The sequence below is a fragment of the Dendropsophus ebraccatus genome, chromosome 7 (genome assembly GCF_027789765.1).
Source record: "Dendropsophus ebraccatus isolate aDenEbr1 chromosome 7, aDenEbr1.pat, whole genome shotgun sequence".
Classification (NCBI taxonomy): Eukaryota; Metazoa; Chordata; class Amphibia; order Anura; family Hylidae; genus Dendropsophus; species Dendropsophus ebraccatus.
This window is the reverse complement of record NC_091460.1, coordinates 44,724,688-44,850,919: the sequence shown is the minus strand read 5'-3', so window position 1 is coordinate 44,850,919 and position 126,232 is coordinate 44,724,688. Positions and strand designations below refer to the sequence as shown.

The window sequence follows — 126,232 nt, the reverse complement described above, 5'->3', positions numbered from 1 at the left end:
ATATTTATTTGTATTTATTGTGTGTGAACCTGGCCTTAGACCCCTATAACATGGGAGTGGCGGTAGTGCAGTCAAATCTGAACGCTCAGGTTCTGAGACGAGCCAGACTTAAAGTATTTTATATAGTAGTGACATCTATCTTTAATGTGCTCCAAGTTTTACAATGAATAACTTAGACCTGAGATCACAGAGCCATGCCTATTTCTTATACAGAAGACGTAGCTGTACCCTCTCTCATTACTTATTCACTAATTTTATGCGAGGAGCCATAAAATGAACTGCCGTGATTTATTCATGCATCAGAATATTATGGCGCTTACTGTGCTGTGAAGAGTCTGAGGTAGAATACATTTATTGCCAATATCAGTCAGGTACAGCGAAAATATTACCACTTGAATTACTCCCTGCCTTCCATCTGGCTGTCATTTTTCTTAATGAAATATGGATATTTTTTTTCTGCCAAATGGGACTATTAATTAATCCGTAAAAACACATGAGAACCTCAGGGGCCCGACAAGATTGAGTGAGAATTAATGTGTCTACCTGGGGAGATGTTCTTATCCAGGTTTAATGTTCTTTATGGGCTAAAAACTTATGGCTGAGATGTATAAAGTTCCAGCGCCCAGAGTCTTGTACTGTGATGTAGAAGAACTGGGACATTGTACTGTTCCACTGTTATTCCACATGGAAAAGTATGAATAACTTGAGAAATGGGTGCTACCACTTTCTCTTTTGGCAAGGTATGTTCATACACGGTCTGACTGTTTAGGAGCTTGCATGTTTATTGGCAAGATCAATCTAAAATTTTACATCTAATATGTAGGGAAAGAACAGTTGGATTTTGTTATGCCTGATCCCTTTGTTCTTAGGAAGATGAGCCACTGCCTGGCAACAGTTTTTTACCCTCCTCTTGTTTAGAATACATGCACGCTCAGTTGGGCTGAGTGTGCAATTGCATGGGGAATCAGGAGAAATAGTTGTTAAAATATATAGTAAAAATATATGGCAATTTAAGAGTGAGTAGCTTATGAAGCCAAATGAAAGCAAGAGTAAAAGTGTAAAAGTTATATAGATGAGTAATTTACTATCAGCTGCTGTATGTCCTGCAGGAAGTGGTGTATTTTCCAGTCTGACACAGTGCTCTCTGCTGACATCTCTGTCCATGTCAGGAACTGTCCAGAGCAGCAGCAAATCTTCATAGAAAGCCTCTACTGCTCTGGACAGTTCCTGACAAGGACAGAGGTGGCAGTAGAGAGCATTGTGTCAGATTGAAAAGAATACACTTCTTCCTGCTGGACATACAGCAGCTGATAAGGACTGGAAGTCTTGAGATTTTTAAATAGAGGGAAAACACAAAATACAAACTTTCTGAAACCTGTTGATTTGAAAGAAAAAGATTTTAGCCGGAGTACCCCTTAAAGCAAGCTGGCTTGACAGACAACCCACCTGGTACTAAAGCCTTGTTCCTACTTACCCCGCTAAGGCACACATACATTCAGGGGACCTGTGCCTGTCACAGTGTGGGGGTGCAGAAATCTACATCTGCTCCACCTGTTTGCAGGCAAAAATCATGATAAATCAGGCACTGGAAGAAGCCATGCTTCCTCCCCAACTTAGCTGGGCCCCCCACTCTGCGGCCATCAGGTGATCAAGGCTTGCTCAATGGAAAAGATGCAAAAATATTTACCGTCTTTGTAGTGTTCACCAGGGGCACGTATGATAAATGTGCACCTATGTGTTTTGAGAGATGGAAGTGAGACAATGAAACTGAACTGTAAAAACCACACCCAAGGACAAGAGTCGTGCTGTTTCTGGAATAAAACAGCCATGTTTGTCTAAGCCTGGAGAACCCCTTAAAGTCCAAACCACACCAAAAACAGTTTAACTGCTTAACCAGATTTTATGCCTCTTTGTGAGAAAAAAAAAACAAAACTGAAAATTGCTGCAGCAAACTGCAAGTGCCATATCGAATTTTAGTTTTTTTTTAAAATAAATGAGGTTCTTAGAAAACCATTTGATCAAATCATCATGAGAAACACCATCATTATTGACTTACTATTATTGTATACATGTTCCTGTAACCAACAAGCATAACTTCCTCTTGCAAGTGAATTCAACATTGTAAATAAACCAAGTGTATTTCTCCTCTAGTGAGGCAATGACAATCAGGCCCCGTGCCTCACCATCACAAGCCATCATGTCTGCGGGAGTGTGTAGTACAAGCCCAGCATATAAGACCTTTCCATTCACATTTCAGCAGGTCCGCCTGAAGTAATTACTGCGGCACGTAAACACCCAGCACGTAGGAAACATTCCTCACATCCATGTCACAATATTTCTCACTTTTATGTGAAGTCAGCATCCACACAGTAATGAGCAGACCTAAGCTGACTCTATTACTGTATGTGACAAGATGGTGCCACCATCAGCAGCATATCTAGGTCATCTGATTAACAAAACCTATTTTCAAATACCTTATTGGCGTAAATGCAACGGGAAAAAAAAAGTTTGACTTGTCAGAATTTGGATTTGTTGGGGGCAGAGAATTTCTCAGCAGAGTGCTGTTTGTCCTCGCTCTTTGAAGATGGACTCTATAGAAAGTATACAACCCAACATCTGAGAGACATGTGATTAAAATATATCACGTCTCTAAGACACGCCAAATATGTATATATTTTAGAAAAGATTTAGCATAACTAGGAATTTATTAAAGGAGAAGTCCGCGCAAATCGATTTTTTTATCAAGTGTCGGGGAGGATAAAAGAAATAACACACTCTTACCTCCCCCGCTCCAGCGCTGGTGGCCACATACTGCCGCTCAGGTCCCCGGCCACTTCCTGGTCTGAGAGAAGATCCAGGTAGTGACGTGTGTGGTCCACTCAGCCAGTCATGAGGCGGGACCCTTCTACGGCTGCTAACAGGCTGAGCTGACCACACACGTTACGATCTGGGTCCGGACCAGGAAGTGGCCGGGGGGACAGGGACCGGAGTAGGGGTACATGACCACCAGCGCTGGAGCGGGGGAGGTAAGAACACAGAATTTCTTTTATTCTCCCCCTCCCCAGCACTTGTTAAAAAAATTGATTTGCCTGAACTTCTCCTTTAATCTACATTTTTGCTCTTTCTAGGCTTAGGAGTCCAGTGGGCGGTCCTAACTAGTAATTACATCAATGGGATACCTAGAGGTCAGCTTATTCTTACGGCCCAAATGCAAGAAAAAAAAAAGCTTTTCCCTATAAAGAGGCCCTATTTCATGGGGGGTGGGGGGACAATTTCCCAATATCAGGTACTCTTAATCTTAGTGATACATGCTCACAATAGCTGGATTGCATATACAGCTCTAATCCTCATCTTTGTGTTCTTTTTACATAGGTTGGACGATAACAATGATCTTATGATCTTCTTGGCTGCACAAAAGGCTGAGCTGCAGCATGCACGTCCATTCCCCTCCATCCCTTCATGATTGATGTACAAGGTTCAGTGCTGGAAGCCAAATCCTGTACATCAATCGTGTAGGGAAGGGAGGCAAGCATGCTGTAGCTCAGCCCGGCCTCTATGGCACATGTGCTTCAATGGAAAACATGATTTTATAGCTTTGCAAATGGCTAACAGACAGGTTGTTATTTTTTTTTCTGCCCATGCCAAGCACAACTGATTGACAGATTGCAAAGGATGGTTTCTGTAGTCTATGCCAAATTCATATCCCAAGCTACATGAAACACATGAAGATCGCCAGATTCACTGCAGCCAAATCCATGGTCAAAAAGCAAGATGGTTTCTTTATTCAAGAGAGATGTTTCAAGCCTCATATGTCTCTATATATATATATATATATATATATATATATATATATATATATATATATACAGATGCAAATTCCCTTTAATTTTAATAACATCCCATAATATCTTTGCGGAGCGGAATTAACGGCACAGAAAATGTCTCGGCATTGATGATCACCAGCGAGAATTTCTAGATAATTACTGCTACTTATCACAGTCAAAATGGTTTTTCCTGCCATCTGCTTCACAATTTTAATGGCAGGAATATTAACTTTCCATTGTGCGAAATTCATTGCAACTAGCTTTATTAAATGGATACGCTTCACTTAGCACACTTTGTTAGGATGACAGCATCTAATATAAATGTATTATCCTTTGACACATTTAGTGCAGCTCCCTGCAATCATTTTGACACTTTGGAATCCAAAATATACCAATAAATCTTTATAATGGCCATCAAAATACCACGGGCCCCGCAAAATAAGCATTGATTATTTTTATCTGGAACAAATGTCACTCCTGTTATGTCTCATGCTAAACATCTATTTATAGCGGGATTTTTTTACAAGCTTAAATTATGACGCACTATCTATACAAGAAAACAGGAAGAACCAAAGTATAACTCTAATCTCCATACTCGTGCTGTTGGGGGGGGGGGGGGGCATGAGGAGAGGACACATCTCGTGTGTCATATAGGAAAGGTTTTGCTGCAGTGAAACATGACATAGATGCAGGAAGTTGGACAGGGCAGGACATAGGTAGCAGCAATGAAACTTGCCTACCCTACAGATTACTGTGCATTTGCATCTTTGGTTGGAGGTGCTGGAACCAGTTGGTGAAGAGTAGACAATGAACTTCATCACCTGACTGGTAGCCCAAAAACATCTTGGAATGGCGGTTATATTCCATAGAAAGGAGCCTCAGAACAGAATTGGCTACAGGTCCTCTTTGAGACCAGGTTCATACTACGTAAGAATGTCTACGTCAGAACCAGCCGTTTTGTGACGTGGGCATGTGTCAGTGAAGTTCATCCCAGCAGGTACTGCAGTACCGGCCAAATGAACTTTATTTCTTTAGAATTGGGATGCGGGCTCATTGGGGTGTGACCGCACTCCAATTACCCATAGCCGTCAATGTAAAGTGCGGCCGGAGCTGCACTCTACATTGTGTGAACTGTCAGTGTTGTGCGGCCGCTATTCCATGAATAGCAGCCACACAAAACTGACTTGTGAGTTTTCTTTGCAGCCGATCGGAATCCCGGTCGGAATGTATAGCAGAGTGTATACACTCCGGCCGGGATTCCATTAATTTCAGTGCAATGTAAATTTTTAATTAATCATGGCTGGTGTTGCAATTTGCAACAATGGCCGTGATTAATGGAAAATATACGTTGATCCCTGTAATCCCTACGTATTGTAAAATCCCCAACTGTGTAATACTGTGCTATCACCAAGTTTGATTACAAATAAATACCTTACCCATAGTAGGATTCATCCACTATAATTGACCAGTACCTGCTGGTGACTTTGAGAGCTTCTCTTCACTCTAAACACAGACTAACAAACGATAGAAACACAATCACACTGTATGCCTCCATCCTCTCCGATTACAAACCATCAAAGAACTTCAGACCCCCCCCCCCCCCCCCTGACACATAGAAGACTAAACACAGCATTGTGATGTCATCTATCACAACAGCTGCACTGTAAGAGGGTGTGGCAGTGATGATGTCATCATCACATGGAATGAAGGATGTGCTGTGTGTGGTGAGCCCCTGGATGGTAGATGGGACGGCCAGTCACTTGCTAGTTGGAAGTGTGATGCCACTGCTGTGGTCGATGGCCGAGATACAGCCGGACACAGGTGTGATGGCACGCCTGCTTTTAAGGTGTAAGGCCGATTGTACCCTTTTCCCCTGTGGTTAGTGTCCTGTCGGGTTGCTACCGGGTCCCTTGGGATAGTGTAGTGCAGATAGTGGACTGCTTATCTGGCAAGTCGGACAAATGCCAGATGGGTTGGTGTGCTAAGTGGGCCACTACATGAACAACTTGACAGCTGGTTTTCCCCAGCACAGCACGTTCCCTGCATTTCACAACATGGCAAGGCATTAGTTATAGAAACTGTAGAGTTTAGACAGCACTGTGCAGAAGAGGAGCCAGCCATCAGATTGTAGTCCTGTATCCAGCCAGCCCCATAAACTTTATCTACTAGCTTCCAGCATGACCAACCTTACCAGGAATCCAGACAGAGCCTAGTGGTGGACAGGAACCTTAGGTGCAGGGGTCCTACCATCTCCTGCTTGCCTATTACAAGGTTTATCAGTCAACAACAACAAAAGCAGATAAGAATAGCAATTTGTGTTGTGTGTACTGCTGACTGATATGTGTAGTGAGAGTGCTACATGTATTGTCAATAGAATATGTTCATTACATTTAATTTTTTTTTTCATTTCTAGGATACCAGCCCTTTCTTCCGGGTGCCTCACTTAGTCTGGCCTCTCCCCAATGACCTGTCTGGCACGGGTGACCCTGTCAGTTATATTACTCCCACCAGCTTAGCTCATTGGATCACCAAGGCACGCAAGCTTCTTAACCACGTCAAGGTGAAGGCACCATGAGGGAGCCCCTCCACCCTAACCCAGTTACCCATCCTAACCCTTAATTTCGAACTGGAGAGAATGGAACGGCTGCACATCCCATCTATGGTTGATACTAATGCCGCTTGGCCCATATTAAAAATCAACACCAGAGTGTCTGTATATGAATTGATCAAGCCATATTGCCCCGTGTACCACCGCACAGGTCCTCTGGTCCACACGGGTCCCTACGCTAACTCCACACCGTGTCGGTCAGCGACCGCCAACCCCGCAAAGCGTGCACATGCAGGGAAGGGAGGCCATGGAACGGCCCTGCAACCCCAATGTCACAGGACCAGACCCAAAAAGCCCCACCAAAACCCGGCCAGCACCACCGGCGGGGAAGGCTGCCCCCAAACAACACAAGTATGGATATGGTATTACACTTACCATTGCTGCCTCACAGAATGGGGAAGACATAAGGTCCGGACGTGTGAGCACAGGCATATCCTGCTAATTTTGGTCATGTGGGTCTTATAAAGGAGTGCTAGCTGTTCAGAGAGGGAGAACTGTGAAACACGAACTGGAGAGAATGGAACGGCTGCACATCCCATCTATGGCTGATACTAATGCCGCTTGGCCCATATTAAAAATCAACACCAGAGTGTCTGTATATTAATTGATCAAGCCATATTGCCCCGTGTACCACCGCGCAAGTCCTCTGGTCCACACGGGTCCCTACGCTAACTCCACACCGTGTCGGTCAGTGACCGCCAACCCCGCAAAGCGTGCACATGCAGGGAAGGGAGGCCATGGAGCCCTGCACCCCAATGTCACAGGACCAGACCCAAAAAGCCCCACCAAAACCCGCCCAGCACCACCTACTGTCTGTCCCATTCTGTCTTTGATAGCTATGGTTTTTTTGGGTCTAGTCCTGTGGCATGGGGGTTGCAGGGCCATTCCATGGCCTCCCTTCCCTGACTGTGCACGCCTGCGGGGTGGTGGTCACTGACTGGCACAGTGTGGACTTAGTGTAGGGACCCATGTGTATCAGATACCTGCACGCGGTACATGGGGCAGTGTGGCTTGATCAATTCACATACAGAATTCTGATGTTTTTTATGCAGCCGAGAGGTACTAGTATCAGCCATAGGTGTGAGGTGCAGCACTTTTTCTTCCCTGAACCTAACCCTTAATTTACCTGTCTTTTGCTATAATGTGGACCCCCCCGTGACACCCCTTTAAGCCCAGTCCTCTAACGCAGACCTTCCTGGCGCCATTCCCAGCCCAGGCCCGCCCCAGCCTCCTTAGGCGGACCCTCCCCACACCCTTCCCAGCCCAGGCCCACAATGCGGACCCTCCCGACGCCCTGCCAGCGCCCCTCCCAGCTCAGGCCCGACTTAGCCCACTAACGCGAACCCTCCCAGCGCCGCCCCAGCCTCCTAACGCGGACCCTGGGTGTGTGAGAGATATGTCACTGGAGGGCTCCCCCCTCTTTTCCATAAGCAGAAAGGTAAAAAAAAAAATCTGTAGCGGCCTAGTAACACCAGGATAGGAAGGGCCCTGTATTTTGGCCTTGTGTATCTGTTATAGATTTGTTGGGTCTAAAGTGTTTTTTCACAATGCAGCCTGCTGTAGGTATATTGTGGGTATTTATTCACTATTTATAAGCCTATGGACTGATGAACAGTCCACAGGATAGTTCCATCAGTCTCTGATCAGTAGGGTAGGCCATCAGGAGCAGGAGCTGATCGGTGATTGTTGACCTATCCTGTGGATAGCGCATCACTCTACTTTGAAAGACACCCCATTAACAACTGTATAAAAACACCCCCCCAAAATTAAAAAAATTATAATGGGGGTGTTCACACATAGGGAGTTTTGCAGTGAAATCTCCGGGGGGTACAACTTTCATGCCCTCCGGGGATCTCTAGATCGGTGCACTTGCTCCTTTGTTGTAATTGGAGCTGCGGGTCTGCTCATAACTTGCAGTTCCATTCATTCTCTATGGGTTTGCCAGAAAGATCCAAGCACAGCGCTTGACTCTTTCCAGTGGCTCCATAGAGAATGAATAGAGATGCAGGTCAAGCACCAACCCATGGCTCCATTTGTAACAAAGGAGCCTTAGCACCGATCTAGAGATTCATAACAAAGGAGCTGGGGCATTAAGGTAAATCTGAAAACCTCTTTAAACATGTTTAATATAAACCAGACAGCAAGTGGGTCTCTATGCTCTCCATTGCCAGGGAAGAATTTTATTCCCACTCCCATGGAAAATATTATAGTTACATCAAGCCTTATATTCTGAACATTTTTTGTATTTATACTTATTATAAAAAAGTATATCTCAATAGAGATACCAGGAATTAGATTAGTATACTGCCACCTGCTGTTTCTCTTTAATAGCTTTACTGTGTCCCAGGGCCGTCTTAACAAAACTATGGGCCCCTGGGCACAGCTGCGGACTGGGCTCCCCAACACAAGATCAAGTCCCCGCATCCCCCTCACAGTGTTGCTGTGCAGCCCCATGTGGAGAAAAAGAAATAGAATACCCCCCTACATCCCCCATATAGAATACCCTCCTACACCCCCCCCATATAGAATAGCCCCCATGCATCCCCCCATATAGAATAGCCCCCCTGTGCATCCTCCCCTTATAGAATAGCCCCCCTGTGCATCCTCCCCTTATAGAATAGCCCCCCCTGTGCATCTCCCCATATAGAATAGCCCCCCTGTGCATCCCCCCATATAGAATAGCCCACCTGTGCATTCCCCCATATAGAATAGCCCCCCTGTGCATCCCCCCAAATAGAATAGCCCCCCCCTGTGCATCCCCCCATATAGAATAGCCCCTCCATACATTCCCCCATATAGAATAACCCCCCTGTGCATCCTCCCCTTATAGAATAGCCCCCCTGTGCATCTCCCCATATAGAATAGCCCCCCTGTGCATCCCCCCATATAGAATAGCCCCCCTGTGCATCTCCCCATATAGAATAGCCCCCTGTGCATCCTCCCCTTATAGAATAGCCCCCCCTGTGCATCCCCCCATATAGAATACCCCCCTTATAGAATAGCCCCCATGCACCCCCCTATGTAGAATAGCCCCCCGTATATCTCCCCTTATAGAATAGCCCCCCCCGTGCATCCTCCCCTTATAGAACAGCCCCCTGTGCATCCTCCCCTTATAGAACAGCCCCTTCTGTGCATCCTCCCCTTATAGAACAGCCCCTTCTGTGCATCCTCCCCTTATAGAACAGCCCCTTCTGTGCATCCTCCCCTTATAGAACAGCCCCTTCTGTGCATCCTCCCCTTATAGAATAGCCCCCCTGTGCACCCCCCCTTATAGAATAGCCCCCCTGTGCATCCCCCCCTTATAGAATAGCCCCCCTGTGCATCCCCCCCTTATAGAATAGCCCCCCTGTGCATCCCCCCCTATAGAACAGCCCCCCCTGTGCATCCCCCCTTATAGAACAGCCCCTTCTGTGCATCCTCCCCTTATAGAACAGCCCCTTCTGTGCATCCTCCCCTTATAGAACAGCCCCTTCTGTGCATCCTCCCCTTATAGAATAGCCCCCCTGTGCATCCCCCCCTTATAGAATAGCCCCCCTGTGCATCCCCCCCCTTATAGAATAGCCCCCTGTGCATCCCCCCTTATAGAATAGCCCCCCTGTGCATCCCCCCTTATAGAACAGCCCCCCCTGTGCATCCCCCCTTATAGAACAGCCCCCCCTGTGATCGTTACTTATGATCGTAATTGCGATAGTTTTTCTTCGCTATTGCGTTCGTATCTATTGCGAACGACTGAACAATGTCTTATTCAATGCGATTGATTTGCGAACGTTTTGCGAACGAGCAACGATAAAAATAGGTCCCGGTCTTATAAAGCGATCAACAATTTTTTGTTCGGTCGTTAATCGTTAACTGCATTTGAACCGAACGATTAAACGATACGATAATCGTCCGATGGAATAGGGCCCTAAGACAGGCTGGGTACCAGTAATGAGATAGAGTGATGCTGCGGACGAGGAATAAAATTTGATCAAAAACATGATTTATTTTTTTTGATCTTTCATTATTGTGTGTAGTACCACAGTAAGAGACCATGGGAGACATTTAGTAAGGGGTCTAATTTGTGCGACTATTCTAATGAGGGTTGGTGAATATTTTGTTCCAATATCTTGTGACTGATTTATTAAAATGTAGCACTGCCATAGTGAATGCAGAAAAAAAGTGGCAAAATTGTCATAAAAATTGCACAAATTCACCTGGTACTGCCCAGACATAGGCCTGCACCAGTTTGTGCGACTTTTTAAAAAGTCGCAAATGATAAATTAGATGCTAATCCCAGATTATGTGAACTTTTGGGTGAATACTCAAAACAGGCAGATTAAAAATTAAGTTGCGTCTAAAAAAATATTCACCTGTCAAATACCGGTTCATAAATAGAACTTAGACCAAAAATGGGTGAAAAGTTCAATTATTCACCTAAAAAAAAAGACGCAAAGCCCTTGATAAATCCCCCCCCCATGTTTTAAAAATTGGGTGGTCAGTAGAGATGAGCACAACACGAGTACACTCAAGTATGTTCGAGACTGTGGCTGTATCCATGTTTTCCTGGACTCCCTAGGGCTGCATCCAACTTCTTTAGCCACTGGTAAATGCAGAGACTGCCTGGTTCATAAAGACTCAAGCATGCACTCATCTCTACTGCTCAGTTTACAGATATTTCATTGTACTTCTGTCATTTATATGCAGATATTTTTGTCTTCTATATCTAGAGAAAAGGCTTCACCATGATTATAGATGTGAAATCTCTACTGTAAGAGCAGTGAGAATATGGGATGGTTGATTAGCACAGTAAGGTTATAGATCACACTTGACTGACCCTTTTTCAACTTTATGAACTATGCAAAGCTGTTTTCCCATTACAGGTATGGTGTATTACTAGACTTTCTGATCTTTCAACCTCCCCCAAATAAGAAGACTCTAACCTGCTGAAATGTCCCTATAGCTCAGAGGATGAAGGGAAGTTTAACCACTATGCTAATTGGGCACTTTGGTGCACTGTGGGCGGGACTAGTGATTCCAGTGCACCAGCTTTCCCCAGCCAGCCCACCCCTTCTACTCAATATCAGCAGAAGAGGCCAGCCGGTGGCCGGCTTGGTGTACTGTGAGCGGTAGTCCCATCCCTAGTGGACCAAAATGCCTAATTAGCATATTGATTAAACTTAAAGGGGTACTCCAGCGAAAAGCTTTTTCCCAGTAATTGAAACACATTACAAAGTTATATAACTTGTTAATATGCTTCAATCACCTATCTCCCCCCCTTCCCTATCTTTTCCTCCCTCAATCCCCCCATCAGGAAGTGAAGGAAACTCATTCTTACCTAATGACTGTTGACCCCAGGCTGCTCTGTGGCATCCATTTTGTGACAATGACATCATCAAGAGGGAGGCGGGTCTAGGCCCTGGTAGGCCAGCCTCACTTTGTCATATGTCTCAAACTGCTCAGCTCTGATTGGCTGAGCAAGCTGTAAGCCATCTAACAGTTTTACAGAGTCAGTCAGACATCACAGGGAAGCCCAAACCAGGAAGTGAAGAAAAAATCAAGACAAACTGAAGGTTCAGGGACCAGCAAACAAAATCAAACGGAGACAGACTCAGGAGGGATTGTAAACATAAAAACTATGTTTATGATTGATTTTTTTTAAATCAGCACGGGAGTACCCCTTTAAATTTTATAGGGACATATCAGCAGGTTAAATGCTTCTAACCTTCTCATAGTTTCCCTTAAAGTGCTGTATAAATATAATCATACAATAAATACAAGGCAACATAATAACCAGCAATAATGAGACCGTAACAAAAAAGGTGCCAATAACTTAAGTTTATTAGTCAGTCAACAATATTACAAATATTTAAAAATTACTTAATATAAATAGTTGGCAGCAAACTATTTCATTACAGAGTTAAATTACCAGTACAACAGACAGACTGGAGATTTAGACACCTGGAAGATAACAGTAAATTTTTTTTTAACTAAAATATCTCAAAAATAAAAAAAATTCAAGCTGAAGGCAATCACCTAGTGTCCTTAAGCATGGGCTCTTAATTATACAGAATACCCAAAATAAAATAGAAATCAACTAAAATTTGCATATCAAAGAACCTTTAATAATTACAATCCAAACACTCCGTAAGCCACTTGTGCCATTCTATACAGAAACTCTGAATTAGAAACTAGTTGCTTTAATAGTACAAAGATTTCAGCTCCAAAAATAATCCAAAATAAAATAAAACTTTAGCAATTAGCGTCATAAAATTATAATTTTTCCCACATAAAAATACAAAATGATATTAATGACAAGAATATTACTTCTAAAAAACAAAAGAAAAAAACAAACAAAAAAACAACAAAATAGAAATATGCATGAAAAAGTCTCTCCTTTTGTTAGCAAAACACTATCCAAAATAACTACAATCATTTACATCAGTACAAAGATTTCTGGATTTTAAAAAATAGTTGCAATGACAAAAGGGGTATCTTTTCTGACAGTAAAAAATGACACTGTGGATAAAATCTGCAAAATATGCAATGAAAAAAATAAATTTGCATTAAAAAGGTTTACACTGTTTTTTTTTTTATACAAATATTAGAAACAGTATTGCACATCACAACACAGAATCGAGGTTAGTCAGCCTTCCAAAATGTGTTATATTCAAGTTTTCTAGCATCTTTGAGGAGAGGCTTTGTGCAGCCAGATGCAACAGGGATACAATATCAAGTGTTGTCCATACACAAATATATAAATGCTAAATGTTTCCTTCTTAACAAAAAGTGTGGATTTTAAAGTTTTTTTTTCCTCCATAGTCATACACTTTGGGCAGCAATATGCACATTGGGGAAACAAAAAAAGAGAAGCTTTAAAAATATAAAAATACAATCAAAATCAACTAGCATTCTTCTACAAAAATAGTAAAATAAATATGATTTATAAAAAATCCAATACAGTGTTCAACAATTAGAAAATAAGAATTTACTACACACAAGTAACACACACACACAAAAAAAGCAGGATTGGAACCAGAAGCAGCAAGGGACTGCCTCCCACAGAAGTGAAATGACAATTGATAGAAAGGACTTTCTTGCCAATCTTCCCCTTAGACTATTTTTCTTTTTGAATTTTTTTTTAAAATATTTGGTTAAAAAAAATCTTGAATTTCCTGACAGTTGCACCTCTCTATTCACTTTAAATAAGATCAATGGAAACTTTTTGTTTTCCCATATAAATGCAAATAATTGAGGTATTGCAAAAAGAGATGTTAAGTAAAACAAACGTGTTTCCAAAAAACAGCTGACTGTCAAAGGTTTTTTTTTCTTTCAGAAATATAAAATATAGTGCATAATAAAGTTGGGATTGTTGGGGGGGAAAGATGGGTGAAGATTGATAAAATACTATTAAGAGTGAAGACCTGGGGAACAGGACAGATCATATTAAGTTACATTGAGGGTACATAAATAAATTAGAAAGAAGTACTCTTCAGAACAGCAACAATTCTCAAACATTTAAAACGTGAACTACAACCACGTAAGAACAGCAAAGTGAGACAAGTCACATGTTGTACAGTACAAAAAAGCACGCTGTTGACAACCGGTAAGAACAAAATAAGTTTTTTCATACACAGAAGATTGTCCCGTGGGTTTCACCCCATTTATTTTTTTCTGATTCTTTCTGTGTTAAAATTGGTAGTATTTTTGTGGAGTGAATCTAAAATTTCAACTTTGTGTACTGAATTTCTCCATGTTATTTTTGGCTAGTTGCATTACCCCTTGACTTCATTTAAAATTTTATAAAGATGTTACATTTTTTTCCTAGCCAAAACTATTTTCCTTGACCATTTTGCTTTTTTTGTTTAAATAAATAGATATATATATTTTTTTATGAAAAAATAAAAAATAGCAGCCTTAATAAAATATATAAAAAAAATGTACAGGGAAACCAATTATAAATTTCGTTTTAGCCACACGTTACTGTTGTCTTGAAGGTAGAAGGGGTTATTGTATGCAACTAGCCATCTGCATTTATACCATCTCCATTTTGACTTTTTTACTCTAAAGCATCAAGCATTTCTTTGTATTATTATTAATAGTAATATTATTTGTAACTAGTGAACATTAATAAATAGCTTGGGGGGTTATACATTTGGTGGCTGATTACAAGTGTGCTGGCCATCTTTGGTTATTTTTTATATTTAAAGAAAGTTTTAAACCGTGAAATTCGAAAATTGGGCAGAGAAAATTATGTAATTTTTTTTTAAAATACAAATTCAAATTTTTCCAGTTTTTTTTTCTCTCTAGGCTACTTCACGTCACAAGATTCAGAACCACACACCACGACTATTGCACGGGGATTACAATATTACACCCAATCCTTGTAAATTGAAGTCCACTACTGACCAGGACACAAAAATGGCTGCACTTACTATTCTAAAACATTTTTTTTTTCCAAAGTGTACACATTTAAGGACATCTGTTTTACTTGAGTCACAATTCATGCAAATATGCTTTTTTTTTCTTAAAAAATTGTGTAATTTCGCTCATGCTACTGTACCTAGTTTCAAAAGAGCTTTTTTTTTTAATTTGCTTTTTATAATTTTTTTTTTAATATCTGCAATACCGTATTTGTGGTTAGTTAATAGTTCCAGTGCATGCATATGGTGTAGACAGGTAGGTAAACATGCATATTTCACATTCTAAAACTATGGCAGTTTCGGCCATATTGTGCTGCCTGCCTTTTTTTTCTCTGCAATGCAGATTTTGAAAACTTTTCAATCCTGTATAAATAGGTGGCATTACACACAACACCTATATAGCAGCAAAGCTAATACAGCTTATGATTAAAAATGTTTAAAAATAGCTAATAAAAATCAGATTATCTGAGGTATTATTTCTTGCAAGTCAAAATGGAGAGCAAAAAAAATCAACCCTATAGTTTTTGTTTTTAATTTACATACACACTTAAAATATCAACAATAAAAATAATCTTTTAGTAGCAGACATTTTCCATTTTTTACTATTAATTGCTACCTTTGGTAAATAACTGGGGCTGATTTTTAAGTTAAAAATCCATGTCTAGAAATAAGTGCACACTTCATCTATATAGATATATATATTTATATAGCAGCAGACTGTGTTGCCCCTATGCAGAACATTCCCATATCTAATTTCAGCATTACATATAAAAAGAACTTGGGAAAAATTTTTTAAAAAATAATATAAAAAAAAATTGAACATGAAAAAAATTTCACAAAGAATTAGTAAGCCTGAGATGTGGGGGTTTTGGTGAAAAAACAAGAGGCTTTTAGTGTTTTGGCTGCTGATACAGATGCATGTGTAGAGGACTGGGGTGAGAAGCAGAAGAATGCACTTATTTCTTCTGCAGGTCAGTATCTTTAAACACAGTAAGCCGCATGCACCCTTCTCTCAGTGAGTGGTAGGTAAGCAGTGTTTAATTCCAGCGGAAGTGGATCTGGCGAGGCCTGTCGGCTCCTTCCTTCACCAGCGGCTTGTGGAATTCCCGCCCGGCGCGAGAGTGGATGTTCGCCCAACAAAACTCACAGTAATACTGCAGGCATGTGACATTGGCACAGAAAAACGGAGCAAATTTCCCACTGCAGCGGGCTCCCTGGCATTCATCGCACATCTGGTCGTCCAACACGTATGGCTTCACCTCCACCTGTGATTAGAAGACAGACACAGTCCTGATGTTAGTCAATAATCCAAAACCACTCATTCCCCTAATCTCTGGGGGAAGTATATTTATGGATATTACTGTCTACTATATTGTTCAGGGGAAATACTAAACGTGTGGTTTCCATCCAGCTTAGGCAATGGGATTCAGCAGTTTATGGATGCAGAATATAGGCTGCCACTAATAATTCCGTATTCTGCTGATGGAGCTGGAGGGAAAGTGCATGGAGTCTGAACTTCCAACTAGCTCATGGTATACCAGACATCAAGCCCCCTAATAATGATGATATGTATCTTGTGGGAAGGGTCACCTTACTAAATACAAGTATGCACACTACTAAGAAAACTCCTATCACACTTGTTTAATGCCATAAAGGGGTTGTCCCATGAAATTAAGGTATGCCCTATCCTTTGGATATTTGGATAGGAAATAACAGATTGCAGGAAGTACAACTGCTAGGACCCCCTGTGACCTAGAAAACAGACTCAGGACTTTCATGAGAATGAAACAGCAGTCACACATGCACACCACCACTTCCATTCAGCGTGGAGAGACAAGTGGGTTGACAACTACTACATAACTTAAAGTGACTTTGTACCCACAATCTGACCCCCCCCCCCCCCCAAACCACTTGTACCTTCGGATTGCTGCTTTTAATCCAAGATCTGTCCTGCGGTCCGTTTGGCAGGTGATTCAGTTATTGTCCTAAAAAACAACTTGCAGTCCTGTGCCCAACAGCTGGGGCTTAGAATATCTGTGCCCTAACTTTGCACCACCCCTCCCTCCCTCCTCCCCGCCCTCTTCATCATTAGGAATATCACTGTAACATTTTCTCCTGTCTGAACATTGCACAGGTGCCTTAACGATCCAGCCCATGTTCAATATTTACACAGGTGGGGAATAGGAGACAATCTGCCTGGAGCATTCCTAATGATGAGGAGGGTGGGGAGGAGGGACAGAGAGGGTGTGCCAGCCTAATGCATAGACACTCTAAGCCCCGGCCGTTGGGCTCGGGCTGCAAGTTAAATAGTTGTTTTTTAGGACAATAACTGCATCACCTGCCGAACGGATCCCAGGACAGATCTTGGTAAAAAGCAGCTATTCCGTTAAAGTCACTTTAACGGAATTTTCCAGGCAAAATAGACTAAAGAGCTATCCACATTGATCGGCAGCCGCACTACACCGTGAACTGGACACGGTTTGTCTCCATTCACTGTGTAATGGTGGTGACCTGTAACTGCAGCTCAGCTTCTGTCCCCTTGGATGTTGGCTATTACTCACCCTTTTATCAATGTCGCCATGCTGAAGTTGTACAAATCGAGCACTGATGGCTGCAATGTAGCTCTGCTGATTGGAGAAAGCAACGCGTCCGGCACCCTTCGGATACTTCAATTCCGGATCTGTATCAATTCCTGCATAGCAAACTCCCCCGTAGAGACGATCCATAATCATAGCCAGCTCCACTAGAGGACAGAGAACGTAATGATTAACAGTCAGGACCAGAAAGAATTGCATACACCCCTCTGGAGTCCATGTTTCTTCATATGGTTTATAGTTCTATACTGCTATTGCCTATCCATTCTTATTAGGTTTCTCCCATCATAAGCTGGTCACTTGTGTCTCACTGCCTGATCCTGCAGCGATCAGCTGTAATAGGAGGGGAACCTGGGAAGTATTCAATCCCTCTGCAGTGCCACCACAGGTGAAATGAAGTATTACACAGTACCCGCTGAACTCTATATATTGCAATGATTTGTAAACTACTCCAGAGTAAGAAGTCCTTTCCAAATATATGTGACTATATTTTTATATAATCAGACTACACATCACATATTATAATTTTTCTTCTGGATAACATATAGTCGTCTTGGCAGCATCCTCTGCTTTTTGTCTTGTATTGTATCAGCAAATGTCTGAACATATTAATAGCATGTCATACTGCATAATGTCTATGCTAGCAGTGAGTGGGTGGAAGCAGACGGATCACTAACATGTACAGTGCTAGCAACACACACAGCCATTCTGTGCAGGCAGATGACAACAATGACAAGGATTACAGGGTTTGCTCCTATATGCTACACACAGACAGGTTTTTTCTGATACAAGGAGGAAAAAAAGGAAAAGATTATGTTACCTTGCTAGTTAAAAAAAAGCACTATTATTGCATTGTATCCCACTAACCATGTAAGAAAAGAGTATTATGCAAAGAGGTGAGTACTACCCAAAGGAAGATCACACACCAGTGGTGTTCAACCTGTGGCCCAGTAGCTCTGGTGGAATTAAAGCCACAGTATGTATGGGCATCCACAAGTTACCATAGCACAGCACTGAAGAACTATAGGGTGGAGACCGCTACATAGAAAAGGAGATATTTTACCTGCTCTCAGCGGTCTAGGAACTCCTCCCACAAAGATGGTTTTCCGGGGATCAAGTGGCTGAGATCCATCCATCACAAAGTCGCTGTCACTCAAATTCCAGGGACGAATCTGAACCTGTATCGCAGAGAAGGTATAGAATTACCCAAGGCAATGGACCTGTGAGATTTCCTATGCACAATGGCAAATATAGTACCTAAAATAGGTAATCACCTCTATATCATAGAATATTTTGTGAACAGGGCCATTCAGGATTAGAAAACATAGCTGCTTTCTTCAAGTAAAAGCGTCACCACACCCTGTGGTATTGCAGTTGTGATACAACACACAACCTGAGGACAGGGGTGGCACGGATTTTGGAAGAAAGTAACCACTTCCTTAGCTCTTCTTACACAGTTACACAATGTACAGCTCATACAATCTATATACAGCTTCTAAACAATATATCACAAATCATGGATTTTGCTGCATTTTTCGAATAGGCTTGAAATACAAGCAATAATATTAGGTCATGTTTTTTTTCGTAGAAACAAGGTAGCTTGAATATGCCAGAATGGGATCTACAGTGTATTTTTTGGTTCAGGCTCAAGGAGCCCCAAGAAGGGGAACCCTCTTCTACAATGTTCCATAAACTAACACCTATACACCTTTATATATAGGCTGTCTTCTTAAGATTATACAGTGGTACCTCGGTTCTCAAACTTAATTGGTTCTGGAGGGCAGTTTGAGAACCGAGCAGTGTCTTCCCATAGGAAATAATGTAAATGTGTTTAATTGGTTCCAGCACCAATTATTAATTACCCATAGTATCCATATATTACATTGTATAGTGTCCCTACAATATAATCCCTACAGTACAGGACAGAACAGCACTATATACTATACAATACATTATACACAGGATACATTCAACAAAACCAGCAATTATAGTACAGTAGTCACTAACTCCTCTCTCATCCTGTACTGTAGAGAGTCCTCCCCCATCCCAGCACTGTACAGGATGGGAGATGGTGGTGCACTGCCTGTACTACTACTGTACTGCATATGCACTCCAGCAGTCTTATACAGTACTGTACAGGATGGGAGATGGTGGTGCACTGCCTGTACTACTACTGTACTGTATATGCACTCAATGTATTCACTGTATGTAAAGCCTTACCAGTGCTAAACTCACCAGGTACAACCCACCATCCACGCTCGCAAAAACGTTCAGATACCGAGTACTTCAAGACTTGGGGCCCGAAAAGTGTTTCAGAACCGAGCAAGAGTTCTTAAACAGTTCTTAAAACTTTTCTTGAAAATACAGTTTGAGTACTGAGCAGTTCAAGAACCAAGGTACCACTGTATAAATAAGGTGACAATGTAGGAGATAGGTGCAGGTTAGGTTGCATCATCATTTTAAGGTCCCCATATACTTTATGCTTTTATTGGCTCACGGCAGATTTGGCCTTCGGTATAAGATGCATGGATTCTCCTGAAGATATTAAAGGAGACAGGGGTCAGGCGTGATGGAAAATCACTTCCCGACCGATTTTCTTTCGGAGAAATAAGCCACTGCCATAGTTGTCTGGCTGCAGCTTTACCCTCCTCTCCCCAGAGAAAAAAGGAATGCTCGGCAGTGCTGGACGTTCCTGTGTATGAGGAGGACAGGAGAGATAACTTGCGGATGAACGGCTGTTTGACTGTCAGTTCCTGAAGGTGTATGGGGACCTTAAGATAATAAAATTACTCCTATACCCACAGTGACAGTTCCCACTTTGCTGTACTTCTAGCTATAAACCTTATATTCCCCTGACAACTACTTGTGTTGAACAAGAAGGCAGCGATCAATATGCATGGCAGCTTATAGCAAAAAAACAACAACATACAATCCATCAATACGCCACATTCTGAGGATTTGTTTTATCTCAGTCTCTGGGGTACAGTATATGTATTTATATATTTTAGCAATCTTATAATATATTCTATCCAGTGCCTGGAGCCTATTACAGTGTTTACTCACTGGCTTGTCCTTGATGGTGGGGCTAGAGACGCACAGATAAAGTTTAGAGTCTTCTTCAATGCAGGCTTCAATGAGAGCTTGAACTGAGCTTTCTTCTTGAAAGAGAAGAAATGCGTAACCTGCAGCAAAAATACATAAAACACATACATGAATATACCAATAAGATATAGAAGGATGAACACTCACTCTCTGGTGCCTATAGGTGGCATCAGAGACACAGTTTTCTGCTTATTTACATATCCCTTTCCCCATAGACCATTGCCTGTCAGATTCTCATACAGAAGCTGGATCCCCTCAATGAGAACCAGTACCATCTAAGAATTGTATGTATGTATGTATGTATGTATGTATGTATGTGTATCTATCTATCTATCTATCTATCTATCTATCTATCTATCTATCTATCTATCTATCTATCTACACACACTCTCTCTCTCTCTCTATATACACCATTTTTTCAAAGCTGTTAAATGTAATAAAAGTAATGCCTGCAGCCACCACTAGGGGGAGTTTGGCACAAATGAAACTCTGTAATTTGTGCTGACAAATGGCCACATAGGAAAAGTATAGGTTGAGAAGAATAGCTCTATAAGACAGCGTCTTTGTATTGTAGATTCAGGCCATGGCGTGTGAATTAAACCCTGCTGCTTTTACAAGTCTCCAGATCCGGCAGCTGTCCGCCCGCTTGAAAGGCCACATGGATCTGTTATTTATAAACCCAAATGTCTAAAATAACCCGTAAGTCCGTCACCTCCAAGTTGTTGGGGATTAGTCAAATAGTGTCGCACAATTGCACCACCAGGCTTTTCCTGGATGCAAAACACAAGTTTGCCTTCCAGGGTGAAAGCGGAGACAATTGCTTTGTAAGCGTCACCCGGCTCTGAGCGCGGCTATCCTCAGGTTTAATATTTGCATTTAGAAAACCACACCAGAACATGCAGAAAACTGCAGTAATGTATCTGCATTTGGGTCCATAAAAAAGACATCATGTCGGTGGATGACATCATTAACCACTCCTGATACTTAATGCTTTGGAAGTGCCAAAAATCTACCAACACATGATCACTTCTCAAATGTACTAGGACAAGTTTACATTACAACATATACAGTAAGGGGTCATTACACGTTCCGCGCACGGTCTGTAATTACAGACGATGTGCTATGGAAGGGTATTTGGAGTTCCCGGTATCATCATTCATTATGCCGGAAGCTCCGTACTTATGGACCATGCGCGGAACGTGTGAATATCTCCTAAAGGCTGGCCATCAAATACACCGTATAAGCGCTAACACAATTACATATGTTCCCATATGAGTGATGTCCACTGTAGTCGTAGAGTAAGTGAAAAACCTTCTCAGACAATGCCAACATATAAAGGGAATGTGTCACCTCTAAGTATTGTAATATGATTTTCTGGGACTTTAATATGAATGGACTACCCTTAGAACTGGCCATTAAATGGTTCGATTCCTGCTGTTTTGCCTGACTTGTCCCCTTCATTGTTGACCAGGCACAGTGCCAGACATCTGCTTGTGGCTGTACTTGGTAGTGCAGCTTCGTCCTATTCTACTGAATGGAACTAAGAAGTTAAGAACTGCAGTACCAAGCATAGCCACTAACAATGGCCTGGCACTATGCTTATTTCCATGTGAGGGGGATGGACTGTCAGCCTCATTCAGCTTACCGGTGAGGGCGCCAGAAGACAGACCACCACTAATAAGAAAGGAGAAAGCTATGTAGGCCACCACTACTACTACTAGTATTACTACTACTACTGCTCTGCATAAAGAGCTCCCTTCTACTAAGTAACACCCTGATAGGGTGTATAAACATTTCTAACCTAGTCATCCCCTTTAAATAGTCCTCAAACCGCTGCCATGTCAGTACTGTCTTCAGAAGGACTCTGTTGGTCAGCTACCTTGTATCTCAGACACTGACTAGAGTAACACAGCAACCAGCGTGTAGCCCCAGGTCATCAGTCACCATGACAAATGTTTGAGAGCCCTTCTGGTTGCTTAGGGACAGAGTCATTTTTGCAGCTTCTCATGTAAAAGAAACAAAAGGAAAGTTCTATATATATCCTGTGTGTTACACACAATAGCGGTATATGTATTATGTATTAGTGTATCTACGTCAATGGAGGAATCTTCACGTTACCTTTTGGTGGAAAGTAGGATTTGCTTTCTGCTTTGTGGGGCCAATCCACCACCAGGGGACCAAACCGACGGAAACTGGCAGTGATCTCATCTGAAGAGAGACAACACCAAATATAACCAAGACTGAACAGTGTACCATATTATTCCTTATGCTTGATAATAAATAACGATCAATAGTAAGGTAGCAGCCCCCCTCCACTATAACTCTCTTACCTTCATCTATATCAGGTGGGAGCCCACCAACAAACACCTTCCTTGAAAAGCGTTCAATTCGCTCTCCATTCTGGTGTCCAGAGTAGCAGTTGGGTGAATTGAGAACCCCGACCTGGTCATTGTGCCCATCGTCTAGCAAACCATCGTCTATGGGGAACAGAGAGGAACGACCTGCAGGAAACAAAGAGGAGATGTATGGTTACGTCATGGGGTAATACACATATCACATACAACAGCACTAGTAGTGTCTGCACAGTGAAAACCACCCTGAACCGATCTTGGAAATGTAGTTATCACGTCTAACCCTATTCGTGGTTGCCCCCCCCAAATCAACCCTTATAACCCTATCCACAGCCCCATAGATAATGAATTAAGAGGCACTGCCCATGTGTGACAGCTGCTCCACTTGGACAGGAGACTTGTTATCGCCTTTCCCACCATTGCTGGGGGTCCAGCTGCTGTGGATAAGGGATAGGTGTCGATGGGGGCACAGTCACAGATCCTCAATTAAATATATCCTAGATTAATTGCAACACATGCAAACATATTCCAAGGGTATAGTACCCAACTAGTCCGGCAACGATCATCGGCTGATCGTTTCTTTAGGTCCAGACCTAAAATCATTAGGCATCGGACGCGCATTGCTACGTGTAATAGCGATGCACGGCCAATGGCTGGCATCTGTATAAAAAGAGAAAAACTCCAACATACCTCTACAACATACCTCTCCTGACTTTTTTTTTTTTTTTTTACAAGGGCTGAATTTACATCACTAATGATATCCGTGCAGCCCTTGCTGTCCAAATATCGGGCAGTGTATGGGCTCAGTAAGTGAGTGCCACTCTAGGAGATCAGTGCTTGCTTACAGAAAGTCATCAGGCCGTGTAATAGGGCCCAAAGTTCAGACAAGATGGAGTGATTCCACCACTGATCTTGCTGCAAATCTGCCGCCAGACTGTGCTGCAAATTCACTATGGATTTTACCCTGTGGCCATCAAATATGTAAATTTCTGCAGAACGCACACCGCTTATCCTTTGCATCTAAACGCGGCCTTAAAATGCCTTTCCTTGCTTAATTTTTACAATCTTTTAATGAAGGACCAGAATCGATTAAGTAAATTTAGTATTTAGGAGTCAGAACTACCATCTTCATGCTACTTCATATGATTTAGGCCTGTGTGTATGAGTCAGATGGGGTAAATAAATTTAGAGCTCCCCCTGAGGATAGAGAAATCTATTGGCGCCATATAACAAGAAATTGGCGGCTCATTCATTGTACAGATCTACTTAGAAAGCAGATATATCTGGTCTTGCTCGCTCTACGATTTGATGCTGAGGTGAGCAAAACATTGCGGATCATTCTGTAAAAAGGTTAATGAACCAATAATGAAAAAGCAATGACAGCGGCCGGTTTTACAGCCCTCAATTACATTCTACCAGGAAGCTTCATTACATTAAATCAGGAGGGAACGGGATAGTGCGGAGGAGGCCATAAATCACGGCTCCGTAGCGGTGCTGAGCTGCAGTAGTAGCCCGCTACGCTGACATCACAGTCAGGAGATTTTGTTGATGTGAGTGGCCTGACTGAATGATGAATTACATTGCCATCCATTATACAGCCGGCATTTTATGTTAGGGTAAATGCTCTGTCAGAATTGTGCCGGAGCGTGCACTTTTACTGAAGTTCAACAGAAATTCCTGACACGCCAACCTGCTAGGAATGAGAGATTACCGCAGAAGTGTTTTACGGCTAAATTGTACACAACGATACACTGAAAAACCAGCACAACCAGCACAAAACCTTAAAATGTCAAATGAACCTTATAGAATGTCCGACCTGGAATATTATTCTTCATTATAGGTATATAGCAGAGGTAGAAGTCTGGGAATACCCCAGCTGTATACATCACGCAGACATTGACAGATACAGTGTGAAAGGTACTGAAGGATACAGAGATTACCGTAAATCAGAACAAGATGTTGGACGGTAGTATTGTGGTTTACTATTACATGCTATACTACTACTATTATATACTATGAGATCATGCTGGGTATCGCTGTTACCCGTACAGTGGAGAACGCTATCCATGATTGCTGCCCAGCAATCCCACAGGTATCACCTATCCTGTAAATTGTTTTACTACTAAAAGCATTTATCACATGTCCACAGGTAATAAATGTGTGATCCCTGGGGGTCTGACCACCAGGACCCCTAACTGGTTACGAAAATGGAGGTTCCTAAGTGCCCCTTGTTAATAGAGTAGCCTTGGGGATACATTATTTTAACTTTGAATACACCTTCAAAGATGGACAGGATGCCTTCTACTAGGTATATACACAGTCTACTGGCTTCGCCTGGAGTGTTCCTTTAAGACAGCTGGGTCTATATTTCCACCTGTTCTTTCGGGGATCCTTAAAGGAGTATTCCCATCTCAGCTTGTCATCTCCTATTGACAGGATAGGGGATAACAAGCTGATCACTGAGGGTCCGACTGCAGAGATGCAATCCACCAGCAATGAATGCAGTGCTAAGTTCAGCGCTCTAAAGCATTTCATGTCCCATATAGAATGAATGGAGCACAGGCCAAAAAGGCACACTAAGCACTCATTATAGCCCGTTCTGGGGATCAGTAGGAGTGCCAGTGGTTGGACCCCCAGGGGTTAACAACTGGGAATGGGAATACCCCTTTAACAGTGTACCACCAGCTTTTAGTGACTGACCAGAAAACAAGCAGGACAAAAGACATTATTTAGGAGATTTATCAGACATGGTGTAAAGTGAAACTGGCCCAGTTGCCCCTAGCAACCAATCAGATTCCACCTTTCATACCTCACAGACTCTTTGGAAAATGAAATGTGGAATCTGATTGGTTGCTAGGGGCAACTGAGCCAGTTTCACTTTACACCATGTTTGATAAATCTCCCCCCATGTTTCCCCATGGGAAAAGTATTGGGTTGAGTTTTTTAGGTTATTCATGCTCCAATGGAAATTCTGGGAAGAGGGATATGCAAAGCAGTCTTCAAGCTAACTTTCCCTTGAGGTCAAAGCCTAAGGGGTCATTCACACGTCCACAAAATACTGTCCGTGCACAAGCAATATTCTGCGGACCGGACCTTGGAGCTCCCGGCATCATGACACTCACTTACACAAGTGAGTGTAATGCGGGAACGGTCCTCCAGAGTAAGACTCTCTTAGTAACCACTCTGGCCAAGAGATGATGACCATGAAGTGAGGTCACACATACGTTAACTCAGAATTCCTCATTGGCATACATGAAAATGTGGTTTTGACCAGAGGATCCCCTTTAAGAGGCCAAATAAAGAATTTGTCCTTTGGACTATAAGGCGGGTCCGTTTTTAGTCTGTCCTAATTGAATCCCTTTAAGGGCACTCATCAGTCATATAATTTGAGGTTGGAATCTAAAGCACTGCACACATCTTAACCTGAAACAAGTTTTTATTATGGCCATTTGTCTGGCAGCTTTAAGTGAAGCAGATGGGGCTAGAATTTCAGAGAGCTGACCCTCCACTGCACATTCTGACTGTGAACGAGTTACCAGCTGCACCGAGTGCTGCAGGATAAGAATGCCTTCCCTAGCAAGTGTCTAATGCCTGAAAAACACGTTCTGCTAAATTTATAACCCAGAAGGTGTTGGGAACATTCACATAGCAAGTGAGGACTGGAACTGCAACCTCAGTGTGTCAAGGCATCAGGCACTGCGGTCTCTGTGGTGGTATAATTCATCAAAGCACAGAGGTCGGGGAAAGAGTCCTTCCCATGAACTGGCTCCAAGGACAGCGAGATAACATGCGGCAAGGATGAGCAATTTCATCATCTATTGGTATTACAAGGATACAGTTATCTGGATGCAATCTGTTTCTAATATTGGCTCTCTGCATTGTATTCTACTAAATAAAACAGATGACTCCTGAACAGTCAGTAAATGTCATAGATGTTCATAAAGATATATATTCACAAATCTCAATGGGTGGCATGCCATATCGCTTAGATTGTATGAGGGTATATCTATCTATATAGCCATTGGCACATGTGATCTGCCCTTCGCATTCGCTCACCAGCTGCTTTTTGCCCCATGCAATCATATTAGATTTCAAGGGGGTATTACCGTAAATCATTTTCTTACATTCATCCCAATGCTGTAGGCCAACCACCTGAACTATTTAGATGAATGTCAATGTACCGGTTAATGTTAACACTCCCTTTGTACGATACATTTGTTCCTAGTCTGAAGAATGTTAAAAATGTTACAACGATTGGAAGATGATCTAATGTACCCATAGCCTTCTATGCTAAACTATGTAGATGTATACATTACGTGGCCTCTATTGTTAATGATAATACTGCACATCCTGTAACCGTATATAAGACTGCAAACAGACTGCTCTCATACTGGTCAAGTAGCTGCAAGGTGGCTTCTACCAGTCCAAATACTTAACAAAAGGGGATACCCTTCTAAGGAATAATGTATTTCTATCTCGTAAGCAGAAGAGTGGGACCCCACTACTCCAGAGAGTGGGGACCCTAATTGTCCCTGGAATGACTGGCACGGAAACGTCCCATAGATAATAAATGGAGTGGAGGCTTTGTACGTGCATTGCACTCCATTCATTCCAGAGACTATTATGTCCCCAGAATTGGGATTGTTGGGAGTCTGCCAGTTGGGCTTGTTATCCCCTATCCTATGGATAGAAGGTCACTTGTTGCAATGGAAATACTTCTTTACAAAGGGTTACCCCAAGATTAAAAGGTTATCTCCTATCCACAGGATGCAAGAACGACAGCAAACTGTCTCCCAAGTGAATGCCGGGCCACCTCCTATTCATTCTCTATTGAGATTCTGAACATTGCCAAACTCTAAATGAAGCGGTGGCCGAGCATGCACACTGTCACTCCAATCACTAGTGGGACAATTTAGCTTCAGGGTCCCACCAATCAGCTAGCTACCCCCTATCCTATGCATAGGGGATAACCCCTTTAATACATGGTACTGCATAGATAGACAAGCAATGTCTATGTATCACCGCTCATCTCAGGGCTAGGATATCAGACTGCAGGGATAGACAAGCAGTTCCTATGTACCACCGCTAATCTCAGGGCTAGGATATCAGACTGCATGGATAGACAAGCAATGCCTATGTATCACCGCTAATCTCAGGGCTAGGATATCAGACTGCATGGATAGACAAGCAATGCCTATGTATCACCGCTAATCTCAGGGCTAGGATATCAGACTGCATGGATAGACAAGCAGTGCCTAAGTATCACCGCTCATCTCAGGGCTAGGATATCAGACTGCAGGGATAGACAAGCAGTTCCTATGTATCACCGCTCATCTATGGGCTAGGATATCAGACTGCATGGATAGACAAGCAGTTCCTATGTATCACAGCTCATCTCAGGGCTAAGATATCAGACTGCAGGGATAGACAAGCAGTTCCTATGTATCACCGCTCATCTCAGGGCTAGGATATCAGACTGCATGGATAGACAAGCAGTTCCTATGTATCACCGCTCATCTATGGGCTAGGATATCAGACTGCATGGATAGACAAGCAGTGCCTAAGTATCACAGCTCATCTCAGGGCTAGGATATCAGACTGCATGGATAGACAAGCAATGCCTATGTATCACCGCTAATCTCAGGGCTAGGATATCAGACTGCAGGGATAGACAAGCAGTTCCTATGTATCACCGCTCATCTCAGGGCTAGGATATAAGACTGCAGTGATAGACAAGCAGTGCCTATGTATCACCGCTCATCTCAGGGCTAAGATATCAGACTGCATGGATAGACAAGCAATGCCTATGTATCACAGCTCATCTCAGGGATAGGATATCAGACTGCATGGATAGACAAGCAGTGCCTAAGTATCACAGCTCATCTCAGGGCTAAGATATCAGACTGCATGGATAGACAAGCAGTGCCTAAGTATCACAGCTCATCTCAGGGCTAAGATATCAGACTGCATGGATAGACAAGCAGTGCCTATGTATCACCGCTCATCTCAGGGCTAGGATATCAGACTGCAGGGATAGACAAGCAGTTCCTATGTATGACCGCTCATCTATGGGCTAGGATATCAGACTGCAGGGATAGACAAGCAGTTCCTATGTATCACCGCTAATCTCAGGGCTAGGATATCAGACTGCAGGGATAGACAAGCAGTTCCTATGTATCACCGCTCATCTATGGGCTAGGATATCAGACTGCAGGGATAGACAAGCAGTTCCTATGTATCACCGCTAATCTCAGGGCTAGGATATCAGACTGCAGGGATAGACAAGCAGTTCCTATGTATCACCGCTCATCCCAGGGCTAGGATATAAGAGTGCATGGATAGACAAGCAATGCCTATGTATCACAGCTCATCTCAGGGATAGGATATCAGACTGCATGGATAGACAAGCAATGCCTATGTATCACCGCTCATCTCAGGGCTAGGATATCACACTGTATTGTCTATACAAAAGCCTGGGCAGAATGCAGTCACATGCCTCAGCTTATGAAAGACTACACAAATTAGTCAGAACATGGAAAATAGATAAAAATAATCTTCTATTAGTAAGAGAAGCTTCATTACTGTTTCTTGGAAACCATCAGCCGCCCGTAGCCAGGCAATGAGTGAGCGGCCACACTACGAGGAGGTGATGACGTAGATGCCACAAGCTGTGAGTCCTCTAAGTGGCTAATCTGCTTGGGTACGGGGAGAGGAATTTACACGCCTCATATTGACCATGTGTCCTCTCAATAACATCACGCTGAGCGTCTCCCTCGCTCCTACGGCAATGGCTGCTTATTACAGAGCGCTTATTACAGAGGGTTTACAAAGGTCACTGTACTCATGAATGTCTAAGGTATTTCTCCATAGTCACTGGCTGTTCTCTGTCCCTGGATCACTGCACACAGGCATCATCATGATAGATAGATACACCTCCTGCAAAACGGCCATTCTGGGAAGGGGAAGATACATTAACAAAAAGGTATGCCACTCTTTCTGTATGGGGGGTGGAAAATCAATAGGTGAGTGAACCAATTCGGAACAAAATGAACGTATTCCTACCTGAAAACTTCTTGGAAGATTTCAGTGAATCCAAAACTTTCGACTCTTTGACAAAAGAGTTAGAATTAGAGACCCTAGTCACACTATGTTAGGGTTAGAGTACGGAGTGAGGCCCTAACTTAGGCTTGACCTGAAATGAATACTGGGGAATTTGATAGTCTTTACCGATAATATATAAGACATTACAGTGAAAGTTCACATATCAATTTTCATTTCTTTAAAGGGGGACTTTGGAGAAAACTAATTGTTTGTAAATCATCTGGTGTCAGTGGTTATAAAGATTGGCACATTACTTTGATTTAAAAATCGAAAGAATTCCAGTACTTATCAGCTGCTGTATGTCCTGCTGGAAGTGGTGTATTCTTTCTAGTCTGACACAGTGCTCTCTGCTGACATCTCTGTCCGAGACAGGAACTGTCCAGAGCAGCAGCAAATCCCCATAGAAAACCTCTCCTGCTTTAGACAGTTCCTGTCACAAACAGAGGTGGCAGCGAAGAGCACTGTGTCGGACTGTGAAGAATATACCAGTTCCACCAGTTGATTTAAAAACCTTCTCTAGAGAACTCTTTAATATAGCTTTAGGCTATGTTCATACAACGTAAATAGAAGGGAAAAATATGGTGTTATTTGGAAAAATACGGCCAGAAATAATGATCATGTTCTTTCTATTTCTGGCCGTAGTTATCCAAATACAACCATATTTTTACGTTGTGTGAACATAGCCTTAAAGGGAAACTATCAACAGATTAGATGCATTTAACCTGAGGATGAAAGAAAGTTTTACACAAAACATGCTGATATTGCTCTCTCTAATAGGACCAGTGACCAGCCGGTAAACAAGGAAAGGCTTGTTCTTCTGCCGATCACTTAGTTTTGTCCTGTCAAAAAGCTGCGCGCTGGCTGCACATCTCCCCATGTTAAAGGGGATCAGTGGGTAAGGAATGAGAACAGCAAAGGGACACACAAAGGACCTGCCTAAAGTTTTCCCAGAGTTCGTTTAAAAAATGCCAAGCTGGAAACCAAGAGGTAAATATTAAAGTGCACCTGTCACAAAGTCTAGACCCAAAGTGGCGTTGCAATCCATTTTCCACCAGAACGACAACCATGCCGGGTCGGTAATGCAAGTGACCCCAACTGGATTAGAATGTGGGTCCTATGCAGTACTGACCTGGCGTGGTCGTCTCCATGGATACATACCCGAACTTCCACCGGCAAATGATCTGCTCGCCACTCTGGGTGTAGACGTTGTTACAGGTACACTTTATAGGTTTTTCTTTTTTGTTTGTTTTGTTCTATATGCGCCTTATGTTACATTTTTTGGGGTTTGGTGTTTTTATCAAAATGCAGCAAGCTCTAAACTGGTGTTTTTTTCCCCCAGTTATCTTGATTTTTCATTACTGCAATCATCCGAGAACTGCGCTAAGTGGAGATGCCCAACTGTTCGGGTTCGCCAACGTTCTCTGAACCCAAACTCTGCATCCAACTTCTGTAGTCAAATGCTAAGTGCTCAAATTTGGAGAATGTTACCGAACCCAAACAGTCCGGCATCTCCACTGAATACTACCCGAGAATTTAATATCTCCCGCGTGCAAACTAACTCTATGTAGGCATGGAGGTGGGGAGCAGAGGGCAACTAGTCATGGTGGTCAGACTATAATCAGGGTCAGCAGGAGTGACTGACAGCGAACAGGCGTCAATGTGCTAAGGCTGGGCTCACACTACATTCTTTAAATCCGTTTTTTTCATCCGAAAAACGTTTTGATCCGTTTTTCCACTGAATTCCATTATACACAAAAATGAGGTCAACTACGTTTTAATAAAAACAGATCCGTTTTGATCCTTTTTTTTTTTTTATAATGGAATTCAATTGGAAAATGGATCAAAACAGATGTACACACATGCATCCATTTTTTTGCAAAAAAAAAATGGATGAAAAAACGGATTGCAAAATGGTATTGTGAACCCAGCCTTACAGCGATTACAGGCCAAGCACCATACTAGTTGCGCTTTACGTCCTAACCCCAATGGCTACATAGAGGTAATCTGCAAGCAGGAAAGATTAAAACTTTATTCTCGGGTGATTGCTGTAACGGAAAATCAAGATAAAGACAAGGTTGATGCACTGTTAATACCATCTATAAAGCGGTGGTAGTGATTTAATGGCATCAATCCCCTTGACATGTTCCCTTTAAAAATGAATGTGTTGTTTTGTTTCTTTTCGCATTACAAAAACCACATGAACCATGACAATTTTTTATAGGAAAAAATATAAGAAAAAGAAACATCAGTTAAAAAAATAAAATAAAAAAATAACGTTTTCAGGTCATAAAAATGTCACAAACAGTGCGTTAAGGAAGCCTAACTAACTGGTGTTGGCTCCACCATAATCCCTAACAGGTTTTATGGGATGTTATCTACATACGCCCAGGGAGGTCACTCATGTACAGTTCCTAAGCTCGGTGATTAAACCTCCAGATTATAGAGTAATAAAAAGACAATGTTCAAAGGGCTGTTTGATGCATTTAGTGGCAGGGCATAACGCTGTAACATGGGTACACCTATGCCCTTGGCTGGTGACTGGGAGCAGTAACCATCTATTTGGGCTCTTTGTTCCTATGTGGGCCATGCACTGACACTCACTGGGTAGTAGCATGATCAAATGATCGGGTCTTATATGACGCAGCCTATTAGTAACCAGTATGAGGGTTAATAGAAGCATATCATTCATATAGGGTGGAGATCCAGAAGTGATGATTGAGGATAGGATGAGCGGTGAATCAAAACCCATCAGGTAAAATGATTGTTAATTCAGATTTAGTAATAAATAGAGAGATGAATTACCTCGTCTTCTCCCATAACTCCTTGCTGCATGTAAACAAAGGATAACATGGTCAATGTTTGAGGTCATCAATTCTTCCAACGTGCTAATAAAATTATATGTGGCACTTTAACACTGTGATTTAAAGGGGTGTTCCAGATTCGGCAAATAACATTCTAGTTATTTAAACATACTTTCTGTACCAGATTATCTAAGTTCTTCAAAGTCACTGAATGTGAACACTGTATACTTCCAGGGGACACAAACCTGTCCTGGTCGTGTGATGGACACACAGGTGGGGGGAGCGTTAAATTGGCAGATAGAGTTGTAATGGGCTGCACCTGTGTGTCCACCACATGACCAGGACCCATCCTTATCCTCTGGAAGTGAACTCAATGACGATCTTAAAATGTAGGGGGATTTATACAGAAACCATACCAAAATGCAAAAACCTGTATAACGTGTCATTACTCAAAGGATCATTTTAATTTGGCTCAGACCTGAATACCCCCTTTATAGTAAGATGCTTGACCAGAAATATACACAACACATTATTATTACACACTACTTTAAGATGAGTCTTATATTACAGATCACTTTAAAATACTTTAATGTTAAACCTTGCCATATTACTTTATTATGTTTTGTTTTGATGTTTTCAGGTGGTGTAATGCACTAGTTGGCCTCTGGGGGCAGTGTTTCACTCTATACTGTTCACACTGGGGACAACAACTCTATGCTCATAATAAGCATCAATCACATAATTCACAGAAGTGTAAACTTGTGCAGGGTTTCTTCTTGTCTACTCCCTATGTAACATGATTTCACATTCTCTAAATGAATAAATACTTTCTCAGCTGAACTGTGGGATATTTAGATAAGGGAGGATTTATTGGGCTTTGGGCACACACCACACCATGGCTGTTTATAACTTATGGGGACCTACTGCACTCCATTTGCCACTAGTGGGAAATGGCGACTGTTAAACGTCAAAGAAGTCCGAAGAGTTTTTATTGGAAAACCATCTTTTATTATGATAAACGTACAAGGCGTTTCAGGACTAGAGGCTTTGTCACATACAATACATACACAACACCACAAAACATGTATAGGAAAAAGATGTGGGTTTCGCAAGTGTAGCCTTGGTCATTACAGTTGATATAATCTAACACTACCATCAAAATAACAGAAAACATTCAGGAAAATTTAGAAGTTTATTTCCGATACTACATTGTGTAAACGTGCAAAATCCAGGCCACAAATCATAAGACCCGTCTCCCATTCTTCCAAAAAGAACAAGACAGGCTTCATAAAAAAATAAAAAAAAACACGAAGAAACATATCACATGCTCCAAAGAACATTTTGTCCATTTGCCACATACAATATAATAGTTGTAATGTTTGACCTTCATCTGCCCAACACGACCGGCTAAAAAAAATGCATAAAGGCTGTTTCACCCATTGTCTGCTCAACAAAAGCCCCTTGTAGCAATAAACAAATCTTCAAACAAATCATAAGAAATTCCATTGTGCGGAAGAGGATAAAGGAAAAGAAAATCCTCATTTGTGCAACCACTAATTCAACACAAGGTCTGGTATGGACACACAGACAGGAAGGTTATTGGAAAGAATCCCCCAGTGGCATTTTACAGTATACCCTGAGCTCAATCATGAGTACTAGGGTTTAATCAATGACTATAATCACACGCGTGTGTGTATTATTTTTTTTTTAAATAGTTAAAAAAAATCAGGACATGCCATGGGATTGCATAAGAAAAATTAAGATGTCTAAGGTGCATCGTGTATATGCTAAATGTCACATTAGGGGCCAACCTTAAGAAAGGGTGTTCTTTTCACCTTTGCCTGACTAGGATAGTGTAAATCAACCAACAAAACACAATAATCACTGAACTCAAGAACATCAGTGAAAAAATTCCAATGAAGTGGTGTGGTGCTAGAGATATTTGGCTATTCCCGTGTTTTGAGACTCGCATCCGAGGCTCCAAGGACTCTTGTTTTGCATAGAATAGTGCAAAGCATAAAGTATGTAATACCCAAATGCCATATTGGCCAAGGCGTGATGGATGCCAACTAGAGATGAGCAAGCCTTGAGCATGCTCAGATTCGTCCAAACCAGAGTTGCAGCTTTTGATTACCGGTAGCTAAGAAGTTGGATGCAACCCTAAAGCTGCCTGGAAAACATGGATACAAAACAAATATAGGCCATAGGCTGTATCCATGTTTTCCTGGACTCTAGAGCAGCTTCCAATTTCAATCAAATGCAGAGAGTACAAGTTTGGACAAACCCAAGTGTTCTCAAGGTTTGCTTATCGGTAATGCTAACCTATGGAATCTGTCAAAGGCATCCACTGAACATATATATACTATAAGTTTTTCAATACATTTTCAGGTTATATCTGTTAAACAGAAGCCTATGGGTGATGGCTCCGTTACATGGATGTCCAACAGTGGCATACATAACTGTTAAAGGGGTATTCCGCTCAAAATGATTATTTAATCAATTGTATAAAGAAATATTGACATCTTTCTAAATTGTTGTAATAACGGCTTCTGTACCATTCCTAATATACAAAAGTTTCAAACGGAGTGGGCTAGAAATGCAGGAGAGTGATGGGGAGCAATGAGTAACCCCAGGGTGTTTGGAAGACTTTATTTGGGGAGGGCATGGGTGGAATACCTCTTTAAGCTATAATAACCATTTATACAGTATACAGTCATAAAAATCTCATCTGGCATCCATCCGTTACATGGGTCCCATAGAGGACAGATGGCACCTTTTACTGTATACACAGGAGCATAAATTGTAATATAAATATGATTGGCGCCAAAATTACCTCACAGAGTTTTTGCCACTGTAGACGATTTTGAGCAGTTTAAGCCTGTCTAGTGGAGTTTATTCTGACTGCATTTACATGTAACTAAATAACAGTACTCCAGGTCAAAGGAGTGTGTGCACCCAGCCCAATAATGTTTTATAACTCCTATGGATAGGATCCTGGCACAGGGGGAAGCCTGACAGTCACATGCTCCCTGCCTTACACATCCTTGCATGTGCACGCTCTTATTTTTAGGTTGATGTACACCATTTCCTGCAGACACAGATCACAAGACCTGACATCAGAAGAACGTGTGCACGGATGCATCAATCTCTGGACTAGACAAAATAAATGTGGATGTTGACAAAGCGAGGGGGGGGGGGGGGTCAGCTGATCCGGACCGTCTGACAGGAAGTCAGTAGACCAACAAGTCCAGTAGTTTAGGTTCTGCTCTGCCAGGGTGACAGACACAATGGTTTTACTAAAATCACTAACAAAACTATAAAGAATTGCAGTAATATACCACTATAAGCTAAAAAAAAACACCCTATTTATTTACACTATATTATACTGTATTACTAGTACGAGCAAAAGGGGTCGCCTCAACTGGTTTATGACCTATGGCAAACACTGCATTGTTGTCCTTGTAGGACACTGATATTTGGGTGCTATGTGGCACAAAGAGGGGATCATGTATGCACTGTATAGGACTGTTATTTTGGGTTGTATGTTGGATTTTTCAGACCATCCCAAATAAGAGTGCCATAGTATGAACATACCCTTTGGGTACAGTCACAGATGGAGGATTTGTTGCAGATATTTCTGTAGCTGAAAGTCTGTTCTATTAGTGTGGATGGGGTTGTTTTGGTTGTATATATAATACATGGGTTATTGCAAAAGATTTCTGCAGGGTGTAAATCCACAATTCCGTCAAATTGTTTTTTGTCTGCCTGTCCCACCCATCCATTGTCTGTTCTATCAACATTCCACCTTTCATTTAATTACTGTTCCTCTATTGTCTATCCCATCCATGTTTCATCATCCACCTTTCCATTGTCCACCCATCCATTGTCTATATCATCCACCTTTCTGCTGTCTGTCCACTGTTCATCCCATTGACATTCCACCATTGTCTATCCCATCATTTGTTCACCTCGGATACAAAACACGATTCAACCATACTCATACCATAAGGTGCTGAGTGCACAAGTACCTTGGTCTTCCAATCTTAAGGCAGGACAGTGGTGGTGCAGAGAATTCAACTTGAGACCATCGGGAAACGATCAAAAGCAATAAGAAGCTAATCCAGCACCATGTCTAATTAAAAGCCTTCCATTTACTGTAGTCAAGAATCCAAATAAAATGACAAACGATAGACGCATTTTGGCAGAAAAGCCTTGATCACAGTTGTGATCATACTGTGATCAAGGCCTTAAGGCCAAAACGCGTCTAGCATGGGTGAGCAAACACTTTATTTGTCATTTTATTTGGATTCTTGACTTCAACAAATGGAAGGTGCTACAATAAATTGAATTGGACACAGTGCTGGATTACCTTCTTTTTGCTTCATTGTTCAACTTATCCACTCATCCACCCATCGTTCATCTATCTATTCACTATTCATTCCATCCATCGTTGATCAATTTCCTATTTCAACACGTGATCATACATTTTCCAGCCACCTAAAATCTATATCTAACACACACTGTCTCACTTTATTTTTTCTAAACCTATACAAATGTAGGAAAAAGATCATACATATATACAGATGTAGCAGAAGTAAACAACTCACCACAATTTAATCCACGGCAGTAAGCCAACCTACTGCATGATCTTAAACTGGACCCTAACTGCAATGCACCAAAACTGCAGCTCTGCTACATCTGTACACTACGAGCACCAGGAAAAGAATAAGAAAAAAAACACCTTGACATACTCTGCTCTAAGATCTTTAGGATTGTGAGAAATGTAAACTGTATGGACGTCATTGGTGTATGCTTCATATAACGCAGCACGCACTTCTGTCCAACTTCCATCCCTGTAATCCAATGCTATGAAAAAAGCCATATATTCTGAGGGTACAAATAAAGCCTTTTTGATCCCAAGTGCTTCTCATGTAGGAAAACCAGTTCTGACGCTGGGGTACGGGAATGAAATAGCTGCATTGACCTACAAATGTTCAGCTACCCATTAAAGTGGCTGCGCTGCAGGCAAAACAGCAGCCGAGAGATTTGCATGAAAATTGCCTGGACTCATTTCACTCTCATTATGTAAGCGAGTCCTTCCCCGCCACAGCCCTGATCCCCAGTCAGGTGAAGAATGATGTCAGGCCTGATAGATGGAGGACTGTGAGGAAGGCTTCTAATCTCACTCGACCCCAGAGGCCTCGGAGGCCACAGAGCATGTTAAGCACCTGGACTCTAATTGGAGAATTCATGTCGGATCTGAGAATAGTATTTTCCAGAACCAAAGTAATATAGTGTTCACGGTAGCCCTTACCGAGCCTATGAATGCAAGAACTGGCTTTATGTAATGTTCTATAGAAAAATATAGATAACCTATATGCCCCTACACTACACAGGCTCACACTATCCATCCATCTATCTAATCTACCATATATTAAACCAAAGTTTATTTCAAACCTGAAAGTTTAGATAAGGATCCAGATATCCTAATTAAAAAAGCTCCCCACCCAGTAGTCACTCTTATATGGGTCAGATATGAGGGATGGCAACCTATAGGTGGCACTACAGAGAGTTTTCTTTCTTTTGGAGGAGAGCTATTTACATACAATTTTCCCATGAAGCATTGCCTGCAAGGTATCTACACACTGGGTTTTCCCCATCGCCTAAGCTGTGTGAAAGGCATCTTACTAGCCAACTAGTTACCTGTTATATACTGATAAGGGCCAAAAATCAGGTGGATGTCTCATTTGAAGTATAATCTGGTTTAGCTAATATCCTTAGTTGTCTTGGAACATGGGTGAGATACTGATTTACAGTACAGCTACCTCCTATAGGTGGCACTAGAGAGGCAGCTTATTTTCTTCTGCAGGAGATCTAATTTGCATACTTTTTCCCATAAGTCTCCATACACCAGCTGGGTCTCTCCAATGAGTAGTGGCTACCCCTCAGCACAGTCATAATAAAAGAAGAAATATTCCTAGTAATAGTAATAGTCCTATGTAGCTATAAAGCATGTTTATGGTGGCTGCAGGTGACAAGATCATAGTAGAAGCCCTCAAATTGTAGATTAAGCACCAAATAAATGGTTGCTGAGGGGTATTTAGTGTGGAAAGATTCATTCTAGTGCTGTGTGATCAATCAATAGATCGATGGCTATGCATGCAGATTATTACTCTTGCAGGGGCTAAAGGTCACCGCTTCCACTGCCCTCTGTTTATTAACCTTTAGAGCCAAAGGTCAGAATTAACAACCAACACAGAGCTTTGGTGTTTGGCGTGAAAAGTAAAAGACAACTAGAAAGGCAAACAGATAGTAATGGCGAGAGCAAGACTGACTCAGCATGTCCTGCAAAAAAAAACAAAAAAACAACACACACCTGGAGTTATCCTTTTTGTCTGGTTATATATTTGACCATCTATTGCGTACAAGGCTTTTCCCTTTCCCTCAATTGGCAGACGTAGGGGAGAGAAAGACTAGACATGTTGGATTTCCAACTGCTGATCCTTTCTTTCTTGGAGGGGGGAAGCCCCTGCATGTTGTGTTGGCAGTAGCTTCCATCCTCTCCCCATATGCATGGAGGGATCTGGTCACAATACACTTACAGTAATAGTAATGTCCGCCATACCCACTGCTGGTGGCAGGTTCAGCTGTGAGTATTAAGTGTATGGGGGGGGGGCCCTCCAGAGGACGGTAGAGATAGGTGTTGGGCATGATAGATTTGCAATGCTCTGCCCCTTTGTTCTCTGTGATAATCTGTTAATCCGGCACAAGAGCAGTCTGATGGTGGCTTACCCCTCCTCATAGGGAACACTTGAACTTTCAGTTGCCCCAAATGTTCATCTGTATTGAGGGGGACAGAAGAGATAACTGTCAGCTCAACCATCGTTCGCCAATGACCCCCAATACGTATGTATGCTTGCTCAATGACAAAGTACTAAAGTCAGGCCTCTAAAGTCTCAAGTGACAGATGGTGGTGACAAGAGTCTGGCATGATTGGTTTTCACTGCCTGACGCCTTTGTTCTCTGAGAGATAAGCCACTGCTAGAGCAGTCTGGCTGCGGAACACGGGAGAGATACAAGTACGCTGAAGGTGTACAACGGTATTGAAGGTGTATAGGCACCATAAGGTGAGGGGAATAAGCCATTTCAGACTCTGGTAGCTCATCTCCTGTGGTGCATAATGATTTTAACAAGAGATGAGCGAACCTTGAGCATGCTCGAGCCCATCCGAACCGGATCTCTCGGCATTTGATTAGCGGTGGCTGCTGAAGTTGGATAAAGCTCTAAGGCTATGTCGAAAACATGGATACAGCCAATGACTATATCCACGTTTTCCACATAGCCTTAGGGCTTTATCTAACTTCAGCAGCCACCGCTAATCAAATGCAGAACAATCGGGTTCGGATGGACTCGAGCATGCTCCAGGTTCGCTCATCTCTAAATTTAATATGTTTGATCCTTCTTTTCCCCAACATCTTTCCCAAGAACCAGACATGTTTGGCCAACTTTCCTTTGTATGGCAAGCAAAGTTTCAGTCAACATCTATCATTTCTGATCCTTCCATTAACATGCAAGACACATGCCCCCTGCAGAATAGACAGGAAACGCCATCCTTTATAATGGGTATGACATCATCCAAAGCTGCTGACATAAGATTGTTAACGGATCCTGCAAAAACTACAGGAAAAACCAGCAATATTTTTATTTAGTATGGAAAAAGTGCCATTCATTCTAAATTAAATTCAGCTCTACTACATATAGGTTAACACACTACACCAGGAAGAGTGCGAGACAGGATGATGTGTTTGCTGAGCTAATATTTAAGCAAGCAACCAAATTATTTACCATTCAGCATAAGAAGACTGTCCGTTCCTGGATGGGGGTAGTTCAGACGACCTGGAACAAAAAACAAAAAAAATTCTTAGAAAGTACGTAGGCAAAGGTAACTGATGGGGTTAAGTCATGTTCCGTGTTACACCCTGCTTCTGATCCAATAGGATAAGCACCTTGTCTATGTGCTGCCTGCAGACCAGAAATGTGCTGACCTCTGGAGATCTGTCCCCCATCATGCCCCCTCTATATCCCCAGCAGCAGGCGGCTTTCTCATGTAGCCAATAAAGCAACAGGCAGAAACCTAATCCGCACAGAACAATCATTGCTTCATGTTGTGACATTAAACAAACACCCCTGGAACAGTCTCCTGTGTATTCCTGCCCAGAAGAGGACGTTCCTGGCACCGTCCTAAACCAGGCAGAATGTACATGTAACTCCACTAAATTAAAGGGCATTTCCAGTAAATGTAGCAGAAAGCCATTGGGCTGTAGTCGTTTTAATCTATTACAAACTTCAAGCATCCCTTTCCTGTCTTATACCCTGTCCATGGCTTGTGACATTAATGGCGCAACTTTCCTAGAACTCTGCTGGTGGCCAGTATTAGACGAGCGAAAGTATTGCTGTAAAAAGCAAGGAAATCCTGCTTTCCAGGTACTAGATTTCTTGGATATGCCCTTAAACATTATTTTTCCAGTTTATTATATATGCATAGAGGTGTAACTTGACGCCCCAGCACAAATGCTTAGTTCCTCAAGGCCCCAATTTACTGTGTGCCATATATATTTATATATATATATATATATATATATATATATATATATAGCTGAGCACTAAAAATCCCTATTGCTCCAATCCCTCTTTCTTATCAGGCGAGGGTCAGATGGCCTCCATACACATTAAAAATAGAATCGATGAAGCGTCCCCAATAATTCAGCACCTCTTTGGTTTATAGCTAGGAGATCAAGCATTTCTAACATTGTGTGTGTTTGTGTATTCATAGCAACATATTAGGGGTATACATTTTTTTTTTACAAATCCCATTATCCGTTCAGGAAATGTGCTCCAGGTGATTTCTGTATTGAGCTAACATTGACATAATCCTCCCAACTGTGCTGCACGGCCAAACTCAGCTCAAAATAAACACGGATAGAAGAATCGGGACAATAGTTCATTTACGCCTTTAGCTCCGCAGCTGTAAAAACCACAACAACCTGCTGCAAGGGCCAAAAATAGTGGCTAGTAAGAACAGAGGGAAGGGTGTTTAGTCCCATTCATGTATGAGCACCGCGCCCCAGCTACATATGCATCTCTACTGTGTAAGTAGAGATGAACATACCCTTAAAGAAAAACACAACCACTGAGGCCTCTGCGTGACGGAATGTCCCTCTAAGGCTACAACAAAATGGCAGCTTACTATAACATATAGGGACCTAAGCAGTGAAGCAATATCAACTAGCAATCAGATTGCAGCTTTCATTTTCTAACCTGCACTACTGTAATAACAGCTGTAATCTGATAGGTTGTCATGGTGATGCAGCCTTAAAGCCTAGTGTGCCTTTCTTCTTGAGGCCTAGTGTATTCAGTATGGACTCTTCTCCTCAGATGAACTCCCAGATCATTTATATCTATTATACTGCATTTTGTTTAAAATATTCACAAAAATTCCTCAGGGACCTGTATAAATGTGAGACTTAACCACAAATGCTATGTAAAGTAGGTCAGGAGGAGCTTCTCCATGAATATGTCTCTCATTAGAATAGAAAGTGGGTCTCCAGAGACATAGCGGCCCGCGAGAAACTGCGCTCCTCTGTCTGTGTGTGCAGAATAATAAAAGAGTTTTCCCAATATTCAATTTTAAAAATAAAAATGATCTAACATCTCCATTTTCCTGTTTTGTTCCTTAGGGATATCTGCTCCCAGGAAAGCTGGATGATGATATTCTTGCCGTTGACATCCAGCTTTCTCTTCCTATTACTGTCTTATAGGAAGGCAAGTTACGTAATGAAAAGGCAGCATATATGATCATATGAGAAAAGGGCATGCATTAGGCTATGTTCACACCATGTTCAGTGTATGTGGAGGAAAAACTCCTCCAGACGCCTATGCTAAACAGCCATAAGCAACCATTGACCCAATGATGCCCTCCTTTGCATTATGTTCAATGAACGCCACCGTTTTAGGTGATATATGTCAAGTACTCCTCTGATACATACAGTCTGGACAAACAAGATTATGTTCACACAGTTTTCGAGAGTATATTTTATGCCTCAAAAACTTAAATTCTTACTGCATTAAATGGGGGGTTAAAAGGAGAAGTCTGGCAATTTAAAAAAAAATTAAAGTATTGTATTGCCCCCCCCCCCCCCCCAAAAGTTATACAAATCACCAATATACTTGTATTACAGGAAATGCTTATAAAGTGCTTTTTTCCCTGCATTTAATACTGCATCAAGGCTTTACTTCCTGGATAATATGGTGATGTCACGACCCGACTCCCAGAGCTGTGTGGACTGTGGAGAGGATGATGGCAGAGGGACACTGAGGGACACAGGGCACTGGAAGGACACTGAGCATCCCTCTGCCATCATCCTCTCCAGCAGCCACAGCCCGCACAGCTCTGGGAGTCAGGGCATGACATCACAATTTATCCAGGAAGTGAAGCCTTGATGCAGTAGTAAGTGCAGGGAAAAAAACACTTTATAAGCATTTCCTATAAGTGTATATTTATAACTTTTGGGGGGCAATACGATACTTTAATAAAAAAAAATTACCATAATTAATCTTCAACTGTGCATCTTTCTCTGAGGGGAAAAAAATTTGCATTTTCATCTTTTTGTTGGATATTCAAAAATTAAAAGGGGTACTCCAGCGGAAAAATGTTTTCTTTCAAAGTGGCGAAGTGCTAGAGATTTGTGATTTATTTCTATTTAAAAAATAAATCCAGCCTTCCAGTACTTATCCGCTGCAGTATGTCCTGCATGAAGTGGTGTATTCTTTCGAGTCTGACATAGTGCTCTCTACTGCCACCTCTGTCCTAACTCAGAACTCAGAGCAGTAGCAAATACCCATAGGAAAACTCTCCTGCTTTCCAGGCTAGAAAGAACACACCACTTACTGCAGGACATACAGCAGCTGATAAGTACTGGAAGACTTGACATTTTTTAATAGAAGTAAATAAGAGATCTCTGACACTTTCTGGCACCAGTTGATTTGAAAGAAAAAATATTTTGCTGGAGTACCCCCTTAAAGGGGTTATCCAGAGTTAGAAAAAAATACCCATTTTCTTCCAGAAACAGCGTCATTCGTGTGTGGTATTGCAGCTCAGTTCCACTGAAATTACTCGAGAGGGGGTGTAACACCACACACAACCTGAGAAAAGGTGTGGCGCTGTTTCTGGAAGAAAGCAGCTATGTTTTCTTACTCCCGGATATACCCTTTAACAGAAACCCCCAAAATCTTGTCAAAAACTGCAACATTACCATTACGTGTGAACATGGACTGATAATACCCCTATTGGGGACTGGATTTATATATATCGTAACAAATATTCCCAAAATCGGATAAAGGTTTGCCAAAATTGCTGTGACTCCTGGCTGCAGGAGTGAAGCGAGTGTAAGGCAGTGTATAGATCCAATGACATGCTGGAGGGCACAGGGTGTACTAATATACAAGAGTTTTCTATAAGTGCCGGCACATCCCCATAGACAAGATGCTTAGTCATAGGAGCGCAGTGCACCACGTGCCGCACATTCCAGCCACTTTCTCCCCGGTTCTGCAGCTCTGCACACAAGACGCACTGTCCGCGCTTGTTTTCATTATTCCGATGAGAGGGGAGTTATTACTAGACACAAAGGCTCGCTTTCTTTCAGCAGAAGAATGTGCTTAGGAGCGTACACATACACATTCCCAGCTCCAGAGTCGACCAGCAGCATGTAAATGTTAGCATTTATGGATCTGCATCTCCGCAGACTTTACAAGACACAAGGACCGCTCAATGGCAGGGGGGGCGTCTATATTGCCCGCAGAGAACAAGCCAAGTCTTTCAAGGTCAGAAGACCCTGGAGAGAAAAAGGGCACTGGGACCGAGGATAGACGCCGTTCATGGAAACGCAAGAAAAGAACAGAAAAGTGTCATAACATTACATAATTATTAGCCAACCAGCTAATCATACATAAGTAAACGGTGAATAAGGGTTATATCTATCCAAAGAGAACCCGTTCAGGCCCTAAAACAGCCAGCGTGACTTTATACTGGACCGTAATAGAATTCTAAAAATGTGTATAAATTATTGGGGATAAATTACACCCTTCCCAGCTTGACCGAAATCCCATAGGCCATGACACCATTACTATTACCATTGTCAGAGTAGTGTAGGTAGAAAAAGTTACTGAATTTAACATTTCTCCATTAAAGCTTAGTTTAAACCTAAATGGAGCGCAATGCATCACATTTTATCGGTGCACAAAAAAACTGAAACAATACTAAATCTGGGTCACCATACCAGATCAGTCATACAACAAACTCAATAGGATTCATAAGGTTCTGCAATGTGGTTTTCTTTGTTTAAATGACAAAAATAGCTATACAACATTTGACACCTGGACGTCTGTCCAATACAAGGGCTAAGCAATGCAATTGGTGCTCATTAAAAGCATTCTTTACATGGTCCAATAGGAGTGCGCAATCCTGGCGATCAGCTGACAAACAGGCGTTTGATAATCTGCCCGCTAAGCTGATAATCAAAGCCCTTAAAGGGGTATTCCCATCTCAGCTTGTCGGTAGTCCTATCTCAGCTATTGAGAGGGTATAAAAAGCTGATTATTGAGGGTCTGGATGCAGTAATGCGCTGAATGAATGGAGCACTCACCGCTAGAGATCAGTGAACCTCGGGCATGCTGTGGTTCGTCCAAACCCAATCTCTCAGCATCTGATTAAAAGTGGCTGAAGTACCATAGTTGGGTTCAGCCCTATGGAGGTCTGGAAAACCTGGCTACGGCTGTATCTGTATTTTCCAGGAAGCCTTAAGACTACACCCAACTTCTTCAGCCACTGGTAATCAAACAGTTCAGGTTTGGATAAATCGGAGCATACTCGAGGTTCACTCATCTCTATGGGACTGCTGAATGTTTCTAAAACAGAACCTTTCCCTTGAAGGAGATGCCACACCATGACAACCTGTGGTGTCCCCCACCACGGGTGTTCCTTGTCTTTAAACCCCTCGCAAAAGCCTGTACTGCAAAGTGTTAGTTGTGGTGAAGTATTACTTAAGTTTTACCACTAGATGTCGCTAGTATATTAAATGTATAGGGTTATTGTCTCTGTGCACCAATGAGAGCTCTCTCTCTTTTCTACCTTTCTCTATCCTTCTCTGTTTCTTGCCCTCTCTTCTCACCCACTCACAGCACATGTTATATATGCTGTAGGAAGTTGTCACATGGGGAGAAAAAGTGTAGCCACACCTTCGGGAGTCTTACTTTGGATTCTGTAGAGGAAGGACGCAAGCCAGAACGGTCCCTAAAGCGGTCAAGCTGGGCCTGGCTTATGCCAGGTCCCCTGTTAGAGAACACACAACTAGTCAGTGTCCAGTGTAGTCTAAGGTGTGATAGTGAACAGACACACATGGGAAGCAAGAGCACTCTCTTCTTGAAATCAGCACTTCTATGCACTATTCAGTGCTAAACGCACACTTAGAGAAGACAAGTGCAGGAGAGTATCCTGAAGAAATAGGAACTGATCCAGGTAGAGCAAAGTTGCTATAAACCTACGTACTCTATGTCGTAGCGCGGGAGTCACAGGAAACCTTGGCCACTCTGCTCATCCCAGGTAACGAGGTCTGGGGCTTGTGTCACCCTCTAGGATGGGTCGCCTGACACTGGTGGGCAATAGGTGGTGCAAAGACCAAAAAAGTTGGGCACAAGTATTCTTTCTACTTTCAAGTATTTCTATCTATTCTACTTCTCTGGCAGAGCCCAGTACTACTTTGGGTAGGGACTCTCTCGACATCTTCCTCTCTACTTCTCTGAGCTTGTTCTACCTCTCAGCACGCAACTCAGTCAGCACGGCTTTACTCTTTTTCAAGCTCTCAGCACAGATCTGTTTACTAAAGTCCAAGGTATCTTACCAAGCCTATTGTGTATCACTGTATCAAGTATCCCTGCAGTAAAGAAGAGTTTATTTATTGTAATGGGACTCTGTGGTTCTTGTCCAAGCACCTACACAGTCATTGCATCTTCCTTGGGTCATGTCCCCTTTCTGAGGGTGGCGGTACCGATAGTCCGGGTGGGTCACGACTCCACTCTGAACCACCGTGATAAGCATCCAAGGGACCCCCAGATAGCCTGGCAGGTTACTGACCACAAGACCTTGATTTTATAAGTCAAATCGAAGAGCTACTGTCAAGAGAGTCTGTTGTTGTGGAGGACTCAATGAGACCATGTATAAAGAAAGTGCATCTCAAATGTCCACAATAAATTTGCTTTTACAGGAATTGTGCAAGACAACATTTGTTTTCTTCCAGAATCATACACATGGGGTGTAAATACTACATGCATTTTTTCTTGGGGACTTAAACGGGACTGGATCCAAAAAAACAGAGGAGAATAATAAGTCTCGTCTACGTCTTATACTGGGATCTTTTCATAAAGTCAAAACAGCCGAGGGATTTGGTGTCATTTACTGTAAGCTGAAAGATAGGACTTGGGAGGTTTCGCTAACAAAACCACAGTATAGAGATAAGACGTGGAATTCGGTGGAGTCGGTTACAGACCTGAAATTTCTTCTACAGAAAAAAAAACCTCTTTGCGATAGGGAGTCAGAGCAGATACTCCATTATAAGCCCTCAGGGAGTGCAACCCCTTTAAATCTAATGTACAACCAAACTACAGCGCTGTTCACACTGATCCCCAGTTCCTTTCCTTACGGATTCTGGTGTCAACAGCGCTTATCATTTACGCATGGCCTCTTATATTCACATTGGCAAGTATGTGCATACATGACAACACTAGTGACATCAGGTCTACTCACCTTTTAAGGGATCATGTTCCGCTCTCATTATTTCGATGAGGGAGTTTTCCAATGAGTGCATATTCAAGCTGTCATACATTCGGCTACGATCCTACGAGAGAACAGGAGATCCGTATTAACACATGTCATAGATCACAGTGGTCACGTGTAATCCTCATAGCCTAAAATATACTCTTTTGGGCTGCTATGTGTTAAGGCTATTTTGTAAACTATTATAAAAGATGAACACAGGTTATGTATAGCGGCATACGCTTAGTTTATGTTCTGTAGGGAAACAATGTCAGCCAGAAGGTGGTAAAGCCATTCATATTATATAGTGTTTCCCAAAGGAGTACATTTTATTTCTTATATCTTAATATCAAGGGTATACATAGACTAAAGGGGGCTCGATAACAATCCAAATTACTTAATGCTCCTACCACACATCCAAGCTTCGTTCACACCCTCCAGACCCTCTAAAGAATAAGTAGAATCACATGATCTGGTTCACATGACCCTTTGGCCCCTGGTCAGACTTGCTGTCTAGCCCTTCTCTAGCCTGCCTATTGTTATATCACTAAATGTTAAAACCATATGCATTTTGCACCATTCCCTGCCCCGTTTCCAGTCCTTCCATGTGACGTTCTTTCACAAAGTCACATGATGACATCACATTCTCATATAGCAATCCCTGATCCATTATATGGACGTTACCGCTGTCTGTAGATTTGGAAAAAGAAGAGAACAGCGGCGGCCATGTTACTTAGGTGACGGTATACGTGTCGGCGCACATGATGCCCAGTATATCGAATCTAACAAGCCCATTTAAAACACTCAGAAGAACAATGCACAAAACTGCTGCTGAGTGGAAAAGTTAAATCAAACTTGAAGGCAACAATTTCTGAGCTGGAATCGTATTTCAAAGAAAGATAATCAGATTATCCTTATTAAGTCTGCTCCGTGCACCACTCCGCTGCTGGCAATACAGAGGGGCATTGTAGTGGAAGATTACAAGTCCGTCCTTAGTGCCCTACTGTATATTGTGTGCACTAAGAGCCTGGTCAGGGAGAACAACATCAGGCCCCGAACAAACACACACGACCAATCAGAAGCCAAATGGGTCATGTGATCATACAGATTCCATTATATATATATATATATATATATATATATATATATATATATATATATATATAATAATAAATTCACAGCCCTCCAGCTGTTGCATAACTATACTTCCCATCATGCCTTGGTTTTGGCTGTCCAGGCATGATTGGGATTGTAGTTTTGCAACAGCTGGAAAGCAGCCGGTTTGATACCCATGCCATAGATTGTGGTCTAGTCCTTAGTGTCTCCAGCCAATTGCAGGCCCCAGTGTGGACACATATTTAAATAATCTAAAATAAATGCACTGATATCCTAGTCAAGATGGCAGCTACCTGTGCCAAGGCAGCAGCAGCAGCAAACCAAGCAGACTACTTGCTAGGCTGAGACATTACAGTGCTGACTGCTACCCCCATAGCTCCAATGTGGGCTCGCCTCTGTAGGATTTTCTTCAGACAATCCCTGTAATGTTAGCAATGACTCCAGGGTCCTGGTGTGACTGCAAGCTCTGCATATTATAGTTTCTCCCATGATACCACCTACTACCCCACCGGCAATATAACCCGTGATACGCCATAGCACTGATCAGCCTTCTGCTTGTGATCATGAGAAACTCCATATTAGGGTATGTTCACACGGGACTGAAAGCCTGCAGTGTATCCTCCACGTATGTACATACCCCCTTGGGGTATGTGTTGCAGATTTCACACTGCAGATATATAGTAGGTGTGAACATACCCTTAGATTTTCTAGACTATTGGATAACGGATTAGAGGAATCTTCAGTATTCAGGGTGGACAGTAACTGCAGGCCAAAACGCCTGTATGCCATGACTGCGGCTGATGCTACATTCTCCAGCAGCCTGTCCACGTAGCAGCAGAGCGATAAGGGCTGCAGTGTGACAGCAGAGGAAGGAGGAGCCGCTGGAGCTGAATGAACCGTGTGAGAAGGACAGCTCAAGGTGAACGGCCCAGCAACACAAGCATCCATATTTACTTACTGGGACCAAAATAGAATATGCACCGCAACATATGGAAGAGCGCGGAAAAGCACAAACCTAGACATTAAGAGGCTTTGGAGAGCTTCAGCCCCGCCATTAAATATGCTTATTATTTCTTTATGGAAATTGCACTGGCACAACGTCGCCTGCTTAACGCTTTCAGTCCATTACAGGAGCATTATGGGATTTTCTTTTTTATCTCTGTATCCACGATTAACTCCTTTCTATCCAAGCAAGTAGACAGCTGTGTTATGGATCCATTATGCAAATCCTTAGAGGGTTTTCCAATCTCATAAAGTGGTGGCATATCACTAGGATCCCAGAGGTCAGAGCCCTACCGATCATCAGAATGATGGGGCTGCTGCCAATGGGGCAGCTTTGCTTCGATTTTGCAGGAACACTGTGTCCCCGACCACCTGAATGAGCAGAGTCCTGTAGTTGAGCCGGGCAGAGGAGACAGTAGAGCACTTTGTCCCCTTCACTCTTGCAGAGGTAGGACCCCCCCAGACCCTAATTATGAGATACCCCAGCAATACGACATCTGAAAATCCATTTAGGGTATCTCCCCATGTACTAATTTACTACATTTTAAAGCTGCAGACTTCACCAATTATTTATATTGACCAAATTTGCAGTAGATTAAGTCCATGTGAACAAACCCTTATAATGTAGCAATTAGCTCATATCAGACCTCTATGGGCCTCCATCTTCTGCTTCATTGCATATGGTATAAGAACCGGCTCCAGGCAAGAGAATGCATTGCAGCAGATGGCAGGGCTATGACTATATACTGAAAACCCATAGAGACTCCACGTGCAACTGTGAAGAACATGTTCTGAGGGTAGGAATGATTGTTAAATGGGGTCTCTAGTACTTTTCCATTGATGGTCCATGCTCAGGATAGGCTAACATACCTAAATGTCAAGATATCCAGCACCTCCGCCGATCAGTTGTTTACTAGAGCCATGTCGCCTGAATGCAATGTGGATGAAGCTGTAGGCATATGGCTCCATACAGTGTGTTGAGGCCATGCTAGCTTACTGCAGCTCATAGGATGTATACTGGTGGTCAGCACAATGGTTGATGATCAAAATCCATACATACGGCAGTGCTATGTTGGTGGCACGAATCTGAGTACTACTATATGATGCAAAGCTTGTGTGGCTTGGTGGCACACATTATAGTATGGGCCCGTATTAAGCTTTCTGCTCTGTGTACATATAGTTATAATAATAAAAATGTCCCTCTTATGGTTGGAAGGGTTTCAGGAATTGGACATTGCTAATCGACAGTATAAGAACCTTGTAAGTAGTAAATGTCCCATTACATACAATGGCTCTGGGGAGGATCTGGGGCGGGAGAGCCACTAAATGGATGGCCTAAATCACCGGCGTCTATGTACAAACTGCTGTCGTTACCGTTTTATAGCAATAGAATGGACATAAAAAGAACAAACAAGAAGCTAGGCCAAGAAAAAGGTGTCAGCTTGTAAACACAGCGGATCCTGTAGGAATAGTTCTACCAGTGCTGATGCCACATTGCTTCCAAACAATTATCGGCACACCTGCCACCTTTATAGCCTGTGCCAACATCAGCCAGCTGTCCTGTGTGGCATCCAGAAGGTTGATGGGGCAGAACACCCACTACCCACCCTCCAGCGTCTGTCCCTTTTTCATAACTTGGGAAACTTTTCCAATACTTCCCCCCCACACTGGCATCACCGAGCCCCCAGCCACGGGTATTGCCCAACATGCGCACGCCCCTTTCAAACGGACTCAGAGTGATTGCGAAACCCCCGACAGGCTGAGACCTAGCAGATAAACCCTGATCATCCTGCCATGAAATATTCAGCTCTCCGTCCCTCTGGAAACAAAAGGTTTTTACTGCACATTTAAGGCAACCAAGCAAGAAGCAAACAGTCTAAATTCTGCAGAGCTACCCAGGCAAATAATCCAGAAACAACTGAGCTGAATGGAAGCGGCACAGATCCTCCTCACTGATTCCTCTCCATCTCCTCGGTCCTGTCTATGCCAAGCAGTGGGCACAACTGATAAACTGTGCAGCCACTATGGCTTCAATCCTGGATCCCACTATCTACAATTCTGGATACCACCTGCCATTGAGGTTTCATATATCTGAGAGGATATACATTATATATACTACATCGTGATATAGTGATGCAAGGAGTCCAGCCTAACGTCAGCCTGCAAGAGAGAAGTGGACTCAATATTAGCCGGCCATAACCTATGCTTAATGCTGCATATCACTGCCCACACGTGATATGGGAAATTCTGACTTATTTGTGGTCAGCTTCAATTTTCCATTCTCAGGAAGGGTCAGAGATCTGTAATACAGAAGAAACATACAGCCACGGCAGTGGATGTCATATGAGCGATCTCACCGATCTGCTGCATATTTCTGCTCTTTCAGTGTCGCAGCTGAAACACGTGGGCCTAAAGTTTGTATTACATGGCTCGCGCAGGGCTGGACACAAGCCCCGATCATGCGGTCAGGGCTTGATTGTTTGCTCGGCCCTTTGCTTTGATCAGCCATCTCTTTTTGACAGGTTAGAACTGACAGATTTGTTTCCACATTTAACAAGGCAGATTGTTTTGCAAATTCTGAAAAGGGGGGGGGGGGAAATATACCTAAATAAATCTGATCTGAGTAGTCCTGCTATCATATAGGAATATCCGGGGGCCACCAACATACAATAGAGCAGCACTGCTTCATTTTGTGGCAGTCAATATTCAGTCAATATTCCATGCAATATCTGTATACAACCTGGTGCAGATACATATAGGGCTTTATAGGGTCCATCGATATGTCACACATCAATAAACACATGAGTAAATTCGGCCTGCTACATGGATTGCAGGGGGGAGGGGCAGTTAAATAATGTAAGAGAAAGATGTCTGTACCTACAGCCGAGCTGACACCATCACACTCACACAGTGTCTTATTTACGCTGTTCACTACTGTCAATCACCAGTGGAAAAACACAACAGCAAGCTGCACGTACACCTGCTATGTGGCACAGCAGGGGGGACCTTAACCTGGTATATTTACCAGTCTAGATTTAGGGTAGTCAAGGCCTGCACTCAAAGAGTCTATTCATCCAGACTCCTGGGCTGAAACAGAGCCCAGGACCAAATGTGGCAATTCATTGTCTGACAAAAACACTATGGGGGTTGTGTAGGGAAGTGGTGACCCAACAAAGAGGGAGGTCACAAAATGACGTGCACAAGCTTACTGCCTCCTATCCCAGAGGGTGTATGGGGCCACTGAGTGAAAATCATGTCTCTGTACCTGCAGGATATCTACCCATCCTTACGGGACTGTGCACGCTTATATATAGTGTTGAGGTGGATCTGGGCCTAAGGGCTCTATTACGAGAGGTGATTATTGGTCAAACAGAATGATTTTGCCCCCTGTAGTATGGCCACTGAGCAGCCAACAAACAAATGCTTATTCATTGGCTGATCATCTTGTCCTGACCTGCTATATAAATCTTTTGTCGGCCAAGTGTAACAGAGGATGTGCAGCCGATAAATGATGGCAGTGAAGGGCTGGACGGACAATCTGGCAATCGTTCATACAGCCATCTTGCATGATAGTCAAGCCCTGTAATAGGCTCAGTAAATGAGTGCCAATGTACCAGACTTATCTTCAATTACAGAGAGTGTCGGACCATGTAATCGGGGCATGGGCAGCCGACGAATGATGGCAGCGATGAGATGTAACAACGAAACAGCCAATCTACCAGATCGGTGCCCATTTACAGAGAGTGTCCAGCCATGTAATGGGGCCCCCATCGATATACTTTACCTTGCTAGCCATACATCTTCTGAACAGGTTTGGACACTGCATGAACCAATGAAGACCAACATGGCAATCTTCTAATATACAGATAATCTGCACCTCCGTGTACTTTAGAATTATATGGTGGCGTCGCTGACAATCAACATGTTTTATGTGGATACAGATGCACTAGAATGGGTAGACAATGGCTAGTGACAACTGAAAAGTTTATGAAACCATTTGTGTAAGTCTTTTTATTCCCCTCTCTGCTATTGAAAAGGAAGGATGTGGTCTGCAGCGGTCAACATTTTACACCAACATACTTCAGTATAAGACACGTATATGGAAGGTCTTCAAGAATCCCCCCACTGTCTCCTTGCCAGATGTCCTCTTTAATCCACCTATACATATTAGATTGATCACCGCGATCTGCAGGGTTTTTCTGTTAAATCCATCAAGCATCTAATGTGCATGACACCCTCAACATCCGCTCTCCACCAGCAAAGAACCAGATTAAGAAAGTCAACCAATATAGCCCTAGACATGTAAGTAACAACTACATTTTGCCTCGAGTGCAATGTGACGTAATGTTTTTGGCAGGAGAGCTGCCAGGTCTCCATACAAGAGGGTCCTGTCTCCATACAACAAATAAACAGGGACGACAGGTGGTGGGGTGTCCGAAGCTCACAATCTAAGATACCGACCAGAGCTGGGGGGAGAGAAACTCCAATGGGAAAAACAGCTGATCTTTATAGGTGCTGACACTTCTTGATACAGCCTGGCCCCGGGCTACAGAGTAGACACAATGAATATTTAATGGCCGTAGACTTCACATAAAAACAATGTTCCATTGCTAGGTCACATGAGCTAAAACACTGCCATTTCCTAAGGATGATTCCCTCTAAATACCAGGCCTTGTAAGGACAAAGAACAATGTGTATAAGCTGAGGACTCCAGCTGACAAGTTTGCCGGTGTCTGCCCTGCCGTCACTTCACCCTCCTGATGGTACAATCTGTGAAGACCACCACATGCCGGACGAGCAATATGGTCTTGTGCACTGAGGCCATGGACCACTGGGCTGCATACATGAGAATTTGTTGTTCGGTCTAGTGTGTGTAGTAGTTACCCTAAAGGTGTTGTACAGTTTAGAAAAAACATTTTCACACATGGAATTCCGAGATAATAGAAGAGGGTCCCCTGTTCAGGATCCTCTGCTTTTAGTCAGAGGACGAGATGGGTCACTAAGAGGGTCTTTCACTCTGGAGGACCTGTCCTGTCCTGCACCGGAAACCCAACGGATTATAATGGATAAAGTGTATTGCTTCATTTCTCCTGAGGTGGCAGGATACAGACGACCAACATCAGTCCATACAAATTTCTATACTAAGTACCACAACAGCCTGATAATGGTGCTCAGGACAGAGGTCAGTTTTTGAAATATGACAATACAGAGACAAAAAGTCTAGCACTCGCCACCATAGGCAGCAATGACTTCAGTTTATTCCATCAAGGAGACACGACAGGGAGGGAGACAAACAGGTGAGGGCCTTCAATAATTGACGGCCAAACAATTGTTCAGCTGTCAGTTATCTCTCCTGTGCAGCCCCCGTCCACCCCAAACACAGGAAGATCCAGCATGGCTGAGCGTTCCTGTATTCTCTATGGAGAGGGAAGAGCTCTGACTGTGGCTAATCTCTCCCAGAACATAGGGGTCGGCTGTGATTTCCTGTCGATGTTCGTTCTGAAGAGCTCCATACACCTTAGATTAATGGCAATAGGTTTGGAAGGACAAAAGTATAAGGTGTATGAGGTTCTTATGTTTCTTCACAGATTATAGCTGATTAATGGGGGTCCCAGCAGGGGGAAATTTTGCCGTCAGCTTACTGTCAAAAGACCCTTTAAAAAAAGTAGAGACTGTCCAAAGGGGCTTATTAGATTTGAAAATACCCGCTGCTTTCTTCTGAAAACAGCATCACTCCTGTTGCAACAAAGAAGCACCCCCAAAAACTGGCCAGTTCTCGATGGAAATAATGGTACCAAGATAGTGTCATTGAAGAAATACTCTGGTCTCACTGTGGTCATGTTTACACATAAAAGCACTGCCATAGAATTACTATATGGATAAGTACAGGTGCGAAGGATATCAGTATTGGGGCTACAATGCAAAATATAACTTAAAGGGAATGACTATGCCTATTATGGAAAAAAATAGTGGCAGGGGATTTACACACACACACCATCCACATACTGCCCCTATCTATGCATCCGACCCTGCAATAAAAACTATTTTCCCATACAGCTCCGATCATTATATTTCTACATGGTCACGTAGATCACTATAAAGCTCCGGAGAGGATAATTCCTGCTGAACTAAGCTGGTTTCACCCAGTTTAGGGACTCTGTCATTATCCCAAAGCCATTCTTACTGCCCATATGAAAACAAAGCTGACAGCCGCCCGTCCTTCACAGCAGAACAGCCTTGTAAGGCATTGGAGTGCATGGGAAGTATGGCGTCCTGCCAGGGGCACAGAGCGACTGTCACTGAACACACCTGCTTCACTGCCAGGCAGGCTTCATGTGTACAGGCTGCGAGGGGCTGAGGCCTGTAATCTCCTGACTATTCCCTCTAGATGTATATGAGGTGTGGGTAAGCTGTAGATCTGCATATAATAAGAAATGAACACACTGAGGATATATGGCATATTACTAGGACAAGCCACAACATTCTGATCTGTGTAGGTCTGACCTCTGAGACCTTGGCCGATCTGGAGAATGATGGGACCAAGGCCCTTTAGCACAGAGGCCCTGCCTGCCACCCACAATGCCAGGAATTGCAACAAAGCCCCATTCATGTACAGCACATGACTAAGAGTGTAGGAAAAGTAAAGGAAGGTGGACCCCCATACCAGTGAATGGTGTCACATCCTTGCAGTATGTCATTACTTAAAGGGGCGTTCCATTTCAGCATGTTATCGCCTAGCCACAAAATGCTGATCGGTGGGGGTTTGAGAGTTGAAACCCCCACTTCCTATTTATATACAGTATGGCCACGTATAAATATACAGTGGCACCTTGGTTTAAGAGTAACTTGGGTTTAACAGCGTTTTGGTTTAAGAGCTCACAGTTTTTCAAAATTATGACTTGGTTTAAGAGCATTGCTTTGGTTTAAGAGCTCCCAGCACTGGGTGAGAGCGGGAGTGGAGGAGGGGCATGGTCTGCATAGCGGGGTCTACAGCACTGTACTCTGACCCAGGATGTCTCCCTCTCCTTCCAAATCATAGCAGATCTACTTCAGGCTGGGGCTTGCATCAGGGGACAGGACTGTGGAAGTAATTTCCTCATAGCTGTAACCCCTCTCTCCCCTGAACAGAGAGCACTGCATGTATGTGCCTACATCTGCCCTGCTCATTCCTTCATGCTCCCTGCAGTCTCTTTTAGCCCTTGTGTTTCCCATCCTCTCCATTCCTGCTATAATGTTCCTGCACTTGCACTCAGGTATTCACACTGCTGCTATAATGTACCTGCACTCACACTCAGCTATACACACTGCTTTATAGAAGTTTCTGTCACTGTCCTCCTGCACAGCTCTGTGATTCTCACTTCCTGATTGGTCCATGTTGAACACACCCCTTCCCCATTGCTATCATGTGACCACACAGACCTCTGACAACATTATGTGGATCTGCAGCTCCATCCTGTATCTACAAATTGCAGCTGTTTTTCAGGTTTATGCAGTTACTATACATTATACACCACATGCTGATTGCTATACTGTACAGTAACCTATATTATCACATATTCAGCTATTTATAAATGTTTGTTTCATTTGTTTTACATGTTATTCAGAATATAAAATTATTTTTGGGGTGTGAAACCCAAATATACAAAGCCTTGCAATAAAGCTTAACTTGAATGAATTTTGCCATGTAAGGGGAGAAATAAAAAAAAACAGAGTTGTTACTGTAAGCTCTGGTGTAAGGGGGGGGGAGCGGTTGTTATGTGTGTTCCTATCTGAGCTCAGCAGCCATTGCTGGACTGCTATCTGCACTACACAGGAGACAGACAGTACATGAAGCATGCATTAAGGATAAAGCTGTTACATACCATTCTTACCTGTAAGGGTAAGAGAGAGTTGCTGTTGTTGTCCGTCCTGAACACATTGTCGTCAATCCAAGACTTGGGATTGAGCGATGGTGTGGATCGTGTGAATTTGGGTGGGGCGATGACGTTCCCAGAAAAGGGCTTCTTTAAAGGGGAGATTTGGTTCATGGTGCCGGGGATTCCCATATTGGCAGTGCGGCGATCTCTGCCGTGCATCCCTCCCCAGGACATGCTGCCTGTGCTCCAGCCGCTGCCTTGGTGGCTGCTCCATGGAGACTGCTTGACAAGAGGCTGAAAGGAAAACAGGGACAAGGTTACTACCATGATATCTCTATATCTTCACTACAGACGTCTACATCAGATTTCCTCAATCTATTAAACCATCTTTGGGCTTACAGTCTATTCACACCATAGAGCTGCAATAGAGATAATGGGGGATGTCAATGGCCAATCCTTTTGTTTTCAAGAGAGATACTCCCCTCAATTAAAAACGCATGCACACCCAGCCAAACTGAGTGTGCATACATACTGGGGGTATGAGGGTTGGCAGTACAGCAGAATATAAAGGGGGCAAGCTTTTGGGGCTAGTATCACAATTTCACCCAGAGAGTACGCAACATTGAATGTATGGAGGAAAACCAACTGATATGAAAAAAATGTATTGCTGGGAAACTTTTTGAGATCTTAGGTAACCCTTGAATAAAGCAATGTGAGAAGGAGCCAGTGTATGGTATTTCCAAAGCATCACTATGAAGAGGAAGTAGAACAAGGAAACAGAAGTACACACACAGTATATGTCTGGGGTGAATGGTTTAAAGGGGTTGTCCAGGCTTACAAAAACAAATAGCATACAAGAGCAAAAGATGGTGCCTGGCTCTAAAATATTAAAACTTCCGTCTTTACTTATATAAGTCTTTAAAACTGGTACATCCAGGCATTTTACTCCATGTGAACTGGCCATTAAATAAAGACGGAAGTTTCAATATTTTGGAGTGGGACACCATCTTCTGCTCTTGCATCCTGTATCTATTGGGAGTTGGCCCGGCTGCTTGTTCCTTGCTTTACAGTGGATGGTCTTGCAACAATGGGTTAATGGTGAACTGACAACTTGCATCTGTTGTTTAAAAACAGGCAGCACCACTCCTGTCCTCAGTTTGGGTGTGGGTTTACAGCTCAGCTCCATTAAAGTAAATAAAGTGAAATTGTAATACCACATACAACCTGAGAACATGGGTGGTGCTGTTTTTGCAAAAAAGCAGTTGTGTTATTTTTAATCCTGGATAGCCTGAACATAACAGTACCCACTGGGTAGTCAGCGTGAGCCCCTTCATTTGCTGTAAACATGTTTACCTGGACTACCATGGGTCCCGCATAGCCCAGGTGTGCCCGCCCTATACATTATATTATACATACATTATATATTAAAAGAAAAAAAATCACTCAGGAATGCAATTGGAATTTCCGTCAAGCGAGTGGGAATTTACAGAAGAGAACTGTGAAAGAGCAGACTGTATATAAGCCCTAAGCACCACCCAAAGCATGGCGTTACTCTATTTATAGGTACAGAGAACCTGATGTGTGCCTGTTACAAGGCTGAACCACTGCGGCCATACCCGTAATACAGAAAACCGGAAAATTATGGGTGTAGTAACCGAAGCCAAACGGGTTCCACCCAACCTATTACCTGGGATGACAGACAGAGATATATCTATCAGCAGCACAAGGTAGCACTAGTACTGTATATAGAAATCCCCCAATACACCATTACTGGCAGTGATATAGGCCATAATGTATGGCAGCCTGGTCACGGTTTAGGATGTTTAGGAAGCTAGGAGGGTTCTGCTTTCTCGCCATCATAACAGATATATATTATATATATATATATATAGAAACTGCTATATTTGCAGTTCTGTTTTTTTTTACCCTCTGTAGTACCTATGGGTTATATGCAACTTTCCAGGAGTATGGTATCACAACTGATCTCCATTTATTTTAATGGCACTGAACTGCAATACCACTAACAAACTGAGAAAAAGAGTGGCACTGTTTATGAGAAAAAGCAACTCTTTTTTTTCCCAGTCTTGGTATCACAACTGATCTCCATTCATTTAAATAGCACTGAACTGCAATACCACTAACAAACTGAGAAAAAGAGTGGTGCTGTTTATGAGAAAAAGCAACTCTTTTTTTCCCCAGTCTTGGTAACTCCTTTACCTACTAAGTTCTTTCAAACTCAACAGTAAAACAGCCCTTTGACCCCACATGTAAAGTCCTTTTTCATCTGCTTAGGAGCATTTTTTATTCATATTATCCAGACTAAAATATGGCTGATATTAATCATTTTTGGGGCCTATACATTTTGCTTAAAAAGGGCTACAAACACAGCAAACGTACAAATATAACGTACCTAAAATTTAATAGGTATCCAATATAAGAGAAGAGGGACCTCATTCGACATTGAAGGGAGACCATGTCCAACCATATCAGCTCAGTAAGTAACCCATATTAACCGTTGCTATTCCAGAGAGCAGCCTGTTTGTGTACGTCACCCTGATACAAGGACACGCTACCTGTCATGGTCACCAGTAGAGAATTTCTGTAGGGAAACACCAGCAAGAAAGTGTTTTCCAGCTACCAAGACTTCGCTCACCACCCAACACAAGATGACAAAGACACAAACACGAACAACTGCAACAATGTGACCGAACCGGATGAACCAAGCGGGATGGGCTAATGACAATGTACGGAGACAATGAGAGGGCACGCGACTATCTCAGGGACAGACAGCGCCTATAAACACTCATTAGGTATAATGGGGCTGTCAATAAAGGGTTGTGTTTCAGGTGACTGGGTGGGACACACACGTCCAGAACGGCAGAATTTACTGACAGCAACTACTACAAAGCTCCCTCCATTGAGTGCGTTTACAAGCAAGTCGCACCTAGCTATATAGTCGTGTTGGTCTTGCCCTTTTTTTCCTACCATAGGCAGTCAAAGAATTTAGTTGTCCTCTTCTGGGGTAGTCACCCAGGACTATGCCTAATTACCCTGGAGTCTCAATGGCTTCTATAAGCAACAACAACCGATTTTTAAAATTAGAGGGGATCTCCGGTTTTAAAAAAAACTATTTTTTTGAGTAGGAACCTCGGATCAGGTTCCTACTCTCTGTGTCACAGTGAACAATGGTTACAAGGAGCGTCTCTCACACTGGAGGACCTGACCTATCCCGTTGATCATAATATGAACTGTGTAATGCTCGCATACTCCTGTGGTGGCGCTGCAGAGAAATTGAAGACGTATTGCCAAATTTAAGGCAGATCACTGGGGATCCCAGCAGAGGGGCAATGACACTTTGGACAAATAAATCTTTATAACAATAGACTGCAAAGTGGAGAACCCATTTAAGATCAGCACAATGATTTGAAGAACAAATTTGGAGTTCTTGGGCACTGCTGCACATGTTATATAACCTATATGGGATAGGGTGGTCTTTTAGGCCCTCTTGTAACCCATGCCCATAGTTATGCTGCTTCTCTTTTGAGTTCTTCTGTGGTGATCCCCTACAATTATGGTACATTTACACATACTCAATCCACAGTGGCGCATGAAGTCTTACTTAGCATGCAGGAGCGCATTTACCCAGCCACTTAAAGGGGTTGTCCATTTTTAATAATTTGTTTAAGAAGGGATATCGCAAAAATAGATAATTCACAGGGTAGTCGGTTGTTAGGATCCCCCTTCTTATTGAAACTAATGTGCCATCCATGTAAAACATGGACATGCCAGGTCCTCCCGAGAGGCAGACACTCTAATAGACTAGCATAATATGGGTAATAGACGAGGACTCTCTAGGGCAGTGTTTCTTAACCCGTGGCTCCCCAACTGTTGCAAAACCACAACTCCAATATGATGGTAGAGCCACAGGTTGGGGAACACTGCTTAAGGGGAACCCTTCTCTAATAATTCCTTGGCAAGTGTACAGCTCACGTCAATGTAGGGTACACCGTCATATAACACATTGTGTAACACTTAGGTGGCGGATGTATATAGAAACATGGCAAGGTGGTGTCAAGCATGTGATGGGTGTATCAGAGTGCCATAAATAGAGAATATTACCACACAGGAGACTCACCACTTGGCAGGGAGACAGGTCTCTGCAGAGTCAATGTGTAATATATGAGGGTGTATGATGGGTGTTATACTACACGGTATAGATATGAAAGAATCTGGGAATGACAAGCGAAATGTAGCTCCTGAATACTGTGACGTCACAATGCCAACTCCATACAGACAACATATATCAGCAATGATGTCATGTGCCTCAGTCATGCTATATATACATAAAATAACTACATGTCTGTCAGGATTATAGAGGGTGCTTAATCCCTACAATTGTTATGGCAGTACGTCACCCAACGCCTAATAATAGTACAAAAGACACTAAAGTACCCATGCATATCAACAAGGTTAAACTAAATACCATGGGGTTGTACCTTCAACGACAAGACTGTTCAGGATGTGGAAGGACTCACACAGCAAGAGGTGCCAACTTTCAGCACTCTGATCTGACAACTGGTTCTGAAATGTGATTGGTAATATTATACATAATCCATACACTATGGCAACTGCATAGTACTGTACAATATGCTAGCCCATTGGCCCTCTGGACTACCACCTGGAAAACCTACAAAACATCACCTGATGTAGCTACCAAAGTCACTCTAAGTCATACACTACTAATATACCATAATAACACAAGAGGTGCCTTCCATCTGTACTACTCCCCTTATGCTTGGTGCTGATAGGTGACTTAGCATTTTAATGGTGACAGGACCACTTTAAGGACACAACCTCCTCACGCAGCAAGTCTGCTAACCCCCAGATGCCATGTTCCCCAGCATGGGAATATTTCAAGAAAAAGGGCTAGTGTGTACAGGGCATGTGACTTCCTTACGACTCTTAGCTGTCTACTGCAGGAAAACGTGGCTGTTATTAGGACAAAAGGTTAGAGAAGAACAACCGCTATAGTCCCAACTCCTCACACGAAGCAGGAGACATGAAGACTAGTGCAATCTTCATTTCTTCAGTATACATCTTTTCAAATTACTTCTGCTCCTCCTGGTTCCTGACCTTCCTTATCCCTACTGTGAATAGCACAATTCTTGCTGTGAAATTGATAAAGGATATCCTCCGGCTCAGAAAAATAGTAAAATCCAAAGTCTTTATTCAAAACATGTTAAAAATACATTCTAAAAAACATTGATGTTTACAAGAAAAATTGCCGACACGCTTCAGACATGGCGCCCTGAGTAAGGATGCTTTGTCCGAAACGTGTCGGCAATTTTTCTTGTAAGCATCAATGTTTTTTAGAATGTATTTTTAACATGTTTTGAATAAAGACTTTGGATTTTACTATTTTTTGGAGGATATCCTTTACCCATTGCATTACCTTGTATCACCGGGAGTAGGCCCGCTTCCTTCCGTGCTTCAGCATAGCACTGTACGTGTGGTAAGCTGACCCAAATGGCTTCTTTATAGCGACAGTTCTTGCTGTACAGTATCTACTGCTTCTCAGGTCTCAGTCACATCACGTTTGGGCTATATGTTCAGTGTATACATGTGAACATCAGCAATAATATATGCACATTCATGGACAGAACATAACTGCGGCCCATTTCCAGTTTTTTTGTACAGCACCCAAACCCCTATTTAGGTCCTGGACAAAAAAAGTACACGTTCGGGAAATGGACCAAAAGTAGTCACTAGTAGACCATTTTAGATCCACTAAACCCAATAAGCACATTGTAAGTACCCTGCGGTATACATTAACCTTTCTACCCATATGCTGTCATACACCCCGACCCTAATGTGAATAGGGCCTTATACCTGCCACAGAGGAGCTTAGTAAAGAGTCATACAGAGTATAGTGATTCCAAGGAGGAGTGGCGGAGGGAAGGAAGCACAGAGGATCAAGCAAGGTAGTATAAGGCCTCATGTATATGGAAATGTGTCTACGGAGGAGTATGAGGTAAATTCCGCTCTGAACTATGTAGCCATAGGCACTGTGTGCTGCCATATAGCACTTCTTAAAACTGTAACAGATGAAGTATACTATAATTTGTTAGTCTGACTGATGTGTAAATCTCTATGCCTCATATGAAACTCTAGGCAACCAAACCTTTCCCATATTTTTCAGCACACAAATAGAAAGAACAGCCCCCCCCCCTGTGAAGTAAACAAATTAAAGGGATTATTACACATGTAATAAATTAAAGTGGATATGACCATTTAATCTCATTCACATCAATGGAACCGAGCTGTAAAACCACACCTAAACTGGAGACAAGAGTGGCGCTGTTTCTGGAAGGTGACCCATCCTACAAACTCCATCGTAACATGGATGATTGTATTTTAACAGCTCTGAATCTGAACACGAGTCACCGGCAATGTGAGGATAAAGGTGACATTGCGGGATCTTTGCTCATATTATAAGCACTAGAATCATTATATGACACCCGCTAGATATTTTTATTGAACCAGAGAGGAAAAGACAACCGCACAATCAGCATAAAGTACAAAATAAATGTCCCCAGTGTGAACTACACACAGCGCTCTGCCCTTCACATACACACAGATGCCCCGTTCTGTCATCATGTTTCCTCCACAAAGGTGGGATTGTATACGTTATAATCCACCGCTATGAAGAACACTGCTTTCTAGGAAAATGGTACGTTTCTGTGGCCATCAGTAGTGGGGTATAGTGAGCGCTCTGTGCTGTATTCCAGGCCTTCTATCTTTATACTGCAACTTGTCACCTACATGGCGGAGACAGACATCTTATTTACAGAGCCAAAATTCACTCAGGATATCATTTCAGGGTGAACTAGCGACCTTACTAAGATGGCAGATGGCAGCAGGGCTGGTGGTGTCCAGGAGATGTAGAATGAAGCTTCTCCCTATATAGATGTGTATGTTCATTATATATATATATATATATATATATATATATATATATATATATATATACTCACACACACACAAAAAAAAAATAAACTAGGCCTGTTACACTATGGCCATTCAATGCCATATGCTTGGCTCACCGATACCATCTGATGTGTTCCACAATATGTGGTGTAAAGTAGATAGGAGTTGGCAAAAATTCTCACCAAACATTGCAATACAATTTCTATAGAGCATGGCTATGTTCGCATTGCGTTTTTTTCCTTTCTGGTTTTAGTTTTTAAAATTAAGTCATTTTGCGTTTTGGGCGCCTGTCATAACAATGTTGGCTGTTGGTACATTATTCTGGTGGACTGATTGCCCTTCAGGTGTGTCTTTAATAGAAAAGGCCACTGAATTTAGTAGTAAAGACGGTGAAAGGACGGTGAAAAAAAAAGACTACTACTAAGAAATAACGTCGATTGTTTGAAAAAGACATCCAAAAATAATTGACATGATGATTAATTTGACATCCACACAAACAACGTCAGTCATTTTACAAGCTGTGTGCACTGGACGGTTATCATTTCATTGACTTTAATGCATTCTATTGAGGCCATTTTAAAAGGTGGTAACGAACGGACGTCATTTTAAAAGGAAAAACTGTCCGCCTTTTCTCTTTTTCTTTTTACTTAATGTGAACATAGCCCATTGCTGCTTCCCTGGTCCACTGTGACCTTATCTTAGTCTATAAATCACCTCCTGCCTCAGGCTGATGCTTTCCTCCCCCATGCTTTATACTGCAGCTCCATCTGTTCCTGCAGGTTGCTGTGTACAAGCATAAATTCAATACAAGCTCATTGTAAAGTCAGTACATGGAACACTGATCAGAGAGAATCTAAATTATTAGGTAGAGATGGTGTCAGCATGACGACCCCTGTCCTGGGGACCTATTAGAGGTGGAGGGGCCTGATGCCTCCATGCATTAAAGGGATGAGAATTCTCATCCATTATACAGTCAGACTAGGTAAGGGTCCTACTCTTACCCCCAACTGTACTAGTGGGGTAAAAGAAGCCAGACCCACTCCTTGCCTCTATAATGGCAAATATAATCAGTATTACCATCATATAGCCTGATATAAAGGTAAATTTATATTTAATTATTTTTATTTTATATATAAAAAATTTTTTTTAACCAATTTTCCTTTATTAAAAAATTATTTCTAAATGGCTCAACCTTTCCTTGAAGAGAACAGGCTAGGATCCAGCGTGCAGGCCCTGCCAAAGAATAAGATTTGCAGAAAACTAAACCTCTTTGCCCAGGACATATTTGAACCGGAGCCCAAGTGAACGCTGCTCCGCGTCTGACACCGGTGAGGGGAAGGGGGGGGTCGATTAGTTTGCAACAGTGACTAAAATTAATACGGAGGATTAAGGGATCATCAGTTTTTTTTTCACAGCCACCCAGTTGCACCAGGATCATTTTTGCTGGCTGTAAAGAATTAGCTGGGCCAAACGGATATATTAAAGAGCTGAAGTCGTCACGTCTATTAACAGCGGCCATTAATAGCCCCGGAGAACATCTGAAGGTGCACAGGATCACAGACCTTAAAATAATCTGCCAACCACAGGAGTGGCAGACTGGTGGGCAGTGCCAATAGTCAGGAGGGGGCGGCTAGGCCGTCCATTCATTAAGAGCCATTGAGGGAGAGGGTTCTTGTAGCTGGTGTCTGAGATCTGGACATGCATTCACCTTTATACTTCTATATACTCTCATCTAGTAAAAAGCACACGTATAATACTAACATCTGCAAACCAAATGAGCCCAACTACAGGCGACTATAAATCTTAGCGGATGGAGATGACTGGGGCAGGATCTGTACATGAGTGCCCCCACCATCTGCTGTAATATACAGTACACACCCCATGTCAGCCTACAGACATCAGATCGCATTCATTCTCGAAGACTAAACAGCTTTCTATTCAGAATACATCAACATTTCTGCTGATCAAGTAAATATGCCAAAAAATTCCTTTAACTCCTTACCATCCCACGACACAAGCATACATCTTGGATGGCTGTCAGATTAGAGACCAGCAGTGGGAGTGGGGCTGTAATGCCTCTTACATGGCTGTAGCAATGTACACGGAAAGGAGCTGGCCCAATGCAGACTCTGATAGTCTTTGGGGACCCCCCTCCCCTCCCAAAGGTTCTCGCTCCATCTCTTCTGGTGTCGTTTCAGGTAATATAGTATATATACTTGACTATCTTCCTTTGTGTATAGAGTCCTAGTAATTTTTGTCTCCAATAATAGCAGTTACTGCTGCATACATTACAGGCTCTTTGCGCTGTCTATACCGGACATATTATTAGGTCCAATAACCCAGCGGTAAATCCGATGAAGAATCTGCAATAAATGTGTCCTCTGTTACCCTATACATCTGCAGTGCAAGGAGGAATGAAACATGACAAGATCCCAGCATGTACACATCCACCGCCCACCAGGACATGGGGGGTTATACCGCCAACCAGATGCAGGATTGTGCTTCGATTTATCATTGGCATATGGCAATAACTACATTACAATGGGGGTGTAAGACTGGATCTGACCCAGAACTCTATTCTGTCTCTATACCCGGTCAAATGTAAAGTAACCCTTTATGTTCTGGGTGGCAACCACATCCTTCCACTATAATAAGGCCTGTATGGTTACACGTTTGCATCATTTCATTAGCGGCAATGACCGTAAACTGGAAAAAGGTTATTAGGGTCATCTACATGGATTGATTGTTGTTAGAGAATTCATAAAGCGTGCACTCAAATAGTATCTACTCTCTACTCTCTCTCTATATACATGGCTGAATTACAGATCTATATTGTACGGATCTATAAAGACACATCCGTCCCATATTCATAGATCACTATGGGTCACAACAGTTTTTTTTACCCCCCATGTATACATTGCCGCACAGTGTGGCTACATGTCCATTATAGGGACCCATAATGACTTCATGGGTACAGGTTGAAAAACTATTATAGGCTGAAAAGTCTATATTCTATATATTGAGTATATAAAGCAGAATTGATCTATAGTTACATTTGGCTTATGTGGTCCCCATCAGCATCCATTGCGCTTTGATAGACAGAATAACATAGCATACAGCGCTATTCTAGCCAAATTAACAGACTCCCTTAAAGTCAATGGGATTTTTCAGGAAACAAAAGCCAGGACTCCAGTGTGAACATGGCCCTGAATATACAACTGGTCTCTGAGAATCCCTATATATGTATCCCATTTATATACTTAATGCTGTAACAGTGTCCCAAATTACCAAATGACTAATACAGCTCTGCTACATCTGTTTATCAAGAGTGAAAGGCTGTGCCTCAGACGGTGACCAGGAACTTTATAAATAATGTGTCCTGGTCCTATACGGGACTATGGGAGGCTTCCGCTGCCACCACACACACACAAGCCTCAGTAAACAAGCTGACATTTCCAAGGCTATAATTGTGTGTGTGTACATCAGCAGATCATGACGTGGGGGTTTCTATCCGGTAAGATATACCTCAGCAAAACATGGGGAGAAAAAAATAGGAAAACAATTGGGGTATTAAAGGCTTTAGCCTCCCTTGTTCAGTTTCAGATGGTGAATGCCATTTAATCCCTGTGCTGACGGAGAGGACTACATCCAGGGCTCTGTGATGTCCTGCAAAATCCCCCCAGCGTATCAAAGCTGGGCACAGCTATTAATAAATGAATCAAAGACAAAAGGACGACGGGCACCACGCTGCTGATGTGAGGGACGCCATCCCACACCGCCAAAATGACCCTGAAAAGAACAATTGGGAGGATGGTTCTCACCCAGAGGCGGCTTACTGTACAATGAAAGTACTGGAAACACCAGGAGCAGGCAACAATACAATCATCTAACAGCTATCTACCTATAGTATCTATCTATCATCAATATGTACACCTATACTATCTATATATCTATCATCCATTAGCTATCTACCTATAGTATCTATCATCAATATGTACACCTATACTATCTATATATCTATCATCCATTAGCTATCTACCTATAGTATCTATCATCTAATATGTACACCTATAGCATCAATCATCTAATATGTACACCTATAGCATCAATCATCTAATATGTACACCTATAGTATCTATCATCTAATATGTACACCTATAGTATCTATACATCATCTCATAGCTATCTACCTATAGCATCAATCATCTAATATGTACACCTATAGCATCTGTCATCTAATATGTACACCCATAGTATCAATCATCTAACAAGTACATCTATAGTATCTATCATGTAATATGTACACCTATAGTATCTATATATCATCTAATATGTACACCTATAGCATCTATCATCTAATATGTACACCTATAGTATCTATATATCATCTAATATATACGCCTATAGTATCTATTATCTAATATGTACACCTATAGTATCTATCATGTAATATGTACACCTATAGTATCTATCATCTAATATGTACACCTATAGTATCTATCATGTAATATGTACACCTATAGTATCTATCATCTAATATGTACACCTATAGCATCTATCATCTAATATATACACCTATATCATCTATCATCTAATATATACACCTATAGCATCTATCATCTAATATGTACACCTATAGCATCTATCATCTAATATATACACCTATAGCATCTATCATCTAATATATACACCTATAGTATCTATCATCTAATATGTACACCTATAGCATCTATCATCTAATATATACACCTATAGCACCTATCATCTAATATATACATCTATAGTATCTATCATCTAATATGTACACCTATAGTATCTATATATCTAATCATATCTCATCTATTATCTAATAACCATTTACCTAAATTATCTACCGATCACCTAATACCTATCAATCTATCGTCAAATCTATAATTTAATATCTATACCTACGTTATCAACTGACAGTATAACTACTTATGATCTTACATCTATCATATCATAATATATCTGTCTCTTATAGCTATCATCTACCTACAGTACCTATCATACCTATTATCTCAAATCTGTCTGTCTCTAATCGATCATTTTTTCATGATTTGCTGTCTAATATCCATTTCCTATTTCATATGCATCCAGTTTCTATTCCATATACTGTAACCTATTATGTATCTCGATCATATATATATCTATGTAGTTTAATGTATGTATCCATCTCATACATCTAATATCTACCTTCTATACATCTAATCTACTGTGAATCCTCTTTGATAAGACCCCTTCTCCACACCAGACTCCCTGTGACAGGCTTCCAGTTCCTTCACATAGAACACATACTGTCCATCTTCATTGTGAGGACCTTCCCCCTTGAAGACCACTTTTCAATGCAATTTTGGGTGCTTGTCTCGTACAAGGAATCACTGTACATCTATATGTATGTACATACCTATCCATCCCATTTATTTATGTTATCTATGTATCTATATCTATCTAATATCAGCCTTCCACATGTACTGTATCTATCCATCCATCTCACGAACTACAGTATATATGTATTCTATATAATATCTATATATCTAGTATCGATCTGTTTCACATATCAATTTATCGCAGATTTATCGAGCATCCATGTCATATATATAACACTGATCTATTCATATATATATACACACACACACATATATATATATATATATATATATATATATATATATATACATACACACATATATACACCTACTTAATATCCTAAATCAATCTCAATAATCCAGTATCATTCTATGTATTTCTGAGCCCTGGGTCCAGTAGGATGGGTCCAGCAGGATGGGTCTGCCACCATTGAGGCCTACGATATGAGCGGCCACCCTATATGAGAGACAGGTGGCAGACCATGGTGGGGTGTGAACGGTCATCGTCCTGACCTAGGAATGTCATGGCGGCTCTGTGCAGCCCCTCTAAGAGATGTGACAGATGTAGCAGAGCTGTCATTCCCCTGTTTGTACTGAGCCCTGCCAGATGACAATCCCAGCTTTCCCTACGCCTGTCTATACCACAGTTTTAGAATCTTACTGGGGGTATCTATGACCCGGCAAAAATAGAGACGGCCATTAGGGATGTGTATTTTCCAGGTCCTATATATTATAATGAATTATTACAACCATACAGGACAGACACACATATACCGGATCCCAGGGTACCTAGACCGGTCAGGGAGACAATATGACGGATTTATCATGCAGAACACACAGCGGCTACAAGCCACATCCTGTACCAGGCAAACAAGCATCCTATTTACTAGAGGCGGCATTTCCATATACAAAGTAGTATATACACCGAGCACACACAAGATGGCAGCTGGAAAGGCCACAAAGCAGCAGTGCCCGGGGTGGGAGGAAAAATGACATTCATGCATTATATTGCCAGCCCACAGCCAGGGGAATGGAGGGTGATACTACTATGTATCTACAATGGTGGTGTATGGAGATCTATAATGCTTATATGGCAGGGCTGGGCTACTATTACTATTTATAGTCATTGTCCTGCATTGTAATCCCGGCCTAGCACGGCTCAATAAGCCATACATCACCCCGGCCAGTGTGATCCATCTACATGACAGCCTATTCTGCTCACATATGGCTCAACTATGTAGCAGAGCTCAACGTGTCATTGTTCCTGCACCGAGTGCACCTGCAGTCCTATGTAATATAGACGCGGCTCTGCTACATCTATCCAGCACAGGGGTTAAAGAAGGAAATATTAAGATGCTTGTGATCCTGGGTAATCTAAGACAGGCAGATGTCACACTGCAGATAAGAACTCAGGATCTACAGTCACACAATGGCTGTCACTACACGGTGACAGGGCCTGGGTCACTAGGCCTCTGCTATAGGGGGCTGTCTAACAATGGCGGGGACCTAGCATATGCTTACAACCTCACCCTATACAATAACAGGATAGGCGATTGACTGATAAGTGGCAATTATTGGGAACAGATATGGCCACTTGTATAATACAATAAGATGCATTCTTATCTAATGAGAGTGATTGTTCTAAGGCCACCAATGTCCCGATCATAACAATGGGGGTACCTATCAAGCTGCCTAGGCCTAATAATGTCTCCATATACAATGATAAACCTTTTTATGGGATAGATATAATAGATAGGAAGCGGTAATTATAGGGGACAGATATGGGCACCTCTATAATACAACAAGACAATAAGACGGGTTCTTATCTAATGAGAGTGATTGTTCTAATGCCACCAATACCCCCATTAAAGCTCTGATCATAATGGGGGGTTCCTATGCTGTCCTTGGTATGGGATAGATATAATAGATAGGAAGCGGCAATTATGGGGGACAGATATGGGCACTTATATAATACAATGAGATGGGTTCTTATCTGATGAGAGTGATTGTTCTAATGCCATCGATGCCCCCATTAAGTCTCCAATCATAACAATGTCCTTGGTATGGGATAGATATAATTGATAGGAAGCGGCAATTATAAGGGACGGCTATGGGCACCTCTATAACACAATAAGACGGGTTCTGATCTGATGAGAGTGATTGTTCTAATGCCATCGATGCCCCCATTAAGGCTCCGGTCATAACAATGTCCTTGATATGGGATAGATATAATTGATAGGAAGTGGCAATTATAAGGGACGGCTATGGGCACCTCTATAACACAATAAGACGGGATCTGATCTGATTGAGTGATTGTTCTAATGCCAGCGATGCCCCCAATAACAATGTCCTTGGTATGGGATAGATATAATATATAGGAAGAGACAATTATCGGGGACGGCTATAGGCACCTCTATAACACAATACCTGATGAGAGTGATTGTTCTAATGCCAGCGATGCCCCCAATAACAATGTCCTTGGTATGGGATAGATATAACTGATAGGAAGAGAATTATAGGGGACGGCTATGGGCACCTCTATAACACAATATCTGATGAGAGTGATTGTTCTAATGCCAGCGATGGCCACAATGCTACCAATGGGGGGTTACCTGATGGTGGTTGTAGTTGTTCCTCTGCTGTAGGAAGGCAGCAGCCTGGTGGTGCTGGGGGTTCATCTGGGGGCTGACTGGAGACCTCCTGCTCTGCTGCTGCTGCTGGGGGAGGTTGATCTGGGCAGAGAAAGGGCTGCTGAATCCAGGGACGTTGATGCCAGGGCAAGGGTTGGCAGACACCGGGGAGAAGCTGTGGAAGAAGGCCGGGTTGATGGAGGAAGGGATGCCGGGGTAGAAGCTGTCAGGCTCCGGGCTGTGCAGGGCGTTCAGGTTGTGGCCGGCAGCAGGGTGGGGCGCACTGGGCTGCTGCTGCTGGGGCAGCTGGGATGGGGCGGCTGGTGGAGGGGACGAGGTGGCCACAGACCAGGGGGTCCCGAAGCCGGGCAGGGAGGGAGAAGAGCTGGAGCCTCCGGGGCTGTGAGTGCTGCTGCTGCCGCTGCCCAGCTCCGGGGATCCGGGGAACAGGTTGCTGCCCCCGCTCAGGAGGTGCCCACCCTGTCCGTCCATCTGCAGCTTGTTCTTGGTTGGCAGCTGGTGACCACCCAGAGACGGGGGGGATGCTGCCACATGGGGGTCCCCTGCAGCACTGGCAGCAGCCACCTCCTCTGCACAACAAGAGCTGCTGGAGGAGGAAGAGGAGGACGGGGAGGCTGGCAGCAGCTTGTCAGGCGCCTCCACACCCAGCTCCTCGCATTTAGGAGATCCCTGGCGGTGGCTTGTCTCCCCGGGCTTCTTCAGCTCCTCCCTGTACGCGGCTGCCGTCTCCTGGGGGCTGAAGTCCTTCCTCTTGTGTTTGTCCGGGGCGCCGTGCTGCAGCAGCAGAGCGGGCGGAGACACCTGCTGAGGATGCCCGCTGCCCTTGCCGGCCTTCCCGGGGGCACAGCTCACCCCCAGCAGCAGCTCATCCTGCATCACCTGCGGGTACCCGGGCAGGAACAGGGCGCTGCCCGCTGCCGGGAACTGCTGGCTGCTCCGGAACGCTCCCCCACCGAACAAGCCGGTGGTGCCCCCGCCGCTGGCAGCGCCGCTCCCGGCCGTCTGCAGTAACCCGAACCCGTAGTCCCCCATTGACACGTGAGTGCGGGGAGCGGCGAGCGGTGTACGGGGAGGATGTGTGAGCACGGTGTGATAACGGGAGCTGTGTTACATGGAGCGGCGGGAGGCGCGGGGCTTATGTTACTCTCCTCGGGCTGGGGGGCACATGTAGCTGCTGCAGCCTCCCGGTGGTGGTTGTTGCCCTATGTGTGTCCTTTACCTCCCCCCTCCTCTCCTCCTTATGCCGGCTCCCGGACTGCAGCGCCGCCTTATAAAGGCAGGAAGAGACGTCAGCGTGACGGCCGCCACCGGGGACCTCCTGCTGCCACCGCCGCCGGGAGACTCACTGCCGGGGCTGGGGGCAGGGCGGCGGGGAAGGGGTTACTGGGAGGAGGGGCAGGACACCTGCAGGACACACACTATCCTATATGCTGGATAAGGGAGATAGGAGCATAGAAATAACCAGAGATAAGGAAGTAGGGAATATATATATGTAGCTAAATATAAGGAGGTAGTGGATAGTGTATATATATATATATATATATATATATATATATATATATATATATATATATATTCATAAAATCACCGACGCGTTTCAAACCAAACTGGTTCTTATTCATGGTATCTTGGTCTGGATAGGATAGGTAGGGAATGTGTATTCAACATGAAATTACCATGAAGCCAATAAGCTCTTACACGACATCTCTGTTGAGAAAGCGTGCAAATGGCGCCACTGCCGTGGTCAGCGTCTCGGCCGAGGATAGTATCATATATAGGATAGTATCATATATAGCAATTATATAGATGTACTGCATAGTAATAATTACATACCAATATATGACAATGTACTAGATAGTATCATACACAGTGGTGCCTTGGATTACGAGCATAATTCGTTCCGGCACCGTGCTTGTAATCCAAATCCACTCTTAAACCAAAGCAAATTTTCCCATTAGAAATCACTGATTTGCAGACAATCGGTTCCACACCCCAAAAATAATGATTTATTATTCTGAATAACATGTAAAACAGATGAAACAAACATTCAGAAACAGCAGAATATGTGATACTATAAGTTACTGTACAGTAATGGAGAGGATGGGAAACACAAGGACTGACAGACTGCAGGGAGCATGAAGGAATGAGCAGGGCAGATGTGGGCACATACATGCAGCACTCTCTGTCCGGGGAGAGAGGGGTTACAGCTATGGAGAGATTACCTCCACAGTCCTGTCCCCTGATGTAAGCCCCAGCCTGAAGTGGATCTGCTATGGTTTGGAAGGTGAGGGAGACTTCCTGGGTCAGAGTACAGTGCTATAGACCCCGCTATGCAGACCATGCCCCTCCTCCACTCCCCCTCCCACCCAGTACAGGGAGCTCTTAAACCAAAGCAATGCTCTTAAACCAAGTCACAATTCTGAAAAACTGTGAGCTCTTAAACCAAAACGCTCTTAAACCAAGTTACTCTTACACCAAGGTACCACTGTGTATATAGGAAATGTACCGGATATTATATCATCTATGTAACAATAAGACAGACATAAAAAATACTCCAGATCAATAAAACTATTGGGACGCAGCTCTAAAAGGCTCTTAATCTCAACATCCAAACTGATCCTCTGTGCCGCAGACAGGGGGGATAGCCAGCAGATTAGGGGGGGTCTGACTGCCAAGGCCCCGGCTGATCCTGAGAAAGAAGGAGTGGGAGAACACATGGAGCCATCCCTCCATTCATACTGTATGGGGCACTAAGCGTGCCAGTGTTCAGGACCTATAATGTGAATGAGTGGAGCCCTGACACAAGGAAGTGCCTGCTCAGCCAATCAGTGGTCAATCAGTGATTCTCCTCATCTACTGATTGGATGAGCAGGCACTTGCTTGTGTCAGGGCTGAGGCCAGGAAGTGCTGTGTAGCATAACAAGGAACTGACGGAGCTGAGAGGGATTGGGGCAGGTAAGTATTTTTTATTTTTTTGGCCACATTTAACTCTGAAGTAGACCACACCCATAAAGCATCTGCTGCCACTGTCTGGGTGCCAGATACCACAGGACACCTTCATAAGCTTCATGGAGTCCAGGCCTCAATGGGTTAAAGCTGTTTTATAGGCACAAAGGGGCATTATTTCGTATGAAAATGTCATCTGCCATCTAGAAAAGCATCAGGCAGACTTATAAGGCTACGTTCACATGTAGCAAAACTAGCGGCATTCCGCGGTGGACTTGTCCACTTCGGAATGCCGTTTGCCTCCCTCTCATAATGGGATGCTATGGGAGGCGCGCGTTGCTGCTCTCCCCATGTTCATTCTTCAGCGCGGAGAGACGCTGTGAGAACAGCAGCCCGCGCCTCCCATAGACTCCCATTATGAGAGGGAGGCTAATGGCATTCCGGAATTCCCCTAGTTTTGCTACGTGTGAACGGGGCCTAATACACTGTGGGGGAGATTCATCAAACATGGTGTAAAGTGAAACTGGCTCAGTTGCCCCTAGCAACCAATCAGATTCCACCTTTCATTCCTCACAGACTCTTTGGAAAATGAAAGGTGGAATCTGATTGGTTGCTTATTGTATTGGGTATAATAGCACAATGCTACCATGGTGCATGCTTCACCCCACTTATAACATACACATACAGTCTATCATGTCATGTGTGCACTCAGTATGCATTCAGCCTCCTTGTATCACACAGCACAGGCTATACACATCACACAGTACAGGCTATACACATCACACACTGCAGAGCATAGCCTCCATGTATCACACAGCACAGGCTATACACTTCACACAGTACAGGCTATACACATCACACAGCACAGGCTATACACATCACACAGCACAGGCTATACACATCACACACTGCAGAGCTCAGCCTCCATGTATCACACAGCACAGGCTATACACATCACACAGCACAGGCTATACACATCACACAGCACAGGCTATACACATCACACACTGCAGAGCTCAGCCTCCATGTATCACACAGCACGGGCTATACACATCACACAGCACAGGCTATACACATCACACACTGCAGAGCTCAGCCTCCTTGTATCACACAGCACAGGCTATACACATCACACAGCACAGGCTATACACATCACACAGCACAGGCTATACACATCACACACTGCAGAGCTCAGCCTCCTTGTATCACACAGCACAGGCTATACACATCACACACTGCAGAGCATAGCCTCCATGTATCACACAGTACACGCTATACACATCACACAGTACAGGCTATACACATCACACAGCGCAGGCTATACACATCACACACTGCAGAGCTCAGCCTCCTTGTATCACACAGCACAGGCTATACACATCACACAGCACAGGCTATACACATCACACACTGCAGAGCTCAGCCTCCATGTATCACACAGCACAGGCTATACACATCACACAGCACAGGCTATACACATCACACACTGCAGAGCTCAGCCTCCTTGTATCACACAGCACAGGCTATACACATCACACAGCACAGGCTATACACATCACACACTGCAGAGCTCAGCCTCCTTGTATCACACAGCACAGGCTATACACATCACACAGCACAGGCTATACACATCACACACTGCAGAGCTCAGCCTCCTTGTATCACACAGCACAGGGTATACACATCACACAGTACAGGCTATACACATCACACAGCACAGGCTATACACATCACACACTGCAGAGCTCAGCCTCCTTGTATCACACAGCACAGGCTATACACATCACACACTGCAGAGCATAGCCTCCATGTATCACACAGCACAGGCTATACACTTCACACAGTACACGCTATACGCTATACACATCACACAGCACAGGCTATACACATCACACAGTACAGGCTATACACATCACACAGCACAGGCTATACACATCACACACTGCAGAGCTCAGCCTTCATGTATCACACAGCACAGGCTATACACATCACACAGCACAGGCTATACACATCACACACTGCAGAGCTCAGCCTCCTTGTATCACACAGCACAGGCTATACACATCACACAGCACAGGCTATACACATCACACACTGCAGAGCTCAGCCTCCATGTATCACACAGCACAGGCTATACACATCACACAGCACAGGCTATACACATCACACAGCAAAGGCTATACACATCACACAGCACAGGCTATACACATCACACACTGCAGAGCTCAGCCTCCATGTATCACACAGCACAGGCTATACACATCACACAGCACAGGCTATACACATCACACACTGCAGAGCTCAGCCTCCTTGTATCACACAGCACAGGCTATACACAGCACAGGCTATACACATCACACAGTACAGGCTATACACATCACACAGCACAGGCTATACACATCACACACTGCAGAGCTCAGCCTCCTTGTATCACACAGCACAGGCTATACACATCACACAGCACAGGCTATACACATCACACACTGCAGAGCTCAGCCTCCTTGTATCACACAGCACAGGCTGTACACATCACACAGCACAGGCTATACACATCACACACTGCAGAGCTCAGCCTCCATGTATCACACATCACACAGCACAGGCTATACACATCACACAGCAAAGGCTATACACATCACACAGCACAGGCTATACAGATCACACACTGCAGAGCTCAGCCTCCATGTATCACACAGCACAGGCTATACACATCACACACTGCAGAGCTCAGCCTCCTTGTATCACACAGCACAGGCTATACACATCACACAGCACAGGCTATACACATCACACAGCACAGGCTATACACATCACACACTGCAGAGCTCAGCCTCCTTGTATCACACAGCACAGGCTATACACAGCACAGGCTATACACATCACACACTGCAGAGCTCAGCCTCCATGTATCACACAGCACAGGCTATACACATCACGCACTGCAGAGGTCAGCCTCCATGTATCACACAGCACAGGCTATACACATCACACAGCACAGGCTATACACATCACACAGCATAGGCTATACACATCACACACTGCAGAGCTCAGCCTCCTTGTATCACACAGCACAGGCTATACACATCACACAGCACAGGCTATACACATCACACACTGCAGAGCTCAGCCTCCTTGTATCACACAGCACAGGCTATACACATCACACAGCACAGGCTATACACATCACACACTGCAGAGCTCAGCCTCCTTGTATCACACAGCACTGGCTATACACATCACACAGCACAGGCTATACACATCACACACTGCAGAGCTCAGCCTCCATGTATCACACAGCACAGGCTATACACATCACACAGCACAGGCTATACACATCACACAGCAAAGGCTATACACATCACAGGCTATACACATCACACACTGCAGAGCTCAGCCTCCATGTATCACACAGCACAGGCTATACACATCACACACTGCAGAGCTCAGCCTCCTTGTATTACACAGCTCAGGCTATACACATAACACAGTACAGGCTATACACATCACACAGCACAGGCTATACACATCACACAGCACAGGCTATACACATCACACACTGCAGAGCTCAGCCTCCTTGTATCACACAGCACAGGCTATACACATCACACACTGCAGAGCTCAGCCTCCATGTATCACACAGCACAGGCTATACACATCACACACAGTACAGGCTATACACATCACACAGCACAGGCTATACACATCACACACTGCAGAGCTCAGCCTCCTTGTATCACACAGCACAGGCTATACACAGCACAGGCTATACACATCACACACTGCAGAGCTCAGCCTCCATGTATCACACAGCACAGGCTATACACATCACACACAGTACAGGCTATACACATCACACAGCACAGGCTATACACATCACACACTGCAGAGCTCAGCCTCCTTGTATCACACAGCACAGGCTATACACAGCACAGGCTATACACATCACACACTGCAGAGCTCAGCCTCCATGTATCACACAGCACAGGCTATACACATCACACACAGCACAGGCTATACACATCACACACTGCAGAGGTCAGCCTCCATGTATCACACAGCACAGGCTATACACATCACACAGCACAGGCTATACACATCACACAGCACAGGCTATACACATCACACACTGCAGAGCTCAGCCTCCTTGTATCACACAGCACAGGCTATACACATCACACAGCACAGGCTATACACATCACACAGCACAGGCTATACACATCACACAGCACAGGCTATACACATCACACTGCAGAGCTCAGCCTCCTTGTATCACACAGCACAGGCTATACACATCACACTGCAGAGCTCAGCCTCCTTGTATCACACAGCACAGGCTATACACATCACACACTGCAGAGCTCAGCCTCACTGTATCACACAGCACAGGCTATACACATCACACACTGCAGAGCTCAGCCTCCTTGTATCACACAGCACAGGCTATACACATCACACACTGCAGAGCTCAGCCTCCAGTCTTTATTCCACTGCAGCACTACAGCTTGACGTGGTCCCAACAATTGCTGCAGCGCTGATTAGCCTGCGCATGCGTACTGGAGCCCGTCCTGTCAGGCTCTGGGCTGCCTTACTCCAGCTCAGTGACGTCACAATGCAGAGTGTGGGCGGAGCCGTAAGGCAGCCGTGGGAAAACGCAGGCAGGGAGCTCCGCAGTAACCCCTTCACTGCTGGAGAGAAGCTGCTGGCTGCTTATCCTGTTATATAAGCACAGACTGGAGATCTCTGGCTCTTCTGTGTACCTGTGTGTAGTAGTATCCCTTATCCTGTGTTGTGCTGGATGCTGAAATATTTATTAGTTGTTATATATAACAATAGTTTATCCAGATGTGGGCTTTTATAAGAATACAATACCTAGGAAGCTTTAGGCTATGTTCGCACTATGTATAAACTATGTATAAGCTGCTGTTTGATATGTTCCTGCAGCCGATATTACCATATTGGCCGCAGGAATATTATTTTATTTTAATTTAAACGGGTGTCTACGAACGGCCACACATTGTGTGAACGAAGCGGGAACAACGGCCATTGTTTATACATAGTGTGAACACAACCTTAGGGTGTGTTCATACATTTTTGGTTTTAGATGCAATATTCAATTCAAAGCCACAAAGACGGAAGAACAAGGAAAGACTTTATTCAGATGCTTCCTGGCCTTGTAAATAATAATTAGCAATTAAAAACCTGAACGTGTGAACACACTAACATAGGACTCCATCCAGATACATTCATTTAGCAAACATGCCTCCTTCTCCTGATATGCTGCTCTTTTCCTACCATTTTTGACAGCTCGTCTAGGTAACAGACCATAGCTCTGCTCTAAAAGCAGTGGTCTGGTTGGTATATAAATAGATGTAGTAATATATGTATGAATATTATACAGTATATACATCTATCCACCAGTCAGACCACTGCTTTTAGAGCAGGATGGTGGTCGGTAACCTAGACAACTAGCTGTTAACAATGGGAAGGAAAGAGCAGCATAGGAGAAGACACCTGAGACATTACTTGAGATGGGACTATCCCTTTAAGGACATGCAGAACTTACTACATATACACTGTGATGTCACTGGCAAAGGTCACATGACTGATATCACATGGTGGAACCATTGCATAATTAAGGTCATGATTTTTTCTCTGTTACATGACTGTCCCGATTGCTCACGTTTGTCATGGGACTGGATGTGAACTAGAAAATCTGTAGTGTGTAATGTCTCTATGTATCCTATGTAGTCACTAATTAATTGTTAGACAGCAATGGGTTAAACGTTATGGCAGGGTCCTCAGTCACAGCGACCTTGTCTCCTTTGTCTTGACTCTATAATAGCCGCCCCTTTGTTATCTCCTAAAACAACCATTATAAAATCCGCAGTCAAAACATTTACTTTTAATTCTACGTAACCCATCACAGGCTGTAAATGTGTATTGGTATTGCAGTCGTGGAGGAGGGAAGCGTCATTTAAAGGTATACTCCAGGTAAAGCTTATTCCTAGGCAGGGGCTGAGAGGACGGTGCAAGATACAGAGATACAGTGCAGTGACCTCCAATCTGTGCAAAACTACAACTCTCAGCATGCCCCTGTTGTGTCAATTGTATACACGTGTTATATGATCATATAGTGGAGTGATGTCCAACCCCTGGCTCTCCAGTGGTTGCAAAACTACAAGTCTCAGCAGGCCCTGACATGCCAAAGGATGTCCATAGAGTTTTGTAACAGCTGGAGAACCACAGGCTGGGGTCAGTGACACAAATCCCCCCTGGTGTCATGCCCTGCCCCCATAGACCCTGCCCCAGCTATAACACAGGGAATCAGTTATGCTCAGCACCCTCCTTCAATAACAGAGCCCGTCACCCTCTGATTTAGGACTCTCAGCTCCTGCCATTGGGTAATGGGTTCAGGCGAGCACCTGTACGTGTGGTCATTTTATTGAAAGGGCATGTTACAAGTTACACGGCACACGCCTGAGGTTAAAGGTCAAGAGAAATTACAATTTTTTTTCCCCCAGTAAAGAATAAGTAGCACAGAGCCACAGACTATAGTCATTATACAGTATATTTATGGGCATGTAACACCTGTATGTAAGGTCTCACTATACATCTATAAGGGCTTGTTCACATTACATTTCTGCCATCTGTGGCACATATGCATCAGCAAAGATATGGGATGTCAACATTGTTGGGATTTTCAGATCCCAGCATTTATTTTTCTTACAGCCAGATCTCTAATATGATCAAATCCAGAATAATGCAAGGCAGTAGAGACCACACATCCTACAGAATTGCATTACAACAACTGTGTGCTTGTGACGCATTCACACTATATAGACCTGCACTGCAGTGTCATAAAAGTCCACTTTCATAGCAAGACAATAGCCTCATTGTAAACTGACCAATATTGGGAAAAAATAAACTTTGGGAAACCAGATCACAAAATCCATATTGGATGACACAAGCGATCTGATGCAGACATTGCGCTGGAGAAATCCCTGGGCCTCCCAGGATAAGCGGCCAATCCAAGAAAGTGACAGGATGCATTCCTAATCTGACCACTTATGCTGGCAGCTTAACTGGACATAGGCGACCATCTGGCGTGTAAGCAAGTGACCTGGGGCTGAAAGAATAATAGAAAAGCATCAGCAGTTTTATCAGTTTTGCTTATTTCTATATAATTGAATTTAAAGGGGAACTATCAGCAAGTTAGAGGAATATAACATCCTGATAGCCCCCTAAAGCGCCGGGGACACTAAGGAGGAATGTGTCTTACCATCCTCTTCAGCGCCGATCCTGCGCTGTTAGTTGTAGTAACTGTTAGGAGTACTGCTGATTCATCCGGCCCACCGGCCTCATTGATTATCATTAGAAAGGGTGGGCTGGATGATGCGGCAGTGCTCTTAACAGTGCACCGGAGCGAAGATTACTCAACAGCGTGGGACTGGCGCTGAGGAGGAAGGTAAGACATGTACCTTCCTCCTCAGTGTCCCCGGCCCTATAGGGATTAGATTCGTCTTACCTGTTGATAATTTAATAAAAATTTTTTAGCTCACTTCAATAAAATAAAATAGCACAAAGACGTCTTTTACTGCATCCCCCAACAACCCCTAAAGGTAGGTGCAGGCGCATAGCATGCAGATATTGCAGGGATTTATAGAGGATTTCACCTGGCCGGAGCCGCACTTTACTTTGTCTGCACAGTCAATGAATAGCGGACGCACAAAATAGACATGTCAGTTTTCAATGCAGCCGCATGGAATCCCAGCCAGAGTGTATACAGTGTGTATATGTTATTTGACACTTTCAATAAATAGCAGTCGGTGTTGCAAACTACAAGAACGACCGTTATTTAGTAACAAAAAAAATACAGTGTGTGAACAGGGCCCGAAACTATAATAATAAAAAAAATTCTGTAATTGTAAAGTGTTCTTTTTATGGATTTCTAATATTTTCTGTAAAGCACCTACATGCTTCAGGAAACCTTTAGAAACCCCCTTTCCTGAGACAGCTGCCCCAGCAGTAATCTTGTTGCAGTGGTCTTTCTGCAGGAATCCCCTGCCACCAGCTGTCTGTGCGTCCATGTTTGAAGGCAGTGGGGGATCATGTAATACATGGTCACACCGAGTCCTCCAGAGAGCAAACCTATCATTCTGGCTAATAGCGGTAGGGGGAATCCTGAGCACACAGTGCCCCCCTCTATGATGTCCATATGCTTCAATAGGGACAGTAAATGCATTGGGCTCTGCAGCTCTGGCTGGGGACTTATGCTGTGTAATGGCCACCAGGCTGACTGTGTAGTTCTCCTCCTCTGGTGTTATTTATGCACCATTTACCTACGGCCATTGTTATTTACAGCGTGCAAAGAGTTAAATGCTGCAAGCCATCCAGCATGGTATTCTCCCCTTCGACTTCCAGGATTCCCCCCTGTTATGGTTATCCTGGGGTTTTATGACATGTGTTTTCTACTATGGAAGATGCCTACAGCTATGGGAGGCTAGAGCAGGCAGTAATGGGAGAAAGTGCTACTTTCAAAGACTTGCTGAGACATGGGATTTTTCCCTAGTGAGAGCACAGAGCTGTCTGGGCCCAAAGCAAATAACTAATCCATCTGCGGCTTCTCTGGCCTTCTGGGGGAGAAGGGTGTAACGCAGATTAGGCCTTAGGTAATCTTGTGGTTGTGTGTTACAGATAGGAATCAGCTATGCATTATCTTTATGGGATCAGACAACACAAGAAATGACGGCAATAGTAATGGTTAATGGACACGGAAAGAATAAATTGTCTACTAATTTTTTTTTTTTTTTACTTTTTTATTATCATGCAGTATATCATTGATTTCCAACTACAACTCGCAGCATACAGGTGATAAAGGCATGCTGGGGGTTGTAGTTTTGCAACAGCTGGAGAGCCACAGGTCGGAGAACAGAGCACCGCATGATTTATATCACATGCATAGAGGGACATGTATCTGATATAGTATGACAATATGGAGCTGGGATTGGTTGTCCTAGGTAACTCCTCCAATTTTCTCTTGATAAATCTCTATAATGATTCATTCACCTTTTTGAAGATCTGCGCTTTCTGTCAGGAAATGGAAACTCTTGGTTACATCCAGAATCTGAAAACTATTACAGATTATATGTCTCCCCCAGTTTTATTACACAGTTTGTTATGGTGTATCCCATCTAGGCAGTCTACAGATTGATACATTGTAGCAGGTGAGAAATGTGGGGTATAGCAAGCCATGTTCTGGGTGACAGGGGTGCAACTAGGGTCCAAAAACTATATATATATATATATATATATATATATATATATATATATATATATATATCACCTACAGTATACCTTGACCATAAGGTGCTTGATACCAGTACACAGGCTCTGCAGGCTGTATAAGTGATGTCTTCCCTGATTAACTTTTTCTTCTCCGTCCGGCCCAGACTGCCATGAAGACTTCTAGTCACAACATGTTTCTGTGGAGTTTGCTGAACAAAATCTTGGGCCCGCTCAACTTTCCAGCACCCTCTCCACCCTTTCCATAGTGCCCAAAGCAGTAATAATGCTACTTAGTAATATTACCCCCTAATTGTGCCACCATACAGCAATAAGGCCCAATTGTGCTCCCACTATAGTATCACACCCCAATTACGTCTCTATGTAGCTATATGCCCCCCACTTGCTAGTTGACCAGTTTCTTCTTATTCAAAATGCCATATTTACATTAACAAAAAAAAAAAAAAAAAGATTTAGACCCACTTCTGCCACTTCCATGTCGACTGATGGCTGCTCTGCCTGTGGTGAAACAGAAAGCCATTGTCTGCCTACTCCACCGGAAAATGGTTGGGACCAGCTGAAGATGTCAGATTCCTGATGTGATGGAAATAACTAGACACGATTAAACCTCAAGCACGCTCTCACTCGTCCAATCTCAAGCGTGCAGTATGTAGCCCATGGTTGTATCCATGTTTTCCAGACAGCCTTAGGGATGTATCCAACTTTTTCCACCACCGGTAATCAAATTCTGAACGCTTGGGATTGGACGAGCGTGCTTGAGGTTCGCTCATCTCTATTAGTGACTTCTTCTGTTGCTTGTGTGGTGGACCAGACCAGGATGCTGATTGCTCTGTACTTCATCCTGGATCTGATGACCTGAAGAGGCCAATGGTAATTGACCTGACGAGAAGAGACCAAAACCGTTCCCAACCACCCCTCTCCACCAACATGCCCCAAAGCAAGTTCTATCTATATCCTGTTTCCTAGGGGGTCCTCAAAGATTGTCCCCCCTGAGTAAACTTGCATTGCAATCAACCACCCGTGACCTTGTAATGCTCTATTCACACTGAGATTTTTCTGCATGAATGTTAAATAAAAACTACACGATGTCTGGATTAATATTGTGCTAAACTGCGATAAGGTGTTCAGGTTAGTACATACATATACAGCTCTACCACTGCAATGATCTGGATACAGTAGACAATACAGATTATCTTATGAATGGTTTCTCTGAATCAATAATTCACTCTGGTGTTGTGCATATGACAGCTGTACATGAATAGATGCCGCACATGTGAGGACGCCTCTGCTACACAGCATGTTACTATGAAAACAGCTACAAAGCTCTCCTATTGTAACGTGTAGGACCGGGTGTCCAGGATACCAACAACATCAAGATGCTATTATTGTTGGTTCCACTATGCGGGAGCTTGCTTCATGTCATGACAGATATACCTTGTTCTCAGGGGCGGATTAGGGCTACAATGGGCCCGTTCAGAAATGGTGGGTCCCCTGCTAACCACATCCCCTCTAGCCCTGCCCCCACCCGATAACTATATAACCTGGCTGAGGGGGCTATATACCATGTCCTCAGGCTATTTGACGTATGAATGCTGCACAGTGATTAACCATATAAACCTGCAGAAAATGTAATATCAAATAACAAACCAATCAACCATTATTTACTTAATAAATCCAGCAGTGATATATGCAAAAGCAGAAAAGCAATCATGCATTAAAAACCGGACCTTCCAAAGAATAACACTCATCCGAGTGGCAGAAATATGCACAACTTTATTCATAACCAACTATGAGGTCCAATCAATATCATATCGATAAGTATATAAAGAACGTTACAAAACATAAAAAAAAACTACACCAATATCCCTAACAAGGATTAAGACACCCACTAGACAAGGATCAAGATACCCACTAGACAAGACTCAGAATGCGTAAAGGTGCGTTTACACGAAACGATAATTGGCCCAATCGATTAACGATGTCGGAGTAACGATTTTTTTTCCTAACGATCAGCGTTAAGACGGTACGATATATCGTATGGAAAATCGTTATGCGATCGCTTAAGCCTATCTCACAATTGGTTAAATCGGCGAACGACTGTTCACACGGAACGATCTGCGAATTTTTTACGAACGACGATTTGATAACATGTTGAAAGATCAAAATGAACGATTTCTCGTTCGTCGTTTGATCGTTTGCTGCGTTTACACGTACGATTATTGTTCGAATTCGATCGTTATCGCACAAATTTGCACGATAATCGTTACGTGTAAACGCACCTTAACAAAAACCTGTTTATAATGTATCAAAGTGCTCCAGTATTAACCTGAACCCCACATGTATCGCCACCTTCACTCTAGCTTCATCGGGGGGTCAGCTCAAATGTTCTAGCTGTCCCTGCCAGTCTGTCTTTACGACAAGTGCAGTGAGGATGTCCACTAGCCGTGGTGGTGATGGTGGCATGCACATCACAGCACTACTGATTTTGTGCAGCGGTCATTAGGATCTATGTGATAGGGGAAAAGTAAAAAAAAAAAAAACTAATGGGAACCACAGGAACATATGTGCTGGATATGACAGGTAGTAATGGTTAGTCTGTTCTTTATACTTTTGTTTCCTGCAGGTACTAGTAGCATTCTTTTGGCCACTTTCTAGTAAAATTTCTCAGTGTACAGTATTAGTAAGTGTACTCACTGTATATACTGACAGCAGCTCCCTGTGTACCTCATAGAGCTAAAACCAGACTCCCCTCCTCCAGCCTGTGCTGTGCTTTGTGGTGAGTCTGTCCATAAGATGGCCGACAAGGAGGAGCACGTGACCACCACTGTCCATCATAGACATATACAGGCTCAGTGGTGGACACTAGGGGGCGGGGCATGGTCACATGCTCCTCCATATCAGCCATCTTATGGACAGACTCACCACAGAGCAGGGCAGCACAGCCTGGAGGAGGGGAGTCTGATATTAGCTGATATTAGCTTTATGGGGTACACAGGGAGCTGCTGTCAGTAAGGGCAGTGAGTACAGTTACTTATACTGTACACTGAGCAATTTTACTTTAAGGTGGCCAACCCCTTTAAAAGTTATCATTGTATTTTCTGTATAGTAAGTACACAGGGCATGATGGGACATGTTGTCCAAGTAATAATGGCCATTATTTGGCTTTTGACTTGGAAATGTGGCCAAATGGATGGAGATGGGAAATAGTCCTCTACAGTCATCTGCTCCACAAAAGTAGAGATTACCAAAAAAGTAACAGAAAGCGATCACATAGAGGCACCTTGTCCCATCGGCCGGCAGAGAGGGGCCTTCTATAAGGTAGCTTGTGAAGACTTTAAATAAAAGTACCTTAAGAGCTACAAAAAAGCTAGAATCCGAGTGCAATGCTCTATGAATGCAGTGCTCTGGGGCCCTATCATAGAGGAGCCATTGTACTTGGGCAATGGTGCTTAGACTTGACTGTGTCAACACAGGAGCAGCTGAGAGTCGAGATCGTCAGGGTTCCCTTAGCTTATATCCACTAGTTTATGGAAAAGACGTCTATTAGACCAGCACATTGAACACGTATGCATAAAATGTACAAGAAAGGGCAAAAGGAATTAGTAGGTCCATCAAGTCCACCTATTGACTTAAATGTACATGCAGTGTATCCTTTATACATACATGTGCAGTGGGGAGAAGGGTTGGGAGGGAAATATCATGGGATTCAATTAGTTTTATATCGTTTTATAATTCATATCGTTTATATAATATTTAAGTCCTTATCAATGGCTTGTAGAGAGTTAACATACCCCCCCCCCTTCCCAATACTAATACTTTTGCCTTTATAGCTGCCTATTGTATTGGCTATCCTCACTGCATTTCTACATTATATGATTGATTTCTTAACATAAGGAAACACATCCTGAGATGATATAACAGTGGGTATTCTACCATATCACACATCCGTGTTGTACTCATAGACGGTGTGTATTCAATTTTATATAGAGAGAATAGGGGAGAATAAAGGACTATGTAAAGGTAATATATGATGGCATACACTCTCTATAGCAGATAGATATATACAGAATTGTAGAAACTGTTTGCCACAATACAGCTTGTACATAAATGGGTTTTGCAGTACTTTAAGATAAGGTATGGAAGGTGGTGGTCTGACCCTTGGGACCCCTATCAATAATCAGAATGAAGACGATTCTTTATTAATTATCCAAGCACAGCGCCATACACACTAATGTGGATATTTCAGGTATTGCAGCTTAGCCCATTCACATAAATCTCCCTGGAATAAACGAATGCAAGAATATCTTTTGCCCTGCTGAACCATTGGGGTTCCATGAGTTGGACCCAATTCTCTAAGTCCTAGATAATCCTGCTAAGAATATTATTTAGTGCAATACTGTTCTCCCTATAATTTATATATTAATATATTGCTTAACAGCAGTTGCCTAACATACTTATTTTTGGATCTCTCTCCTTGGTAAGGGTTAGGTCATGTGAGTAGGACATGCACTGGAATGACCTTCACCTGTGCTGTTTCCTATAAAGACAAGATACATATATATAGTATATACCATGGCACATACAGGTTGTGTCTTCATAAAAAATTAATGTTATTATTTAAATTTCAGGCAATTGGACCCTAGCTGGTATACAAGAGAATATTCCCAACAAACTCTGAGGCACTAATGGGCCCTCTGACCTCTGGGTATATAGACATGCTGCTATCTGTAGCTCCACGACACCGGCAGACATGGCAGTCAGACTATTACCTTAGCAGGTTCTATTCTAGTGTATTGATGGAATGGGTCAAGGCTGCATCAGGCACAAGTTCATCAGAAGTGAAAGATTGTATGTTTGGAGGAAATGGATAGAAATTTCTGAAAACAAGAAGAGTTTTGGCCTCGGACATGTCCCAGCTTGTCCTAGATTCAGCATTGCATGTCTGCTCATTAAGAATGCACCGAACCTGAAGAGATTGGACAAGTCGAGCCTGTTTGGGGTGTGAATGTGCTTTGTATCCATGAAACCTGCTCTCATGAAATAGTTTTCCTAACATCAGGCCAAGAACACAATAGGAAATTCTGGAAAAGCCAAGCGAGCTACGCAAGCATTATCTTTCCGAAAACCATCAACACCTTCAAGGAAGTGAGAGCCAGCGTTTTCGCTCGGGTTGATTGCTGATAGTCCTTTTGGAAGTTGAAAAGAAACCATGAAATGTGTACCTGGTAGATAAGAAGAGAGAGCGGGCTGATCCAGTGTTCTCTGAGAACGGTCATGAATGAGATGAGGAGAATAGATACAAATGTCAGAATTACTCAAACCAAGGCCGAAATGGTGAATACATGGGGTCTATGGAGTCATGAACCCAGTCTCCTCCCCATTAGGCTCCATCAGGACTATTATCAATGAAAAGATTGTTACCATGTTAGTAGGGTGATATTAATAATACCTACAGCCACCATTTTAGTAGTATCAATGCCACTATACTAATAATACCGAGAGTATATCAGTATACTAATAATACAGACAGTATGTACCCATATTAGTAGTATCTATGCCACTATACTAATAATACCTATAGTATGTCACCATATTAGTAGTAGTATCTACAGTATGTCACTATATATATTAGTAGTATCTACTGTATTACTAAAACCATATTACAATGACAATATCACTGTATTAGTCATAGCTATGTCACTATATTGATGGGACCTGTAACATTAGATTGTTAGTGCCTATACAATTATATAATTATATGACTACTACCTATTTAGTAGTTATATTACTATATCAGTAGTACCGATGTCATTATATTAGTATCACCTGTATTACTATATTAGTAATATAAATATAACTATATCTGTACTACCTATATCCCTATAATATTAGTACTTATAATAGTATATATATATATATATATATATATATATATATATATATATATATATATACACACACAGTGGTGCCTTGGATTACGAGCATAATTTGTTCTGGGACCGTGCTTGTAATCCAAATACACTCATAAACCAAAGCAAAGAAATCACTGAAATGCCGACAATTGGTTTCCACACCCCAAAAATAATGATTTTTTTAAAAAATTCTGAATAACATGTAGAACAGACAGAACAAACAATGAGAAACAGCTGAACATGTGATATTATATGTTACTGTACAGTATAGCAATCAGCATGTGGAGTATAATGTATAGTAAGTGCATAACCCTGAAAACACAGGAAGTAAGAATCAAAGAGCTGTGCAAGAGAACAGTGACAGAAACTTTTCTACACAGCAGTGTTAGTGGCTAAGTGTGAGTGCAGGCAGATTATAGCAGGAATGGAGAGGATGGGAAACACAAGGGTGGACAGAGACTGCAGGGAGCATGAAGGAATGAGCAGGGCAGGTGTAGGCACATAAGTGCAGCACTCTCTGTCCGGGGAGAGAGAGGTTACAGCTATGGAGAGATTATCTCCACAGTCCTGTCCCCTGATGCAAGCCTCAGCCTGAAGTGGTGATTTGGAAGGTGTGGAAGATGTCCTGGATCAGAGTACAGTGCTGTAGACCCCGCTATGCAGACCATGTCCCTCCCACCCAGTACAGGGAGCTCTTAAACCAAAGCAATACTCTTACACCAAGTCACAAATTTGAAAAACTGTGAGCTCTTCTTGCAAGATACCACTGTATACAATATATATATATATATATATATATATATATATATATATAGAGCTGTATTTAGTCATAAAAATAATATTACTTATATCCCTACAGTGCAACCACCTCTACCACTACATATAATAGTACCTTTATCACAATATTTCTAGTACATATAAGACTATATAGTAGTACCTATTTTACATTATGAGCAGTATCTTTAATATTATATTGCTAGTAGACCTAGGACTATAATAGTATCTTTATCACTCTATAGCTAGTATATATTCACCTTATTCTCTTAACCATATCTCTAATATATATGAGACTAGCTTAGGACTACCTATAGCACACAGGACAGGTTTTCCTTTAAAAAAAGAAAAAAGCCCTCTGGCCAGTGATCAGCTTATCACATCAGGTTTAGCTGTCAAAATGCCCAATGATCTGCTGATCCTTCTAGCAGGGTCTGCAGGTGTCACAGACATGATATTACAAGGTGAATGAAGGTGCATGGTACCAGACAGGGATGCTTCTTTGGCTCCCACAACAATGATAGTCAACCAGACTCCTGCTGGTCAGTGTCTCCTTATATAATCATGCTTCTTCAGCCCATGTATAGCTACAGTATATAACTGCTAGGGAGATTTGTCATTCAGAAAGAAGCACAATAGGTCCCTGGGCCATATGTAACAGGCATCCAGCTTCTATATCTGGAGATCTAGCCTGTTATGTGGGTATACTGTATAACTGTATTTTGTTTCTAGAAAACATAGCTATAATAACATACAATCACTATAATAAAAGTAGTTGTTTTTGGTAATCACTTCTTTAGGATTGAGGTTGCTCACAGTCTGCTTTCTGACAGTAAGTAACCCAGAGGACCTTGAACTGTAAAAATAATGTAAAATGTTCATTATGTTCCCAATAGTCATCAGTTTACCAGATTGCTGTTAACAGGAATCCTTGTTTCCCTTGTGCCTTGATCCTCATCTATCAACGCTCCTATATTCCCACTGTTATCCAGCTTGCCTCTGGCCTGCACATGCTTTCTCTGTCCTCCCCTCTTTTGTTTGCTTCCTTTGTCATTATATGAGAGCAAACGTGTAAGGGGACCTTTACAGTATGTCACTCTCCTCTTGCCTTTTTTCTATCTATAGTTAGACCTCCTATCTTACCACCTAGGGCTGCGCACAGTCTTGGCAGCTGTCTCTCCTGTCTTTCTATCCATCCATCCATCCATCTCTCTATCTATCTATCTATCTATCTATCTATCTATCTATCTATCCATCTATGTATCTAGCATTTAAAGCCTAGTTATATGTCTAAGGTCTCCCAATTCCAGGTGCTTGGCACTGACCATAGATGTCAGGCAGAAGCTCCTGACTCGCTGCCTGTTTTCCCATTTACCACAGTCACAGAAGCAACATATCCTCTGACGTCTGTCATTGATTGGGTTTTATGTGGATAAATGAATTTCAGGTCTGAATCACTTGAATCGTCTGTCAGATTTCATTCGGATTCTAAATGAGATTTGAACATGCCCCTTGATTTTTTTTTTTTTAATTCTAACATGTAGAACAGACAGAACAAACAATGAGAAACAGCTGAACATGTGATATTATACGTTACTGTACAGTATAGCAATCAGCATGTGGAGTATAATGTATAGTAAGTGCATAACCCTGAAAACACAGGAAGTAAGAATCAAAGAGCTGTGCAAGAGAACAGTGACAGAAACTTTTCTACACAGCAGTGTTAGTGGCTAAGTGTGAGTGCAGGCAGATTATAGCAGGAATGGAGAGGATGGGAAACACAAGGGTGGACAGAGACTGCAGAGAGTATGAAGGAATGAGTAGGGCAGGTGTAGGCACATAAGTGCAGCACTCTCTGTCCGGAGAGATAGGGGTTACAGCTATGGAGAGATTACCTCCACAGTCCTGTCCCCTGATGCAAGCCTCAGCCTGAAGTGGTGATTTGGAAGGTGTGGAAGATGTCCTGGATCAGAGTACAGTGCTGTAGACCCCGCTATGCAGACCATGCCCCTCCCACCCAGTACAGGGAGCTCTTAAACCAAAGCAATGCTCTTACACCAAGTCACAAATTTGAAAAACCGTGAGCTCTTCTTGCAAGATACCACTGTATACAGTATATATATATAGAGAGAGAGAGAGAGAGAGAGAGCTGTATTTAGTCATAAAAATAATATTACTTATATCCCTACAGTGCAACCACCTCTACCACTACATATAATAGTACCTTTATCACAATATTTCTAGTACATATAAGACTATATAGTAGTACCTATTTTACATTATGAGCAGTATCTTTAATATTATATTGCTAGTAGACCTAGGACTATAATAGTATCTTTATCACTCTATAGCTAGTATATATTCACCTTATTCTCTTAACCATATCTCTAATATATATGAGACTAGCTTAGGACTACCTATAGCACACAGGACAGGTTTTCCTTTAAAAAAAGAAAAAAGCCCTCTGGCCAGTGATCAGCTTATCACATCAGGTTTAGCTGTCAAAATGCCCAATGATCTGCTGATCCTTCTAGCAGGGTCTGCAGGTGTCACAGACATGATATTACAAGGTGAATGAAGGTGCATGGTACCAGACAGGGATGCTTCTTTGGCTCCCACAACAATGATAGTCAACCAGACTCCTGCTGGTCAGTGTCTCCTTATATAATCATGCTTCTTCAGCCCATGTATAGCTACAGTATATAACTGCTAGGGAGATTTGTCATTCAGAAAGAAGCACAATAGGTGCCTGGGCCATATGTAACAGGCATCCAGCTTCTATATCTGGAGATCTAGCCTGTTATGTGGGTATACTGTATAACTGTATTTTGTTTCTAGAAAACATAGCTATAATAACATACAATCACTATAATAAAAGTAGTTGTTTTTGGTAATCACTTCTTTAGGATTGAGGTTGCTCACAGTCTGCTTTCTGACAGTAAGTAACCCAGAGGACCTTGAACTGTAAAAATAATGTAAAATGTTCATTATGTTCCCAATAGTCATCAGTTTACCAGATTGCTGTTAACAGGAATCCTTGTTTCCCTTGTGCCTTGATCCTCATCTATCAACGCTCCTATATTCCCACTGTTATCCAGCTTGCCTCTGGCCTGCACATGCTTTCTCTGTCCTCCCCTCTTTTGTTTGCTTCCTTTGTCATTATATGAGAGCAAACGTGTAAGGGGACCTTTACAGTATGTCACTCTCCTCTTGACTTTTTTCTATCTATAGTTAGACCTCCTATCTTACCACCTAGGGCTGCGCACAGTCTTGGCATAGAAAGAACTCCAACCAACACGTGATAGAATGCTCAATGGATCAGAACTTTTTTAATCATCTATCTATCTATCTATCTATCTATCTATCTATCTATCTATCCATCTATGTATCTAGCATTTAAAGCCTAGTTATATGTCTAAGGTCTCCCAATTCCAGGTGCTTGGCACTGACCATAGATGTCAGGCAGAAGCTCCTGACTCGCTGCCTGTTTTCTCATTTACCACAGTCACAGAAGCAACATATCCTCTGACGTCTGTCATTGATTGGGTTTTATGTGGATAAATGAATTTCAGGTCTGAATCACTCGAATCGTCTGTCAGATTTCATTCGGATTCTAAATGAGATTTGAACATGCCCCTTGATCCTGTACAGTACACTGAGTATATATGCGGTATAGCTCAGTGCCTGGTGCAGTGAATGGCTTGGTGAGTATAATTAAGGGCCCTATTATATGGGATGATTATCGTGTGAAAAATCGTTATATTGTTCAAATTTAAATGATAATTGTCCTGTGTAATTGCAGACCTCCCGAGGAAGCCGGTGGGGCGAAACGTACATTGAGGTCTGAGGTGGGGTCCCCCCAATTCCGCTGGATACATTAATGGCAGCATTTTTATCTATTTGGAGCTTACATGCTCCTATTATTATACTCTGCAGTTTATGGGCTTCTATATTTTGATGAGGGCTTGCGGGTATCTGGTGGCAATAGTATATATACATACACTGATGACAGATTACATGTAATATGTGTGTGTCATACTATATATCAAAAGAGCGTGACGCCACTGCGGCCGGACGTGGCTCACGTATCCAATAGACGAGTGTGGTACGTGGGGCGGGCCACGGCTGCTAACATCTCGGCACTGGCAGGCCGAGGGTGGCAGGACAACACATATCACCTATGTGGCGGGTCCCGGGGCAGCGGAGGGGCCCGCTAGCCTGAGTCCGAGCCCTGTGGGCCCCTATGTTGGCATGGGCCCCTGTGCAGCTGAACAGGCTGCACAAGTGATATGTCCACTACTGGCTGAGTGCTTGGTGCAGTGAATGTTCTGGTGAGTATAAAAAGGGGCCTTATTATATGGGATGATTATCCTGCAAAAAATCGTTATATTGTTCAAGTTTAAACAATAATTGTCCTGTGTAATTGCAGGCAATGATTGAACAATCGTTCATGTGTCATTGATCACTGATTTAGATCTGACCCAAAATTCATTGTTAATCATTCGCTTATCGTTCAGTGTAATTGCACATCGTTCCTTCTTTTGCTGAGATCAGGTGGAGTAAATGATCATGGTAACAATCATAGTAACAATCGTAACTAACAACTATGGGTCTGTGTAATATAGTGAACGATTTGAGGTTAACAATAAACAATTTTGTTTGCAATCATTTATAGTTAGTCGTAAATTTTTTAACCCCTCAACGACAAAGGGCGTTAAGGCCCCCGCTCTGAACCCCCGCCGCGATCCAGGGTGCCACATGTAGCCCGGGACCGCGGCTATTAGCGGACACGGTCCGATCGCCGTGCCCGCTAATCAGGTAATCGGTAATCAGGTAATCCGATTACCGGCTGCAGCACTTCTTTGGTGTCTAGTGGTCGAGATCGCACCTCCTGATGCCGGCCGGAGACCGCTCCAAGATGGCGCCGTCCCCAGCTTGGCACTAGTTTGTTTTCGGCTGCAGCAGCCGAAAGCAAACGAGTGCCGATCTCATTGATCTTTGCTGTATATCTATACAGCAAAGATCTCAATGAGAGATCAGAGTATATATACTAGAAGTCCCCCAGGGGGGCTTCTAGTATATGTGTAAAAAAATAAAAATAAAGTGTTGTTGTCAATAAAAAGCCCCCTCCCCTAATAAAAGTCTGAATCACCCCCCTTTTCTCAGGTTATAAATAAAAATTAAAACATAAATAAATAAATAAACATGTTTGCTATCGCCACGTGCGTAATCGCCCAAACTATTAATTAATCACATTCCTGATTTTGCAAGGTAAACGGCGGAAGCGCAAAAAAATCCCAAAGTGCAAAATTGCGTGTTTTTGGTCACATCAAATCCAGAAAAATTGTAATAAAAAGCGATCAAGGAACCGATAAAAAGTAAACATCATAATGCAAAAAATGACACCTGACACAGCCCCATAGACCAAAGGATAAAAGCGTTATAATCATGGGAATAGAGCGACTTTAAGGAACATATATTTGTTAACAATGGTTTGAATTTTTTCACAGGCCATCAGATACAAGAAAAGTTATACAAGTCAGTTTTACCCTAGGGCAAATGGCGTAAAAACAAATACCCCCCAAATAAACAAAATGAGGGTTTTTTTTCCAATTTCACCACACATTTATTTTTTTTCTGGTTTCGCAGTGTACTTTATGAAAAAATTCAGCCTGTCATTGCAAAGTACAATTAGTGGCTCAAAAAATAAGGGCTCATGTGGGTTTCTAGGTGGAAAAATGCAAGTGCTATGGCCTTTTAAGCACAAGGAGGAAAAAATGAAAACTCAAAAATCGAAATTGCTCTGTATTTAAGGGGTTAAAATCGCTCCATGTAATAGGACCCTAACATTGTAAAGTGCATCACCACTTACCTCTAGGCTGCTTAGTGTACAGGAGCAGGAACTCCTGCCTGAAAGGAGTCCCTGCTCCTAGTTATTGGTGTAGGGTACCATAATAAATACATACAGAAGGTAGGAGTCCATGCTCCTGTACACTGAGTGCTAAAGCATACAGTATACTTGTATACTGGGATAACCTTTTGGTGTTAGTATACTGGGATAACCTATTGGTGTTAGTATACTGGGATAACCTATTGGTGTTAGTATGCTGGGATAATCTATTGGTGTTAGTATGCTGGGATAATCTATTGGTGTTAGTATGCTGGGATAATCTATTGGTGTTAGTATACTGGGATAACCTATTGGTGTTAGTATACTGGGATAACCTATTGGTGTTAGTATACGTATAAACTGGGATAACCTATTGGTGTTAGTATACTGGGATAACCTATTGGTGTTAGTATACTTAGATAACCTATTGGTGTTAGTATACTGGGATAACCTAATGGTGTTAGTATATTTGGATAACCTATTGGTGTTAGTATACTGGGATAACCTATTGGTGTTAGCATACTGGGATAACCTATTGGTGTTAGTATACTGGGATAACCTATTGGTGTTAGTATACTTGGATAACCTATTGGTGTTAGTATACAGGGATAACCTATTGGTGTTAGTATACTTGGATAACCTATTAGTGTTAGTATGCTGGGATAATCTATTGGTGTTAGTATACAGGGATAACCTATTAGTGTTAGTATACTGGGATAACCTACTGGTGTAGTATACCTGTATACTGGGATAACCTATTGGTGTTAGTATACTGGGATAACCTATTGGTGTTAGTATACTGGGATAATCTATTGGTGTTAGTATACAGGGATAACCTATTGGTGTTAGTATACAGGGATAACCTATTGGTGTCAGTATACTGGGATAACCTATTGGTGTTAGTATACTTGGATAACCTTTTAGTGTTAGTATACTGGGATAACCTATTGGTGTTAGTATACTGGGATAACCTATCGGTGTTAGTATACTGGGATAACCTATTGGTGTTAGTATACTTGGATAACCTATTGGTGTTAGTATACTGGCATAACCTATTGGTATTAGTATACTTGGATAACCTATTAGTGTTAGTATGCTGGGATAATCTATTGGTGTTAGTATACAGGGTTAACCTATTGGTGTTAGTATACTGGGATAACCTATTGGTGTCAGTATACTGGGATAATCTATTGGTGTTATTATACAGGGATAACCTATTGGTGTTAGTATACAGGGATAACCTATTGGTGTCAGTATACTGGGATAACCTATTGGTGTTAGTATACAGGGATAACCTATTAGTGTTAGTATACTTGGATAACCTATTGGTGTTAGTATACTTGTATACAGGGATAACCTATTGGTGTTAGTATACAGGGATAACCTATTGGTGTCAGTATACTGGGATAACCTATTGGTGTTAGTATACTTGGATAACCTTTTAGTGTTAGTATACTGGGATAACCTATTGGTGTTAGTATACTGGGATAACCTATCGGTGTTAGTATACTGGGATAACCTATTGGTGTTAGTATACTTGGATAACCTATTGGTGTTAGTATACTGGCATAACCTATTGGTATTAGTATACTTGGATAACCTATTAGTGTTAGTATGCTGGGATAATCTATTGGTGTTAGTATACAGGGTTAACCTATTGGTGTTAGTATACTGGGATAACCTATTGGTGTCAGTATACTGGGATAATCTATTGGTGTTATTATACAGGGATAACCTATTGGTGTTAGTATACAGGGATAACCTATTGGTGTCAGTATACTGGGATAACCTATTGGTGTTAGTATACTTGGATAACCTATTAGTGTTAGTATACTTGGATAACCTATTAGTGTTAGTATGCTGGGATAATCTTTTGGTGTTAGTATACTTGGACAACCTATTGGTGTTAGTATACTGGGATAACCTATTAGTGTTAGTATACAGGGATAACCTATTAGTGTTAGTATACTTGGACAACCTATTGGTGTTAGTATACTTGTATACTGGGATAACCTATTGGTGTTAGTATACTGGGATAACCTATTGGTGTTAGTATACAGGGATAACCTATTGGTGTTAGTATACTGGGATAATCTATTGGTGTTAGTATACAGGGATAACCTATTGGTGTTAGTATACAGGGATAACCTGTTGGTGTTAGTATACTTGGATAACCTATTAGTGTTAGTATACAGGGATAACCTATTAGTGTTAGTATGCTGGGATAACCTATTGGTGTTAGTATACTTGGATAACCTATTAGTGTTAGTATGCTGGGATAATCTATTGGTGTTAGTATACAGGGATAACCTATTAGTGTTAGTATACTGGGATAACCTACTGGTGTAGTATACCTGTATACTGGGATAACCTATTGGTGTTAGTATACTGGGATAACCTATTGGTGTTAGTATACTGGGATAATCTATTGGTGTTAGTATACAGGGATAACCTATTGGTGTCAGTATACAGGGATAACCTATTGGTGTCAGTATACTGGGATAACCTATTGGTGTTAGTATACTTGGATAACCTTTTAGTGTTAGTATACTGGGATAACCTATTGGTGTTAGTATACTGGGATAACCTATCGGTGTTAGTATACTGGGATAACCTATTGGTGTTAGTATACTTGGATAACCTATTGGTGTTAGTATACTGGCATAACCTATTGGTATTAGTATACTTGGATAACCTATTAGTGTTAGTATGCTGGGATAATCTATTGGTGTTAGTATACAGGGTTAACCTATTGGTGTTAGTATACTGGGATAACCTATTGGTGTCAGTATACTGGGATAATCTATTGGTGTTATTATACAGGGATAACCTATTGGTGTTAGTATACTGGGTTAACCTATTGGTGTTAGTATACTGGGATAACCTATTGGTGTTAGTATACTGGCATAACCTATCGGTGTTAGTATACTGGGATAACCTATTAGTGTTAGTATACTGGGATAACCTATTGGTGTTAGTATACTGGGATAACCTATTGGTGTTAGTATAGTTGGATAACCTATTGGTGTTAGTATAGTTGGATAACCTATTGGTGTTAGTATACTGCTATAACCTATTGGTGTTAATATACTGGGATAACCTATTGGTGTTAGTATACTGGGATACCCTATTGGTGTTAGTATACTGGCATAACCTATTGGTGTTAGTATACTGGCATAACCTATTGGTGTTAGTATACTGGCATAACCTATTGGTGTTAGTATACATGGACAAGCTATTGGTGTTAGTATACTTGGACAACCTATTGGTGTTAGTATACTTGTATACTGGGATAACCTTTTGGTGTTAGTATACTTGGATAACCTATTGGTGTTAGTATACTGGGATAACCTATTAGTGTTAGTATACTGGGATAATCTATTGGTGTTAGTATACTGGGATAACCTATTGGTGTTAGTATACTGGCATAACCTATTGGTGTTAGTATACTGGCATAACCTATTGGTGTTAGTATACTGGCATAACCTATTGGTGTTATTATACTGGGACAACCTATTGGTGTTAGTATACTGGCATAACCTATTAGTGTTAATATACTGGGATAACCTATTGGTGCTAGTGTACTGGCATAACCTATTGGTGTTAGAACAATCAGTTGATCATAGGCAGAGATTACAAAGTACTAAAACCCTCAGTGATCACTTGAGGAGGATTTGGCTGCAAATTACCAATTGCAGGATAAGCAAAGTATTACATGGAATATGCACCTGCACCTACACCTTTCCACCTTCCCCCTCCCTGCTATGGAATCCATGAAATAAACTGCTGAAGACATCTCCTGGTGAGTGCTCGATCATTTTCTCCTGTTTACACATTACATGAAATATGTATTCGGTATGGATGTTGGGTCCTCCAAAACGAGGGGCATTTGTTGAAACTGCTTCCAGCTCAGGCAATGTTTTTTTTTTTGACAATGGGTGCTGTAAACCAAAAATCCCTGTTAAAATATGAGAATGTCCCGTGATGTGTGTATTTGAATTCCTTGTTTTCTCCTTGTTGTTTCCTATTGTTTACTCATCCTCAGAATCCGACACCACAGATAATTATATATTCTTCCATCTCTATGCATGTGCGACTTAATTCATCTTGAGTTAGTTCCAGGTTAATGCTTAAATGGAGCTTAAACATCTAAGGAATATGCCTGCAATCTACATGCCGAGCCGTGATTGCTGAAAGGAGCAGGGAAGGCTTGGCTGGCTTCCAGTAGGATTCTGGGTAATGCAGAAAATGAGGACAGCAAGGTGTGAAAATTGGTGCAGAGGTCAGGTGACACTGCGCCATGCCAAGTTTACAGCAAACAGCTGAGATTCACATCTTTTGTCTGGAACATTATGTAATAGACGCAGAACAGGACTACGTTTCCTGCCTCTGTGTAAAATCCCTGAGCTTGCTGATGTGTTGTGCTCTGGTTTATAGCACATTGTATCAATGTTTTGGGACGCACATTGCTTGTTACATTTAGTTAGCTGGCCTTCCCTTTCCCCTTGTTCCCACATCCTAGTATGTTATGTGCAGCGTAGTACGCTGTGTAATATATACTATAGGGTTCTTGTATATTTTGTGTGTGTGTGATATTTATTACTCAGTCTGTATGGCAGTATATTACACTGTTGTACGTAAAACGTCATATTTAGCAAGACACCTCTCATCATACTTTTTCTTTTATTGTTTTTATTTTATGCAAATATTTATATGTTGCAGTGTTTTAGCATAGAGTCAATCAGATCTAATTAGTTGTGTTGCTGAATACAATCTATTGTTCTCTTCCATGTATGATTGATCTCTATGGCCTGTCATTGGGCCCTGTTGATGAATCCGGCACACATCACCCCGACACTAGTGCACTGCTTGTACTCCGCTCTCTTGCTACTCTGGCAGTAGCAAATTTTTAATCTCATTCTAGAACAATGCATTTTTATGTTTTAGAAATAGAGCTCATATGGGATAAGGATAAAGAATTCAATGTACAAAGTAAAAATAGCAATTACCCTCTAAGGGTTTACAGCTTATTGTAAAAACATAAGGGGGGAGAGTTATCAAACTGGTGTAAAGTGAAACTGGCTCAGTTGCCCCTAGTTACCAAGTATACACATCGTATACTCTCCGTCCGGGATCCCGTACGGGGCCGCAAATAACTGACATGTCAGTTTTCTGCGGCCGCAATTCAATGAATTGCGGCCATAGGAAACCCTGTCAGTTCACACAATGAAGCGAGCGGCTCTGGCCGCTTGCTTCATTGAGTCCTATGGGGAGTTCTGATGCAGGCGCACCAGAACACTACGGCCAAAAGATTATCCGGCCCTTCACGGAACGGCCAGTCTCTCACGTTGTGTGAACATAGCCTAAAGTTGTGTTAGAGTCCCCATATAGAATCCTGTTTGACTTGGTATACCCAAAGGGGGAATACTGAAATAGTGACATACCAAACCCAAATAACCATATACATTCCCCACATACAGCATGTAATGCTGGAAAAATACTGCGCTTATAATACCGCCATACAGTGTCCACATAACGTAAATAAAATGAAAGTAGTATTCAGTGCTTACATAATGCTTTCATAGTAATACCTCCACACTGTGTACACATAATATGACCATACAGTGTTTCACTAATAGTAGATACTATACTGTAAGACACTGCACACATATTGTTGCCATTCAGTGTCCAAACAATGCAGCCACACAGTCACCAAACAATAGTCTCATGCTGTGCACACATAATACTGCCATATGGTAATAAATATGGTATAATACTGCCGTACGTTTGTCAGATAATACAGTCTTGGACAAACCTGATAATGCTTGCTGGGTATTTCGATACTCATGATATCCCAGCGTTCAATGAATAAAGGTTATATTCTGGCTATTGTGCAATAGCTCAGTCTTAACACAGTATATATACGTAGTTACATAGTTAATACGGTTGAAAAAAGACACATGTCCATCAAGTTCAAGTTCAAGATAGTTTTTCATGTGATTATGAAATATTGTCAGTTTTGCCCAGATATGAAAATCTCTAAAAGCAGACCCCCCCCCCCCCTTATCACCATAAGTATTACTGTCATTTCTTTCCCATGCGGCCCTGACTACCATGACTACCTCTCCAATCACTGACTTGTATACCCAGAATCTGTCTGAAAAGTATCTTAGTCTGCACACTTATCCAGGACTATCCTTGCTTTTTCACCATCCTTAGTGCCTCAAATAGTAATATTGCCCCTCTTGGTACATAAGGGCCACTCCCTCTGGGCAGTTACCGCAGGAGGTAGATAAGTGTCATTCAGTAGGCAGGTACTCCCCAGTAGGTATATAGGTGTCACCCAGTAGGTAGTTGCCCCCAAAAGGTAGATATTTGCTTCCCAGTAGGTAGTTAGTTCACCCCCAATAAGTAGTTGCTCCCCTCTAAGTAGAAAGGTGTCTCCAATAGGTAGATACATACCTCCAGAAGGTAGTTCCTCTCAAGAAAGCAGATAAGGTCCACCAGTAGGTAGAAAGGTGCCCCTAGTAGGTAGATGTGTTCCCAAAGTAGATAGATAGGTACTTTCCATTACAGTTAAGTGCCACTAAGGAGGTACACAGTTTACTCCCAGTTTGGATAGGTGCCCCTTTTCCTTGAAGGAAAAGAGGTGCCCCCATCCTCCCTAGTGGTAGATAGTTGCAGTTAAAAAATGGCGTTCACCAGCTGGGGTTCAAGGACAACTGCAGATGCTTACCCTGTCTACCCCTTGTCCCTTCCTTGGCTGGGAGCTTAGATGAATTGAGTGGACAATTAATGATTGATATTTCCAACATATTGAGCTGTGCATCTGTGTAGTATCACGGATAAGGTTTTTATCCTGTGGTATAAATCTTAAAGGGGTAGTCCACCAAAAAAAAATTTCTTTCAAATCAACTGGTGCCATAAAGTGCCAAAGATTTGTAATTCACTTCTATTAAAAAATCTTAAGTCTTCCAGTACTTATCAGCTGCTGTGTGTCCAGCAGGAAGTGGTGTTTTCTTTCCAGTCTGACACAGTGCTCTCTGCTGCCACCTCTGTCCATGTCAGGAACTGTCCAGAGCAGTAGCAAATCCCCATAGAAAACCTCTCCTGCTCTCTAGACTGGAAAGAATACAACTTCCTGTTGGGCATACAGCAGCTGATAAGTACTGGAAGGCTTGAGATTTTTTAATAGAAGTAAATTACAAATCTCTGGCACTTCATGGCAGCAGTTGATTTGAAAGAAATTTTTTTTGGGTGGACTACCCCTTTAAGCTATGTATAGCTTCCACCAAGAAAACATAGCAGCAGCACCCACAGCATTAGCTAGGTCAAACAAGGATAGGAATAACGTGTGATTTGACCTAAAACTACATATGCAAACCTACACAGACTTTTAAAAACATTTTCTATGTAATAATATTAAACACAACCCCACCCTCCTCTTCATTTGCTTAGCACTGAGCGTTGCATGCTGTGACAATTTTCCTTTATATTACAAAATATACATGAACAGCGTTGTTCTTTTCTTTCAAGAAATGTTCTGTGGAGATATGAGTTTAAGGCTAAGTTCACACAACGTATAAATTAATTAAACAACAGCCGTAGTTGCAGGTTTGCAACCTCGGCAATTATTTAATTAATTTGCCGATCGCTTTAACTGCTATGGAATCCTGGCCGGAGTGCATACACTCTGTATACACTCCGGACGGGATTCCATGCGGCCACACAAAAAACTGGCATGTCAGTTTTGTGCAGCCACTATTCATTGAATAGTGGGTGCAGAAAACTGACAGTGCAGACAATGTAAAGTGCAGTTGTGGTCGCACTTTACATTGTAAGCTATGGTTTATTGGAACACGGGCACACCCAAATTCGCTGGCATCCCAATTAAAAAGAAATGAAGTTCATGCAGTATTGGCCGGGTTTAACCTGTGCCGCTTACTGGGTATCGTTCCTGTGCAGTTTTAATGTAGTTCTCTGTGCGGTAAGGCCATTGGAGCACTGGAGAATATAGAGAAATCACATAGCATAACAATAAGCTACATAAAAAAATCTTCCCCTGCCATACCAAAACACCTCTGGAGACGACCCCCTATTCCTTCTCTTCAATGGAGTTTTCATATAGTGCTATCTTATTTAACAACATACTATTTAGCTGGCACTAAATAAACAAGTGGTATTGTCATAAAGTATTGCTTTAGTATGCCTTTTTAGCTATAGTTTATATATATTTACGTCATTTTATGCTTTCAGCTCTTTGTTATCCATTATTTTTTTTCTATCATATACGAAGATTAGTCAGTCCCAATGTATGGCGGCCACTTGTCATAAAAAGGGGATTTCCTTTAATAAGGCCCATTAGCATTAAGTAAGTCCTGGCATTGTTATGTATATGCCACCAAGCTGTCTTGTTTCTTTAGATACTGAGGGACCCAGATATCCCTTATCAGGTAGCTGTAATGAGTCTGCACATGGCAGATGGTTGAGACTGGTCTAAAGACTGATACACATGGTGTTTATGGTGGGCTTCACAGGCACGGTGACCACATCACTAGTTAATGATAAAAAGGCCAATGTGCATCTGTTTATCTAGGAGAATGAGGAAAGGCCTGTAACAATTTTTCCTATTGAGAAAAATCCTATAATATAATAATCTGACATCTCACCGAATATATCATTGGTAGGGGTCTTTGAGTATGCTCATTACAGTCCAATTAATTTCAATGGGAGATTTGTCATAGGAGAGTCTAGATATGGACGCTACTGCTTTGTGTCGCTCCTAGAATATTGCCTAAACTGCAACACTAACAAACCCATCAGCTTTGTGAGCAGGGATACGGCATATGGTAGAAGTATCCTCAGGCTGGACTCACACTGTGGTTTAGTTTACGTATAACACATATATTTTTCTACTCTTAAAAAGGATGGAAATGTACATAGCAGAGTCCATTTCATATTCGAATACATTGTAAATTTTAACACAATGCAAGATATTAGTCCTTTTTTTCTGGACACAAAGGTGCAGACCACTATAGTATACTAAACAGAGGGGGGAAATGATAGAAAAGAAGCCAGCGTTTGCACCATAAAAAGCTTTTATATATATATATATATATATATATATATATATATATATATATATTCTATTTTCTCTTCAGGGTAATAAACTGAATATGCAAAGTATAAACACTTGTGAACATAGCCTTAGACTCCTACTGCCAGATGGAGGCAAAATGGGTCTTATTTTGGTTTTTGTGTACACATTTATTTGCTCTATTTTTTGGGAGCCTATGTATGATGGATTGAATGGAAGAATCCCGGCACTCACCAAATGAATAAATTCTTATTTATTGGTGCAAATCAAGCGGGTACATGGAGGACGCATTTCAGTTAACATAGCCTTCATCAGCTTATGGAACTGATGAAGGCTATGTTAGCCGAAACGCATCCTCCATTTACCCACTTTGTTTGCATCAAAAAATAATCACTTCTTCATTTGGTGAGTGCCGAGATTCTTTTATTCTACTATTCTGGGAATACTCCTACCACATGCACCATCTGACCTACAGAGTGCCGTCTTCTACCAGTAGGAATCTCTGATAGACACTGTGATATGCAGAGTAAATAGAACCTTTTACATGGAACCATTATAAGCCTGAATAGACCTAGTGATCAGCTGATGAATGCTGATCGCTGGGATCATGAGGTCCTAATAATCTTAGTCACCAAGGCTATGTTCACACAACAGTTTTCAATAGCTGTTATTTTACTACAAAAGACAGACATAGCCTTTATCACTTCATCCCTTGTATAAACTTAGCTTCCTTCCTTATGTGCGTTGTTATGTAGCAATATCATCATACTCATGTTATTGATGCTGTGAACAGACTGATGGACAGAACACTTGGTTAGGAGGTAGTAATAGCAGACTACGATGGCTCCGGTGATATACTGACTCTGGACGAGACCTCTATAATTCTTCGTACTTCTGACTATTTGGCCATTGAAGGTTCCCATGATTTGAATGACAATTCCCCTGCCTTCTGCTGAGACTGGTGATGATGTCATGAACCCTCGTCTGACCACAGCTGACCATCCACTCTCTTTTTCTTGTCACTTCCCATCTATGAACCCTGCCTGACCTTAGCCTGTCTTCTTGCACCACAATGAAGCAGCAGCTATGTGAATGCATTGTTAGGCAAGCAGACCTGTCCGGGGTGTGTTAGGAACAGATTTCCACTTTCACTTAGAATCATCTTTTTATTTATAATTCAGGCTGGTCATACACAATAGATTGTTGCTTGACACAAGAAGTGATCTGAGGTTTTTCACCATTGGGTAAAGTGACAGATATTGTATCCACAATAATTCCGATACACAGCCATGAGTAAGAAGTGTTATAGTTTGAAATATGTTGGTGTTTTCTTTACGTTTTTCTATCAGGAGACTTGTGCAGGCTTTATGTTTGAGTAACATTAGAATGTTTATGTATCTGGAGACCTACATTTTCACTGCAGTGTTCTGCATCTGGAATTGGCCAGACTGGCGTCCCTTGTGCTTCAGAGATACATCAGAGATACATCTGTTTTCCCCTGGGATACTTTTCTTCTGTAGTGGTGAGCTGGTCCATTTATTTTCTGTAAAGGGCTTAGGCTTTGTTTGTCGTAACAAAAGCAGGAAGTGCTGCTCGACTGGGACCTGGTACTGTCAGGACAGACAAAGAAAGATAATTGGGACAGGTGAGTACAGTGGTACCTTGGTTTAAAAGTAACTTGGATTAAGAGTGTTTTGCAAGAAGAGCTCACAGTTTTTCAAAATTGTAACTTGGTTTAAGAGCATTGCTTTGGTTTAGGAGCTTCCTGTACTGGGTGGGAGAGGGAGTGGAGGAGGGGCATGGTCTGCATAGCGGGGTCTACAGCCTTGTACTCTGACCCAGGAAGTTTCCCTCACCTTCTAAATCATAGCAGATCCATTTCAGCTGGGGCTCACATCAGGGGACAGGACCGTGGAGGTAATCTCTCCATAGCTGTAACCACTCTCTACCCGGACAGAGTGCTGCATGTATGTGTCCACATCTGTCCTGCTCATTCCTTCATGCTCCCTGCAGTCTGTCAGTCCTTGTGTTTCCCATCCTCTCCATTACTGCTGTAATGTTCCTGCACCTACACTCAGCTATACACACTGCTGCTATAATGTGCCTGCACTCACACTGAGCTATACAGACTGCTGCTATAATGTGCCTGCACTTACACTCAGCTATACACACTGCTGCTATAATGTGCCTGCACTTACACTCAGCTATACAGACTGCTGCTATAATGTGCCTGCACCTACACTCAGCCATACAGACTGCTGCTATAATGTGCCTGCACTTACACTGAGCTATACAGACTGCTGCTATAATGTGCCTGCACTTACACTCAGCCATTCAAACTGCTGTATACAGAGGTTTCTGTCACTGTCCTCCTGCACAGCTCTGTGATTCTCATTTCCTGATTGGTCCATGCTGGACACACACACCCTTCCCCATTGCTGTCATGTGACCACACAGACCTCTGCACCCTTGCTTCTCTATTCTAGTCTGTTGTACTATGCTACTGCATTATGGGGATCTGCATCTTCATTCTGTATCTACAAACTGCTCATGTTTTTTTAGGTTTATGCACTTACTATTCCCTATACTCCACATGCTTATTGCTATACTGTACAGTAACTTATAATATGACATATTCAGCTGTTTCTCATTGTTTGCTTCATCTGTTTTACGTGTTATTCAGAATAATAAAAAAAATCATTATTTTTGGGATGTGAAACCAATTGTCTGCATATCAGTGATTTCTTATGGGAAAATTTGTTTAAAGCAATTCTGTACCCACAATTTGTTCCCCCCAAACCGCTTGTACAGTCAGATATCTGCTTTCAATCCAAGATCTGTCCTAGGATCCGTTCAGCAGGTGATGCAGTTATTTACCTAAAAAACAACTTTAAAACTTGCAGCCCTGTGTCAAATTGGCGTGGCCTAGAGTGTCTATGCCCTAGGATTGCACCGCCTCTCCGTCCCTCCTCCCCACCTCTTCACCATTAGGACCGCCCCTGGGCAGCATTTCTCCTATTCATCACCTGTCTGAACTCTGCACAGGTGCCTTAACGATCTTACACATGTGCAGTGTTTAGAAAAGTGATAGAGAAATCTTGCCTGGGGCATTTCTTATGGTGAAGAGGACAGGGAGGAGGGACAGAGGGGCGGTGCAGGCCTAGGGCATAGACACTAAGTCATCCAAAGCCCCACGTATTGATTATGGCATTTTCCCTTTTCCTGGAGAAATCAGCAAATTGATGGATGACGGACTCCTTATGAAACCCCCTTTTTTTTTTTTATAACTATCCTTACATGTATGGGTACCTTAAAGTGTTTTTTTTTTATATAACCACTTTTTAAAGTAGCAACCTTAAGAGGGTTATTCAATCTTAGGAAATAAAAAAAAACATGGCTACTTTCTTGCAAAAACAGCCCAACCCTAGTCCTCAGGTTGTGCTTGGTATTACAATTCAGCTCCATTCGCTTTAATAGAACTGAGCTGCAAAACCTACACCTAATCTGAGAAGAGTTGTGCTGTTTCTGGAAGAAAGTGACCATTCTTTTTCCTAAATCTTGATATTCCCTTTAAGCTTTAGTGATCAGACAAAGGGACTGGCTAACAGTCAAAGAAAATGTGATATCACATGACAGCCATGCATAAAAATTACTATTGATGTAATGCAAGGGAAGATCGGGTCTGTCACAGAGGTACCCTATCTTTTTCCATATTCAAATAATTTTATTATTTTCTAAACAGAATAGAAAAAATACAATATCACAAAAGACTAAAGGCTATAATAAAAATCCCACCATTTTTAAAAATTCTAACTGTCTCTTCATATACTGTGCAACCCCCCCTACCCCTATATTTCATCTCCTGTCAAAACAGGGACTCAACACCTAGGCACCCCATCTTTAAACAACCACTTTAAGCAGAAGAAAAAGGGCATCGAAAAACTTGGTTCAGTTAAAATGTTCAGCCCTATAAAGAAGTAGGTGGACGTTCTCCAAAAACGGCTTATTTTGGAAAGTGTTCAGGATGGCTGTTCTCACATTAACATGTCTGGAATGACAAGCTAATTAAGATGGTTTGGAACAGTAATGTATTTAGACAGTACATGTGCACAAAGCATTCATTTGTTATTACATAGCTACCAATTGTTTCCAACTCTACCAATGCAATAATTACAGTGGTGGAACATGGTGTTTTGGCACCCATTACAAAGACGCAGCACTGCTCCTATGAGTCTAGGCCGGAGCTCATAGCACAGCTTCATGCCGCTGCTTGTATTTATGATCATGTTCTAGTTTCAAAGTAAGAAAAATCCGACTGGCTCCTGAATTTTATTTGGTTGACTCTACCAAAGTATTTCTAAATACTGTCTTATATGCTATTGCAGAGCAGCTGTTAGCTTTAACTACTTAGTAGGTCGGAGCCTTTTGCATCGCTTGCAACCAGTTTGTCTCAGGTTACTCAGTGTGCTATAGACATATATGGTAGCAGGATTGCCATTATGAGACATCCCACTAGCTTAGGGACAACTGAAGATTATACATTTTGCCTGCAGAGCAACACCTGAATAACACCTATATGCCAGAAAAAATTATAGTGTTAGGTTCCTTTAATCTCTCCAAATTTTAGTTAGATTGGGACGTTTGAATCAAGTCAAGTCATTGCTCCACTGCTCTCTCTCGACTTATGTGCCCCATTCTCTAGTTGCCAATTTAGACCTTCGCAATGCCCGCCTAGTTTCTTATGAAAGGGGTTATCCAGTGAGACAAAAACATGGCCACTTTTCCCCCTCTCTTCTCTCCAGATTGGGTGGGGTTTGAAACTCAGTTCCATTGCAGTAAATGAAGCTTAATTGCAAACCACACCTGACCTGGAGACAAGAGAGGGGGGAAAGTGGCCATGTTTTTGTAGCGCTGGATAACCCCTTTAAGACTTTGGAATGCGTTTTCTATGGTTGGATATATAACCTAATGCCATGTTGTTCAGGTGCTTTTGTTTTCAGTTTAATACAAAGCTATGGACTATAAAACAATGTGCCCTTGGTTTTGTTTATGGTTCTATTTCTGTTCTGTTTTTTTTTTTTGTTCTTGCCATACATGTCGGCTAAACTGGTTTGGTTTCTTGCATTTATATACAACGACTAGTGGCCTCATCTAGTAGCTGACATAGTGCTTCATGGCCTGCAAGCTCTGTGCCTTTAAGATTGTCAGCTTCACATCAGACCTTGCATATGAACGTAGTTTGCCTAATTCATGTGTATACTTGTCATTAGGGATGGTCCGAACCTGCCGAGGTTTGGGTTCGTACGAACCTGGACCCTCTGCAATGATTCCCGCTGTCTTAAATCTCAGTGCAGAGGGTGGATACAGCGGGAGGACCGCCTGGAAAACCGGGATACAGCCACAGCCATAGGCTGTATCCCAGTTTTCCAGGTGGTCTTCCCGCTTTATCGGACCATCCCTACTTGTCATGTAAGCTTGTTTTCTTTTTACTTTTTGACAAAAATTCAATAAAAAAAAAAAAAACGATTGAAACAAAAATCTGATGTATATGGGCAGCTTTATAGGATGTCTTCTAATATTCTAGACATACTCTCCTGACACGCTGTTGTAGTTTCGGTATAAAGCATAGGAAAGTATAGATGAACTGAATCGTTGATATCTTCTCAAACATCAGCCATGTGTTACAGAGAGTACATAGATGACCACTGGATTACTGAGAAAAGAAGTAGTCTGTGTATCCTTTGGCTCAACACTATAGATCAGGGATGGGGAACCTTCGGCCCTCCAGCTGTTGCAAAACTACAGCAAAGCTGTTCAGGCATGACAAGAATTGTAGTTTTGTAACAGCTGGAGGGCCGAAGGTTCCTCATCCCTGCTATAGAGTAACAGGCTGAACTGGATGGTTGGATGGATGTTAGAGATGAGCGAACCGAGTTCGGGTTCGAGACGATCCGAACCCGAACGTTCGGCATTTGATTAGCGGTGGCTGCAGAGCTTGGATAAAGCTCTAAGGTTGTCTGAAAAACATGGATACAGCCAATGACTATATCCATGTTTTCCAGATAGCCTTATGGCTTTATTAAAGTTCCGCAGCCACCACTAATCAAATGCCGAATGTTTGGGTTCGGATCGACTCGATCATGCTCGAGGTTCGCTCATCTCTAATGGATGTTTTTTTTCAGCCTTACACACTATATAACTATGTAGTAATCCAGCGTCCAGGGAAGAATAAAAACTCTTATACCAGTTACACAGAATGCGTTTCAGGCATATACCATCTAACACAATACATTGAGTAATTCTGTATTATTATTTATTTGCACTGAGTGGGTTCTCTTCTAGGAAGCCTCCTCCGTGAGAGCAGCTACAAGGAACAACTCCGGAAATAAAAGTAACTAAAGATCTAGGAACCAAGAGCAAAGCTGAGACCTGGACCCTCTTATTCATCTAGCTTACATAGCCAACATATAGCTAAATAACACTGGCATGTAACCAAGACCATGTAATAATACCGCCATGCCCAGCAAACAACATACAGTCATACACATAGGCATTATCTCTTTTATATGAGCCCAGTATGGATTAGTTATTTGCGCCCTGTACATACTGCACAGTGACATGTGAGGTGTGTATGTAAGGTGTGTATGTGTCTCTCTTCTGTACATGCCGTATGTTTTATTTGTAGGAGTATCTGTAGAGCAATAGCCCATTATAGAGGAGGCTGAGGGTGTGACAACATAAAAAGATTGCCACACAAGCCATATACACCCCACACACCCTGCACACCCCCAACTTCAGTGGTGAATGTATCCCTGGATTTTTATTTCTTTAGAAACTAAAATATAAGTATAAAAATAAACATGAAGAGTGAACGTAGATCTTTTTCCTTTTTCCTAACTTGCCCTTGCTTAGCTGCACGCCTACATTGTCATTGTCGCCACCTCCACCAGATATCCATTTATTGTGATCTACAGAAGACAATTACTGGTAGAGTAATCTGGAAGGAGCAAGTGCAGACACCCACCCGTCATACTATTCTTAGTAACTCTTCCTAATAACCGTAAATTATAGAAGATTAAGGGCTTTCCCCGCTTTAGCAGGTGCATTTGTCAGGAACCAATATTTCTTCATCCATGATCCGACCTAATTGCTGGCGTGTTTTCTATAATGAGTCAGTTCTTGGTTCTTTGGCATAGTTCTGTTTAGTATCGCATTGATTCTGTACATTGTCTTGATGTATATGAAACATATGCACATTCTGAAGAGCTATTTCAGAAGACCCCATAGATTGGATTTCAGAGGGCCCCATAGATTGCAGCCACAGATCATAAACACGTTTTATACGCTAGAAAAAAATAATTTTTTTTATAATAATTTTTACCCTATTTTGCTCTATATTAGTGCAACATATAGTATTGTTTAGCCTGAGCCTTGTGGATGATGAACAGAATGCTAGAACAGCAGTGAAGCCTGACACTTAAAGGGGTTATCCCAAGATTCAAAGTTATAGGGAAAGGGATGACTTGTCCAATTGGTTTCAGCTCAATTCATTGATTTCTGAGCATTCCCAAGCTCAATGCTTAACAATGGTTATAACTCCCATAGACAGGGTGGCTGTAAGGCCTCCGCTCTTATTATTGATGACGCTCCCACTGGTCATTTTTAAAGTTAATAATATTTGTTTATAATATTGACCATTATTTCATAAGAACGGCCGTAAATAATGATCATGATCATGATGTTGTACATCAGCATTGCAGCACATAATTTTAGTTGCATTGTGACTGTCAATAAAGTGGTTGAATATGATTAGAAAAACCTGGCTGATTTATTTATTTTTTTTAAACAGTGCCACATGTGCTCTCAAATTTTGTATGGTATTACAACTCAATTTGATGAAACTGCAATATACAAGAGTAGTAGATGCTTCCAGCAGATGTGGTTGGTAAATCTACAGTAAATGAACGCAAACCTGCCTGGGATAAACATATATCTATCCTAATATAATAAGGAAATAAATAACTAGATGGAACAGGGCGTCTTTTTCTCCTGATCATCCTCTCTGTTACTAGGACTATAACCCAATCCTGGACACCTACCAATCACCTCTAAAGCTGATACAGAACACTTGTTACATATAGGTATTGAGGTAATGCTATGTACAGATGGGAGTCACAGCTTTCTGTCATGTCTGGATGACATCTGAAGAACCTTTGTACAGGTTGTGCTTCCATCTTGCCACTAAATCAAGCTAATAAAAGATAAAAGATGTCGCATCACCACCCACTGTAGTGGACGTACTATGTCATTTGCATCTGTTTTATTAGCGTTGCTGCCAAGCTAAACAGATGAATGGGGTAAAAAGTCTTCTTACCCCCTGTAAATGACAAGATGGCTATGTAATGTGATTGTTACATAGGTCTCAGGATTGCATGCACAATAATTCTTACACTGGAGATGCACATAATCCATTCCCCTGACAACCCACAGGATATAGCATGAATGTTTGATGGGTCCCTTGATCCCAGTTCTGACAGGCGTGACAGCCGTACACAGATGGAGAGGTGGCCATACGTGTGCATGACTCCCTCTATTTAAGTCTATGGCGTTATAAAAAGCCAAACTGTGGCTATGCCAAATCCCCTTTAATACATGGCGGCTTTACAAGTCCTGTTCTAATATACAATACATACTCTGCTAGGTTGACACCTTTTTGTTGTAGACAGAGTGCATTACTTACATTGATCCTAACACTTGGCATTAATCTTTTCCATGATAGCACAGCATAGAGAGGGCATTACCTGCATCACATTGGACTATGACTACACAGAGACTGAGTAGGTAAAAGACCTACTGGGACAGTGAGTGTTAGAAAGATTCCCACATACAGCTATGTCAATGGACTGTTGAGCAGACTTACCAAACTACTTGGATTTAGCAATGTTTTCCAAACCCGAACTCTCTGTATTTGACCCCCGCCATCTGGAGAAGTTGGATGCCACCCTATGGCTGTATCCATGTTTTCCAGGGCTCCCTAGGATGGCATCCAACTTCTCCAGATGGTGGGAGTCAAATATAGAGCATTCAGGTTTAGAGAATGTTGATGAACCAAAATAATTTGGCAAGTCCGCTCAACACTAGTTAAAGGGGAACTAGCCCCCCTCCCCCCGCCAGGGCTTGGCTTCTAACGGACTCAATTGGCAGAGCATTGTACAAAAACAGCATGGAAATGGTGTTGAGGATGAAGGTAAGAGACATAGCTTCATCCTCAGCACCCTGTGTGCACCTGGGAGCTATGAGCAGGTTAGATTCCCCTTTAAGAACTTTCAAAATGTAGCAACACAAAACCAAAAATTCTGCCAATCCATGTGGGACTATTGGTTGTAGCTTAAAAAATTAAAATCCTTAATGCTAAAAAATGAACTTAATAGGTTAAATCCTTCTGCAGATTACCAATCAACTAATGTGTAATGAAAGTAATGTTGACGCAGTAGCTGTGGGGGAAGGGGTGGGGTCGTGTGAGTATAGGCTGTTTTTTCTATTTTTAATCTACCCCCCAACCATGTATACACAGGATTTTGGTCAGTATTTCTGCCAGTATTTTGGTCAATATTTCTGCCAATATTCTGGCCAGTATTTTTTTTTATCAGTATTTTAGTCAGTATTTTTGCCAGTATTCTGGTCAGTATTTTTTATCAGCATTTCTGCCAGTATTCTGGTCAGTATTTTTGTCAGTAGATTGGTCAGTATTACTGCCAGTATTTTGCTCAGTACTTGTAGCCAAAACAGTGTTTTTGTTGCTTTAGAACACCACACAAATGTCCAAAAAAACTGCTATAAGTTTTTCCTGTGTTTTTTTTTTTTTTGCAGTTCTTCAGATTTATTCTCATTTTTATGTAAAGTGTAAGCCACCATTTTTATTCCCTGTATTTGATAATCTGCATGGATTCTGTAATTCACCCATTGATATAGGGACATACGGGTTTTTGGGTCTTGAAAATCTGCTAAAACTTGACTAGCTCAATAATACAATCATTGATATATATATATATATATATATATATATATATATATATATATATATGTTATCTGGGGTCTCCCACCCATTTCTTACCTTCATAATAATGTATAGTAGACTCTCTGCAGCACAGGGTGAACTCTGCTCTTTGCATCTTCTATTAATCCATGGCACGGACAATTATCTTTGACAAGTAACACACGGCCGAACATACGCACCTGGCGTCCTTCCTGCTCCCATCCTGCATCTGCTTTCTTTTATAGAAGTGATTTCAAGGCTATAGCCAGTAAATAAGTGAATAGACTCCATGCTGAATGAGCTGGCATGTGGGTTGTTGCACTTACTGTTCTTCATCATGTTTTCCTTTGGGTGGTTACTCATACAATGTGCATTGTAAACGGGCACTTTTTGTCGATTTTTTTTCTTGATTTTTGATTTAAAGAGAACCTGACATCACTTTATTGCTGCCCGAACCACAAGTCATTGGGGTGGTCCTGGTTACTTCTTCCTGCCCGGCCAGACTTGATTGATAGTTCTCTCCTTGTACCCAAACAGTGACAGATCTATCAATCAAGGTAGGTGGAGTGGACAGAATCTGTCAGAAACCGCCCTTATGACTCCTGGGTCAGTCTGTTTACATTTGGTGTTAAGAACCTGTGATGTCCATACCGCAGATATAGGCCAGGTCTATGGCATATACATATAGGTATATACTTGACCCATAGATTTAAAAAATGTTGACTGAATATTGGTACCTGGCTGCATAGGAAAGCATATGCTGACCCTACACAGCATCAACAGTCCCTTACTTATCCCTGAAATGTGAACACATTGACCCTTGTAACCAGCACTTGGATATGCAGAGGGATAAAGGAAATAATATAGTTAGGATATGAGTACAAGCGTTTAGGGTAAAAGAGCCTTCCTTCCTTTCCAAGTCCTATATAATAGATTTCATTCATGAGCCAGGGGCCACCCAGTTAAGAGAAAGTTCCACTCTTCAGGTATCTATTTGCTAAGGTGTTCACCTTTAAAGGGGTAGTTCACAAAAAAAATCTTTTAAATCAACTGGTGCTAGAAAGTGCCAGAGATTTTTTAATTTACTTCTATTAAAAAATCTCAAGTCCTCCAGTAATTAACAGTTGCTTTATGTTCTGCAGGAAATCTTTTATGGTTTTCTATGGGTTTTCTATGGGGATGTGCTTCTGCTCAGGACAGTTCCTGATATGGACAGAGGTGGCAGCAGAGAGCACTGCGACAGACTGGAAAAAATACACCACTTCTTGCAGGACATAAAGCAGCTGATAAGTACTGGAAGACTCCAGATTTTTTAATAAAAGTAAATTACAAATCTCTGGCACTTTCTGGCACCAGTTGACTAAGGGACGCATCTTTCTCACCGACACTACTTTGCTTGTCGCAAGATTCACTTAATTTCGGCATTTGTGAATACATCCCAACTATCATGCATTATAGTACTGGGACCCTTTTGGACACCTTAAGATCATGGACCCTTTGTTCAAATTTATATTGTGGCTTCCACTTCTGCATTGTCAGATCTGCTGCATGATGGACAGTAATGGCAACCAACACACCCCATTGACTAACATTGAATTTTCTGTTCATTCCATGGAAAAGATAATGCTATATGCTGAGATATTCTTCCTGTCAGATATGATGGACTAGCTTTATACTTACATCTCTCTTCATATATAAAGCCGCAGTGTTTTGGGTGGATCTCATTTATTTAAGCAGGATCTGCCAACAATATAATGGTTGGCAGGCTTTCCCATGAATTTTCCCCATCAGGGAAGACAGAGATTGGACAGGGTGCATGATCTAGGATTGACCTCATCCATAATAACAGCCTATTGTGCAAATGGCTGCTCTCCTACTGTGCTCTATTGCTATTTTGATTGAATATTCTGGAGAATTAACTCCCTATGTGCACCATAATTGTAATAGCGTATCCATCTCCATTGGTTATAAGATTGTGCCTGAGGTGTCTGGCAGCAATTTATTATTCTTATTTTATTCCTTTTGAAATAAACATGTGCACTAAGCCAACCCAAGCGTGCACATTTCCAGGGTGGTCCGATGAGATACTGGAACATGTTCTTTTTTCTAATCTGTTCTTATTTTCTGACTGTAATTTTATTGTTAGTACGTAATTTTGGTGGCAGCCATTTTGCCTGAGCTGCTATTAACAGCGTTTAGTGACATGCTTTACGGCAAGCCCTATAGACACAGACACAGTGAGTGTCTCCAGACCCTATTTTTTGTAAGCATGCTTTGTAACCTCTGTGACCTGTGCAAAGGTCATTACACAGGGAGGGGAAGGCTGAGCTGTGAGCCTAATCTATTGTTTTACTATCTGGATAGGGACTTTGCAGTGAATCTGCAGGTAATCCACAGCAAAATCCACAAATATTCATGGCGGATTTTAACATCCTAACTAAAGTCACACGAATATGGGATGTGTTTGTATGAGAAACTGACTTTCTATGGATTTAAAAACAATAAAGTCTCATATACTATTCACATTCAGATAGAAGGAGAAAAATCTACAGCTACTGAGGATGGAGGCCTGTTCCTCTTCATGATATGCTCATGGGTATGTTACTTGCAAATATATATATTTGAGAAGGCAACTGAAAAGCTAAAAGCAAACACATCCATATTTGTTCTTAGCAGCAAACAAAGTTTGGCAAAAGCAGGTTGAGGAGCTGCACAGGCTTGACGTGTCTCCTCAGGACCGACTTGCTTCACAGATGAAGGGAATGTGTCATCAGAAAATAAATTGTTATTTAAATCAAATTTTATTGTTAACGATTTTTTTGGGATTTGTTGGTGTTTTTTTTCCACTTTTCTATCTATATCTAAAAAAAAAAAAATCCTAAAAACTTTGCACTAACATCACTGCTAAAACTAAGTTAAGACGCCCTGTTCTATATGGGTCACTTTCCACCGTACACAATAGCTGTAGCTCATAGCTCAGCCTCCCCTTTCATGTAGAATGACATCTGTACAGGTCCCACAGCATGCCCAGAAAACATTCCAATTCTAGTGAATATGGTCTTGGCCAGACTATTGTGTCTATGTCCCTGCTGCGCTCCTGTCTCGGGCAATGATTGGCTGTCACTTCAGAGACGGCCTCAGAAGCTCCAGCAGCAGCTCCGGTGAGTGGGGGATGAAGGGAAAAGGCAGAAGGACACCAGGGGAGGCTGGAAAGGTAAGTATAGCTTAATTATTTTCTATATAAAGCAAGGGCTGCACGGACTAAGGTATCCACCATGTTCTTTGAGTAAGATGTGGTATTGTCCAAGCCATAGTGACATCGCAAAATTGTGAAATGGTCAGCTCATCCTCCGAGAAGTCATTTTTATGCTTTTCATCTTCTCTGAAATTTTCCGTAAACTCAATTATGACTTTTAAAAATTGATATTGAAAACCACCGGGGCAGGACGGATCGATAATTCTGAAAAAAACGACCAAGCTTAATTAAGTACAAGATGTTAAGTGAAAAGTCTATAATAATGATTCTTCTGCGTCCTGATAACCCAAGCGGTCGGTGATGTAGATACAACGATCCGTTCTTCTGATCTAATTTTCTGATGTGACAAAACTGACTGTGTCCAAAACACAACGCTGTTTGTACGGCAACATGTCCTCATGTCTAGGAGTAATAGGAAACAAAGGCCTGAGAGGGGGTTTTGTTCTCTCTTGTGAGGGGAACAATAGGCCGAGTTGTAATGTAAAGCTGATGATTTTATCCATCTGCCATTTGTAGTGAGCGTGTGTTTATGTGTACACAGGTGCTTCACTTTCATGTACGCTGCACACACCTCTCCTACATTATGGGAGATTACATGGCAGCCTGTATGTTTTTCTATGGGTAATTTGCAACAAATATAAACCATGTCATACCCTCTTGGTTGTTTTTACCCATAACAGATAATAGGTTCATTCATGCGGGTCACTAAAGATTGCAGTTTACTTTTTTACTTTTTCAACCTTCGCACATATATATAGATGAAGGCTTTCTTTAGAATGCCATCATACAACTTGGAATTGAGAATCTGAAATCAGTAGTGTTGAGCGGACATGTCAAACTGTTCGGGTTTGGCAACGTTTTCTGAACCCGAACTCTTTGCATTTGATTCCCCACGGCTGCAGAAGTTGGATGCTGATCAAATCAAATGCTGAGTGTTGGGGTTTGGGGAATGTTGCCCAACCTAAACAGGTCTGCCTAATGCGAAAAATCACAAAAATGTTTATGAAAGGATACAGAAGAATAAGCAAATGCAAAATCTGTAACTGGGCCCCACATCTAGTGAGTGTCATTTGTAATACCCGTGTTTTAATACATGGAAAAAAGTCCTTTAGGCCCCCCCAGGCTCCAGGACATGGATGCAGCTGCACCCTCTTCCTCCATTTATAACTATAACAACAAAAAAATTAGCAGCCCCACTGCAGAGTGCCCACTACGATGTTTGTATTTTGTATGGTTTTTACTAGAGATGAGCAAACGTACAGTAAGTTCGAGTTTGTATGAACTCGAACACTCGGTATTTGAATTCTGGGATCCATTTTTTCCAGGCAGCCGCAGTGCTGCATCCATCTTCTCCAGCCACCAGGATTCAAACATCGCCTTTCTTTTGGGGGGGTGCCTTAGTTTAGGGTGGAGGTGCCTTATTTTTTGGGGGAATGCCTTACTTTAGGCTAGTTGGGGTGTCTTATTTTAGGAGGATGTCTTACTTTCGGGGAAACACGTTAGGTTGTGTTCACACAGTATTGTTCATGCAATTTCTAAAATCCATGTCACAAAAATAAAAAAAAACATAAGTGAAACTTATTCCTATAGTTTTCTGGGTGGCCACACACACACACACACACACACACACACACACACACACACACACACTCGATTCCTTCATGTAGAAAAATGATGTACTAAAATTGCTGAGAAATCGAATAAAAAGTAAATAAGAAAAGCAATTTCCATGTTTTCATGTGGACAATGTTTATTGACATTTGGGCAGCAAAGTGTGTATGGGAAAAATGTAGTATGTTGCAATTTTTATGCTTCCTATAGAGTTGTAAATAGGAAATAATCTTTTAGGTTGGTCTAATAGATTTTTAAGCTGTTTGTTAGGAACCTTAAAGCAGGACAAGACAAGACAGTGAGCCCTAAGCTCAGCCCCACCCACTGTCCTCTACCTACTTGCCACAATCCGCCCTAAGATGGCGGCGAGCAACTGGGCGGCAGTCCCTGCACTGGCTAGGTGGGACACAAAGACAAGACAAACAGACAAAACACAATGAAGAATAGTCGACAGTCCGGGTCACAAAAATAGGGCAGCACAGTACAAAATCACAATCCAATAGCAGAGTCAAAAAACAAGCAATATGGTCAGGGGCAGGCGGCTAGCAAGGATAGTCAGAACACAAGGCAGAAGGGTCAGAGAAAGACAGATAATAGCAGAACCACTAGGAGGCAGAGACTAAGTCAATAACCAGCCATAAGTCCACAGACTGGGGTTAGTTATATAGGAGGCCAGGGCTCTGGTCCAGAACGTAATTGGACCATCCCCCTGATCTCCAAGCACAGACAGCTGAGAACAGAACAGATCCACTGGCAGGAAGACCTGTCAGTCACAGCAGAACCAAAACACAGATTAACCATGACATGGCCAGACAGAATTCAGCAGGTGAATTCGGGTGTGTCTCCCAACAAAAGTCAGCATATAAACCAGTGTTCACACACTGCGAACAAAAAAACAAACAGAATACAAGAATTTCAGCGCCTTCTCGGCCGCACAGCACGAGCTGAGGGGCGCATAATGCTCTGCAAAGATACCATACTGACACTGTTTATGTGTATTGTGAGCTTCAGAGAGTACAAACATACAAACCATTGAGTTTACATCTAAAAGACGTATTGATTTTCCTTCCTGTACACATATGGCTGTCAGATTGCTTTCTTGCATAATTGTTTCTCAATTCTAATATATAAGAAGCCCCTAAACAGCATGAATTAATGAGTCACTGTCATTCTAAATAACTTTTGACTTGTCATCAGGCATGCCAAAAGTTATTGATGGTTGTGGGTCTCACTGCTGAGAACCACTGTAATCAGGAGATATAGCTGGGGAAAGAGCACAGCAGCAGTGCGATCCACTCCCAGGCCCTTCTCTAATTCCGACAGTTTAGCTGCATAGACTATTATGAGGCTAAACTACTGGAATAAGCGAGGGAGTAGATTGTACTGCTGCTGTCTCCCCAGCTACATCACCTCATCAAAGCAATCAATTACTTTTTACTTTTAAGTTATTTATAATGACAGGTACTCTTTAAGGATTACTTTAAGATTGTACAGATGACTTGAAGTGGTACTCTGACATTTAAAGAAAAAAAATTACATGTTGCTGAGTCTGGTCCATAGCAGAAAAAAAGCTATACTTACCTACCCCTGGTCCCTCGCAGGTCCACCCCTTCTGTTTTCTGCCTGCTTCCGAGACGAGAGCTCACAGCAAAATCTGCCAACAACAGTCTTGTCCCATGTTGCCCATTGATTGACTGATTGAGCAGGTCCTGCTTTGAGCTCTCATCTCGGAAGCAGGAAGAAGACAGCAGCGTTTGACAAGAGGTGGGTGCGCACACATTTACAGTACATCCTTCAGAACATACAAGTCCTATCTAGAATGTCACCATGCACAAAGATTTTCCAAACTGACAAAAAAGGGTCAACACAGCAGAGGAAGCGGGGGGCAGTGGAGAGCAGCAATGGCAGAGGCAGGGGAAGGTGAGTATGCTATCCTTTTTAATGGTTAAAGCGACTGGTTCACTTCAAATGTTTCAGCACTAATGTTATAATTGAAAAAATATTTTGGCTTTATTAGAAAAATCATGTAGAATGACTGTGCATTGTATAGATTAGTTGATTCTTTGAAACAAGATTAGAAGCACTTCACATCCTCAAAGTAACCTCTTCATAAAGCCATCTCCAAATTTAATTGTTTGCCTCAAGTCACCTTGAGAAATTGACTGACCCCTAGCAAGGAGTGAGAATCTATCCATGAAGATCAAGAATAATGCTCCTTCCTAATTATCTTAAATACTGGTGATTGCTGAAGCCGAGCTGCTGTCCCCAGATAATGATGAGTGATGTCAATCTTCATGCAGCCCATTGTGATTGAAATAAGGAGCACAGCGATTGTTCATGGCAGTGCAGCAAAGTCACAGGGAGCTGGAGACATAAACATTTCACCTATTATCAATTCAAGCCTTTGTCTTTTTATGCCCTTATACTATTTTTATTCACTTCTTGCGTCCCCATACTCTATTTAACTCCCCTTGCGCCCCATACTCTTTTCAATCTCTCATAAAACCCTATACTATTTTTATCCCCTCTTGTGCCCCATACTTTTTTTAATCCCCCTTGTGCCCCCATACCCTTTTTTAACCCACATTATACCCCCATATTCTGATTAAGTCCTATACTCTTCAAAATGCATCCTGGCCCCATACTATTATTATGCCTCCATTTTACCCCCATACTCTTTGTAATCCTCCCCATGCCCACATACTCTTTTTTAAATCCCTCTTTTGCCCCCACACTATCATTAATCCTCCCTTGCCCCCATATTTTTTATAAAGGAGAAGTTTGGTGATTTCAGAAAACAAAAATGACAGCCGGTGGGGCAGGGGGTAACATAATAAACAATCACTACTTACCTCTCCCCATGCCCCAGAAGTGCCGGTTCACAGGCTCCGGGACCACCGCCGGAAGGCATTTTCCCTTGATTTCTGATGTCGTCACGACTCGGGTCCCACTCCAGTCACTGACTGGCTGAGCGGGCAGCCCATCAACCGAGTTGTGATGTTTGAGCTGCAAGATAGCCCAGAGTGGCAGGACAGCACTGGAGAGGCACGGGGAGAGGTAAGTAATGATTCTTTATTATGTTTTCCCTGCCCCTGTGAAGTTCTCTCTGCCCTCTCTCTCTCATATTGGCGGACTTCTCCTTAAAATCTTCTTTTGTGCCCCCATACTCTTTAGGCAAACATTAATTTTCAAAAAATGGAACTCACCGATCCCTATAGTTTCCCTGCCAAGTCACTCTCTCTGCCTGAGGCTCAGATACATACAGCATACGTATACGTATCATACATATGTATGATATAGTCATGTCCTTCCCGCCAGGCATCCTCAGTTGCTCTGGATCACTTATAGGCGGGAGGCCTATGCAACCTGCAGTCTACAAGTCAGGTGACAAAGCAGATAGCTGATGGCTCTCCACATAGGGATGGCTTTCATCTTAGTCTGCATCCTGAAGACACATAGTTGACAGTGGCCAGGCCAGACTGCATCATATGGGATCATCATTTTTATGTCTTTGGACACAACACGTTTCCTTAGGTTGTCTGATTTTTCCTATAAAAATACTGATTGTTTACATAGTTATTTTAACATGGGGTTGTCTTCTGCTTTAGTATTATGGTCAATATATGCTTCAGAGTCTCGATCGCTCACTGGTGGACCAGACTCATGCTGTATAATGCTGCCAAGCTCTACCAGGAAGTTGAACTGCCAATATAATGTCTATAGGGAAATGGTGAGCCCTGAACCCAGCCCACTGTCCCTGCCTACTTGGACAATCTGACCTAGGCATTAGACGTTCCCTACTCTCACTAGGTTCAGGAGACATTAAGGGTAGTGAAGTCAACAATCCAAGTCAGAAACCAGGAGAGCGCAACAATAACAAAAAAGACAGACAAGCGGATACCAAAACTAAGTAAGGGTCAATACCAGCAGGTCACGTCAGTGCCAGAAATAGAGCACTTGTAATAGGCCCAGCACTCCTGCATCTCTGGTAATGATGCTGGGGCCACAGACACACTCCCTTAGTTCCTTATTTCCTGCCTGGTCACCATGTCAGCAGGCCTAGCAGCCTGGGCAACCAACTCCCATCTTTGTTGCCATGCGGGAGGTGCACTGATTGGTGCTGAAGCAGGTGGGGTTAGGTTTGGGACAGCCATGGTGTTTTTTTTGCTCAGTGGGTGTTGTTTTGTTCAGTGCCATGGTTTGACGCCAAAGCTTTTCTCCACTTAGGAGGTTCCACTCTTGGATCAAAACCCAGTGATATCCCATCTTCTGAACCTTCTCGTGAGGTCCTGTTTATTTTCCTGTTTGGATTACTGTTTTACTTTTTTGACCTTACTTCAGTGTGTACTGACTCCAGTTGGGTTGGGGGCTCTAATATGTTTATGCAAGTTGTAAAGTCCATACCTCCTTGTGGGGATTATAGGTAACAATGGCAGGTATCTCAGACTCTGCACCTAAGATTAACCTGCCCCAACTATATACTACCAAACCGCTTCCAGCTTACAGAATGTGCTGCTCTAAGACCTGGCCAGAATACCTTCCATCTTTATGTCTGCTGCCATCTAGGAATAGGGAGAATAGCACTTGGCATAGTTCAGTTATACACCATGGGGGAGATTTATCATCCCTGCGTCTGACGGATACTTAAAAATAATTACAAATATTTACGTAGAGCAGCCTCTCTGCACAAAACTCTGTGATTATTTTACAGTATTTTCCAAGTGCAGCCCTCTTTGCCTAAAGGGCAGGGCAGGGGGTATGG

At 42.3% G+C, this 126,232-nt stretch overlaps 1 protein-coding gene across 7 annotated transcripts; it reads right to left on the bottom strand.

Moving 5' to 3' along the window:
* Positions 1 to 12,227: 12,227 nt before the first annotated feature.
* CPEB2 (cytoplasmic polyadenylation element binding protein 2) lies at positions 12,228 to 73,911 on the bottom strand. Of its 7 annotated transcripts, none has more exons than XM_069977419.1 (11): positions 72,607 to 73,911; positions 57,627 to 57,914; positions 47,638 to 47,728; positions 40,626 to 40,676; positions 32,782 to 32,805; positions 22,858 to 23,028; positions 22,646 to 22,735; positions 20,489 to 20,607; positions 18,489 to 18,603; positions 17,393 to 17,574; positions 12,228 to 16,096 (listed from the first exon to the last, which is right to left on the bottom strand). In XM_069977419.1, the coding sequence occupies exons 1-11, from the start codon at positions 73,675 to 73,677 to the stop codon at positions 15,869 to 15,871; spliced, it is 2,430 nt and encodes an 809-aa protein (XP_069833520.1). In that variant the 5' UTR covers positions 73,678 to 73,911; the 3' UTR covers positions 12,228 to 15,868. The 7 variants fall into 7 exon arrangements, with proteins under 7 accessions (XP_069833520.1, XP_069833521.1, XP_069833522.1 ...); XM_069977420.1 differs by having other exon boundaries at positions 57,636 to 57,914; XM_069977421.1 differs by lacking the exon at positions 32,782 to 32,805.
* Between the last annotated feature and the right edge of the window lie 52,321 nt (positions 73,912 to 126,232).

Bases quoted from the DNA above. Each gene is read 5' to 3' on its own strand.
- CPEB2 (XM_069977419.1), bottom strand. From the start codon at position 73,677: ATGGGGGACTACGGGTTCGGGTTACTGCAGACGGCCGGGAGCGGCGCT. The intron at 17,575-18,488 runs GTAAAATATCTC...TCTGTCCTCTAG, and splicing joins TCCTAGACCGCTGAGAGCAG to TGGAGCTGGCTATGATTATG. The intron at 16,097-17,392 runs GTGAGTAATAGC...TTCTAATCACAG, and splicing joins ATGGCGACATTGATAAAAGG to GTGGAGGTGAAGCCATACGT.